This window comes from Rattus rattus, chromosome 16 (assembly GCF_011064425.1).
Source record: "Rattus rattus isolate New Zealand chromosome 16, Rrattus_CSIRO_v1, whole genome shotgun sequence".
Classification (NCBI taxonomy): domain Eukaryota; kingdom Metazoa; phylum Chordata; class Mammalia; order Rodentia; family Muridae; genus Rattus; species Rattus rattus.
In genome coordinates, this window is record NC_046169.1 from 17,831,057 (window position 1) to 17,947,633 (window position 116,577).

Consider the following 116,577-nt stretch of genomic DNA (forward strand, 5'->3'; position numbering starts at 1 on the left):
AGGTAACCTTGAACTTTCCTGCCTCCATTTTGAAAGGGTTGAGATTATAGGCATAGCTTCAATGCATAGACTCTCTTCCTCGTGTAAAGTCCCCTTACCTCTCTGTCACTCCTGTCTGCTTATGACTTGAATATTGTGTACTTACAGAACCCAGTCAGTGCCAGGAACAGCAAACCAGCAGTTCTGAGGAGGCATCTGGAGCAGAGGAGGAGGAAGAAGAGCCCAGCATCGTCATCATGGGGCGATGAGTTTGAGCAGTTGTGAGCCCAGCTCATTCTGTGACCAGCCTCAGAAAAGAAAAGGCTGTATGTGACCCAGCTGCCAGACTGGCTTTGTTGGGAGAAGGAAGGAGCCTCCTGCAGCCCTGCCTGCCTGCCTGGGGAGCAGAGGGAGGGAGTGTCCCTTAGACATTTGCAGACATTGCCTACTGTATCCTGCCCTGCTCTTGCTGAAGGGGAGTAAGTGCCTCACCTTCGCCTGGCGCCTGTTCCCTTCTGCTTGAACAGCAGTGAGCTCTGGGCTGGTCTCTGTGAAGAGAATATTTATTTAGTAAAGAGCAGAAAACCTATAGGTCTTGTCCATACGTGCAAGATGTGGATTACCAAAGCCTGAGCGAAGCCATGAGATGACAGAGATTTGGCAGGTCATCTTGTGCAGACCTTCTTCTAGACCTACTCCCCAGGCACATGGGCTTGGCTCTTCGGGTGCACAGCCCTGTTGTTTATGAAGCGATTGGATCGGAAGCCAAAGATCGGTGCCCACCCAGCAGTTCCTAAAACAAGTATGAGCCAGATGGGGCCTTCAGTAAGGGCAGGAGAGAAGGTCCAGGAAAACCGAGTGTCCCAGAGAGCTGGGAAACAGAGACACATACCGGCCAAAAGCCTTCCTCTGTCCTAGACAGGGGAGACGAAAGCCCAGGGACCAGAGAGGGTGGAACTCTTAGGTATCAAAAGTCTTCCTGTCACCGGGATTTGGAGGCAGCCAGTCCTACCACTGAGTGTCCTCGAGTGACTGGTTCAAACCTGCTGTGTGTACTGGCAAGCAGCACCCACAGGGTATGGAGGACCAGGCATCCTGCCAGGGAGAAGAGAGGTGACCCAGGACTGCCTGGGTCCTCAGAGCCATCAGGCCAGTGGGGCAGCAGGCAGTTTCTAGTTTTGGGGTCTGGAATGTCTCCAGCTTCCGAGTGTGTTGTGTGCCTTTTATGGGTGTTGGTAGCATTTTGAATGAACAGAAAGTAGAATATCTTCTACTTTTTAAGTTTGTGGTTGTTTCTCGACAGCTCATTTGTTTACAGTGTATTGTGACCGTGTTTACTCACGTTCTCTTACCACCACCACCCCCAGCTGAGCCCCCTTTCCCCACAGATCCCCCTCTTGCTCCCCCGCTGAGTTTCTTTAGGTTTGCTGAATGAGCTGGAGTGGTGAAATGTGGGAACCTCCCACAGGAAAAGGTGAATCCCTCTCCTTTTACTTCCATAGCACGGATTCCATGGTCCCATTCTTGAGCCATGAGCTTCTGTGCAAGCCTCTGTCCCTTTAGCAGTTTGAGTCACATGAGATGTTCATGTCTGTTAGGACTGGTGCTGTGGTTATGTGATTGTTTTTAATTCTCCCTTTACCCATCTGTGTTATGGGTCTTGCTCTGAACCTGCAGCCTAGACCTCCCAGGCTTTGCTCCTGTGGGATGAGGGCTGCCGAGCAGCCGGGCTGGGCCTAAAAGCCTTACCCTCTGCTGCCTCAGAGCTTGGGACAAGTCCATTCCTGCCTCTGCTGGTTTGCCTGGCCCAGAACTGCACTCAGCACATGTGTCCAGCAGCTTGGGAATGACTAAACAGAAGGACTCCAGGCTGACTGCTGACGTCGAGGAGGAAGCATCTGGGGGAGAAGCTTCTGGCTAAGGGGTTATCAGTCCTCTAGGTTAGCTGACTCTGGGTCTGTCTTCAGACTGTTAATTTGCTTAGGGAAATGGAACAATTAGGTAGCGTCACTGAGGCGGGTGGGTGATGTGCCAGCCACCCCAAAGCCACAGAGAGGAGGACCACGCAGTTAGGTGTTTGTAGGGCTCATGGGTAGAGAGAATCCTGGCAGCAAACTCCAGGCCCTCGATAGCATAGCTGTCTGAGGAAGCCTCAGAGTATGGCCATCACACCCCAAACATAGCCAGTCTCCTGACCTCAGAAGCTGAGCACTCTTGTTCTGGGCCCCTTAGGAGGCACACATGCCTTTGAGGGTCCTGGTTCACCCTTTTCACTCACTCTCAACAGCCATGTCCTAAGCACTTTGTTTGAAACCCTGGTCTAAATGTAGAATGTTCTTTACCCTTCTGTTAGATTTTTCATGGGGTTTCCCAAATAAGGTTTCTGTTGTTATGGATGGCGGTGCTGGGGTTGAACCAGCCACTGTGACTAGGACCATCATGGATGTGCTGTCCTGGGGAGAGCTGCTGGTAGCCTCACTTCAGCAGGAGAGGGTGCCTGGTACTGTCCAGGCTGAAGGCGTGTGGTGTGTGTGTGTGGGGTGTGTGTGTGTGTGTGTGTGTGTGTGTGTGTGTGTGTGTGTGTGTGTGTGACGTGTTTGTGGGCTTTGTTTGTGTGGCTGTGTGGTGATGAACATGCATACATTCCAGAGGCCAAGGCATCACTGCCATGCTCCACATGACTCCCTGAAGACGGGGTCTCAGCCTGGAATGAGCTGGTGGCGGGCCCTAGCAATTCTCTTCTCTGACTCCCACAGCACTACGGTCATGGGTATGCATACCCAGCTTTTTAGTGGGTGCTGGGGACTTGAACTCATGTCTTCATACTTCATATTCACTCTTACACACTAGGCCATCTCCTCAGTCCTTGTAATAAACTATAGTAAGGAGCTGGAGGGGTGGCTCAGCAGTTAAGAGCATTTACTGCTCTTTCAGAGGACCCATGTTTAGTCCTCAGCACCCATATAACAGCTTAGAACCACCCATTACATTAACCCCAGGACCTGGCACCCTCTTTTAACGTCCATTGGCACTAAGCATGCATATGGTATACAGACATACAGACAGGCAGGCAGACAAAACACAAAACCTACTAGAGCTGATCCCCATTTATGCATGGAGTCCATATTGTGAATTGCCTACTCATTAAAATTGGTGTGTAGCCCACAAATCCATACTTGCTTGCACACACAATGTCAAAAAGTCTTAGTGGCCTGTCGACACATTCCCAGCTGAGGCTGAGAAGTCAGCCCCACTGGTTTTAGTTCATATTCTCCGTGTCCTTCCCATGGTCTGTCTAGTGCCCAGTGTTCTGTGGCTTCTGGGTCTGTTGGCAGAGTTTCTGTTTAAAAGGTCTCTCCGGGCATTGTGCTAGGATACCTCAGAGCAGGAAGTCTGCGGCATGACTGATGGAGGAAGTATATTTGATCAGCTTCCTGCAGCATGCAGTATGGCTGCACTGCTGTCTGAGAGCCTCGTGCTCATGAGTCAGTGGGGAAAGGTAAATGGCTCAGCTGGTAATGGCTCTGCTCAGCGTGCACTCTGATCCCTGGAACCCATGTGACAGAAGGAGAAAACTAACTCCCAAAAGTTGTCCTCTGACTTCCACACATGCAAATAAATAAAGTAAATGTAATTTTATTTATGTCTTTATTTGGTTTTTGAGGCAGCATTTCTCTGTGTGCCCTGCCTGTGCTGGAACTGGCTTTGTAGATCAGGCTGGCCTCAAACTCACAGCGATCTGCCTGCCTCCCATGTGCTGAGATTAAAGGAATGCGTTACAAATAAATGTAACTTTAAAAGTAAATATGGAGCCTTCAAGCAACCACACTCACAAAGAGGTATATTGTGTCAGCCAGCTTTTGGAAATGTGATTGGAGGCTTGGAAAACTCAACCCGGAATCAGGGTTTAGTACTAGGAATGCAGAGTTGATGTGAGTTATAAGTGTCAGCTGTGTGCGTGTGCATGTGCACTCACGTTCCTCTGCAGAGCGTGTGAGCATTCCCATTGCCCCCGTGCATTGCTGCTCTAATTCCCACAGCTCAGCCCAGTCCGCCTACTTTTCCCACTTGTACTTTACCTGCGTAATTTTTTTTAAAGATTTATTCTATTATATATTATATATATATATATATATAAGTACACTGTAGCTGTCTTCAGACACACCAGAAGAGGGCATCAGATCCCATCACAGATGGTTGTGAGCCACCATGTGGTTGCTGGGAATTGAACTCAGGACCTCTGGAAGAGCAGTCGGGGCTCTTGACCACTGAGCCATCTCTCCAGCCCCTACCTGCGTGATTTTGGTGCATCTCTGCCCCTTAGGCCTTCAGTGTGACCTTCCTTTTCAGCAGCCATTTCTTCAAATATGGATAGCATGGAAACCTGCCTCCCATGCTTTCTACCAGCCCACTCCAGCTGGATGTGGTTCCGTCCTGTGTACTAAACATCATCTGTCGCCAGCAGCAAACAGGAAGTAGCAAGGACCCTGTCTCCATGAGCCTCTAAGCCTGCCCCATATCCTCTCTTTAAGGCTGACTCCCAGTGTCCTGGTTTTCACCCTGTACTAGTACTTGTCATCTTGATACAATGACATACCTGGGAAGAAGGCTGAACTGGGGGATTGCCTTCGTCACATTAGCCTAGGGACGTATATCTGTGATGCATTCTCTTGGCTCATGGGAGGGCATAGTCCACTGTGGGCAGTGCCATCCCCAGGCAAGTGGGCCTGGGCTGTATAGAAAAGCAGTGAATGAGCCAATAAGCAGTATCCTATGGTCTCTGCTCCAGTTCCAATGAGCAGTGTCCTTCCATGGCCTCTGCTTCAGTTCCAGTGAACAGTGTCCTTCCATGGACTCTGCTTCAGTTCCAGTGAGCGGTGTCCTTCCATGGTCTGTGCTTCAGTTCTAGAGAACAGTATCCTTCTATGGTCTCTGTTCCAGTTCCAGTGAGCAGTGTCCTTCTATGGTCTCTGTTCCAGTGAGCAGTGTCCTTCCATGGCCTCTGCTTTAGTTCCAGTGAGCGGTGTCCTTCCATGGTCTGTGCTTCAGTTCTAGAGAACAGTATCCTTCTATGGTCTCTGTTCCAGTTCCAGTGAGCAGTGTCCTTCTATGGTCTCTGTTCCAGTGAGCAGTGTCCTTCCATGGCCTCTGCTTTAGTTCCTGCCTGGCTTCCCTTGATGAACTGTAAGCCAAATAAACCCTTTCATGGTTAGTGTTTCACACAGCAACAGAGAAGCAAACAAGGACACGCCCCTTCTCATCCCAATCAGTGTCCACTGGGACCTTCCTTCCCACACTGGCCCCTCAATGACCTTGTTCAGTCATGGACAATCAGTATTCCTGAAAATACTTGCCTGTTTCCTGTCTTGTCTTCCTTGCTCAATCCCCTAAGAGTTGGGCGACACAGCTCTACCCTGTCCACACCAGGAAGGCCCAAGAGAGCCTGTCTTGCTTTGGATGTCAAGGTAACTGGTACATCCTGAGTCTGGGGATGAGACCTGCACACCTGTGTTCCAAGGTCACTTAATGGTTTCTCAGGAGCATATGGTGGATACTTCAAGCCTACTGTAAGAGAGAAGGAATCTCATCTTGGGCATGTTCTTTCCCCGTCTTCCCATGCACACTACCTTGGGGATCAGAGTCACCCCTGGTCCAATTCTTAGCCTTCTCCATACCTGGTCCCGAACCTGCTTACTCCTGTGGGCTCTGCCTCATGTCCCATCCACACCACTAGTGTCTGCAGCCTGATGACTATTATGGCCTCTGAGCATCATAGCCTGCCAGTCCAACTGCCTCACATGCTCAGTCCCCTCCCTCCACTGCCTCAAACCCTCAGCTTTCGAGAGCCAGGGCCTTGGTGGTGGCTGTGATTCCGGTGCCAACAAGAAGTTCAGGACACGATAGTAAATGCCTGGGAAACAGTTAAGGAAATCAGACTGAAAGCCAACCGGGACTTCTTCAAGCTTGAAAGGACTGTGTTAGCATAACCTGTCTGCGGGATGCTACCAGAAAGTTGACACATATGCAGTAACTATGGAAGAGCACTTAAGAATCCGTCGAGATGGCTTGTAAGAGTACCTGCTGCCAGACTTGGTGACCTGAGTGTGACCCCCAGAATCCACATGGAGGAGGGCGACAATTGAAAGCTGCTTTTGAATCTTAGCACACCTATCCTTACACAATGAATTCTAGATTCTCGAGTCGTGACCAGGTTGATAGAGTGCTTGCCCAGGCTACACGAAGTTCTGGATTTGAAACCCAATTCTGCATAAATCGGGGATCATTGGGCAGGGGGTGATGGTGATGCCTTTAATCCCAACTTAAAGGAGGCAGGGGCAGGCAAATCTCTGAGTTTGAGGCAAGCATTGTCTACAGATAGGGTTCCAGGGCAGCTAGCATTATTACATTATTTATTATTTGAAAACCAATAATAAATTAGGGGAACCCTGTCTCAAAAAAACCCGAATGAATGAATGAATGAATTGGGGTCATGGCACTTGGGGGGTAGAGGGAGGAAGATCAGGAGTTCAAAGTCAGCCACATAGCAAGTCAAGGCCAGCCTGGGCTACATGAGACCTTGTCTCAAAAAAAGCCAGTAAGTATCCAGACTCCATAGTGATAACCTCAAAGTTTGGATTCATTACAGCTCTAGTCATGGCAGCAGGGGAAGTAGAGAGAGCCCAGTATCATGCGTCAGGAGAATTGGGACTGGCCAGAGGACATTTGAGCAAGAGTCTTAGGACATTCTACTTCCACCCACCTTAGAAATGCTGAATTGAAGTAAGTAGCCTCTTTTTTTTCTTTTTGAGACAGGGTCTGTGTAGCTTTGGCTGGCCTGGAACTTACTGTGTAGACCAGATTGGTCTCAAACTCAAATCCACTTTCTTCTGCCTCCCAAGTGTTCTACCTTTGCCCTGCAAAGAGCCATGAATTTTTAAAATTTACCTGTTTACAGCCTTAATCTTATAGAAAATTTGGCAAACTGAGCTAAAGGAATATTTTTGTTTTCAGATACTATTATGTTTTTTTTAAATCCTGAGAAAAAGGGGTTGGGGATTTAGCTCAGTGGTAGAGCACTTGCCTAGCATGCGCAAGGCCCTGGGTTCGGTCCCCAGCTCCAAAAAAAAAAAAAAAGAGAAAAAAATAACTTAAGCATGGAAGGTTTTGTTTGTTTTTGTTTTTAGCTATAACAGCTGTTACAGACCAACAGTGTGGATTTCAAGGCAGGAACTTCAAACAGCCAGTCACATCATGTCTACAGTCAAGAGCAGGGAGAAGTTAATGCATCTTTGCTAACTAGTGCTGAGTTCCTCCACTCTTACACAGATCAGGACCCTTTTGCCTAAGGAATGGTGCCACTCACAGTGGGCTGGGTCTTCCCACGTCAGTTAGCTTAAGACAGTTTGGGAGAGGAGGGGTGGCTCAACAGCTAAGAGAGAGGTCCTGGGTTCAATTTTCAACATCTACATGTTCACTCACAACTGTGACTCTAGTTCCAGGGAATGTGACATCTGGTGTCTGAGGCATGGCACACACACGGTGCACAGACAAACATTCAGGCAAACACTAATAACACACTGTAGTTTGAATAAGAATGACCCCCATAGGCTTATATACTTGGATGTATGGTTCTCAGTCAGTGGACTGTTTAGGAAGGATTAAGAGGTGTGGCCTTGAGAGTGATGGTGGTGCTCACCTTTAACCCTAGCACTTGAGAGGCCGAGGCAGGTAGATCTCTGAGTTTGAGTACAGCCTGATCTATAGAGCAAGCTCCAGGACAGCCAGGGCTACACAGAAACCCTGTCTTGAAATACAAACAAAAAAGAGGTATGGCCTTGTTGGAGGCTTTAAGGTTTCAAAAACCCACAACATTCCCAACTCTGCTTTCTCTGCCTCCATCTTGTGGATGAGATGTGAGCTCTCAGCTACTGTTCCAGCACCATGCCTGCTGCCATGTTTCCCTCTATGATGGCGTGGACCAACCCTCTAAGACTGTAAGCAAGCTCCCAACTAAATACTTTTTTTGATAAGTTGCCTTGGTTGTGGTGTCTCTTCACAGCAACAGGACAGTATCTCAGCCCACATTTTAAAAGTAAATTAAAGAAAAAAGTTTCTCACATATGTGTGCCCACACCAAAGTAGACAGTCCCTCATTCAAATTTCCCTAGTGATGCTAAGTTATGTCAAGTCGACAAACTTTTGGGTTTTGTTGTTGTTCTTTAACGTGTATGTTTTTACCTGAGGTGTATATGTGCACCACATGACCCGGTGCCCATGGAACCAGAAGAGGGCATTGGTCGCCTGGAACTGGAGTTACAGATGGTTGGGAGCCACCATGTGGGTGTGAGGAACAGAACTCGGGTCCTTAAGAAGAACAGCAAGTGTCCTTAACCACTGAGCCAGCTCTCCAGCCCTAACGATTAAAACAAAAACTCACAAGGAATGGCACTTCTACTTGGCAATCTGAGCCTGCCTTTGCAGGACCAGGGACTTGGCAGCTCCCCAAGGCAGCACAGAAGGAGATTGTGCAGAAACTGCTTTCCCTCCTGGCCCAAGAACCAGGCAGGCCTTTTCTCTCCTTCAGAACCTAATTTCTGTTTACTCTCCGGCGTCCTCCACTAAAGTGAGCTGTAATTACCATATATTAGCATGTATTTCCATAAAGAGAACACTCTTAGAAATCAGTCTGGAGGGAGTCCAGAGAGGCCCTTTTCAGCTTCCTCATTCCATAGAACGTAGTAAATGTTTACTAAAAGCAGAGCAAGTGTTCACCCTGGGACTCCAGAGACAACGAGAGCCTGGGGTATGGTGGCGACCAGAGGCTGGGAGCTTCAAGGGCTTCTTGAAGGGATCTTCCACAGTGGAGAGTGGACTGGAAGGCCTTAAGAGGAAGGCCCTGGCAGTGAAGATCCAGAGGGGTGAACATCCTGACTTAGAGACAGGTGGGGCAGAGGAAATGGGGAGAGGCCAAAGACTTCCTACAGCAGGACTTCGCTCCCAGGGAGGACAAGAGCCTAGGATGATGTAAAATGGATTGTGATGGCTGGCCAGATGACTCAGTGGTTAGCAGCGACTGCTGCTCTTGCAGAGGATGGAGTTCGAATCTCAGCACCCACATCAAGCAGTTCACAGTCGCCTGTAACTCCAGCTCCCGGGGCCCCAACTCATCCTTACACATGAACGCATACACTCACACACACACACACACACACACACATACACACACACACACACACATCTTTAAAAGCAGCTGGAGAGATGGTTCTGTGGTTAAGAGCACTTATTGTTCTTGCAAAGGACAAAGGACGTGGGTCCGATTCTCAGACACACATAATGGCTCACAACCATCTGTAACCCTAATTCCAGGGAATCTGAAAGGCACACATGTACACATGCAAATGAAATATACACACAAAGAAAATAAATAACAATTTTATAAAGTCTTTTTTTTTTCTTTTCTTTTTTTCGGAGCTGGGGACCGAACCCAGGGCCTTGTGCTTGCTAGACAAGCGCTCTACCACTGAGCTAAATCCCCAACCCCTTATAAAGTCTTTAAAAGCAAAAAACAACCCTGCACATACAAAGAACAACCACGGATAGGAACGACAAGGCTCTGAGAGAGACTCCTTTGGTAGAGGGCCTGCTTACGTGAAGCCCTAGGCTCCATTCCCAGCACCAAATAAACCAGCCAAGGCAGGGCATGGCTAGCTCTTGAGAAGAGGGTCAGGTTAGTCATCCTTTAAGTATACAGCAGGTTTGAGTCTAGCTTGGGTTACATGAGAGAGCCTGTCTCAAAGAAAAAAGAGAAAGCCATGTGACAGCATTGAGACACCTTCCGGTTTTGTACAGGTGGACTGCTTCGGGTGGAGGGGAATGAAATGACGCCATCTCCACTAAGTGAGGTGGAGACAGGAGAGGTCAAAGGTTAACAAGATGGCTGGAAGGTCTCCAACCTGGAGAAGGGTAGATCTCGGCAAGACCCCCAAGAGGATTGATAGGCCGTAAAGCAAACAAGAAAGGTCAGAGTTAGAAATATAACTCTCTTCCCCATCACCATCCAAGCCGCTTAATCCCCCACATCTTAAATTAATAGCATTATGAGGGTGGGAGGTTAACCACCTATGTGATCAGGGGTGGGGCCTTTGCAAAGTGATGAGGTCACTAGGGTGGGGCCACCATCACGGAATTCTTGTGACTTTATAAGGAAGAGACCATAGATAGTATAATGGGTACACACCCTCACCATATAAGGGAGGGGGGGTCCCACCATGCTGCTAAATGTATCTCAGTAAGTGGGGGCCAAACTAAACTGCTTGTCTGCATAACGTAACCAACCTCAGGTGTTTTGTCTAACCGCAGAAGTCTGAGCAATGTGTCAGGATATTTGATATTAAATTTTTACGGTGGGCCGTGGTAGGGAGACATACCAGGTAAGCCATGAGTGTCCATTAAGGGGACAGAGTGTGGAGCTAGTGGACTGGACACACTGACCACACAAGCCCTGAGACCATGCTCTATGATAAGACTTGGGGTTCATGTACTGAGGGTGAGCATGCTGTACACATTCATTATGTGCGTTCAAGAATTGGAGTTCCAGGACAGGCTAGTTGAGGTTCTAGGAAAAGTAAAAAACAGCTGAAAAACACTCAGTGCCAAGTCTAACAAGCTGTGTTTAATTCACATGGTGCAGGGAAAGGACCAACTCCCACAAGTCCTCTGACCTCCACACATGTGTTGTGGTGCACACCACCGCCCCCACTAAATAAATAAAATATAATTAAAAAATATTTTTAAGTAAAGGAAATAACTTGCCAAGACTAACCAAGTCAGGCAGACAGCCCAGACAGCAATGTGGCGCCCTCAGGAGAGACCCTGCTTGTGGACCTGCACCTCCTTCCTTCTGTGTAACCCCTAGTCGGTGCCCTGGGATCCTAAGGGGGGACAGGAGTTGTGGAAACCCCCCCCCCCGCCGACTGCCCGACCCTCCTTTCGACAAAACAGATACCATGGCTTCCTCCATTCCAAGGACGAAGTGAGCCAAACAGCACTAAGAGCTGCTGCCTGTGTTTGGTTAGCGAAGTGGCTCCTAGGAGGACTGGTAATTACAGTTGGCATTTCATTTTTGCCCAGGCATGCCAGATAATTGTGCTGGCTGTGGAGGAGCCTCACAGCCTGGTGCTGGAAAGTCCTACTCCAAAGCCAGGCCTCCTAATAACCGCAAGAACCAAAAAAAAAAAAAAAACCCTGTCGAAAGAGTGTCATCCGTGATGCAATGGCTGGGGGTTTACCAAGTGTCTCCTTCCTGTTTTCATTTACTCAGACTTGAGCTCTGCAAGGCGCCTGGCAGTTGCCTTGAGAGTACGTGGCTCTCTCAGATTCAGACCCTTATGCAGGCACACGGGGAGCAGAGCAGGTCCTGGGATGGCCCACGCTGCCAAGTGGGGTCAGCACCAGGAGGGAGGAATTGCTTTCACCTGTCCCAAGTGAGTGGGTTCGGCGACTCAAGTCGAAACTGATCACAGTAGTGTCTCTACACTCCCAATTGTCAGGAAACTTGGACACGAGTAGAATTTTTCCTTCCTTTGGGTTAATGTGTCGTAGTCCAGTGCTTTGGCGACAGATGGAAAAATCCTATATAGAGCGCGCAAGCAGAAGCGTACCAGGCAAATAGGAAGCACTCTGAGAGGCCGCGAGGCACCCACTGAGGCGCTGCGTGTATGCTTAGTGTATACTTCCTGCAGAGCCGTTCCTGTTTGAGTTTCTCAGTTGTAAAACCCCAGAGTTCACCAACAGTGACAGAGGGTGGCTGCAGCAGGGGGTGGAAAGGGCGTGCCTCGCCGCAGCCTCCAAACGACCCTTCTCTGTCTCCCATGAAGTGCCCAGAGCTCAGCAGTTAGTGCATGTCCCTTGCGCTCTAGTGTAAGGCAGTGTTTGGTCCTCACGGCCTTGCTGGAACCAAGAGCCACCTGCGTGACCACAGTAGCTCTGTGCATGGTGTCGCTGCACCAGCTGGGCAAACCAGGATGTAGCCAGGCTGAGCCTTTCTTGCACGCCTCTACCCACCCTGCAACGCTCACACCCTGTCCCCACCTCTCCACGCGGCCAAGAACAGATGCTGGGCATCCCCTAGTGTCACTCGCTAGAAGCAGGGCTCTCCCACGCTCGGACCCACCCACCTAGGCCCCACAGGGCTGATAGCACTTTGCTGAAGTGAAGACCCCCCTAGATCTTGTAGGAGGGGTCGGTCCCCACCCAGCTCTTCAGGTCACATGGTCTGCGGCGGGCCCCACGGATGGGTCACGTGACGGCGGCGCAGCGTTGCCTAGGCAGCGGCTGCGGGCGGAAAGAGGGAGGGGGCCGGTCCTCCGCCCTGGCCGGGCTGCCGGGCCACCCGGCCGCGACACAGACGCTAGCCACGAGCCGGAGCGGAGAACTGGAGCCAAGCGCGCTGAGGGCTAGCCAGCCAGGGTGAGTGCTCAGCGGCGGCGAGCGCGTCCATCCGCGTCTCGGGAGGGTCTGAAGGAGGACAGGAGAGGGTCCCCTTCTAGCTAAGGGGCGCGAGGAAATTGGATCAGGGACACCGGACAGGAGGAGATGGAGCTTCTTCCTGGGTAGGCATGGCATGGAGAGAAAGGGACAGGATGATAAGAGGCAGAGGGGTGGCCGGGTGACCTAAATCCCTTGACATCCTTGGTACGGTGCAGTGTCAGAAGACTTCAATCATCGGGCTGCCAGCTGATTCTCAGGTCCCTAGAGTATAGGACAAGGATGCAGGTGGCTGGTTTTGGCAGGCCGCTGCCACCTCTCAGGCGCGTGGGTGACAAGACACAGTTCCTGTGCCCCAGATGTTTGGAGGAAGTTAAAACAGGCAGACTCCATAGCCTGCTGCCTGGGACAGTTTAAAACAAACCTGGCAAGAGAAAGGCTGTCTAACAGTCTCGCCGGCTTTTTTCTATCAGACCTAAACGTTCTACTGCTTACTTTTATAATAATAATAATAATAATAATAATAATAATAATAATAATAATAATAATAATAAAGGTTCAGTCTGCCTAGTACTCTTAGAGCTAGTGATGTCTGACACATGTGGGCTCCATCTTGTCTCACCGCTCGCCGCTCCCCCTCCAGCCTTGGAGTTTGTAGGCCAGACACTGCTCCTCCCCATGGGGCAAGGGTTGGACCAAGATAGTTCCTCGGAGTGTAAGGAATGGATTTGCGGTGGAAGCTGGTGATACATGCCTACGATCCCAGTGCTCAGGAGATGACGTGAGACAATCCCAAGTTCCAAGCCAGCCTGGGCTCCACAGCAAGACCCTGCCTCAAAACAAAACCAAAAATAGAAAGGGAGTCAGTAGGGAGCTGCAGATGTAGCTCGGTTAGTAGAAAATTTACCTAGCCTGCAGGAAACCGTGGTTCAATCCCGAGCCCCATGTAAATCAGGTATGTGATCACAGCCCTCGGTGCATCCAGAGTTCAAGGCTATGTTTGGTTACAGTTTTGGTTGGAGGCTGACCCGGTCTACATAAGGCCTTATCCAAAGAGAAGGAAAGAGGGAAGGAGCTGGGTGGTAATGACAGCTCAGAGGTAGAGGTGGATGGATCTCTGAGTTTGGGGTCAGCCTGGTCATAGAACAAGTTCTAGGACATCCAGAGCGTGCAAAAAAACAAAAGTTGAAATGAAGAAGAGGAGGAGGAGGAAGAGGAGGAAGAGGAGGAGGAGGAGGAAGAAGAGGAGGAGGAGGAGGAGAAAAGAGCATGAATTTGAGCCTCCTGGGCTAGTACAGGGGAAGAGAGAGTGCCTCTCTGTATAAGACTTGCTGGCCTATCAGGATTCAGCTGGAGGCAGATAGCCCTCCATGCCCACCCCTAGTCACTCCCACTCCCGGGCTATCCTACCTCAGCTGCACTCTCAGACCGGAACCCAGGGACCTTCCTCATTTGCGGTCCCCCAGGGAAACCACCTCCTTCACATCGTGAATCCTTTCCTTCCTTTGATCCCCTGGAACTGGAGTCACAGACAGTCGTTTGCCATGTGGATGCTGGCAATGGAACCTGGGTCCTCTGGAAGAGCAGCCAGTGCTCTAACCACTGAGCACCGCCCCCCCCAAGCCATCTCCCTGGGTGAAAGGTAGTCTATCCCCAAGAGACTTGGCAATACCTGACTTCCCGTTGCAGTCTACCATCGTGTCCCTGTGCTCTGGCACTGCTGAAGAAAGTCCAGCATAGTCCTACTGTCTGTCTGCAACTAGCCCTGTTGTCTCAGTCCCCAAGAGTCTTCTATCTCCTTGTCTTCAAGCAACCAAGCTCCCTGCTCGATTCTCTGGAGGATGAGAGCCTTCCTAAACATGGCTTCAACTTCCTATTCCTCAGAACCCTCTCTGTGGGCAACAGCTTGTCTCGGAGAGAGGCTCTGTTTTGGTTGTGTCTATGTAGGGGCGTGTGCACATGAGTACAGGTGCCTTTCGAGGCCACAAGAGGGCAGTAAACCTCCTGGAGCTTTTAAAGTTGTAAATTGTTTAACTGGGATTCCGGAAACCTGACTCTGGTCCTTTGTAAGGGTAGTATATTATTTAACTCTCTACACCACTTCTACTGCACAAAGGGTCTGTCTAGGACACGTTGCCTTTTCTACCCATTTCCAGATGCCCCAGTGTGAGGCTTGCTTGTGACAGGTAGTCAGCCCTTCTGTCACTACCTGACCACAGGCAGGGAGCTAACCAGAGAAGCATGTTTCTTGTTTCTCTGGCTCCCCTATCGGGCATTTCTTTGAAGGTCGAGATTCTTTCTCTTGTGGGATTTTGGTTTGGTTTGGTTTTTCACCTCATCCTACATGGCTTGGTCCTGGAAATCTGACTGGAGCAACAAGGGAGTGAAGGAGGGATAGACACACAGACATGGGTACAGGAAGGCTGGGATTAGGTGGTCCATGCTCACTGTGATGGAGCAGTACGAACGATACAATAACCCAGGACCTTAGTGAGTTTATTATGTACAGTACATGGAGAGGAACTCAGGAGGATGTCTCTGTAAGGGTGTGGCCACATCTTTGTCCCTTACCCTAGTGATGTCCCCAAAGCTGCAGGACCTGAGAAGTAGCTGGCAGCCTCAATCTCTGTCCTCTGACACTGCACCCTAGCAAGGGTGTTAAAGGGATTGAGTTTACCTGGCCATCACCTCCCAGGTTGCTACAGTTGTCAGTTTGTGCGCACTGCTCAATCCTGTATAAACTCTCCTTGGACCAGAGAAAGCCCTTGCCATGCCTCTGAGCCTCACCTGGCAGAAGGCATTGCCAGTTCCCACGGGTCTGAGGCCTTGGCCTTTGTCAATAAAACACACTCACTCCAGGCTTCTGTGGCTCACCATAATTTTTTGTTTGAGTTTGGGGGTTTTGCTTGCTTGTTTGCTTTTGAGACAGAATTTCCTACAGCCTAGACTGAGTTAGAATGTATAGCAGAAGATGGCTTTGAACTCCTAATCCTCCTAACTCCATCTAGTTTTACACCAAGCTGGGAATCCAACCTTTTGCCTCTGAGCCACGCCCCCAGCCCCTCACTGGGGGATTCTAGGCAGGGACTCTACCACTGAGCCACGCCCCCAGCCCCTCACTGGGGGATTCTAGGCAGGGGCTCTACCTCTGAGCCACGCCCCCAGCCCCTCACTGGGGGATTCTAGGCAGGGGCTCTACCACTGAGCCACGCCCCCAGCCCCTCACTGGGGGATTCTAGGCAGGGGCTCTACTACTGAGCCACACCCCAGCCCTTCCATTACCTTTGATGCCTAAGCATGAGAGCATCCGTTGACATTGGGAAGTAAAGTTGTTTTTCACAGTTTTTTTTCCTCCCTTTCTATCCTCTCTCCGATCCCCCCTCCTGCCGCCCCCCAGACTGCAGTCTTAGTTCTGTGTTGTATGGGTAGGAAAGAAAAGAAAAAGTTCATTTCCAAATTGTGGCATGTTCAATCATTCGGAGCTAACTTATGGGGTGATGAGAAGTATTTGTCGGAATCTTCTCCAAGGGAGGAGACACCTTTGGCTGCAGGTGGTGACACGTGACCCTAGTCCTCAAGTTGGCATTCTTATAAACAGACTTAAAAGCCTGGTATGGTGGCTCAGGCAGAGAGATGGGCAGATCATTGTGGAGCTGCCCAATATGGACGCCACTTAGCGAGGTTAAGGCCAGCCAGAGTTAGTGAGACCCTGTCTCTTACACATATGCACAGAAACAACCATGTCGGGCAGCGGTGGCTCACACCTTTAATCCCAGGATTCAGGAGGCAGGTGCTTCCCTGATTCATGGCCAGCCTGATCGACAGAATGAGTTCCGGCACAGCCGGGGCTACACAGAAAAACAAACAAACAAAAAAGAAGTGAAGGTAATTGTTGTCAGTGGCTGTCCCCTCGAGGGACTTCACTGAACACAGAACAGTTCCTTGGGGACCCTTGTTGTTGGCGATGACAGCTGAGGTTTCTACAGCTTGCCTGAGAACAGGGAGGAAGGCAGGACAAAGGACCCTTCCGGTTGCTGTCTTCCTTTATGTTCCTCTTAGGCGTATGACATGGTGGGTCGAGGGGCACTTCCTTCACCGCTGACCCTCATAAACACCCTAGCCTCTTATGGGACCATGGACTCTATCCTAACGTTTTGTTTCTTAGTCTGTCTCTCCCTCGTTTCTTTCCCTCCGGTTTCTGTCTCTTTTAAATTGCGTTGCTTGTTTTGCTGACAGCACCCCTGTCAGGATCAGAGGACAATTTTCAGGAGTCAGTTCTCTCTGTCCACCCTGTGGGCGCCAGGGGTGGAACACTGGTCCCTGGATTGATGGCCATCTCCTTACCTCCGAGATATTTCACTAGTGCGTGTTCTCTTCCTCTCTCCCTCCTTCTCTTCCCTCATACACACACGCGCACACATACACACACACACGCACATACACACACATGCTCATGCTACACACACACATGCACTTACACACACATGCGCACACACACACACACACGCACATACACACACATGCTCATGCTACATACACACCTGCACTTACACACACATGCTCATGCATACACACACACATGCACTTACACACACATGCTCATGCATACACACACATGCACTTACACACACATGCTTATGCACACACTCACACACACACACTCTCATGCGCGCACACACACAAACACACACGCACATACACACACATGCTCATGCATACACACACATGCACTTGCACACACATGCTCATGCATACACACACACATGCACTTACACACACATGCTCATGCACTCACACACATGCTCATGCACACGCACACACACACACACACACACACGCTCATGTACACACTCACGCACACACACAAACACACATGCACATGTCACACTCACTGTCACGCATGCATGTTTCACTCTGCAGCCCACACTGGCCTGAAGCTCTCACTCTTCCTGACTCGGCCTCCATGGGGCGAGAGGCGACAGGCCTTTATCACCACCTGCCTGGCTACAGCTTTCTAACAGCCTCAGGGACGCTTTTCATGGGGCCTGGTGGCCCTGAACACTGGAGCTATTGTCTGATGCCAAGCCAGCCACAAGGTACCTTTGCCCTTCAGGCTTGTCCTGGAGCGATTACTCAGCTGGCTCCCACCCGCAGTGCGCCACCACAGGCTGCCCCGAAAGAAACCATACCAGTCTTTGCTTAGAATGAGTGAGGATTTGGGTTTAGACATCTTTTTTTTTTTTTAAGATTTATTTTTTGTTGTGTGTGGGTATATGCACATGAATGCAAGTACCACAGATGTCCGATTCCCCTGGAGCTGGGCTTATACATCGTTTGTAAACTGCCTGAGGTGGATGCCGAGAATCAGCTCAGGTCCTCAGGAATGCAGTGTGTATGTTCTCTTAACCACTGAGCCAGCTCTGCGGTCCCCAGCGCCTACTTAAAAAGCTGGACACGAGGACCTGCCTGTAATCCCAGCACTGCAGGGCAGAGATGGGAGTGTCCTGGGAACTCGAGAGCTTGTCTCAAAAGTAAGGTGGAGAGCATAGACACACACACACCCACAGACACATATAGACACTCTCACACACTCACACTCACATACACAGACACTCACATATACACAAGACACTCACACACAGAGACACTCACACTCACATATACACAAGACACACACACACATACACACACAGACAGACACACGCACCCACATACACATATAGACACTCTCACACACACACTCACACACACACTCACACTCACATACACAGACACACTCACATATACACAAGACACTCACACACAGAGACACTCACACTCACGTATACACAAGACACACACATTCACACACAGACACTCACACTCACATACACATAAGGCACTCACACACATACACTCTCACACACGTACATACTCACACACATATACATACACACATGTACACACGCACACACACACAACCATACCTCACAGCACAGCATGACCTCCAATTTTATATCCGCCTGTCTCAGCTCACTCTCGATTTTCACTTTGCTAAAGGGTTTCCATTGCAGCCTGGGTGTAGTTCAGCTTCTAAAGCGACTGTAGGTGGTGACTCATCACGACTCTGATTAGATTGGAGAAGCTAGTAGCTGCTGAGAAATATCCCTCACTCACGTGGAAAGCAGCTCTGGGTCTTCAGGGACCTTGTGTTCAAGAGTCCAGTAAGCAAACCTTCAATCCCACCTAGACCAGAAGCTGAGGCAGGAGGCTCAACCTGAACAACTTACCAAAACTCTGTCTCAAAATAAAAGCTAAAAAAAGGAAAAAGGGAACAGAAGGGCAGGACGGTTGGTTCAGTAGAGAGCACTGGCTGCTCTTCCAGAGCATCCCATTCCATCTTCAGTACCCACATGGCAGTTCACAGCCATCTGTCCCCTTCTGGCCTCCCTTGGGCACCACATATGTACATGGCAAGCAGACACACATGCTAGCAAATGAGAGAGGGGAGGGGAGGAGATTGAGATCAGTTGAGCAGATAGTGTACCTCATGCTTTCCTAGAATCCCTCAGTGAGGGGCTGGGGGCTTGGCTCAGTGGTAGAGCCCCTGCCTAGAATCCCCCAGTGAGGGGCTGGGGGCGTGGTTCAGTGGTAGAGCCCCTGCCTAGAATCCCCCAGTGAGGGGCTGGGGGCGTGGCTCAGTGGTAGAGCGCCTGCCTAGAATCCCCCAGTGAGGGGCTGGGGCGTGGCTCAGTGGTAGAGCCCCTGCCTAGAATCCCCCAGTGAGGGGCTGGGGGCGTGTCAGGGTACAGCCCCTGCAGAATCCCCCATTGAGGGGCTGGGGCGTGGCTCAGTGGTAGAGCCCCTGCCTAGAATCCCCCAGTGAGGGGCTGGGGCGTGGCTCAGTGGTAGAGCCCCTGCCTAGAATCCCCCATTGAGGGGCTGGGGCGTGGCTCAGTGGTAGAGCCCCTGCCTAGAATCCCCCAGTGAGGGGCTGGGGGCGTGGCTCAGTGGTAGAGCACCTGCCTAGAATCCCCCAGTGAGGGGCTGGGGGCGTGGCTCAGTGGTAGAGCTCCTGTCTAGAATCCCCCAGTGAGGGGCTGAGAGCGTGACTCAGTGGTAGAGCATCTTCCTGGAGTTCCCCACAGACAGGCTGAGGCATAGCTTAAAGGAAGATCACTTGTCTAGAATCTGCCAATAAGCAATGGATTCTAGGCAAGCACTGTACTGCAGAGCCCCGTTCCACCGCCAGCACCCTGGCTCTTTCTGAGTGGGTCAGTTCTCTGATCTGTGAAGACTGTCGGTCAGGGCAGTCAGTGGGTACTTTCTGTTAAACTTTGAACTCCAGTCACACAAAATAGGTCCCATCCTGAGTCAAATTTACAGAGCAACTGTGTGGCTATGGTGGTGCCTGGTATTGCATACCTGACCCTCCTTTGCCGAGAGCTCTGTGTTCTGTCTTGCAAGGCTGCCTTAGCGACCAGAGCTCCATACCCAAGCTACTTTTGAGCCCTTGCCTCTGCCATTGGACTTGGAAGCCAAGCATAATGGCGCAGGCCTGTAATTCCATGCCAAGATGTTGAGGTAGGGTCATGAGTTTGAGGCCAGCCTAGCCTAGAGCAAGCTATTATCTCAAAACAGAACACAGGGCTGGGGAGATGGGTCAGCCATAAAGCGCCTGCTGTGTACGCGTGAAGACCTGAGTCCAGGTTCCAGCATCAGGCATCCTGCACCTATAATGCCCGTGCTCAGGAGGTAGAGGCAGGAGGACACCTGGGACTGCACAGATGGCCAGGTTAGCCAAGTTGGCAGAGTCCAGATTCAATGCACTTTCTCAATTATCAATTGGAGTCTGACAGAAGAAGACACAGTGTCAGCCTCTGGCTTTTGTCTGCACAGGTACCAAACACGTTCACTCATACACATAAAAAGCAGCACACAAGCACACACATGCGCATGCTTCTAAGGTTTCTATTTAACAAACAACACAGATGCTAGCGATGTAGCTTGGTTAGAAGGTGTCCACCTAGCGTACTAAAGACCTCGGGTTTCACACTTGACCCTACCAAGCCCAAACCAGGGTGATGGTGCCCAGGCCTTTGCTCTCAGCCACTGAGGTGGTGGCAGCCACCTGTCATCCTTGCCTCAGACCGCTAGGTTCCTGGCCTACCTGGGCTCCACGAAACTGTGTCTCGAAACAGTAACAGGGGAATTTAGATTTTGGTTCTTTCTAGGGCTGGCAAGATGGCTCGGCAAGTAAAGGGGCTTGCTGCCAACTGTGAGAAGCTGAGTTTGATCTCAGGGAGCCACATGGAGGAAGGAGAGAGCTGACCCCTGCAGATTGTCATACCCCTCTCATACCCACTGCTACTATGTCAGGGTGTGTGTGTGTGTGTGTGTGTGTGTGTGTGTGTCTGTGTCTGTGTCTGTGTCTGTGTGTCTGTGTGTGTGTGTTGTGTGTGTGTATGCTCACTCTCAACACACTCGCAAATTAAAATAGACAAGAAAAGCATCCGGAGGGTTCAGGGCTCAGAGCTCTTCCCAACTTGCTGAAGACCCTTCATTCCCAGCGCCCACACGGTGTCTCACAGTCACTTGTAATTCCAGTCCCAGTGACACATGCACACCTACGTACTTGCAGAGAAAGCACTCATGCATGTAGAATAGAGCAAATAAATCTTTTCGTTTCGTTGTTTTCATTTTCAAGAACAGGGTCTCTGTAGGTAGCCTTGGCTGTCTTGGAGCTCACGCTGTAGACCAGGCTGTCCTCGAATTCAGAAATCCGCCTGCTTCTGACTCCTCAGTGCAAGGATTAAAGGTGTGCACCACCACCACCAGGCTTTTAAAAAGGTAGACAAAACCGGAACCAAAGCATGGGGCTGCTGAGGTGTCCCCGGTGTTACAGATGTTTGCCGAGCAGTCACAGGGAATAGAGTTCAGGTCCCAGCAGCCACCTAACAAGTCGGGCTTCCTACCCGTGTCTATAACTGCAGCTTTGAGCAGGGCAGAGGCAGAAGAACACTGGAGGTGGGGCACTGACTGGATCCCAGCTTGGTGGAACGGAGAGAGCCCTTGCTTGAAAAAGAGACCCTGGAAGGAGTAGGCAGTGTAGACAAGGATACCCTATGCCCTCTTCTGACCCCTATACACATGTGCACATGTGCATATATACTCACACAGGCATGCACACGTACCATCCCACACACACATAAAGAAACGCAATATATCTTAAGACACAGAACTACAAAAGGCCGCAGACTCTGGTTTTTGCACAAGAACCATGTCACATTCCTTCTTCCTCCAGCCTGGTCCCCACCATGAGTGCCGAGCTCAATGTGCCCATGGACCCCTCTGCCCCCGCCTGCCCTGAACCCGGCCACAAGGGCATGGATTACCGAGACTGGGTCCGACGCAGCTACCTGGAACTGGTCACATCCAACCACCACTCGGTGCAGGCCCTGTCCTGGAGGAAGCTGTACCTGAGCAGGGCCAAGCTGAAAGCCTCCAGCCGGACCTCTGCCCTCCTGTCCGGCTTCGCCATGGTGAGTGCGGGGATTGGGGAGGGGACAGGGCAAGAGTAGCCCCAGCAAATGTGTTTCCTAAGGTCTTGCAGGGCTCCAGGACACTTTTTTTTTTCCTTTTTTTTTTTTTTTTTTTTTTTCTTTTTTTTTTGGAGCTGGGGACCGAACCCAGGGCCTTGCGCTTCCTAGGCAAGCGCTCTACCACTGAGCTAAATTCCCAACCCCTCCAGGACACTTCTTCTCCAGGTCACAACTATAAACCCAGAGCTCAAAAGAAGATGGATACAGCTCAGCCAATAAGGTGCTTGCCACACAAACGTCAGGACCTGAGTTCACTCTCCAGACCCACAGTGGAAGGAGAGGTCTGAGGATGGAAGCTCGTGAATATGAGACCTCTGCAAGATGTGTGCACCTGCACTCCTACTGGTGCACAAACACACACACACACACACACACTCACACACACACAGTTAATTTTTAAATAGTAAAGAGCTGGAGGGATTCCTCAGCAGTTACAGTGTTTGTAAGCCTGAGGACCAGGGTTCAGATCCCAGAGACCCACGCAAGTGCAGATGAGCGGGGGTGGCTGTCAGGAATTCAGCCTTAAAAGGCAGACACAGAAAAGATCCTCAGAGCAAACTGGCTCGCAGGACTGCCAGACATATTGGTGAGCTCCAAGTTTGCTTGAGAGACCCCGCCTCAATGAAAAATTTGGAAGAGCGATGGAGGATGATTCCAGATATCAGCCTCATGCCTCCTCATGCATGTGCACCCACATACATATACATGTACAAACACACATACAAGCACGAACACCCATGTTCACCACACACACAAATGAGGGGTGGGGGTGGATAGCACCCAAGAGCAAATCCTGAAGTCCATCTCTGGCTGCACATGAACGTGCACAGGGACAAATTTGTGCACACTCATACATGAACACACACACACCAAAAACACCAACATAAATAAAATAACCAACATTCAAGAGGGAGAGGCAGACAAATTTCTCTAAATGCAAAGCTAACCTGTCCTGTCTCTTGTATACATGTCCTGTCTCAAAAATAAAACGGCTTCAGGGAGCAGGGTTTACTGGAAGAGGCAGCATTTTGTGTTGTTTTTTTTTCTGTCCCATCTCTGGCCTCACCCACGAGTTTGGGAATCTGAGGAACTCAAGCGGGAACTTGGGATCTGTGGCAAGTGGCCAGACCAGCTGTGGCTGTAGATGCTGGCCAAGTGTGGCTGTCGCCTGGCAATGATGTGGCTGTGCTTCCAGCCTGACTCCTGGCTGCTGCCAGTCTCTTAGTCACCCCGGGACAAGAGTCAGTCCTCTCTGCCTGTGGACTCCAGAGTCCCTGCCCCACACCCCATAGGAAATCGGTCCAGGGGACAAGCCATGAGGGTCCCACTGCCTAGTAGGATGCCACTGGGTAGGGAGTGATTTACTTCAAGTCAAATAATTGTTTTTTTGTTTTGGTTTGGTTTTTATCTCCAGGCCACAGCCTCCATTATCAAACAAACAGCTGATATGGCAGAAGCAAGCCAATTCCAGGAGAGTTAGACCCTCCACAGGGAGGACCAGGCCACCTACCGCTGAGCAACACTTGGGTTTTTTTTGTTTCGTTTCCTTTATTTGTTACTAGAGATTGAACTAGGGGTCTTTTCATTTTCTATTTCCTTTCTTTTTTTGTTCTATGGGACCTTTTTCATCTTGATTTTTCCCCTTTGTCCATCTGTGGTGTGTGTGTGTGTGTGTGTGTGTGTGTGTGTGTGTGTGTGTGTACACATGTGGCATGTATACACGTGTGTGCACGTGCTCAGATTGCACATTATGTATGAACACGTGCATACAGAGGCCCAAGACTGAAGTTGAGAATCATGCCACTGTTCTCCCATCCTATTTATTGAGGCAGAGTCTCTTTTTTTTTTTCTCTTTTCTCTCTTTGGGTGTTCTGCCTGTGTATGTGTCTCTGTGCCATGCGAGCACCTGGTTCTCGGGAAGGGTGGAATAGGGCTTCAGATCCTCAGAGTTAGGGTTGTAGGCAGTTGTGAGCCACCATGTGAGTGCTGGGGATCGAACCTGGGTCCTTTGGAAGAGTAGACACTGCTTTTAACCACCGAGCTTATTATCTCTACAGCCCCCAGAGACAGGGTCTCTCAATCAAACCCAGAGTCCATCGATACAGTCAGTCTTGCTAACCAGCTGACTCTGCAGTTCCTGTTTCCCCTTCCAGGGAATTGTATGTGGCCCACCACACCCACCTAGCACTTACATGGGTTCTGGGAATCCAAACGCTAGTCCTCAGGCTTCCTGTGCAATCACTTTAACCCCTAAGGGATCTCTCCAGCTCTAGGACCTTTTAAAAAATATTTGTGTGTCTGTGTGTAAATATTCACATACGTGTGTGCAGGTATGCACAGATGCATATGCACCAGGAGCCCAGACACAGGCTAGGAGGAGGGTCTTAAAGCCCACTGTGACACAAGTCCCCCAACAAGGCTACACCCACTCCAACAAGGCCACACTTGCTCATGGCACTCCCTGGGTCAAACCTATTCAAACTACCAGACGCGTGCTTGGCTGTTGCCGGACCCCCAGCCATGTCCCTAGTATATATCATTTTCCCCAATGGCTCTATAATGCTAAGCTTGTATCTCAGTCAGTAGAATGCTTGCCTAAAAAGGCAAAAGTCCCAGTCCCAGTCCCTAAAAAGTCCCAGTACTGCATAACCCAGGCAGAGAGGTGCACACGTGCGCTCCCAGCATGCGGAAGGTGGAAACAGGAGGATCAGAAACTCAAAGTCACCTGAGCTACACAGTGAATTTAGTGCTCGCCTGGCCTACCAATCAGACCGTGCTTCAGGAAAGACAGGAAAAAAAGCAATTGCCAGTTGCAGGGTCAGTGTGCAATGCACAGTCACGAGCCTCCTGCCTAATTGTTGCAATTAAAAAGTCTACATCACCATGCCTGGCTTCAGAGCTCATTTAACCTCTGCCCCCACCCCCACCCCCACCCCCAGGGCCTGCGGGGGAAGGTTACATACAGTTCATGTAGAGCACAGGATCCAAAGGTGGCTTTGGTCTCTGACAGAACCTGGGACCCTTGGCGAAAGAGGCAGGTCAGACATCCAATACCAGCTATCACCACGGCCAGGCTGGAGGTCGGGCCCACTCTCTCCTGATGCTCCGTGAATCGGTTTGTGAGACTGGAGTTCAAAGATTGACAAAATGTCCACAGACTCCTCTGATGGCCAGCGACTTCAAGGGACAGAGAACTGTCACAATCAAAAAGATCCAGGGGGCTGGCAGTGGGGATGGGGCTCTGCGGTCGAATGTCACTCAGCAGACACAAGATGTGATGTCACATGCCTGTCAGCCCAGCTCTAGGGGCTGCAGCAGAAGGGTTGAGAGTTCAAGGCCCTGGCTGTCTTGGAATTCTGTGTAGACCAGGCTGACCTTGAACTCACAGACCTGCCTGCCTCTGAATCTTGAGTGCTGGATTAAAGGCGTGCGCCACTGTAATGGACTTTTGAGCTCAATTTGAGGCAGCGTGTATGAGACTTACTTCCTTTCCTTGTTTTTGAATTTTCAGACAGTCTCACCAGGTAGACAGGTTGTCCTTGAACACACTCTGTAGACCAGGCTGGCTTCCAGCTTAGAGATTCTCCTGATCTGGCTTCCTGGTGTTTGGATTAAAGGCGGGCACTACTACACTCAGCTTCTTTTCTCCCTCACGTGTGTGTGTGTGTGTGTGTGTGTGTGTGTGTGTCTGTCTGTCTGTCTGTCTGTCTGTCTGTCTCTCTGTATTTGTCTATGTATGTGTGTGTCTGACTGTGTGTCAGTCTGTATGTGTCTGTCTATGTGCCTGTGTCTGTCTGAGTGTATCTCTGTGTGTCTGTGTGTCTGTCTGCCTCTGTGTGTCTGTCTATGTGTCTGTGTCTGTGTCTGAGTGTATTGAAAGACCCCCGAAGTGGGGAGACCCTCACTCAAGTCTCGGGATGACGCAACCCCCCAAGAACTCACACAAGACCGTCCTTGTAATCACATGAGGTTTATCGATAGCAACCAGTGCACTGGGGTCGAGACTCGTATCCCACGCAGGGGCAGTGGAGTTCGACCCCGAGAGGCTGGGAGAAGAGGTATTTAAAGGGAGAAACCACAACCCGAGGGGGCAGGGATGGCGTCATAGAATAACAGTGAAAAATCACAAGGAAGAACTCTCTGTCCCCCAAGATTGTTTCCTAGGAGAAGCTGTCTCCTACTTCTCAGATTGTTTAACTTCATGGTCCGCTAGTTCCTAGGAGAAGTTGTTTCCTGCTTCTCAAGATTGTTCTCTAAGATTTATGGTCAGCTAGTTTCTGGGAGAAAGCTGTTGAGCTGGCCAATGTAATTATCCATTCTATAGCCCTAGGAGAGGCTTCTTGGAACATACAATTCTGGGGCCTAACCTGTTTTCTTTTTCTGCTCTAACTTTGTGTCTAGGGGGGCAACCTTAAAACTTTTATCTTTCATTATCTCTGTGTGCCTGTGTGTCTGTCTTTGTGTCTGTGTCTATGTGTCTGAGTGTATCTATGTGTGTCTGTGTGTCTGCCTGTATGTCTGTGTGTCTATGTATATTTCGGTGTGTCTGTGCATCTGCCTGTGTGTGTCTGTATGTGTTTGAATCTGTCTGTGTGTCTGTGTCTGTGTTTGTGTGCCTGCTTGTGTGTGTGTGTGTGTGTGTATCTGTCTCTCTCTCTCTGTCTCTCTCTCTCTGTATGTGTGTGTATGTTTGTTTTTCTGTATATCTCTACTGACTGTGTGTCTGTCTGTATGTGTCTATGTGCCTGTGTCTGTCTGAGTGTATCTCTGTGTGTCTGTCTGTCTGTGTGTGTCTGTCTATGTGTCTGTGTCTGTGTCTGAGTGTATCTCTGTGTGCCTGTGTCTCTGTGTGGGTCTGTCTGTGTGTCTGTGTCTATGTGTCTGAGTGTATCTATGTGTGTCTGTGTCTCTGCCTGTGTGTCTGTGTGTCTGTATATGTTTGGGTGTGTCTGTGCGTCTGCCTGTGTGTGTGTCTGTATGTGTTTGAATCTGTGTGTCTGTGTCTGTGTGTTTGTGTGCCTGCTTGTGTGTGCGTGCGTGTGTGTATCTGTCTCTCTCTCTGTCTCTCTCCCTCTCTGTGTCTGTCTGTCTGTCTGTCTATCTCTCTCTCTCTGTGTGTGTGTGTGTGTGTGTGCGTGGTGCTGATGATGGAGCCCAGGGTCCATGTATGTCTGCCAGGCAAGCTCTGTACGCCTGAGCTGCACCCCCGGCTTGGTCCCTTTCTCTGTGAGATGCTCGGAGCTCATGCCCATCTGCAGCTGTTGTTTTTGGATCCAGGCCTGGAGACCATTTGGCTCTTCCAACTTTGGAAGACTTTATAGTGTCTCACCCAAACGAAAGCTTATACCACTTGTGAGGTTTCCAGGCAGGTTCTGCGAATGATCAGACAGGGAGTGTGCATTCTGGAGACAGGGAGGGGAAGGTCTGGACGTCATGGCAGCCTACAGTGCGTAGACAGGCATGGAGGGAAGCCAAGGTCGTCCAGGTGACCGGGATTCCGTGTGACCTTAGGCTGGCCGTGGCAGCCATGCTTATGGTAATGATTCATTTCCCACTGTGTTCATGCAATTCCTTTAGTACTGGCAGATGCTTCCGGAAGCATAGGAAGAGACCTTTAAGAAACATCCTGGTCGGGTTGGGGATTTAGCTCAGTGGTAGAGCAGGAAACGCAAGGCCCTGGTTCGGTCCCCAGGAAAAAAAAAAAAAAAAAACCAAAAAAAAAAAGAAAAAGAAAAACATCCTGGTACCCTTTGCATCTCTTCTGGAAGTTTCTGGAAGTTTCCTCTAATATTCGAAATGCCCAGGGGAAGTGGCAGGAAGCAACCTGAATATTCACAGTAGAGCAAGAGCAGAGTCAGGGCCAGCAGACAAAGACGCTCACTGCCAAGCGTGATGTCCTGGCTTCAGTCCTGGAACCCGCACTGTAGAAGGAAGAGAAGCTGCTCCTGCAGGTTTTCCTCTGACCTCCACATGCACAGGTGCACGTGCGCGCACACTCGCTCGCACACACGCACGCACGCACCCACGCACAAATAAATAAATAAAATAAAAACTTTTTAAAAGAGGAAAGAAAAGTCATGAAGTGGAGCTGTGAACCAAGTGGGTTTTTCTCTCTACCACCATTAAATCGGGCCCCCACTCAGACTTTGGGGCAGCTGGGAGACTTTGGTGGCCAAGGCTGAGGCCACACCAGGCAAGGATGAAGACAGGTGAGAGACAGGCACTTTCGTACACCAGCCTCTTCTGTCAGTGTCCTCCAGTGGATGTGCTGAGCAATTTCCCAGCCCAGCAGCAAGCGCTGGTGCCCAACCTTCAGCTCGTCATGTTCCTCCTGATCTACAGTCCACTCATAGGTCTCCACATAAATATGGAGAAGCATGGTTCCTGGCTGGCCTTCCTCTGAAAACAGACACAAACTGCATGCTGCAGGCCCTGTGTCCTCCCTTTCCTTATTTATTTACTTATTTATTTTTGAGGTGTTGGAAATCCATAGACATGCTAGGCAAGACATATGTCTCTGAGCCCCAGCCCCTCACTGGGGGATTCTAGGCAGGGGCTCTACCACTGAGCCACGCCCCCAGCCCCTCACTGGGGGATTCTAGGCAGGGGCTCTACCATGGAGCCACGCCCCAGCCCCTCACTGGGGGATTCTAGGCAGGTGCTCTACCACTGAGCCCAGCCCCCAGCCCCTCACTGGGGGATTCAAGGCAGGAGTTCTACCACTAAGCCACGCCCCCAGCCCCTCACTGGGGGATTCTAGGCAGGGACTCTACCACCAAACCACATTCCAGCCTTCCTGCCTTTTAATCATTTTTGTTTTCTTAGAGTCCTCTCTTAAAAAAAAAAAAGAAACACCCAAAACAAACATAACAACAAAAACCAGTAGAATCCCATGGGGAGGGCTAGGGGCGTGGCTCAGTGGTAAAGCCCTAGAATCCCCCAGTGAGAAGCTGGGGGCGTGGCTCAGTGGTAGAGCCCCTGCCTAGAATCCCCCAGGGAGGGGCTGGGGGCGTGGCTCAGCAGCGTAGCCCTTACCTAGAATGTCTAGCCCACCCTGCTATACCCAACTGATGGCCATGGTGGGATGCATCCCTGCCTGCCTGACCCAACCCCTGCTGTGCCCACAGGTGGCCATGGTGGAGGTGCAGCTGGAGACCAAGTACCAGTACCCTCAGCCCCTGCTCATCGCCTTCAGCGCCTGCACCACGGTGCTGGTAGCCGTGCACCTATTTGCCCTGCTTATCAGCACATGCATCCTGCCCAACGTGGAAGCCGTGAGCAACATCCACAACCTCAACTCCATCAGCGAGTCGCCGCACGAGCGCATGCACCCGTACATCGAGCTTGCCTGGGGCTTCTCTACCGTTCTGGGCATCCTGCTTTTCCTGGCTGAGGTGGTCCTGCTCTGCTGGATCAAGTTCCTCCCAGTGGATGCCAAGGATCAGCCAGGTTCGCATAGCCACACGGGCTGGCAGGCCGCTCTGGTGTCCACCATCATCATGGTACCTGTGGGTCTCATCTTCGTGGTCTTTACTATCCACTTTTACCGCTCCCTGGTGCGACATAAGACAGAGCGCCACAACCGTGAGATCGAGGAACTGCACAAGCTCAAGGTGCAGCTGGATGGGCACGAGAGAAGCCTGCAGGTGGTGTGAGGGACCGAGGCCTTTGTGGTTTGATACCAGCCTGCACCGGAGAGCAACCCTGAGGCCACCACGCAGCCGGTAGGAGTAGCCAAGGGGGCTGCATGAGATCCGCCACGCATCACAAGAGCCACAGTGGGGATTGCTACACAGACTGCCCAGATGCTGCTCCAATAACTCCATACTCCTGTCCTCGCATGAATCAGGGTCCGAAAGGAGTGAAAACAGCATCCGTTTCATCATGGAGGCCAGAAGAAAAAACACAACCACGTGGCCCTGGGGACTTCCTGGTCCAAACAGATCAGAGAGCACTGGAGATCTCAGACATCTGGACCTTGTGATTGGCAGGGTAGGACGGCGAATTCCCAAAGCCTGCTGGGAGGCTGGGGCTCCGGCGGGAGAGTGCTTGCCTAGAGTGCAGGAAGCAAAACCCAGGTCATCCCAGGGACATCGTAGTGCTAGGGAGGTGGAGGAAGGTAGACTAGATGTTCTCTGTTACATGGTGCGTTTGAGGCTACCTGACACAGTCAGATACATGCACATGCATGCACAAGAGCAGACACACACGTACATATACACACACGCACACGCACATGCACACACACACACAGAGGTGGGCCCAGGGCTAGCACAGGACAGCATGGGTTGTGATGAGAGACAGGGATGTGTTAACCGATCTGTATCTCAGGTTGGTTCTTTCCTCCCAACTCTGGAGAGGGTCACAGGGTGTTCAGGATCCTGGGGCACACAGCAGCTCAACACGGGTGACGGATACTGTTATTAGATCGGGGTTGCCTGGTCCTAGAGAGATGGTGCAGTGTGGGAGGCCTGACATGATTGAGGAGAAATATCCTAGAACCCCCCACCACAGGCTTGACGGAGGTCAGAGATGGACACACACACACACACACACACACACACACACACACACACACACACCATGAAGCAGACTCTCCCACACAGAGGTGTCCACCTCTTAGCTACAGACCTGAGCCAGCCACCCTCCCCCCACCTAGACTGTGCCAACACAGGCAGGGGCACCATCTCAGCCAGCTCAGCTCCCTTCTGTCTGTAGCCCCCAGATGTTGAGAGGATAAACTGTGGAGACTTCCTGTTTTTGCAAAGTGGTTAGGCCTGTGGTTAGCCCTGTGGTTAGGCCTATGGGCGCGGCAGGGCCCCAGCCTAATGTAGGCAGGCCATGGGCAGAGAAGGGGAGACCTCAACACCCCATTGCTGGCCCTGCCAGGGCTCTCCATGCAGGGCCCTGCCCCATGCTTACACAGCTGTGCATGAGTCTGGCATTGTCACTACGGGCATCTGGCCCAGCTGGTGTTGTCATGCATACCCTGCGGTACAGCAGCAGCTTGCGTGGGAGCTAATGCTCACCCATTTCTGCAGCATTACCTAACGGGGGCTGTGGCCTCTTACTCTGTATATAAATGGTCGCTGGGCTCCCATGAGCGCCATTTCCATTTCTTACAACAGCTTTTCTCTGGAGTCCGGATTTGGTGCCCATGGGATCCTGGAGGGCCCCACCACCATCCCGAGGTCTCTGCAAATGGGACATACTGCCAAGCCTAAACTTAACATGGAGAGGGCCCTGGGGAGCCTTGTGGAGATCTTCCTTGTAAGCTGTGACATCAGTGGAGAACTGGGACACGGTGTCTTGTGACTCCAGGGAAAACCCTCAGCCCCTGCAGACATCTGTCTGAGACCCCTTATATATCAGATTTCTGTTTTCCTGGGGTCTTTTGGGAAGGCCAGCCTAGTTTGATTTGTTTGTTTTTGCAGAAGAATGCTAGAATCCTGGGTGGACGAGATGGCTCAGTGGGTAAAGGCACTTGCCACCAAGCCTGGAGACCTGAGCTCCGCCCCCATCCTCTGACCCACACCCAAGTAAATATAATGAGAAAAAGAATTGATTATCAGAATCACCATAAGAAGGTGTGCAGGCAGGGGGAAGGGAAGGTGACCTTTTGGAGTGAGCCGTTCCCACTCGGGCACGTCCTGAAACGGCACTCATAAATCAAACATGGCCGGGTGTGTCTGTCATCTAAGCATTCAGGAGGCAAGAGGATCTAGAGTTGAAGTTCACTATGAGTTCTAGCTTGGGCTGGACAGATTTTGTATCAAAAAAAAAGGGGTGCTGCAGATGGCCCCCGTAGTTAGGCATGCTTGCTGCTCTTGCAGAGGGCCAGAGTTCATCTCCCAGCACCTACATAGGGCAGCTCACGACTGCCTGTAAGTCAAGTCCTAGAGGATCCAACACCCTCTTCTGGCCTCTGCAGGCACCCACACAGATGTGCATGTACACGTACGACATAAAAAGGGGATTCTTGTTGGGCGTTGGGTCCACTCCTTCTGCCTATTTTCTGAGACCATTTGGTCCCTCGGCTCGTGGAACACCCGGCACTTGGTGCGGTGTGTGACTCCCATTATCCCGTTAGTCTTCCTAGTGCCAAGCATGGGACAGCCATCTGTGCGTGAACATCTGCCCATGCGGTGACCCACAGGCAGGAGTCACAGGGCCACCCCACAGCGCTGTCAGGAGTTGAAGGATAAGCCCTCACCGTGAACAGTGGCGGAAGCCAGTAGGCTCAAGGCTGGAAGTTTGGTTTCTGAGGCATAACCTGATTCTGAATCCTGTTCTAACTGCGGCCACGTGGCTAGAACCACTGTGGGCCCCCTGGGGCCGGCACAGGCTTGCCCTAATTTCATCTATCCAAGATTCAGCCCTTCCTGGTGCTCAAGGGACCAGTGTCCTCAGACACACCAAGGCCCTTCCCAACATGGCCTCCTTGTACCCTTGACCACAAAGTCTCCAAATTCAAGTGTTTCTACTTAAGAAATTTCAAAGGTAGAACATGATTGGTGTCTTGGTGTCTTTTGGGAAAGTCTACAGAAAATAAACTACAGGAGCGCAGAGGGCTCAAGTCTGTGCCACTATTTATTTCCGCAGTAAATAATTCCTTTCCTGTGTGTGGATTTTTTTTTTTTTTAGCAGTTGCCCTGGGTTGAGCTGAATAAACTAATACAGCTTTTAAAACCTCTATGCTCTTGAGAAGTGTGTACCATGGTCCAGGGGGGGGTCCATCCTAGTGCCTGCCACACTGCTGATCCCCAATCCTGGCATGGGGACTCTATCTGAAGCCTTTTACTGCTAGTCACTGCCCCACAGGGCCCTTCCAGGATGGAAAGCAGGCTGCTGGGACCCAAGTGAGGTTCCTGTCAACTGGACCCCAGGAGAGCCTTCCCCTTGGCAGCTGTGCCTCTTCCTGGCCTCCTTTCTGAAGGGGAGGGGGAAAGACAGGCTTAATGTGGGTGGCTGAGCTCACCAGAACCCATCTGGAGAGGGTCAGGTACATTTCACAAGCTTCTAGAAGAGGAGCCTATGAGGTGTTGGTCCCTTAGGTCTCTATAGCTACTGTCTGGGCCATCCACTGGGGCCACCAACAAACAAGACACCCCAAACACTCCTTTTGGAAAAGTTGCCCAGATGTATAAGCCCCTCCTGGGAAAGATTTTCTTCTTGGGGTGCATGAGTGCATGTGTGCGTGTGTGTGCATGTGTGTGTGCATGTGTGCACATGGAGTGTGTGCATGCGTGCATATGTGTATGTGTGTGTATGGGCATGTGCGTGTGCGTGTGCGTGTGTGTGTGTGTGTGTGTGTGTGCATGTGAACCTGATGTGCAGACCAGAGATCAACTTCAGGTGTCATTCTTCAGATACCAACTTGGGTTGAGACATGGTGTCTCACTTGCCTGGAAATTCACCAGTTAGGCTGTTTGTATGGCCAGGGAAGCCCAGGGGTCTTTCTGTCTCTGCCTCCCCAGTGCTAAGACAAATATATGCCAGCATAAAGAGGCAATTCATGTCCTCATGTCACTTTACTGACAGAGCCACCTCCTAGGAACAATTTCTATACTTTCGCTCCCACAATTAGTGGCCAATGGGCAACAGCCCAAACCATCGTGGACCTGGGTTCTACAAGAAAGCAGGCTGAGCAAGCCATGGGGAGCAAGCCAGTAAGCAGCACTCCCGCCTCCAGGTTCCTGCCCTGCATGAGTTCCAGTCCTGACTTCCTTCGGTGATGAACAGCAATGTGGAAGTGTGAGCCCAATAAACCCTCTCCTCCCCGGCTTGCTTCTTGGTCATGGTGCTTTGTCGCAGCACTAGAAACCCTAGCACACTCATGCTCTAGGACTTCAGCCAAGAGGCTGCTTGGAGTCGGGTGTACATGGCTCAGGGGGTAGGAAAATGTAGCCTAAGATGTAGACCTCAGTAGAAACAGCATAGGCTGAGGCCAAAGTGGGGGAGGGTGTTCTAACCACTGAGCCACGCCCCCAGCCCCTCCCTGGGGGATTCTAGGCAGGGGCTCTACCACTGAGCCACACCCCCAGCCCCTCACTGGGGGATTCTAGGCAGGGGCTCTACCACTGAGCCACACCCCCAGCCCCTCACTGGGGGATTCTAGGCGGGGCTCTACCACTGAGCCACGCCCCCGACCCCTCATTATACTCTATATAAAAGGATGCAGGGGCAGCACTCATCGTAGTCTGGGAGTCTATTTATTCTGATGGGCCCTAGACTCACTGAATCAGTAGGGAACCAAGCTGCCTCACACAGGGCCTTTCCAGGGCTTGTCAGGCCTGGCTGGTGACTCAGACCCTGGTACATACTTCCTAGACAGTCTCTAACTCTCAGGTATTTCTGAGAGGTCAGGACAAACAGAGCTGTTGGGGCTGGGGCGATGGCTCTGTAGCACTGCGCACTGGCTGACCTTCTAGAGGGGCCAGGTTTGAATCCAAGCACCCACAAGGAGCCTCACAACTGTAACTCTAGGTCCAGGAGATCCAGTGCCCTCTTGTGGGCTCTGTAAGTACTGCACACATGGTGCTCTGACATACATAACGCAAAACATATAATAAAATATGATAATCTCAAAAATAAAAGTAAAACAGAGGCTGGGGAGTGTAGCTGGTGTTCAGCTACTCTGTGGTTTCTTCTTTCCTCTACCCTTCCAATTCCTTAACACTAGATAAGAAAGGGAAGAGAGGAAAGGAAAGAGATCCCTGACTTAAGTCAGGGGTCAGAAAAGGGGCAATGGTATCCTTACTTCTTCTTATTTTTTTTTCTTTTTTTCTTTTTTCTTTTTTTTCCGGAGCTGGGGACCGAACCCAGGACCTTGCGCTTGAGCGCACTCTACCACTGAGCTAAATCCCCAACCCATTCCTTACTTCTTCTTGCTGATAGGGTGTTAAGTTCCTTGGGGGAAGTTTGATCTTTGCCATCAGGATATCTAACGACCACTGCCACCACCGCCACCTCCTCCCACTCCTCTTCTTCCTCCTCCAAGATTTATTTATTTACTATGTATAGTGTTCTGATTGCACACCAGAAGAGGGCGTCAGATCCATTACAGATGGTTGTGAGCCATCATGTGGTTGCTGGGATTTGAACTCAGGACCTCTGGAAGAACAGCCAGTGCTTTTAACCACTGAGCCATCTCCCCAGCCCATTAATTTCTTGTTTCTTCTTTGCACACAATTACTTAACACACCATGACAAATAGCCACCTCTCTTGGGGCCCTAGCATTGACATACCTCAGGAAAGTTCCCAGAATTCCAAATGTCACACAATCACAGAAACCACCTGCCACTGGCAAAATCACAGCCCTGCTGGGGCATGAGCCAAATCGAAGTCAGCTGCTGTGGACAGTCTGAAGCATCCCCATACCCCATATCTGGGATTTAAATACACACACACACACACACACACACACACACACACACACACACACACACACACATATATATTTTCTTATATCTGTGTTTTCTACAGAAACCAAAATTCCAAAGTTGTCACTACAGTTTTTCTCAGACATGAGTGCTGACCCTGAAAGCATGAATCCCTGAACCCACAGCTAGATATGGCGGCAGGGGTAAATTCCAGGGCTGGAGATGAACAAACAGGCGGGACCCTGAGCTTGGTGCTAGCCAGCCCAGCGTACTTGGGAGACTGCATCTTACAAAATGCATGGCGCCTGAACAAGGCTCACAGGCTATCTACATAGCTCAGTCGTAAAGGTCTTTGCTGCCGAGGCTAATGGAGTCCAACCCCCAGGAACCACCGTGAGGAAGGCAGGAACTGGACTCCCTCAAACAGTTCTCTGACCTTCTTGTGCATACCACATACATATGAACCGCAGCGGCTGACGTCTGGCCCCAGATGCACGCATGTAGCAAATGCACGTGTACCCACATAAGTATGTAATCTGCACACACAGAAGCACAAGCCTCCCAACACCTGGTGTCACAAGAAAGAAAAGGCTGTGACAGGGTTGGGGATTTAGCTCAGTGGTAGAGCGCTTGCCTAACAAGCGCAAGGCCCTGGGTTCGGTCCCCAGCTCCAAAAGAAAAAAAAAAAAAAAGCTGTGAGTTAGAAAAGGCTGTGGGGGTTGGGGATTTGGCTCAGTGGTAGAGCCCTTGCCTAGGAAGCGCAAGGTCCTGGGTTCGGTCCCCAGCCCCAAAAAAAAAAAAAAAAAAAAAAAAAAAAAAAAAAAAAAGGCTGTGACCCTTTCCTGGTGGGGCAGCGCAGTGCATAGCTCCAAAGCCTTGGGATGCAGGGCTGTCGTGCAGGCCAGCCACACAACTCCACCATCCACCTTGGCCTGCACTTGTTGTCCATACATGAGCTATTCCATGCTTCCATAACTAAGTAACTAAATAAGGAAGACAATGTAATTTTAAAAACTAAGCTCAATGCTGGGGACCTGCCAGGTCAATTTTGAGGCCAGCCTGTAGTACAAATGGGAAGCTTATCTCAGAGAGAGAGAGAGAGAGAGAGAGAGAGAGAGAGAGAGAGGAGCAGAGAGAGAGAGAGAGAGAGAGAGTGGATTGGTTCATAGCTTTAATCCCAGCACTTACTCAGCAGTAGAAGTAAAGAGATCTTTATGAGTTAAGGGACAGCCTGGTCTACAATACGACTACCTCACACAGAGATGGGAAAGGAGAAGTATCATTATTTCACAGGAGACCAGAGTTTTCCGTTCATTATGGATTTTATCAGAGGGGTAACGTACATGGGAGATCAGGGGACACACCTTTCATCATGTGGATTCCAGAGACTGAGCTCGGGTCATTAGGCTTGGTGGCAAATGCCTTTAGTCACTGAGCCATCATGCTTGTCCCAGATAAAAGACTGAATCCCTCCACACTGTGACATACTGCGTCACCTGGAGAGGCCAGTCCACGCCCAGGAGACCAGTTCCAGGCAGGGTGTGTGACTGTCACAACGTCAGGGGTCAGATGACTCCTACTAAAACCTAACCAGTGCGCGGTCATCTCAGCAACTGGGAGGCTGAGGCAGGAGGATCAGGGGTTTAAAGCCAGGCTACACAATGAGTACCAGGCCAGTCTAGTCCACCTGACACCTTGACTCAAAAAACCCCAACAGGAGGGGTACAGCTCAGTAGGCAGGGCACGCGCTGCCATCCCAGCACCGAAAATGCTGAATATGACGGTGCGCTGGCAATCCCAGCATTTAAGAGGTAGAGGCAGGAGGATCGGGAGTTCAAAGTCATCCTTGGCTGAATACAGAGTTTGAGACCCGTCCAGGCCAGAGACCCTGTCTCAGAAAGAGAAACAAAACAAAACAAAAATAAAGCCAGGCCTGGCAGTGTACGTCTGTAATTCCAGAGCTTTTGGAAGTAGAGGTAGAAAAGTCAAGGTCATCCTCAGCTACAGAATTGGAGGCTAGCCTGGGCTATATGAGCGCTTGTCTCAAAAACCCTGTGAGTTTACTGAGTTGTGGGGAGTCCTCAGTGTTTGCCCCTCCAGTGGTCGGTCACGCTGGAGCCAAGCTGTCAGCCGGCGACAGCTCCTGTGTCACGGAAGCCATTCACACGGGTCTCCCTTGGAAGGACAGTGCAGTCCACAGCAGTTCTTGGCCCAGTTCTTGCTGCTTCCCTCCAGGCAGGAACTCACTGGCCAGCTCCCTGAAGGTGGCGCACACACGGCGGGCCTTGATGTGTCTGCGGTGGATGGCGTGCGTCCACTGGTGCCGGGCGGCCCCTGTGAGCACCAGCAGGGAGCGGCGGGGTACTGAGATGGCCACCTCCACCTCTTGGCAGGGGACGGACCTGCTAGGGGCCACGTTGTTGCCTTCAAAAGCATCCGGTCCAACAGAGGGGACTGGGCAGAGCAGCAGGCTGCCGGGGGCCTCTCGGGACATAGACACCACGGTGGCCGACAGGAGGTTGAGGCTCACCAGGCGCTCGCCCCACAGCCAGGAGTCATCCAGGTGGGGGTCGATGGCGGAGCCCCGCTCGGGGCTGTAGTCCAGATTACACTGTTCCACAGGCTGGAAGTCCTCCAGCCCCGGGTAAAGGCCCATTCTCTGGACTACCTTCTGGCTAAAGCCGGGGAGACCCTGGAAGCCCGCCATCTTCAGCTTCTGCTTCCGAAAATTGACTTTGGGGCCATAGTCCTGGAGTGAAGACAGGAAGGAAGGAGAGGTGGCTCAGCCATGTCAACCACAAACTGGGCGTGGCTGGTGTGCTGGTGTCATCCCAGGACCCAGGAAGCTGAGGCAGGAGGACTGCAGAGTTCAAAGCCAGCTGGACTAAGGTGAGACCCTGACCTGAAGGGAAAGGAAAAAAATGCCAACATAGTAGTGCCTACAGTCCTAGCATTCGAGAAGTGGAGGCAGGAGGATTAGAATTCACCTTCATAGACCAGCTTGGGGTCTGAGACCCTGGTGGGGTTGGAACTTCTTGGAGGAAGAAGGGGAAGGTGGAGAATGAGGTGGGGCAGAGAAAGAGACAAGGTCCCCATGGAAGACCCATGGCTCTGTCTGTCCGGATGATCAGGGGCAAAGTGGCAGAGTGGGCATCTGGGGCCATCCCGGCATAGGGTGAAGCTTGAAGGGCCCTCCAACTGGCTGATGTCGCCAGAACTCTAACCCAACACTATGACGCCAGGAACAAAGGGTGAAGCTACCTTTGAAACTACTATAGGAACGGACTACACTGTGGAAGGTGAGGGAGAGATAACAAGGAAGGGGAGAAATAGGAGGGCACCAGGTCCCTCAGGAGTCCCAACATAGAAGTGAGGGATGAGAGTTGCAATGAAAACGGGTGGTACCCATGGCCTCTGGCAGCCATGCTGGATGGAGATCCTGTCTAGAACTTAGCATCCCTTCACCAATGAGGTGGCTGCATAGAGACAGGGGCAGCCCTGATGGATGAGGAAGTCCACACCCCCTGTGACCATCCCTAGGGTGTGGCTACGGGAGACAGCCAGGGGCTGCCAGCAAAGGGATTGTCCCTCAGCCCAGCTCAGGTCACCGCACCTGCTTCCTCCTCCCGGACTGCGAAGGCTTCCAAGGGTCGCAGTCCATGAGACGCACCATCTCGGCTTCTTCCTCTGGGGTCACAAAGTCTGGTGTGAGTGTCACTCCCGGGAAGGGGAACGCCCAGCCCTCAAAGTCAGAGCCCTCGGCCCCCACGGCCCAGCCTATGTCCGGGCAGTAGAGGAAACAGCATTTTTTCTGTAAGAGACAGAGAGTGGGTTAGAGTGGGTAAGCTCGTGTCATGCTTTCCTTTCGAGAAGCACAAAGACCTGAGTTCCATCCCCTAAAACCCAAATGTAATAAGCTAGGTATAGTCACCGATGCCTGTAATCCCAGAGCTGGGGAGGCAACCTAGCCCGGACTCTTGCAAAGTTCCAGGCCAGTGAGGGAACCTCTCTTAAAAGAGCGAGGTGGGCATCTGAGGTTATCCTGTGCCCTCCACCTACACACATGCACCTCTACACACATATTCCAAACAGCAGCACCCTGGAACCAGCAAAGACCCACAGTAGCCATGTGCCCTGGACCCCCAGAGCCTCTGGTTTCTGGGATTCTTCTCTTCTTGGAACTAAAGCAACTTGAAGAGGTGTCTTGGGTCCCAGGAGTGACGCAGACTGGACCCAGCCTCAGGCCTGCAGCCCTCTGAACTAAGTGTGGAATTCTCACTCTCTCATTTGTGTCCTTGTTCTCTGAGGAACTGTCCCCAGGCTGGGGGATGTGGGCACTTCCTGGGGGCTGTGGGTATCACCTGACCCCTCAGGAGCACGAGGATACAAGGACAGGAGCCTGCACCAGGAGTCTGAGAAGTAGGGCTAACCCTAAGGCTGTGGTCCGCGGGACAATGCTTATTGGAAACCAGAGATGTGTGTCTTCCTCAGCCTTGTCCCTGCCTCCTCTGAGATCGAGAGATACAGTAGTAGAAAGGCCATCTTAGGGCCTGGAGAGGTGGCTCAGTGAGTAAGAGCACTGGCTGCTCTTCCAGAGGACCGGGAGAGCTCACGATTGTCTGTAACTTCAGTTCTAGGAGACCCAACACCCTCACACAGATAGACGTGCAGGCAAAACACCAATGTATATAAAATAAAGTGAAATAAATTCTTTAAGAGCCTCATAAATCTGAGGCTATAGCTCAGATGGTATAGCCGTGGGTTCCATCCCCAGCACTGCAAAAAACATGTTTCGTGGTAGAGGTCTGTAATCCTGGTGTAATCCTGTAGAGGCAGGATGACCAAGAGTTCATGGTCATCTTTCACTATAGAGTGAGCTTAAGGCCAGCTTGGGTTTATATGAGATCCCTGGAACCCAGGGCCTAGCATGTTCCACCGAGGCCCATCCTGAGCCCCTCACTAGGGCATTCTTCAAGTTCTTTTATTTATTTTTTTTTAAAGATTTATTCATTTATTATATATAAGTACACTGTCGCTGTCTTCAGATACACCAGAAGAGGGCATTAGATCTCTTTACAGATGGTTGTGAGCCACCATGTGGTTGCTGGGAATTGAACTCATGACCTCTGGAAGAGCAGTCGGGTGCTCTTAACCGCTGAGCCATCTCTCCAGCCCTTATTTTTTTTTTTTTTTATTAACTTGAGTATTTCTTATATACATTTCGAGTGTTATTCCTTTCCCGGTTTCCGGCAAACATCCCCTCCCCCTCCCTTCCTTATGGGTGTTCCCCTCCCAACCCCCCCCAATTGCCGCCCCCCCCAACAGTCTAGTTCACTGGGGTTCAGTCTTAGCAGGACCCAGGGCTTCCCCTTCCACTGGTGCTCTTACTAGGATATTCATTGCTACCTATGAGGTCAGAGTCCAGGGTCAGTCCATGTGTAGTCTTTAGGTAGTGGCTTAGTCCCTGGAAGCTCTGGTTGCTTGGCATTGTTGTATATATGGGGTCTCGAGCCCCTTCAAGCTCTTCCAGTTCTTTCTCTGATTCCTTCAACGGGGGTCCTATTCTCAGTTCAGTGGTTTGCTGCTGGCATTCGCCTCTGTATTTGCTGTATTCTGGCTGTGTCTCTCAGGAGCGATCTACATCCGGTTCCTGTCGGTCTGCACTTCTTTGCATCATCCATCTTGTCTAATTGGATGGCTGTATGGGCCACATGTGGGGCAGGCTCTGAATGGGTGTTCCTTCAGTCTCTGTTTTAATCTTTGCCTCTCTCTTCCCTGCCAAGGGTATTCTTGTTCCCCTTTTAAAGAAGGAGTGAAGCATTCACATTTTGATCATCCGTCTTGAGTTTCATTTGTTCTAGGCATCTAGGGTAATTCAAGCATTTGGGCTAATAGCCACTTATCAATGAGTGCATACCATGTATGTCTTTCTGTGATTGGGTTAGCTCACTCAGGATGATATTTTCCAGTTCCAACCATTTGCCTACAAATTTCATAAAAGTCGTTGTTTTTGATAGCTGAGTAATATTCCATTGTGTAGATGTACCACATTTTCTGTATCCATTCCTCTGTTGAAGGGCATCTGGGTTCTTTCCAGCTTCTGGCTATTATAAATAAGGCTACGATGAACATAGTGGTTTTTTTTTTTTTTTTTTTTTTTTTTTAATTACATCTTTACGTTTGTTTTTGTGTGCGGCAAATCACATGAGTGCAGGTGCTCTGTGAGACCAGAAGAGGGCGCCAGTTCCCTCTGGGACTGGCAGGTGTGATGCACCTGACTTGGGTGATGGGAGCCAGACTTAGGTCTCCTGCAAGAGAGTTTGTAACTGTGGGGCTGGGGATTTAGCTCAGTGGTAGAGCGCTTGCCTAGCAAACGCAAGGCCCTGGGTTCGGTCCCCAGCTCCGAAAAAATAAAACAAAAACAAAACTGTGGATCCATCTCTAGAGCCCCACACTGGGCGATGCTAGGCAGGGGCTCTACCTCCAGACCATGCCTCCAGCCAATCTCCAGGAAGATTGGCTTCTTTCCTTCAGCATCAGGTCTTCAAGGTAAATCCATGGGAACTCGCACCAGAATTTCCTTCCTTTCTAAGGTTGTATATACTGTATGGATAGCCAAGATTTTTTTTTTTTATTCATTTATTAGTTTACCGTTTGCCTCTGTTTTTCCTTTGTTCTTTTGAGACAAGCTTTTATTCAGTGTAGTCTGGTTTTACACTTGGGGTGTGGCTATCTTTGCACTCCCACAGGCCAGTTCACCAGCTGATATAATAAACACTCGGGTGTTTGGTCACTCTGAATGCTGCTATGATCCAGACGTGGTGACATGTTTGCAATCTTAGCATATGGGTAGGGGGCGGTTCTTGGGCCTCCAACTAAAGAAAATAACTACAACAAAAAACTTTCTTTTGCATATAGACCCAGGAACATACCAGATCATGTGCCCAGTCTACTGGTGAGGCACCTCACATCATTTTCCACAAGATGTTGGGCATTTTAGTGCCAACAAAGAGACTGGCTTCCCAGTTTCCCCCACCATGCGTCCATATAAAACTTGAATTTAAAGTTTTTTTTCAAACCCTTCAGAGTGCATCCTACCTGTGCAGCAAATGCACCAGGCCCCTTTGATCTCTTAAGCGTCACCTCTCAGTCACCCACAGCCCCTATCCCAGGCCTCTACTCAAGCATTCCCCTGGCTATGCACCCCAGCAACTTGCTACAGGGCTGCCAGAGCCATTCAAATGGTTACTTTTCATTCATTCATTGCCCATTTCGGTGGAAGGTGTTAGCAAAGGTCAACAGAGGGCTAAAAGGGAAACATTTTAACATCCTTCCCGGCCTACCCATCTCCTGACCCTATTACTACCTTGTAAGACAGATTTGTTTTTGTTTTTCAAGACCGGCTTTCCTGGAACTCCCTATGTAGATCAGGCAGGCCTGGAACTCACAGAGATCCGCCTGCCTCTGGATGCATCACCACTACCCGGCTGTAAAGCTGATTCTTTTTTTTTTTTTTTTTTCCCGGAGCTGGGGACCGAACCCAGGGCCTTGCTAGGGCTTTGCTCTTGCTAGGCAAGCGCTCTACCACTGAGCTAAATCCCCAACCTCTGTAAAGCTGATTCTTATAGGTTTGTTTTCCCCCGAAAAAAAATTTCCCCCAAACCAAAGTCTGTGCTGTCTTAAATCGCTCACTCCCTGCCTGTCTTTCTTCTCTGGCTTTCATCAGAATTTCCAATACAAACAGCCAATCCCTACCATTTCCATGCGGACTTTTTTGTGCTCCGGAAGCTCTCCCACAACCAGACTTCCAGGTATTAACTCCAAGTTATTTGCTACTGCCCCCCAGCAAAGTCATAGAGGTGATATGTTACGGCTGCTTCCCTACTTCCAAGGCAACTCTTAAACCTGCTGTGTGGCTGAGGTTGGCTTCAACTTCTGACTTTCCTGCTTCTCGGCCTTTCAAATGCAGGGATCTCGTCGTGCACCAGCATTTCCCCGCCCTTACCTCCATCAGTTGATGACACTTGGGAAGCCTCCACCTTTTGGGTTTTGTGAATATTGAACATAATAAGCGCTTCAACCAACTCCTTGACCGCGAGGTTTTGATCCCTTGGCCTCAGTTTCCCATTAAGATGAATAGATTTCCTGGATATGACTTTTCCCAGTTCGTACCTGAAGGGAGATCTGCCAGGGCGGGTCCCTCTGGCGTTGTCTCTCGCAGATGAGACAGGTCCGGATACCTTTACAGCCGCACTCCTGCAAATAAGAAACTTCAGCCGCTACCGTCGCCATTGCACCCTCGGAGCAGCTAGGGCGCAGGCGCAAGGCGCCGGGGCTTCTGGGAGTTGTAGTCCTCGCACGCAGAAGCAGGGGGTAGGGCGTACGGCTGGCGTTCTGCTTCCTTCCGGTCCCCTGGACTCTCAAAGGGTTTGTTGTGCGCCACCTCCTGGGCTCCCCAGCATCGGGCCTTAGTGACCAGACTTCGTGGAGGCGTGGGTTCGGTTGAGCCCTCGACCACCCATGGCTCCTCTCACGCCGCAGCTGCTCCTGCAACGTGGGCGACCCAAGACCGACAGGCTGGGGAAGATTCAGAGTCTGAAGTAAGAGCAGACCGGGTTGAAGCGGATCGGAGGCGTGGAGTTCTTTCCCGCCCCGGTGGTTTAGTGGGCGGAATGCAAGACTCAGACTCCTCTCTCCCCTCCTTCTGTCCCGGTTATTCTGGGGTTATCTGGGGTTCGGGCCCTAGTCGAATCTCTATCTCGCGCCTAACGGAGATGGGGGAGATTAGCAGCCACATCCCGGCGTCCAATGAACCTGGAGCGAACGCCTTTAGCCTTGCGTAGAGTGGAAAGATTGTTGAGCTGTTGAAGAATCCTGCTCGGAAGGGGCCAGCCGACCGAGTAAAAGCAATCAAGGAACTTGGAAACCTCGGGTTCTAAAGTCGTTATGTGATCTGGTATTCGACGGCCGGGCGCAAGACTAACGTCATGCGTTGGCAGCTAGCCTGGGCTGTGGTATGAGACCCTGTCTCAAAAGGGGAAAAAAAAAACAACAAAAAAAACCTCTTCTTTTTAAAATTTCGAGACAGGATTTGTCTGTGTAAAAGCCCTGGTTGTCCTGAAACTGGCTTTGAAGACCAGGCTGGCCTCGAACTCACAGCGATTCCCCTGCCTCTGCCTCTTAAGTGCTGGGATTAAAGGCTTGTACCACCGTGCCCAGCAATAAAGGATTCTTTAAGGGAGGGAAGGCGGGCCACAGAAATGATCCAGCAGGTAAAGGTGCCTGTCACCAAGCCTGAGTTCAGCCCCTTGGACCCAGACAGTGGAAAGAGAGAACCCCACTGGAAACCTGACCCTACGGGGTTGGGGATTTAGCTCAGTGGTAGAGCCCTGGGTTCGGTCCCCAGCTCCGAAAAAAAGAAAAAAAAAGAAACCTGACCTACTTACTCACACTTTAGACTGTGCCCATTCACACACACACACACACACACACAGATACACAGACACTCTATAGTAAATAGAAACGTAATTTAGAAAGCGAGAAGGCTAGAATTGTTAGCACAGTTCAGTTGGTACATTGCTTACTAGACATGCACAAAGCCTGAGTGTCCAAAGGGTTCCATCCCTACCAAAGCCTGAACGGCTCCCAAGGGGTAGCACATGCCTGTCCTTCTAGCACGTGGGTAGAGGCAGGACACTAAGTTCAAGGCTTTCCTGGACTACACAATGAACGTTTTGAGGCCAGCCTAGTCTACATAGTTCAGGATAGCCAAGTCTAAAAAGAATAAATAAATAAGCCCATGCTTGCACAAGAACTTTCTTGGTGGAAATTCCTCTGGGACAGATGGGGTGATGATCAGTGGGAGGGTCTGGCCCTCCCCCTGAGCTCTCTCGATCTCTGCTCTCATCCCAGTCTGTCAGGGCTGGAGCTGCTCTCAGAACACTTGGATCCCAATCTCCTGGGACGCCTGAAGAAGCTGAAGGAACTTGACCTCTCTAACAACTTGCTGGAAACGTTGCCTGCTAACCTAGGCCTGTCCCATCTGCGCATCCTTCGCTGTACCAACAACCAGCTAGGGGACGTCACCACCTTGCACCAGTTCCCGGAACTTGAGGAGCTCAGTCTGGAAGGCAACCCCTTCCTGACGGTGAGAGGAGGGAGGGTTCTATCAGCAGGATGCTCAGGACCAGGATTCTGTGAGGCAGACACAGACTTCACTCTTTCTTTTATCTGGTTTCGAGACAGGGTCTCATGTAGCACAAGCTGGTTTCAAATTAACTGTGGATCCATGAGTAGCCTGGAGCTCCTGATCCTCCTGCCTCTGACCTCCTGAGTTTTGACCATGTTCCACCAAGGCACGGTTTATGCAATGCTAGGAATCAGACTCGGGGCCTCGCGCTTGCTAGGCAAAGCAGTCTGAGCAACATGCCCACCCCATTTGGGTTTTTGTTGTTTTGTTTGTTTGAGGCAAAGAGTCTTGCTTTGTAACCTAGACCAGCATCAAACTTCCGAACGTTGAGATTAAGGGCATTGGTCATTTCTCCTGGCTTTCTCTTCTCCCCTTCTGTTAGGTCAGTGACAACCTCAAAGTCTCCTTTCTCCTGCCCAAGCTGCGTAAGGTCAATGGCAAGGACACGGCCTCCACCTGCTCACAGGTGGAGAGCCTAGATCGGGAGCTGACCAACAGGGTAAGGATGATGAGGTGGAGGTGGGGTCCTTGGTCATATCAGTTGGGTATTGAGGGGGACAGAAGTGGATTTTTGGAGGTATGTGACAGAGATCCTGGCCCAGACAGCCTCAAGTCTGAAGTGTTGAGTCTGGTTTTTTTTTTCTTCCTGTTTGGAGACCCTGTCTCCAAGGTCTCCAGCAAGCACAGCAGGACACCAGGGAGGCTAGACTCTGCAGTGAGCTGTTTTTTTTTGGACACAGGGTCTTGCTTATGTAGCCCAGATGTCCCAGGATTCCTCTGCCTCAGTCTCCCAAGTTTGTCATCACCACCATGGCCCAGTTGAACCAAACTGGTTTCAAGTCACGTGACTTCAGTTTAGGCTGGTAGCAAAATAAGAGGTCTTGCCCACAGAAGTTTCTAAAAGGTGGCGTAGTCATTATACTGTGTGGTCAGGAGGAAATAGGGTGGAGGTACTGCGTGTAGCCAGAAGATCCAGGCTGGACTGGGCCTCTTCTGGTCCCTCTTACGGCAGGTCACAGCTCTCTGGCAGAAGTTCATAGCCACTGTGAACCCCGAGGAGGAAGCTGACAAAGTGCAGGCTGACTTCATGAGGTCCGCAGTCAGGGATGTGCGTTACGGGCCCGAGTCTCTCTTCGAGTTCACGCAGTGGCGGGTATGACATAGAGGTGGGGTAGGGCTGGGGTGGGGGCGGGGAGGCATTGTGCTGGGGGTTTGGTGTGCCTGACCCTCAGTTGTCCTGGAGAGTCCCTGGTTGTGAAGGATTGGGGCACTGTGGGGGTTGGCTATGTCAGAGATGGTAGTCCTTGTGCCCAAGGAGGCCATTTCCTACCTCGAGAGGCACACGCTCCCTGTTGACGAGGTATTTGGGAAGGGGAAGGGCACCTGAGACCGTGCTCAGCCTGCTGGTGGCCTGGCCTCACCCAGGTGCGGATGATCGCTGAGGAACTGGTGGCCTCAGGTGGGGCCCAGGCCCATGAAGCTAATGCATCAGTGGAACATCCCCAGGCAGCAGTTGGCTCCAAGCTCAGGGTGAGTGTTTCCATCCACATGGCTGTGAGGGCCCTGGTCTGCTGTGCTAGAACACAGAAGGTCCCCTATGTAAACTCAGGTGATGCCCACGTATGACAGTCAGCCTTCCCTTGCTGTGACAAAAGACCTGAGGTTTACAAGGTTACAAGGAAGAAAGGTTGGTTCGGGTTTACGGTTTCAGTCCATAGTTCCTTGGTTCTAAGTCTGCACATCTTGTGGGCTCTTATGGGGATGGGCTGTGAATCTTGTGGCAGCCAAGAACCAAAGAGAGAAAGAGGGAAACCAGTGTTACAGTGTCCCCCTCAAAGGGATGCCTAAGTCCCTTCACCTCCACTGTACTCCACAGTAGCCCCATAGGCCGGTGACTCAGCCTTTTAACCTTTAGACCCTTGGAGAACACTTCCTTCCACAGGCCAGAAAGGTAACAAAATGTCCAGATAATGACGAAATCAGCCTTCCTCCCACCAAGCGAGTGCGGGCCTCCCCACCAGCCCAGACTGAGGACAGTCCTATGGATGCTGCTGGAGGCCAGGTAAGCTCTCCAGGTGGCAGGGGGAAGCGTGGCAGAGGGAGCAGGCCAGGGGCCAACCGTGACCACCTCTGCCCCCACAGGCCGCCCTACACCTGGAGCCCCTGCACTTCCTGCAGTGCCACAGCAGAAACAACAGCCCTAAGGACCTGGAGACCCAGCTGTGGGCCTGTGCCTTTGAGCCAGCCCGGGAGGAGGGTGCGTGCTGGGCCAGTGGGCGGTGGGAGGTTTGGGTCACAGGGTAGTGCTCAGCAGGAATGAAAGGATACCTGGGAAATTCAGTGAGATAACCTCAAGATAGAAAGGGCTGGGGAAGGCTGCCTGGGCCAGAGTGCTTGCTGCTCTTGTAAAGGACGGAAAAGGTTGGTTCCTAGCATCTGCCATGGGCAGTGCACAACTTCTAGTAATGCCACCTCCAGGGTATTCGATGCCCTCTGCCAGCCTTTATGGCGTCTGCGCTGATATGCGCACACATCCCCCATCATGACACAGGTACATAACCACATAATTACTATTGTTTTGTTTTGTTGTTTTTTTTTTTTTTTTTTTTTTGGAGCTGAGGACCGAACCCAGGGCCTAGCAAGCGCTCTACCACTGAGCTAAATCCCCAACCCCACTATTGTTTTTTTACGGTTAAAAAGAAGGCTGTGGATTTAGTATAGTGGTAGAAGCCTTGCCTATCATGTGTGAGGCCCTGGCTTCTATTCCCTGTGCCACACAAGAAATTTAATAATCATAATCATAATAATGGTTGAGAGGCAAGGAGGCCAGAAAGGAGGACAGTAGAGAGGAGCTTTATAAAAAAAAGATGTTTATATGGCTGATCCCATAAAACAGGACACTCGGGGGCCACGTCCCAGACCGTGGCCACATGTGGCGGAGAAGCTGTTTGCGTGATAGACTGCCAGACAGGCCTCGTGCTCCATAAATACAAGGTTCCGGGCGAGGTGAGTGGGTGCCAGGGTTCCCTCCCTGAAGAGGCCGGAGGTCCTTGTTGGGCTGCGTGTTTCCTCTGACTTTGTTTTGGTGGGGATGGAACCCAGAGTCTCAGGTACCCCAGCTCCTCACTCGGGGCTCCCACAGCGCTCAGCCCTCCTGGGAGCTTTTCTTTGTTGAGTGCCCGCTGCCCCAGACCAGCCCTCCCTGCAGGTTGCTTCCCGTTCTCTGCTCGTGACCATTTTCTTCCTTCCACCCTCCTCAGGAGTTCTTCTCAGTGGCCTGGACAGCCCTGACGGTGGCCACCCAGGCAGGCCACAAGAAGCGCTGGAATGTGCTGGCAGCTGCAGGCCTTCGGGGCATGGTGCGGCTGCTCCATGTGCGCGCGGGCTTCTGCTGCAGCGTCATCAGGGCCCATAAGAAGGCCATCGCCACCCTCTGCTTCAGCCCCACCCATGAGACTCACCTCTTCAGTAAGACCCTCAGCTCTGGGCCCTCCCAGCACTATAGTCTTTTCTGCCTGGTGGCCTTAGGGTCCCTTCTGAGGTGGAAGGACTCGGATGTCGGGCCCAGGATGCACTACTCAGATGTGAGGTAGCTTCTTGGCCAATCAGGATCTCCATTCTAGCTTTATTTCTAGCATGCTAGTGGCCTCGGAGTTTCCTAGCAACTTGGGCTCCTCTGTGTCTCTGCCTAGGACCAGGGGATTTAACCCTGCCCCGTGGGTATGGTGAGCCCAACAGAGGTGACAGATGTGCTGTCGAGATGGCTATGAAGCTATGCCACGAGGCTCAGGCAGGACTATGGGGATTGTGGGCCCATGAGTTCTTATCCTAGCCACAGTCTGCCGCCTCTGCCTCTGATAAGATGGTTGCGGGACCCACAGTCACAATCCGCAAGAGGAGATGGCATTTCCTCAGGGCTGCCTCTCTCCTCCACCCCCTCCCCAGCTGCCTCCTATGACAAACGGATCATCCTCTGGGACATTGGGGTGCCCAACCACGACTACAAGTTCCAGGCTAGGTGAGGCCGTGGACTGGGCTGCAGAGGGGAACACTGCCGGGGGGTGAAGGTCATGGCCCATGACTCACGGCTTTCCTCTCACGTTGGCAGCCAGCTCCTCACGCTCAGCTGCAGTTCCGTCCCTTTGCGCCTCTGTCCTGTTGCCACCTGCCCGGACAGCTTCCTGCTGGCTGGCTGCGAGGGAGGCTGCGGCTGCTGGGATGTGCGGCTAGACCAGCCCCAGAAGCAAAGGTAAGGATGCAGGGGGTGCCTGCAAAGCTGGGCCCCAAAGCTGGCCGGGCTGTGTGCACGTGGACACTCGGCACCACAGTGCTGCGCCATGGGCTGCCCCAGAAGCTGAGTTCAGGGGGCTGTTCTCACCACCCTGCATGATGGCCATGTCTGTGAGGAAGGGGCAAATGATGACCATCCCAGGGCTCAGTGAGGGTTGTGGAGACAGAATGTACCCAGGGAGAAACTTTGGTGACAAACTTTAGTGGCTCATCTGTCCATGTGGAAAGTCCTCAGGCAGCTCAGCATGGGGGTCCGGCCCATGGGGTGGGGGCTTGGGGGCTTAACATTAAATATGAGGGCTATAGCTCAGTCTGTAGAGGGCTGAGCCATGCACGAAGCTCCCAGAGCTGCATAAACCAGGTGCAGTGGCCTCGAACTCAGATCCACCTACCTCTGCCTCCTACCCAGCACTCATTTAGCAAATTGCATTCAATATGGCTACATTAGGAAGAACAGAAACATCCAGGGACACCCACTGCCCTCAGTCTATCCTCATTAGTATGCTTTCTCTGAGACCAATCTCACACAGCAGTGTGAGGTTCAAATTCCATTCTGCAAAGTGAAGTTTGTTACACTGGTTTGTGTAGCAGGGCACTCATGCCATAGCATGCATGCGGAGCTCAGAGGACAACATGCAGGTGTTGGCTCTCCCCTCCGAACTGTGCTATGTGGGTCCCAGGGATTGAACTCTGGTCGTCAATCTTGGCAGCAAGCACCCTTACCTTCTGAGCCATCTCACCATTCCCTAGCGTGTCTTACCAAGTACTCCTGCGTACCTTGTGTCAGTAGGGTTCTCAGCATAAGGAACAGCCCCAAAAGGATTCCAGGATGCCAACAGGAATAATTGCTTCTAGGGGGTCAGTAGCAGTAGGGCAGGCGTGGCCATCCAGCCGCTTGGTGGACATAGGTTTCCCTCCTCGCCCATTGTCCCTGGGGTTTGGGGTTTGTTTTGTTTTGTTTTGTTTTGTTCTGGCTACCTCCCCTCTCCAGATCCCATGCACTCTCCATGCCTTGTGGTCTCACCTGCTCCGACCTCTCGGATATGCCCTAGCCCATGTCGGTCCTCTGGGCAGATGGCCAGGATGCCTCTGTAGTGGCAGGCCCATGTCTTCCCAGATGGGGCTACACCCAGCTTTTTTGAGCCAAGGACTCATTGTGTAGCCCTGGCTGGCCTGGACCTCACTGTGTAGACAGGTTTTGGTTTTGTTTGACGTGTGTGTATGGGGGGGGGTGATGTATGTACAGGTGGAGGTTAGAGGACTTCCTGGAGCTGATTCTCTTTCCACCTTTATGTGGGTTCTGGAGGTCAGACTCAGAGCACCAAGCTCGCACAGCGCTCTCGCCAGTTTTAAGTGTGCAGCTTAGAAGGGAAAGGCCTCCCCTGCAGAAGCTCTGCTCCAGCTGCTGGAAGAGTTTCCTTGGTGCACGTGTAACAGCTGTGCTCAGGCTGCAGCTGGTTTCCTCAGCAAACCTGTAACAGTTGTGCTCTGCAGGGGGAGGTTTCCCCAGCAAGAGCTCTGCTCATGGGAAAGCGTTACCACTGTTGGGCAAGGAATCCTGGCTGTGGCTTCTTCACAAAGGAGATTTAATGGGAGAGGAAAACCCTAGAAGGGTGGCCAGAAGCACAGAGAACTGGGCAGAGCACGGGTTTTGTATGGGGTTCGGGGGGTGGGGGGTGCAGGGTGCAGGGGGAGGGACATCGGGCCACAGGAGGAGCTTTCCCAGGAGGCCTGGGGTTGGAGGGATCATGTAGCCTGATCATTAAAACCTTTGGAAATCCGGGGACAGGGCCTGGACCTCCTCAGTTTGGGGAGACCTCCTCAGTTGGCGGGGGTGGGGGGTGGGGGGGTAGATCTGGCCTCTTTCCTGACTTGAAGGCTGTCAAAGTTTTCAAAGTATACAAAAGGAGTCCACAGCAGAGAAAGGCCTGAATAGTCAACATCGCCCTCCCCCCTTTTTTTAATTTACTATTGATAAACGGGTGGGAGTAGGGGTTCGTTAGACTACATCCTGATGATTAGGGACACCGAGGTCATTGGAAAAAGTTTGGTCTTCACACCAGGGTTAATCTGTTGCAGACCTCTGGCTCAGTAGCTTGAGGCCAATAATCCTGCAATAGCAGCTAATGAAAAGTCTGGTTAGGGGCTGGAGAGATGGCTCAGTGGTTAAGAGCACCGACTGCTCTTCCTGAGGTCCTGAGTTCAAATCCCAGCAACCACATGGTGGCTCACAACCATCTGTAATGAGATCTAATGCCCTCTTCTGGTGTGTTTGAAGACAGCTAAGGTGTACTTATATATAATGAATAAATAAACCTTTAAAAACAAAAAAGGAAAAAGAAAAGTCTGGTTAGAAATCTTTCGTATCTGTTGTTGAAGAAAGTTTATAAGGCAGGGTGCAATTAGTAGGATTAAGAAAAGGAAGGAAGGGGTTGGGGATTTAGCTCAGTGGTAGAGCGCTTGCTAGTGTTTAAGGCCCTGGGTTCGGTCCCCAGCTCAAAAAAAAAAAAAAAAGAGAGAGAAAAAAAAAAGAAAAAAGAAAAGGAAGAGGGGTTAGGAAGGGTTCCATACTGGTCTGTCAGTGAACTCTTGGCCCAGAGGCATCAAGCTGTTTCTGATATTTTTGGATATTGTCTCAAGTTGTCAGTACTTGACTCTTGGCATAGAAACAAGATTCCTCCCTGAGGAAGAGACAAAGACCACCCACCTCTCCCTGCCGTTTGTAAATCTAATAATCCTCACTGACTTTGTAACATTATGGTAGCCTGTGAGTCTGTTTGAACCCTGGAGGATAAGGATGGTCTGAGCCACCAGCTGGAGATCCTGGATGAACTGAGAGGAAAGTCTGTGGTAAATAGCCGGGAGGGAGTCAGCCCTGCCGCTCCAGTGGCGATGCCAACAATTATGCCCAGGAGTGCAAGAAAGGGGATGACTTGGACCATTCTGTTATCATGCCGATGCTACAAATCCAGTGACGGATTGGCAAGGATTCTTGAGAGACCAATCTGTATGAAGCTTTTGGGAGAGTTTGATAAGAATGTTTTTGAGAGAGTGATTGTTTCATTGCCTGAAGACTGGGGATGACTGGGGATACGGAAATGCCACAGGATGTTAAAGGCTTTAGCTAAAAGTTTGAGAAGTAATTTTAGGACCATATCTAAAGGGAGGTTGGAGTTCTGAAATGAGGCATGATCTCCCAGAAAGGGAGACCAGAAACTGTAATCTTTTATTAGCTGTGGGGAATCCTCTCCCCATCCTGAGAATGTGTCCTCCAGGTCCAAAATGCATCTGAAACGTCTAACCGTGGGCATGTGGGTGAGGTCAGGTTGCTAGTCTGACCCAAGCAGGGACTCTCTGGCTTGATGTGTGGGGAAAGGAAAACCCTGAAGTCCAGAGGTGAGGTTCTGAGTTTGGCAGATTTTACAAGAAAGAGTTATAGTTTTTAGAAAACTATAGTTTTTAGATCCTCCGAGGTAGACTATGAGTGAGTGTTGGGGAGTGAGACAAAGCTTGGCTATGAGGTGAGATGTGGGCTGTAGAGTGAGTGCCCTCTGGCCATGTACAAGGACTGGGGCTTCCGGGGGCCGCCGCCTTCCCAACTCAGTTATTTCCCTTGGGGACATCAGAATTGTGCTCTTGGTGTAATTGGCAGTGGACAGGTCCTATGGCCGTGGGAAGATGGGAGGCCTCTGGTCTGAATTGGTTATGATCTCTCCTTTAGCTGTAGCAGTCTGTGCCCCTTCCAAATAGCTGCATGTGACAAGAGGATGTGAGGATGTGACAAGAGGATGTGAGAAGCATCCTTGAGTCTGTATAAAGGCTTAGGGATTGCCCTTTGCTAGTCAGAAGGTGTAAGAGCGTTAACTCAGCTGGTGGTCTGTGGTTCATGCAGGAAGGCCTGTGCTCAGCCACTGTGCTGTCTGAAACAACGTATCTTGCTTCTCCTACCTCTTTGTGCAGGAAGCAACTTGCCATCTGTGTGCCATGTATAGGTAGCCTGTGGTGCTATGTGAATAGGGTAAAGCAGTCATTCTTGAGGGTCTCAATGCCAGAATGAGATGGGGAGAATTTCGAGATTGGGCAGGGGAGAAGATCTGATATGATAAGAGGTGGGCATGGCTGAAAGGCAAGTGTTGCGTCCTCTACCAGTGCTACGTGAAGAGAGAAGAGAGAGAACTCGGGAGGGGTAGTGTTTGGAGAGCCTTGTATGTCTGGAGCTGGGGCAGGTGGTGGGGAGAGAAGACAGTGATAGGTGACCCAAAGGTTAACCTCTTTGATTCACATACAAGTTGTTCAGCTGCGGCCGGAGCTTCGCAGACAAGGTGCCCATCCTTGGGTAGCATGGTCTAATTTTTTGATCAGGATGCTGTGAGTGCAAAGGAAAGTCCAAGCTGGTGACCCAGGACCCTGAGGGCATCTCTCTCCTTTTCAGTAACAGAGAAAGGTGCAGGTTAAGTCCAGACAATGTAGGGCAGGATCCTGGAGGAAGGCCTGTTAGAGCTACGAAATGGCTTGGTAGTGGGTACCCCAAGGGTTCATGTGAGGGTCCAAGGGCTGCCTTATGTAGGGGGCAGTCAAGAAGAGAGCAAAACGGAGTCCAAGAGTGTAGCCAGCTATCCCTAAGAAGGACAGAATTCAAGTAACTTGGTGTCCAGAAGGAAGGAGAGTGGTCATCACTCTGATACCATGATGACCCCCTAAGGCTCCCTGTCAAAGATGGTGGTGGTCAGGACAGGAGAGCTCGGGGCCCTTCAGTCATCCATAGCCAGATCAAGGAGGTCAGCTGAAGGGTGGTCTGGGCTTGATGTCCTCATGCCATGAGGGACATGGGGCAGTAAAAACCCCAGTGACCTTTTTTTTTTTTTTTTTTTTTTTTTTGAGCTGGGGACCGAACCCAGGGCTTTTGCGCTTGCTAGGCAAGTGCTCTACCACTGAGCTAAATCCCAACCCCCCCCAGTGACCTTTTCTTGATGGCACCTTGGACATGGTCCAGGTGGTTTATGAGGGTTCAGACAGGCCTGGGCCCAGAGACCGTCCTGATCACATGTGAAGCAGGGTCATGGAGGTTCTCGGGCTATGGGGGCCAGAGAGCCTGGGAGCCTAGGCTTTTGCTTTGGCTGGCTGAGGCCTGAGCTGCTGTCACGTATTCTTGTTTTTTGTGTCTGTAAAAAACAATTATTTTCCTTTTTCTACCTCTCCTCCTGGAAGGACAACTCTGAGACTTTAATAAATGGCTAGGCCTCAAGCTTTGGCTCATTCCCCAACTAGCTTGTAACTTATTTAACCCATTAAATTACTTTACCCTCCCCATGGTTAGTTTCCTCTCCTCTACTCTTTCCTGAGCTCAGCTACAGCTGCTTTATGCCCATCTCCTTGGTGTTCCCAGCAAATCTCTTATTCACACCACACCACAAACCTTACACAAGAGATTAGCTGGGAGGGAAACTCGAGGGGGTGGGGGTGGCTGCCTCTGCTGAGGCCAGAAGCAGCAGAGAACTGGGCAGAACACAGGGTTTATATAGGGTTGGGGATGGGTGTTTCCTGGGTGTTGGGGATTGGTGGGATTTTTTTTCTTGTACAGTGAGGCCTGGCCACTTTTGCGTCTTGAAGGTTTACAGAAGGAAGGGACCTGTGGTAGGGAAGCTTGAGTAGAGTGAATGACCAATACAGTGAGCCCCGCCCTTCACACAGCTCTTCTGTCCTTGGTCTGGGGGGAGGGGCACTGAAAGCACTTCCTGGCCTACAGCCCTGGATGTCCAGCCCCTGCTGACCCTATGTTCCCATCCCTGTGACTCCCTTTAAGACAAAGCTAAAGCTCCCCGGGCCAAAAACCAAGCCTCAAGCAGGACCACAGCTTCTTGGGGGAGGTGGTGGCTATTGGCGCCTGGGTAAGGATAGTGTCTTCTACAGGGTGTGTGAGGTGAATTTCGTCTTCTCTGGGGACTCCGAGGTGTCGGGACAAAGAGTGGATGGGCTGGCATTTGTGAACGAAGATGTGGTGGGTGAGTGAACGGAGCTGGGACCCCTGGGATGGGGCCCAGCTCTGAGGGTACTGAGGCGCCTGTTAAGGTTATACTGACAGCCAGCTTGGACACACAGTCAGCCTGGGCTCATGTCCCCTCTCCCTGCAGCCTCCAAAGGGAGTGGACAGGGCACCATCTACCTGTGGAGCTGGAGCCAGACCTGGGCAAGCCGGGGCAGCCAGTCCGTGTTGCCTGTGGTCATCCTGGCCCAGCTGCAGTGGTCACCCACCAGCCTGGCCTACTTCTCACTGAGCACCTGTCCTGGTGAGCCTGCCCACCCCGTTACACGCCCTTCCTGCCCCCGCCCCTGCCCTCGCCTGGCCCCATCTCAGGCTCCCGCTCGTCCTGGCAGACAAAAACCTCGTGCTGTGTGGAGACGAGGAAGGCAGTGTGTGGATCTACGATGTTGAACACCTACTGAAGCAGCCACCTCCACTTGAAACAACTCTGCAGCCCCCAACACAGGTACTGCTGTGATGTTGGCTCCCTGCAGACCCTGGTTACCCCTTGGGGCTGCTGTGGGATAGGCAGGAGCCTAGCATTTTCTTTTTCCCTCCTAAGATCCTGAAGTGGCCTCAGCCAGTAGCATTGGGCCAACCAGTGACCAAGACCATGGTAAACACAGTCGTGGCCAATGCCGCCTTCACCTACCTCACTGCTCTGACGGACTCCAACATCGTGTCCATCTGGAAGACATGCTAGCCCGCCCAAGGCAGTGTGTCAGGACATGGCTTATTAGCTTGGGCCTAGTGCTAGAGGGGTTTGTACCAGTGAGTATTTTGTATTAAATTCTACTGTCGGAAGTGAGTGCAGTCATACGGGCTCCACTGGGGCTCCTACCTTGCTTAACTCAGGCAGGCCCAGCAGTCCCAGGTTCTGCCCAGCCTGTGGTTTGGGTCTCAGTGACAGGCCACATGCCGCACAGCCCCTCTTTTGCTGTACTTTATTAGGAAAATAACAGTCTATGTACAGAATGGGACAGTGTCCTGTGCCCAGCTGGAGAGCTGAGAGTGGCTGTCGCCATTATGGTGGACGGAGAAGGGCAGATGCACGCACCAGCCTTACAGCCGCTGAGCTTCTTTCAGCTGCTACTCAATTCCTTCTTGCTTGTCCTTGATGGCCACCTTGATGGAGGACAAAGGCAGTGACTATGCTGGAATCACCCCAGTGTATTGGGACTGCGGGCCACCAAGACTCTGGTCCAGAGGACACAGCAGGAGGCACACCAGGGGCTCCAGATACCTCAGCAGACTTCACCCACCCTGCTCTGTGGCATCTGCTTGCGGAGGGCCGGGGATGGAGCCATGTGGGACACACCCAATTGGGTGAAGCATCAAAAAGTGTGGCTTACCTTACACTGAGGGCCCCTGACTAAGAACTGTCATTCCTACCCTGGGAAGAATGGCTAGGCTATTAGACAAGGGCTTGGAGTCCTTGGGCCTTATGAACCAGAGTAGCCAGTGGCACAGGGAGAGCCCCCACCCCACACCCCACCCCGGGGTGCTAGGGATTGTACCCAAGGCCTTGATGGTGCTAGGTAAACATGAAACCAAGCTACGCCCCAGCAAGCATGTCATCGGGGATTCTAAGTGTGCTGGGGCAGCTCCACTACTAAATGACACAGCATAACGCACAGCCACAGCAGCAGCCCACCAGTGTCCGCCTAACCCCTGCTCCTCACCCGGAATCGCTCCTCCAGGAGGGAGAGCTCGCTGATGAGGTCTGTGATGGCATTGGTGAAAGCCTCCTGGGGGCTGTAGTCTGGGGTGGTCTGCACACGAATGATGATCTTGTGCTCCAAGGGGTGAGGGACTTTGTAGCCGGCAAACAGCACCTGCGGGTCCTTCAACAGCTGCCTGAGAAATGCGGAGTTCACAGTGAGGGAGGGAGGTCAAACCTGGCAGCCTTGCTAACCAAGGGCCCCCACCCGCAGTTGGGAATAAGTGAGTGGTGCAGGCCCTCATTCTGGCGGCTCAGAGGACTGTGAGTTCAAGGCCAGCCTAGGCAGCTAAGTGAGCCCGTCTTAAGACACGGCTGGGGATGGAGCTCTGTGGTAGAGTAACTTGCCTAACATGAGGCCTGAGGTCCCTCCAGGCACTAGAGTGGGGAAAATCAAGTTACAGGGACCCAAGACCATATGGGAACCTTGTGTCTACAAGGGTGAAGGACCCTGTCTGGGAACCACATTAGTTGAGAACCCATGACCGTGTCTGCAGGCCTCACCTAAACCAACGGCCCCATCCCTAGGTACAGCAAGCAGGCCCTGCCAACCGTGTGAAGAGTTGTGGAAGTGGGGGCTAGAGATGGCTCAGCCGGTAAGAGTACTGGCTGCTCTGCCGGGACCCACGTAGTGGGTGGCTCACCTCTCACCCAGTCCCAGGTGATCCACCCCCTAGGGCCCCCAAACACGAGTGGCAGACTGGACTGGAGAGATGGCTCAGCAGTGGAGCACCTACTGCCCTTGTACAGAGCCTAAGCAAGCGGCTCATGGCTGCCGACACCCTCTTTAGCTCAGACACTCGCAGACACAGACCTTTCCTAGGCTGCAGGCTGAGCTAGAGAAGAGCCTTAGCTCCACGGCACCTGACAAGCATCCGGCTCTGGAGGACCTGATGCCTTCTGGCCTTCACGGGTGACAAGCATAGCCGGTTAACGAGGCAAAGCAGTCAGGAACAAGGCTTTTTTTTTCCTCTTTTTAAATTTACGACTCTTACAGAGGATCTAAGTTCAGTCTCCAGCACCCGCGTCCCGTGGGAGCCATCTATAATTGCTGTTGCAGGGAATTCAGTACCATAGAGGGCACTGGCAATCACACAAGGAAAAAACACAAAATAAGTTTTAAAAAAAGTTGGAGGCTAGCCCGGCAGCGGTGGCGCACACCTTTGATTGCACACAGCACTCGGAGCAGAGGCAGGCAGATCTGACTTTGAGTCCAGCCTTGGTCTACACAGAGAAATCCTGCCTCAGACAAAAGTTGGAGGGTAAAGAGGAGTTGCAGCCACCCTCAGCGCAGATGCCTCTACTGGCCTCTTTATTTTATCTTTTTTCAGAGTTTCTCTTGGCTGTGCTGGAGCTCACTATGTAGACCAGGCTAGCCTTGAACTTTATAGGCTCCACCTGCCTCTGCCTCCCGAGGGCAGGAACTAAGGGTGTGTTCCACAACACCAACACTTGCTGGTATTAATGCTGTCTCTTAATGCCCATTACAATGAAACCGTGCTTTGCTAGAGCTCCCAGACTTGATCTGAACCAAAAGACCAAGAGGCAATTGCTGGGCTCGCTGCAGTTGTACACCACACACGCAGGCCAGCCAGCAGGCAGCCGGGATCCCAGCACTTGGAAGGCAGTGGCGAGGAGGATCAGGAGTCCACAGTCAGGTCGTCCTCTGTTACACAGTCTGAGGCCAGCCTACACTATACAAGCCCCTGGGTCAGAAGCCAACACAGGAACAGCCTTCTGTGGACAGACCTGTCAGGCCAGGTTGATTTACTGGAGCACAGAGGAGAGTGGAAGACATTTGCAGGACGTGTGCTCAGCCTACAGAGCCCTGGTGGTACTGGCAGAGTGTGGTACTCACCCCGTGTGGGGGGAGACTTACGATTTAATGATGTTCCCCAGAGTGTGGTCTTCTTTGTTGATGGTGAACAAGCAAGCGTTGGGCACCTTGGTGTCCTTGTTAATGGTGATTCTGGAAAGAGACAGAAGCAACAGCTCAAGCCCACATCCAGCCTTGGGATACTGGCCCTGAGCGTCACAATGTCCTCATTTGTGCTCAGACATTCTTGAACCTGCAGTTGGGCTGTTCCCACTACCTCAGAAACTAAGGTACCTGGCCCTTCCCCACATATGCGCTGACGAACAGTTCCCTTAAACTAGCTCTTGACTAAATTCTTACTAAGAAGACAAGAACCAGCTGGCAGTGGTGGTGCCCATCTTTGATCCCAGCGTCTAGGAGGCAGAGGCAGGTAGATCTCTGAGTCTGAGGCCAGCCTGGTTGACAGAGAGTTCCAGGACAGCCAGGGCTACACAGAGAACCCTAACTTGGGGGCAGGGGGTGTCAGGAGACACTTAACCCCTAACAATCAAGGCAGGCCCACGTCCATCACTCTCCAAGTCCAAGCTCCACTAGACCCAGTGCTACTGGGAATTGAACCTTGGGTTTTGAGCACGCTAGGCAGAGCCCTCAACCACTGAGCTATAGGTCTAGCTCTTGGAAGCCGTTTTCAGTCTGCTCACCCATTAAGGACCCTGCAAGAGCTCTGGCATGGTTCAATAGCCAACCATTTTCCTCCCATGTATAAGCCTCTGGGTCTCAGCTCTACCATTCCCACTACTCAAAGTTGGCCTGCCTGGTAGATAAGACCAGTAATCCAGCAACCTGGGAGGCTAAGGCAGGAGGATAAAGAAAAACCTCAGCCGTCATCTGGCTTTTCTCTTTGCTTAGGCTAAGGTCTCATTTGCCACGGGGATAAACCATGCTAGCTGACCCCCCTGTAACCACTTCCCATGTCCTTGGAGGAGCACTGGAAGCAGAACTCAGCAGTTTTTAATACGACTTCTGGGGATCTATACACAAGTCCTCAGTAAATGTTTTACCCACTGAGCCATCTCCCCAACCTATCAAAAACTGTAAAATGGGGTTGGGGGTAGGGGGTGGAGCTGGAATATAGCTTAGCATAGAGTGCCAACCTAGCATGGGGCAGACCCTAGGTTCAATCCCCAACATGACAAAAGCAAACAAGAAAACATATCTGCCCTGTGCTGGCCTCCTATCTATACACCAGGGAGCACTTACTTAAGCAGGCTTTGTTTTTGTTGGGTTTTGGTTTTGTTGAGACGGCATTTCTCTGTATGGCTCTGACTGTCCTACAACTTTGATCTGTAGACCAGGCTGGCCTCGATCCTCTTGCCTCTGTCTCCCAAGTACTGGGATTAAAGGAGGGTTAAAATTCACCCCTCAGGGGTTGGGGATTTAGCTCAGTGGTAGAGCGCTTGCCTAGCAAGCGCAAGGCCCTGGGTTCGGTCCCTAGCTCCAAAAAAAAAAAAAAAATTCACCCCTCAGCTAAGGATTACTCCTTTTTTCTAAAGCAGAATTTTTCAAACTCAGTACACAAATATTTCTTTCCTTTATCCACGCTCGTATGAGATAAGCGGACAGCCTGTGATCGTCAGCTCTCTCCTTGTACCATAGCGGTCCCAGGGTCATCAGGTCATCAGGTTTGCCTGTTGGCGCTGTACCCGAGCCATCCTGCCAGCCCGGGTCACGGGCATTTTGGACCCAATCCTCCTTTTCTGAGAGGCTGTCCACTACACCCAGGGTCGCTAACAGCATCCATTGCCTCTACCCACCGACTGCCAATAGCAACCCCCTCAGGACAACCAGAACCGCTTCCAGACATGGCCAAATGCTCATGCCGATGGGATAACAACAGGGCTCTCCGCTCTCAAGAAGGCTAAAGTAGCTATCAAATGTCAAAACACAAACCCCTGCATAGAAATCTCTTAGGGGGCAGGAAAGATGGCTCAGTGGTTAAGAGCACTGACTGCTCTTCCAGAGGTCCTGAGTTCAATTCCCAGCAACCACAGGGAATTGGGCTCACAATCATCTGTAATGGAATCTGATGCCCTCTTCTGGTGTGTCTGAAGAGAGCAACAGTGTACTCAGATAAAATAATTTTTTTTAAAAACGCCTTTAGGGAATAAAAAGTGTCAGTTACAGATCTGCAGTGTACGCTGTACACTGTGCAAACTCGGGGAATCTCCTTGGGGAATTTCATTATTTATTGATTGATTGATACAGACATGAGGAGTGTAAGGAACTGTGTCTTTGTCCCTTCACAGCTGCCATCATGAGCCAAGTGTCTGGAGCAAGTCACTCAATGTCCCAGAGCCTCGGTTTCCCACTGCAAAAATGCATGCATTCGCAAATGCTTCGCACCACTGCCTGAAGTTGGGCAGACAACGCACTGAGCAGAACAGAATGCTCAAAGCAAAGCCCGCCTCGGTTTCCCCAACCAGGAGCAGCTCGGCGCTTGCCGAAGCTGACGGCCGGCAGGCTCCTATACAACCGTCCCCGCCTCAGCCGGTCTCCACTTACTTCTTCTCGCCCTCGAAGAGCAAGAACGACTCGAAGGCCGGAGGGGCGTTCATCCTAGCAAGGCGCTCTCACTCCCAGACACCAACCCGTAGCCGCCTTCCGCCCACAGAACCCCGGAGCGCGACCACTTCCGGGTTACTCAGCCTCAGCCTCAGCCATTCAGAGTAAGCACCTGGCCCCGCGCCCCCTGGCGGGCCGGATGACCTTACGCAGGCGCAGGCAAGGACCAGGAGACTGCGAGCTGTGCGCATGCGTCAGTCTAGAAGCCCTGTCTGAGTGTCTTGGCGCATATTCCAGCGCCGGGACTTATGTCACTTGTTACTGTCTCCGTTTAACCGACTGAATGGGAATAGGAGTCCCAGTGGCTGCCGCTGCAGGACCCCCGGGTGGGCTGACACTAGCGTCCTTATAAAGCCTTCTAGATGAGGACCAGGGGAACAGGAAGGTGTGTAAAAGTTGGGGAGGAGTTTGAGGATGCCAGCGCATCCTCTCTTGAGCACACAGGTAACTAAAAACACGATGAAAGCTTTGCAGCTGGCCATTTTTCAACACTCTCAATGGCAGTCTTTTTTATTTTTCCTGTTTCTAAAGATTTTTATTTGCATGTCTGTGTGGGCAGGTATATGCAGGTCTAGCCTTTGGAGACCAGAAGAGAGTGGGGTCCCCTGGAGCTGGAGTTATAGGTGGTTGTGAGCCCCACCACCACCAAGTGGGTGCTGGGAATCGAACTCCAGTCTCCTGCAGGAGCAGTAAGGCTCTTAACCTCCGAGCCATTTCTCCAGCCTTCGTGATGGTTCATCTTGAAATTTAGAATCATCGTGGAAACAAACCTCTAGAAGGGGCCAGCAAGACAGCCGAGCAAGGAGGAGTGTGACCAAGCCTGATTACCTAAATTCAGCCCTCAGGACCCACGAGGTGGAAGTTGGGAACAGACTCCTCCAACCTCCCTTCAAAGCATGCACTTGAACACATATGCACTCACAATGCATAATAATAATCGTAGTCCTAATAATAACAACGAACTTTTGGTTGTGTCTTTGAGATTCTAGACAGGTTTGGCTGAGGAAGATTTACCATTAATGTGTGTGGCATCACCCGAGAGGCTAAGGTGTCAGACTACAGCTTCCTGGCTGCAGACACAATCAGCTGCTATGAATCCTGTTGCTATGACATCTGCATTGTGATGAGCTGTACCTTTCCTTAAGATGCTTCTGTCCGTTTGTTGTTGCTGTCCTGGTTTTGTTGGTTTTTCAAGACAAGTGTTTCTCTGTGCAGCCCTGGCTGTCCTGAAACTTTCTCTGTAGACCAGGCTGGCCTCGAACTCAGAAAACTGCCTGCCTCTGTCTCCAAGAGTGCTGCCATTTAAAGGCACGGGCCGGGGTTGGGGATTTAGCTCAGTGGTAGAGCGCTTGCCTAGCAAGCGCAAGGCCCTAGGTTCGGTCCCCAGCTCCGGAAAAAAAAGAAAAAAGAAAAAAAAAATGCACGGGCCACCAGCACTTCTGTCCAGTTTTTAGACACAAGAACAAGAACAGTAACTAATACAGACTCGGACTCCCAAGCGTTGGAGTCACGGGCATGAGCCACTCCATCCCTTGGTATCTGAGTATTAAAGCATCACTGTGTAACCTGGATGATGTCATAGGAATCAAGTGAAGACGATGATGTCAGCCCCAGAAGGCTCAGGGGCCCTTCCCATGCTGGGTCACACTTCCTTCTGCACATGGTCATATCACTTACTCCTGAAATGTCCAACTAGTGATCCCTAAGCCAGCTCGTCCACCTTCAAGGCCAAAGGGACAAAGATAATGCAGGCACCTTGTTCAGCTCTCGAGTCTCCAACTGGGAGGAAGAGGAAGAGGAGGAAAAAGAGGAAGCAGAAGCTGCTGCTGCCACAGCCCAAGGTTCTCCAGTCACAGCCCAAAGCTTGCAGCCACATGATAATCTAGGAACAGCATATCCTTGAGGACAGGATCTACCCCAGGAGGTCATCAGGAGTACTAGTTACGCATGGGACCCAGCTTAACTCTTCAAGCAATAGATTTCTTCGGGCCACCCTCTGTGGGAACCAAGGCTGAGACAATGAGAAGGCAGACCAGTAACACATGATTATCATACCTCTAGCCCCTCTCAGTGCTTCCCGTACCTCAACCGAAAGCTTACCCAGTGCCCGCAAGTTAGACTTGAGAGTGTTAGCAGAATTCCTCCCGAGTGGGCTTCACACCTACCCCGTTTCCTAAGGTCCCAGTGATAAACCAAAGGACAATTCCACCAAAGCTCCCCCTGGGGAGTCAGTGAAGTTCCCAATCTTACAGGGAGAAATTATGGGCAAGGGTATGGAGGACCCCAAAGAAGTCTAGCATGGGTGATAGCTACCTGTAGTCACATAGATGGGGCCCCTCCTGTCGGCCTTCCACATCCTATATACTCAGACACCTCCCTGAGACGCCCAAAGGGCAAATGCAGTTAGAGCAGAATTGCACACAAATGACCCTCTTTATCCATTCCTGTGAGGGAAGACCCACAGTCACCAAGATGGAGGTGGACTCTTCCAGGCAGGCACAACTGATGACGATGGTGGCTGCTTCGGTTAGAGGAGCTCTGTAACAGGAAGTCACCAGACCCCTTTATCTGGCCCTTCTGACGCAGCACACTGAACAAACATCTGTCTACTTTTCCTTAGCACTCATCATAACTGGCATCGCAGGGCAGGGCTTGGCCTAGCTGCATGGCTCTCAAGTCAGGGCTTTTGTACTAAAACTCTGCAAGACAATATATAATCCCAGGGTGGAATGAATTAGTACTTCTCAGAGCCTAGTTTAGTATTAAGGTTTCACCTGGAGTTTGGCCACCACCACTGTGTCCCACGTGAGCTATAGGATGAGAAAATGTCACTGTGGAAGGTCAGGTCAAGAGGCTAAGATCTCAGTAGCGTGAGGAATGGCAGTTAGGATGACTTCCTTGTCTTCTGTGTCACCCTGGCAGCCTGGGAGAGGCTGGGCTCTGGGAACATTGTGGAGCAGATCTAATCAAGAGTTAATTACTCCAGAGGAGCTGGGGTTTGGCTCAGCACTAGACCCCTGCCAGGAATCCTCCCCTGAGAGGCTGGGGTGTAACTGAGTGGTAGAGCCCCTGCCTAGAATCCCCCAGTGAGGGGCTGGGGGCGTGGCTCAGTGGTAGAGCCCCTGCCTAGAATCCCCCAGTGAGGGGCTGGGGAGTGTGGCTCAGTGGTAGAGCACCTGCCTAGAATCCCCCAGTGAGGGCCTGGGGAGTGTGGCTCAGTGGTAGAGCCCCTGCCTAGAATCCCCCAGTGAGGGGCTGGGGGCGTGGCTCAGTGGTAGAGCACCTTCCTAGAATCCTCCAGTGAGGGGTTTGAGGCTCGGCTCAGCACTGTACACCCTGCCTAGGACCCTCTACTGAGGGACTGGGGTGGCGGCTCATGTAGAGCAGCCTCCTGCCCTGTTTATACAGTGCTGGTGCTCAGACCCAGGCACCCAGGGCCTCATGCATGTGAGATAACCACCTTGACTGGACTGGGGTTTCTTTTGTTTTTGACGGTTTGTTTTTATTAATTGTTCTTTTTTTGGTTTGTTTGTTTTTACTGAAACAGGGTCACACAACATAGCCCATCATGGCCTCAAACTTGAAATCCTGCTACCTCGGCTTCCTGAATGCTGGGAATATAGGCATGTGTCATCATGCCCATGTGTGTTTGTGTTGGTTGAACTGCAGATGGAACCCAGAATCGTGCGTATGCCACTGAACTGCATCGCCGGCCTGAGTGTGGTTTGACCGTTTGAATCCAGGCATGGCCATTGGTTGAGCCAACGCTTTGGGGATGGAGTCAGGAATCAGTTCAAGATCATCTTCAGCTCCACAGTTGGGTTTGAGGGCAGCCTGGACTATATGAGACACTGTCTCCAAAATAAAGGGGCGTGCTGAACCCTAGATTTAATTCCCAGCTATGCATAACCTCTGCATGACTCACACCTGTAATTCCAGCACATGGGAGGTGACCCCAGTCCTCAGTCAAACCCCCGTCCCCATATTCAGTCCTTCTCTGAACCCATCCCAACAATCAACACATGGCGGCAGTCACAGCAGGTTTATTAATGACCTAGGAGGCCAGACAGTGGCAAAGCAGTGTGAGGTGGACAGCCTGGTCTCCTGGGTGAAGGATCTGGGCCACAGGGACTGCAGGAGTAGTCGGGTCTCCCAAAGAAGCAGGTGCCACAGTTGTCCCACAAAGACATGGAGAAGACCATGTCCAGTCACAACCCTCCCCAGAACAGTTGACTGGGACAGGGTCCTAAGCACGTTAAGGATCTCCAGACACCTGACAGGCTCAGTGGACGCCTCACGGACACCTCATGTCTGTAGCTCTAGGAGGTGACGGGGCTCTCTGGATGGCGAGCTAGCCAGGCTGGAGCTGTGGGCTTCGCGAAGGTCTCGCAGCACTCGGAGCAGCTGGGCCAGTGAGTCCTCAGGAGCTGGATGAGAAACGTGGTAGGGGGTGCAGATGTGGCTTCAAGGGTCTGAGAACCCCTGCCCATGTGTCCCTGAGGTAGCTGAACCATCAACCCGGAGTCTCAGATGTAACCTACCTCCGCCATGGCCTGTGGATGAGGTGCCTGCTTCTGTTGCCCGGCTCAGGAGCTGGTGCTTTTCCCTGCAGAGGGGGGACAGAGTGAGGACCAGCAACCACAACTACCTCGCTGGGAAGACAGAGATGTCACCTGGGCTCCCCGGGCAGGGAGTGGCTCTAGGGTTTTCAGTCCACAAGGCATCAGCACGAGCCCCGCTTTTCCGGCCCCAGCCATGTTCCTCTGTAGCCCACCAATCAAACATGGAGAGGCCAGGAGCTCTCCCTGCCCAGACTTTTAAAGCTGTTCTCACCATACAGCTAAGCCTGACCTTGAAATTGCAATCCCCCTGCCTCGGCCTCCCTAGTGCTAGGAGTACAGGAATGAGCGCCATGCCTGGTCAGAAGGCCAGTGGCAAACCAAGCCAAGCTGTGTCACTGTGGCCTTGCAGGGCCTATGGGAATGAGCCGAATGGGGTCTGAAGGTCACAAATGCCAGTTATGGGAGGAAGTTAGGGGAAGGGCTGGAATGAGATAGCCTAGACTAACTTGTGCTGGGCAAGCCCTCTTCCACTGTCCCACAAGCCTTGTTATTTCAATATTTCTTTTTTGTTTTGTTTTGTTCTTGATTTTTGTGGGTTTTGTCTGTTTTTGATACAGGGTCTCACTATGTAGAAAATGCTTGAACTCCCTCTGCCTTTCCAGTGCTGGGATTAAAAGCGTTCACCACCACGGTACAGCATGGTGATGCAGGCCTGTAATCCCAGTAACCAGGAGGTAGAGCAGATCTTTGAGTTCCAGGCCAGCCTGGTCTGCAGAGCAGGTTCTAGGAGAGCCAGGCCACACAGAGCCCTAACTCAAAAGACAGGGGTGAGAGGCGCTGGAGATTAAGTGATTAAGAGCACTGGCTGTGGGCTGGAGAGATGGCTCAGTGGTTAAGAGCACCAACTGCTCTTAAAATGTCCTGAGTTCAAATCCCAGCAGACACATGGTGGCTCACAACCATCTGTAATGAGATCTGATGCCCTCTTCTGCTGTGTCTGAAGACAGCTGCAATGTATATAATAAATTTTGAGAGAGAGAGAGAGAGAGAGAGAGAGAGAGAGAGAGAGAGAGAGAACTGACTGCTCTTCCAGAGGTCCTGAGTTCAATTCCCAGCAACCACATGGTGGCTCACAACTATGTGTAATGGAGTCTGGTCCCCTCTTCTGGTGTGTCTGAAGTACATGCAGATAGAGCACTCATATACATTAAATAAATAAGTAGGGACAAAAAGAAATTCCATCACGGGTTGGGGATTTAGCTCAGTGGTAGAGCGCTTGTCTAGCAAGCGCAAGGCCCTGGGTTCGGTCCCCAGCTCTGAAAAAAAGAAAAGAAAAAAAAAAGAAATTCCATCACTAATTTAGCTGTTTTGGCTTCCAAGATTGGGTCGTATGTGGCCTAGGCAGGTCTTAAACTCACTGTGTAATGGAGAAAAACCTCATCCTCCTGCCTCCACCTGCAGAATGCTGGCAGTATAGTCATGAACCCAACCCAAAGGTTCTTTTTGTTTTGTTCTGTTTTGTTTTTGGAACAGGGTTTCTCTGTGTACCCCTGACTGTCCTGAAACTCACTCTGTAGACCAGGCTGGCCTTGAACTCAGGGATCCACCTGCCTCTGCCTCCCAAGTGCTGGGATTAAAGGCATGCGCCATCATGCCCAGCTTTTTATAAAAAAAAATTAAAAACCTCATATTTTATATGTATAAGAGTTGTCTGTATACACATGTGAATGTTTGTACAGCACGTGCTTGCATGCCTGGTTTGGGAAGAGTCCAGAGGAAGGTGTCTGACCCTGCTGGAACTGGAATCACAGACAATTGTGAGATATCAGGTCAGTGTTCAAAACTGATGAGCCATCTCTCCTGCCCAGGTTTTGGAGGGAAGACCAAAACCCTGGAAGATCACTGAATGACAAGAAGAACCTTTGAATCACTTGTCTGGGGTCCAGGATGCAGGTGCAGACAAGCAGCCTGTTTGTGTAGCCCAGGAGAATGCTCTAGGAGTTGAGATGGCCTTAGAGCATCCTCTAGCCTGGCCCCAACCAGTAGCTCAGAGATAATGGGGCCCAGGGATCCTGTTTAGAAAGCATTCTGGAGCCTTGGTGGTAGTCATACATGCCTTTAAATCCAGCATTCGGTAGACACAGGCAGGTGGATCTCTGAGTTGGAGGCCAGCCTGATCTACAGAGAAAGTTCCAGGATAGCCAAGGGCTATGCAGAGAAAGCTTGTCTTAAAAATATAAATAAAACAACACAAACAAAAATCAAAGAAAAAAAGAAGGAAGCAAGTGTCTCTCTTAATTAGCAAGATAGCTCAGGAACTCAGAACTCACAGACTTGGCTGAGGGCAAAGCCAGCGTTCTGAATCATCTCCAGAACCCTGGGTAGATGGGGTCAAGTTAGCACAGGAAGCAGTTATGGCCATGACCCCTGCTACCCTAATAGGAGATGACCTCATGATGCAGACTGGCAGTGGGAAGGCGCTTGGCCTCATTAAAAAAGAAAGAATGTGGGGTTGGGGATTTAGCTCAGTGGTAGAGCGCTTGCCTAGCAAGCGCAAGGCCCTGGGTTCGGTCCCCAGCTCCGGAAAAAAAGAAAAAAGAAAAAAAAAAAAGAAAGAAAGAATGTGGGGCCAACAAGATGGCTCAGAAGAAAAGGAGCTTGCTGCACAAGCCCAAGGGCCTGAGTTCAATCCCTGAGACCCACGTGCAAGCGGAAGAGGAGAACAGACTCTATGAAGTTGTCCTCTAACCCCACATGTATGATGTGGAAGCACAGGTCCCCAGGTACACATTAGGTACGCACAAAACAAAACAAAAGAGAGAAGGCCAAGCTGGGCATGGTCAGTCAGGCCTGTCATTTCAGCTTCTGAGAGACTGAGACAGGAGGATCACAATCCCGGGATACATACATTGGAAGACCATGAGGACCAAGGAGAGAGCTAGCTCCATTGGTAAGTGTTTGCTTTGCTTGCTTTCTTTCTTTCTTTTTTTTTTTTCCCGGAGCTGGGTACCGAACCCAGGGCCTTGCGGTTGCTAGGCAAGCGCTCTACCACTGAGCTAAACCCCCAACCCAAGTGTTTGCTTTGCAAGCACGAGAACTCTAGTCTGAGCCCAGTTTCCATGTAAAAGAGCCGGCACGGTGGTACTTGCTTGTAATCCCAGAGCTGGGGAGGCAAAGATAGGCAGGGATTCTGGGCAGCCAATCTTGTCAAAGCAGTGAGCTTACGACTGATAAGAGATCTTGTCACGAGAAATAAAAAAATAAAAATAAAATAAAAATAACAAAGGAGGATGCTGGAGAGACGTCTCAGTGGTTCAGGGCATGTGCTTCTCCTCAGGAGGGCCTGAGTCATATTCCCAGCACTTAAAACTCCAGCTCCACGGGCATCCAGCATCTCTGGCTTCTGTAGGCGCCTGCGCTTGTGCGCATGCGCACATGTAACTTTAAACAACGAGATTAAACGGAACTAGAAACAAAAGGTGGGGAGATGGCTGGAGAGAGGTGAAGGGTGCACAAGACTCTTCTAGGGCACTGAGTTCCGTCATGCCCCAACCCCCACTCAAGCGGCTCCAGGGGAATCTGACGCCCCCTTCTGGCCTCCACAGGCGCCTGTGCTCATATCGCATATGGAGGCGCACACACAGGAAAATAAAAATATAAGTATTTTTTGTTTGTTTGTTTTGAGGCAAGGTCTTCACTATGCACCCTTGGCTGGCCTAGAACTTGCCATGCAAATTAGGTTGACGTCCAACTCATAGAAATCCTCTTCCTCCCAAGTGCTGGGGTCAAAACTGTGCACCCCACACTTGGATAAAAGTAAATCTGCCTCCGGCAGAAAACAAACACGGAACCAGAGGCAGACAAACAAACAAGACAGAGGGCGGCTGTTGCTTAGCAACCCTCAAGCCCTAGCTGCAGCCCTCAGGCTGGCACATTTGCTGCTGCCTCTCCTTGAGCCTCCTCACCGAAGAGCAGCCTCTACTCCTAGCAGGTGTCTGTAGATGAGCTGCGCCTCAAGGTCATGGTCCAGTGGGTCATTCCACTCCTGCAGAGTCACCCGAGAGTGGGTCTTGTCACATCCCAGATCTGGAGGCACAGAGAGGGCAGAGTTATAACGGAAATGCCACGCCCAGCTTCCTGGCAGTGCAGAAAAGGCAGCACTTCAAGCCTGGTGTAGGTGAGGATTCATGGAGGGTCCGCTAGTGGGCGGTAAGATGAGCCTGCCTCTGCCTGTCACTACTCACACTTCTGCTCGAAGCACACTTCTTCATAGTAAACTGGGATCTCGAAGGTTGTCTCACAGACCACAGTAAGCCCCGCATCGGCTCTCAGGAGTAAACTGCTTCCATGGCTATGAAGCCATCATTGTAAAGCCAGGGCAGGGCAGAGCAGGGCAGGGCAGGGCAGGGGCAGTGCAGTCAGGGTGGACAGCTTTTTCTATGCCAGGCTCTGTAGGCTGAGGCCTGGAGGGCGGAGGGCTCCAAGCTTCTGTGAGTGGGTAAGGTCTTGAAATTTCCAGAACTGATGGACAGGGTGCCATGACTATAATACCAGAACTCAGGAGGGCCAGAAAGTTGGCTCAGCAGTTAAGAGCACTCGCTGCTCTTCCAGAGGTCCGGGGTTTCATTCCCAGCAACCACATGGCGACTCACAACTGTCTGTAACTAGTTCTAGTCTCCCCCTAGAAACTCTTCCAACCTCTACAGACACCTACACACACACACACACACACACACACACACACACACACACACACACACACACACACTCCACACAGATACACATGCCTATACATAAATAAATAAATCTTTATTAAAATAAATAAAAAATCTTTTTTAAAAAAAAGAGATTCTAGTAAGTTTTCGGGCTCTGTCAGAGCATCCAATGAATTCGCTCACATGGGTCACACTCCTTGCTACACCACGTGGTCACAGATCTTTCTGTGTCGAGGACCTGCAGGCCTGGTTGTCTGTGGGCAGCTTTGCCATAGATAAGCATGTGGCCTTCCAAGCCCTGAGAACCCCTCTCCCAGCCTATGACCTTCTTGTGACAGATACAGAGTAGGGGGACCCAGGACAGTACTCCCACCTGTCTTTTCCTTCTGGTGACAGCAGCTCCATTTGTCCCCGCGGAAGACGCCAGGGTGGTAGGAGCCCAGGAGGCTGGCATTGTTGGTAATCACTTTGCGCAGTGCAGACAGCCACTGGTTCAACTCGTTCACACACTGCAAGGACAGAGGCTCAGAAGTCCACCTCTTCCTCCCATAGGCAGGCATTCTCCTCTGAGCCACTCTCCCAGCCCCTCACAGACTCTCTCCTTGGTACACATAAGCTAGAGTAACCTGGGAAGAGGGAAGTCAAACGAGCAACGGTCTCCATCAGATTAACTTGTAAGGAAGTCTGTGGGGCACTTCTGACTGATGACTGATGTGGGCCCAACCCACTGCACGTGGTGCCAACTGTTAGCAACTAGTCCGAGGGTGCATAAGAAATCAGGCTGAGGGAGCCATGGGGAGAGCAAGCCTATAGCTGCATTTCTCCATGGGCTCGGCTTCATTTCCAACCTGAGATCCTGCCTGGCTTCTCCTGATGTTTGAGTGCAACCTGTAATCTGTAAGCTGCAACCCTTTCCTCACCAAGTTGGTTTTGGTCACAGTTTTTATCACAGCAATAGAAACATAAGACACACATCTTCTAGGGCAGGCATTCTACCACTGAGCCACGCCCCAGCCCCTCACTGGGGGATTCTAGGCAGGGGGCTCTACCACTGAGTCACACCCCAGCCCCTCACTGGGGGATTCTAGGCAGGGGCTCTACCACTGAGCCACCCCCAGGCCCCTCACTGGGGGATTCTGGGCAGGGGCTCTACCACTGAGCCATGCCCCAGCCCCTCCCTGGGGATTCTAGGCAGGTGCTCTACTGGAGCCCTCCCCCACCCCTGGGGATTCTAGGCAGGGGCTCTACCACTGAGCCACGCCCCCTGGCCCTCACTGAGGCCCCTCACTGGGGGATTCTAGGCAGGGGCTCTACCACTGAGCCATTCTGCCCCCACGCCCCCAGCCCCTCACTGGGGGATTCTAGGCAGGGGCTCTACCACTGAGCCACGCCCCCAGCCCCTCACTGGGGGATTCTAGGCAGGGGCTCTATTGCTTGAATCATGCCAAAAGCACATCACTTGACATTTTCAGTATTTACTTTTGTAAAATAAGGCACTGAGTTTCAGGATAGCCTGACCTACAGTGAGAGTCTTAAAAAAAAGACAGACCAGAAAAGGAAAAAGCAAGCTCTGAGTCACAAGAACCTAGCTGTCTATTCATCTAGCCACACACATACCTACATATGGAAGCCCAGTGGCAAACATGGACCATGCACTCTGGGCATGAGACCCCAGGACACTATATACACACAGCCTGCAGTACCTAATGTTGCCGACAGGGGGCAAAAGGGAGAGGAGGACAAAGTCCACATTCTATGCCCAGACACTCTTGCAGCTTCCTCCCCAGCGCGCCCTCCATAGGCCAAACCTTGCACTGCAGGTAGACAGTCTGGGCCCGGCCAACATCGTCTGAGTAGATGACCTGCATGACGTGGGAGCTGCCGAAGCTCTTTTCCTCCACCTTCTCCGCAGCCCGGATGCTGGCCAGCTTGATGAAGACACTTTTCTGCGGCAGCCAGAAAAAAGAGGCTGAGGGGGCCGGGCCATGTTGCTCTACTCCCTTATCTGGCCTCCACATCCCCTTCAGCGGGTGACATTAGGGCTTACAGGAAGGGATCTGAGCAAGTCCCCTCTTGTTCCTAGCAGCCTGCTCTGTGAAGGGATTCCAGCCAGAGTCAAGAACAAGCACCAAGGGGTTGGGGATTTAGCTCAGCAGTAGGCGCTTGCCTATGGCAAGCGCAAGGCCCTGGGTTGGTCCCCAGCTCCGGAAAAAAAAAAAAAAAAAAAAAAAAAAAAAAAAAAAAGAACAAGCACCAAGCCCCTGGGAGGGGAGCACCTAATGCCACGGGATGGACGGGGTACTGAGCATCAGATTGACAGCTAGATGCCATGTGTTGAGGGTAAATGTGTTTTAAGGGTTTGCGTCCACGGAGGTCTGCAGAACAATCAGTGTGCTAATTACCCTACCCAGCAAGTATGCTGCCCAATAAGAAGAATTTGTCCTATTTGTCATTTTGTTTTGAAATTGGGTCTCACGGAGCCCAATCTGGCTTTGAACTGAGGCTGGACTTGGAAGTCCTGGGTCTCCTGCTTCCACCTCCCAATTGCTGGGCTCACAAACAAGTACCACCCCGGAAAGCCTCTCTGTTCACTCACCTTGGAGCTGGATGTCTTGGCGAAGCTGAGGGCTTCGGTGGTAAGAGAGAAGTAAAGTTTCTTGAACGAGGAGGACGCAAGAGGGCCTTTGCCTTTGGTTCTGTGGATAAACAGTGGTCCCTCCTTCACAGGCGGAGCCTGCAAGTTCAATGCCCGCTGCAGGTCCAGCTCTGAAAGCAGGCAAGGCAATAGGCAGGAAAGCCTGGCTATCAAAGGACCCGGGAGATTAGGGGAGGGGCTAAGACCAACTGGAGTAGAGTTGAACTCCGGAGCAGCTAAGGCAAACCGGATGCTGTGACTAGCGGTGGGCGGGGTCGTGTGGGAAAAGAGCTGGGGAGGAAGCTCGAATGATGCGATGTTTGCCAAGCATGGAAAGACCCTGAGTTAGACTCAGCGTCACAGAAACCCGGGCTTGGTGGCACATGCCTATTATCTCGGCCTTTGGGAGATTGGATTTAAGGTTATCCTTGGTAGTGAGTTTGAGACCAGCCCTGGGTTACTTGAGACCCTTCTAAAACAAAACAAAAGGGCGGGGTTGGGCTTAGTTTTGGTGGGCAGGGCGCTGGCGGGGTCACGTAACAAACTTGCACACAGGCCTTGGGCGTGATACATGGTAAAGTCCTTGCCTTCCTTTTCTTCTATGTCCACGAGCTTCGTAATGAAGTCCTTCAGCTGCACCACGCCCTGACGCACAGTAGGCTGTAGTGGTTCCATCCACGACTCTTTGGCCCTGGAGACCGGTGTGTCCATATTGCCTATGTTCTGGACCGCCTAGGGGTGACAGCAAGAATGACAGAGATTTGGGGGAGACAACAGCCCATCCATGGCTGCCTACTTCAACCTAGAGATAGAAGCTGAGGAGAGGTTACCTTACGCGGTCCCATAGGGAAACCCGGGATGCATGGATCACAGCATTTTGAGTCTTTGGATAACTGATAACTTGGGATCAACATTTCGGCTTTTTCTGCAAGTCTGTTTAATTATATTATCATTGTGTGTATGTTGGGGCTTGCCTGGGCATGTGAGGAACTCGGATGCCGATTTTCGGGAATTGGTTTTCTCCTTCCATCATGCGGGCTCCAAGGATGGACCTCAGGTCACTAGGCTTGGCAGCAAGCGCCCTTACCTACTGAGCCATCTTGCTGGCCCTGAAAGTTTCATCCTACCATCAGACCGCTGCAGTGGTGGGAATAAGATTAGAACTGGAGCGATTCCAGTTCACTAGACAGGCTTGGGCTTCTCCCTATGTGTGGATGGGGCTCTCAAGAAGTAATCATGAGAATGCTTTTTTTTTTTTCCGGAGCTGGGGACCAAACCCAGGGCCTTGCGTTTGCTAGGCAAGCGCTCTACCACTGAGCTAAATCCCCAAACCCCATGAGAATGCTTTTAAACTGCAGTGCGGTGCCATAGAGGATCAGTGGCCTGCCTGCAAGACCTTCCTAGTGCCAACTGGTGCGACTTGCGGAGCCTGCCAGGGTCCCTTTGCAACCTAACTGCCCTTTCCGTCCCAATCTGCAGGCCCGCACCTTGGCCAGCAGAAGTAGTGTGCGGCTGGTGCGAGCATCTGCATGCCGCTCTCGCAGGTGGAAGAGCTTGGGCGACAGGATGGCGGGAGAGAAGAAGCGCAGGCACAGGAAGCTGGTGACCGCGATGAATGGTACGTTCTGGGAGGGTGCAGAGAAGTACAGACTGGTCATATCAGTTCTGCAGGATTCCCTCCCTGCCCCAGCCTCCAGCTTTGCGGACGGGGGGCGAACCTGGTGCTGGGCGCTGGGAAAGCGCTCCCGCACGCGCCTGAACAGCTGCCGAAAAGTGGCGCGGACCACAGCTGGGCAGGTGCGAACCGAGCGGCATATGGCGCTCAGCAGCGCCACCAAGTGGGCACGCAGCGTCTGTGCGCTCTGCTCTAACACTTCAGCCTCCGTCTGTGGGCGGTGCAGCCCAGAGCACCTGCAGGGGATTAACCAATGGACGGTCAGCACTTGAGAATACGAGGCAGTTGGGGGTCCCATGTGACATCCGATACAGAGATAAAGGACATGTGAACCCAGACAAAAGGAACCATAAACGCCTTTACACAGGACCTGATTTGGTACCGTTGTGCACCCAGCGATTTCCCCGGCCTCACCCTACATCCTTAACTTCCACTTTGCTGGGGTCCAGCTCCACGTACTTCTTCTCCTCGAACACTCTGTCAATGATGGGGCCCAGGATGCCATGCAGATAGCGCATCCCTGCCACCTGAGGGCCACCATAAAGCACACCAGTTAACCACCCCGTGTGCCATCTGCCTGGAGTACTGACTCAGATTTGGGGCCAGATGTGCAATTAAGGTAACATCTAATGTGTGTCTACATGGATGCGTGAACAAATGCATGTATAGATGAATTGATAAACGGATGATGAAAATATCTGGCCTTCAAGGGCCCAGCCACAGACAGAGGGTCTCGGTCTGTAAGATGACCAGGCAACCTCACCTTCAGAAAGGATTCCATGGACTTTGAGGCCAGAGAATTGCTCCGGAAGAGGGTGTTGGCCTCACCTGCAAGCAGAAGTTCAGTGGGCAGGGATCTGGGATGAGGCCTTGGAGGCAGGAAGACAAAAGGACCACGGGGATGGAATCTCTAAGAAGCTCCTCAGTGCATGGTTTTCTCAGCATTTCCCACCTGCCCCACCTGGACTACTCTTTTTAGGGAGGGAACAGCCTTGCTTCCACTTTAGAGGGGCCCCTGAATGTGCTTGTGCTAAAGAAGGCCTCATCCACCCTGCCTGGGGCAAGTCCTCTCAGGCCTCACTGGTGCGGCCCAGCTCCAGCTGAAAGAGCAGGTCCAGAAGGTCCTTGGCCAGCCCCTGCCCCAGGAAGAGCTTGAGCAGGGTGGTGGCCACTTCCTGGCGACACTCAGCACTGGTTGTCTCCTCAATGACAGGAATCAGCTGTCCTGGGCCCTGCAGAAAGAGGTAGTGCTCAGACCCACAGGGAAACTCAACTTCCCCAGGGTTGAGACCCCAGAGCATCATGGGAAGGTTGTTTGGGCAGAGGGTGGGGCCCTCTGGATAATTGGTTAGTGCCCTCCCAGCCCCCGGAGTCAGTTTATTGCTCTGTAGAATGGATTCGGGACAGGTGAGCTGCTCATCTATCCGTGGATGCTCCCAGTCTCCCCCAGGGTCTCCTCACCTGGGTGCCCAGCTTCACCTCCTGGCACAGCAGCTGTACCAGAGGCTGGTAGTAGACAGACGGCAGCACTGTCTCATCCCGCAGTCGCACCTCCAACTGCAAGGAGCCCAGGTTGCCCCTGGAAAGGGCAGACTGTGATGGCTCCACCAGGGACCGAGTTTCCCTGGGCCACGTCCACTCACGAAGGCTCATGCTTTCCCCTTTGAGATTAGCAACACTCTCTCTTCGCTTACATCGCCCCAGCTACTCTGCGAAGCACTCGCTCCAGCTCGGCCTTTCTGTGTCTGGAAGACCCTTCTTGCCCTATTCCCCAACGAACGACCATCGTTTTTCAAAGCCTCCAGGGAACTGTGGGACTCCACTTGTGCCTGCCAAGTTCGCATACTCTAAATCATCAACTCTGGAACGCGGCCATTTCACCCGTGTGCATTACCCAGGATGCACATGGTTAAGCTAACAGAGAAATTCAGGCTCAGGTAAGTTAGGCAACACGCCGTGGTAAATGTGGCCACTAAGATTTCTTACTGTGGCTCCCTTGGAGAGGCACTGACTAAGGCTTACTGTTCATTACAGCTCCCACTATCCTCCACACGTAGCACACGGAGGAAGCCACGCTGCCCAGCACACATCCACGTGCTGAAGCCATCGAGTCTGTCCCAGACGGCTAAGCAGATGCCATGGGCTGGCCACGCCACTGGCCACCTGGCCTTGGCCTGAGAAAAACACAGATGAGGGATGTGTTCTTCAGGGATCTAGACTTAGTCAACCATGGGGTGTGAGGGAGACCAAATCAAGCCAAAGTGTTTTCTAGACAGCGCCACCAGACTGAGCAGAAAGGACAAGACACCAAGTTAAATTAGCAAGTGTTTAGTAACAATAGGGCTTGAATTCTCAGTGATCTTTCTTCTTCTTCGAGACAAGGCCACACCATATAGAATCAGGCTAGCCCGGAACTCTGCAGTCCCCTGACTCAGTTCCCCAAGTGCCCGGGTTACAAGTGTGAACCAGCCTATCTGGCCTGCACTCTTACATTTAAATATCCACCAGGGCTCAGATGGAGCTCCATCGGAGTACTTGCCTAGCATAATAAATCCTTGGGTTTGATCCCCCAGTGTGGCATAGAATCCTGCACAGGAGTGGGGGGACAGCCTGAGTGAGCTACATGAGACCCTGCCTCAAAAACAATTAACTATTTATCTGAAATTTAGTTTCGAGATAGGGTCTGGCTTTATCAACCCAACTGGCGTTCGATTTTAAGATGGGTTACAAGTGTACGTCACTCCGCTGGACTCCAGGCGTCCCCTTCATGTGTACTCGCACGTGCCGCAGTGCGTAGCGAGCGAGAGTCTACAAGACTCCCATGACTACATGACTGCTGAGCCATCTTTATAGCACGAGGTATTCTAGCACTTATCTGGTTTTTACCTTCGTGGTGCTGGAGATCAAACCCGGGCCTACGGGCAGGCGCTCTACACTGGTGATACCCCCAACCCTGGCTTTCTTATGGCGCCTCTATTTTGGAGACTCTTGGGGAAAGAGGGCTCAGAGTCATGGCTCCGAGGCACTCTCTCTAAGGACTAGAGATCTGCAAGGAAGCCCTTTGAAGGGAAAGGATCTGAGGACATGTTCTAGAAAGTGCCAGAACATTCAAAACCAGGAGATCCGTGCAGAACTTTTAGCTCGGAGGACAAGAATATAAAAAGGAAGCAGGAAGCGCCCACCTGGCTGCGGAAGGTGCTGGCACAGTGGACAAAAGCTGAGGGACACGTGAGCTGTGTACTCTTGACCCCTGACCTTTCTTTCTCAGCACACACCCCAGGGCCCGCTGGTAACACTCACTTGCCTTGACGGCTTTTGGACTGGTCGGGCTGCAGCCGGAACCAGCCCTCTTCCTGCTGGGCTGAACGCAGTGTCTGGACATTGACTACCACCTGGAAAAGGGCAGATGAGGCCGGAACATGCAAGTCACCTCCTGGCTAAGTACTGAGCCTCCTTCCTTTCTTTTTCTGAAGCTGGGGATAGAACCAGGGCCTCACAGATGTTGAGCAAGCACTCAACCCCTGAGCTTCACCCTCTCTCCTCCCTGGTGAAGTCTAAGCCAGGGCTTTACCACTGAGCCAAACCCCAGCCTTCACAGGGGGATTCTAGGCAGGTGCTCTACCACTGAGCCACGCCCCCAGCCCCTCACTGGGGGGCAGGGGCTTCTGAGCCACGCAGGTGCAGGGGGCTCTCAGCCACGCCCCAGCCCCTGAGCCACCACTGAGCCCAGCCCCTCACTGGGGATTCTAGGCAGGGGCCACGCCCCAGCCCCCCCTGGGGACCACTGAGCCACGCCCCCAGCTCCTGAGCCCCTGGGGGGATTCTAGGCAGGGGCTCTACCACTGAGCCACGCCCCCAGCCCCCCCCTGGGGGATTCTAGGCAGGTGCTCTACCACTGAGCCACGCCCCAGCCCCTCCCTGGGGGATTCTAGGCAGGGGCTCTACCACTGGGCCACGCCCCAGTCCCTCACTGGGGGGATTCTAGGCAGGGGCTCTACCACTGCACCAGGCCATTAGGCAACAATAACTGTGATGGTTATTCTTCTTTTCTTTTTTTTTTTTTTTTTTTTTTGGGGGTGGGGACCGAACCCAGGGCCTTTGTCCTTGTTTGGGCAGGCCCCCTCCCCCTGGCTAAAACCCCCACCCCCCCCTCTGTTTATTCTTTTTTTTTTTTTTTTTTTGGTTCTTTTTTTTCGAGCTGGGGACCCGAACCCAGGGCCTTGCGCCCTAGGCAAGCGCTCTACCACTGAGCTAAATCCCCAACCCTGTGATGGTTATTCTTGGTTGTCGACTTGACCACATCTGGAATGAACTAAAACCCAAAATTAGAGTGCACATCTGTTTAATCTGATGTGGGATGATCTACTTTTGGGGGAGTGGTTCAAGACAGGGTTTCTCTATGTAGCCCTGGCTGTCCTGGAACTTACTCTGAAAACCAGGCTGGCCTTGAGCTTCAGGGATGGGATCTGCCTGCCTCTGCCTCTCGAGTGCTGGGACTAAAGGTGTGGGCTAGCATCACCTGCAGAGAAGACCTACTAGTTTGGGTCTTTGATGCAGGAACTTTTTGCTTTCTGCCTGCTTGCCCTTGCCAAACTAGCAACTCCACTCCTTCACTAGATTAGAGCCCACTTACTCGGGACTCCAGCATACACTGAAACCAGCTGTCCCAGCGGATTGAGCAACTACTGGATTCTCGAACCTTCTATTCACTGACAGCCATTGCTGGACAAGCTTGACCACAGCCTGTAAATCATTCCAACAAATCCCCCCGACCCTTGTCTGTCTGAGTTATAGAGAACCCTGACAATAACCTCTTTCATTTTTTTTCTTTTTTTTTTTTTTTTTTCTTTTTTTTTTTTTTTTTCCTCTTTTTTATTTTTCTTTATTTTTTTATTTTTCCTGGGTATTTTTTTCTTTTTTTTGTATGGTTTTTTTTCTTTCTTTAAAAGAAACTTTTGGTTTTTTGGTTTTTTTTTTTTTTTTTTTTTTTTCAGACAGGGACTCGCTACGTAGCACTGGTTGGCCTAGAACTCACTATGTAGACCAGGCTGGCCTCAGACTTACAGAGATCCCCCTGCCTCTGCTTCCTGAGTGTTGAGATTAAAAGAGTGTACTACCACACCTGGCTTCCTTCTTTCTTTTTTGAAGTAGGGTCTTAGGTATTCCAGAAACTACTGTTGCTCCCGCCCCCACATCCCAAGTGCTTGAATTGCAGACGTGAGCCACCAAGCCTGGCTTGTAATTTCATTTGTTGACACAAGACCTCACTGTGTAGTCCATAGTAGCTTCAAATCTGCAGCAATCCTCCTGCCTCAGACTCCCAAGTGCTGGGAGAGCTGTGATGCCTGGCTTACTTTTTATTTTGAGACAAGCTAGGGCTAAATAGCCCAGGCTGGCCATGAATTCACCCTGTAGTCCAGGTGGGCCTTTGAAAAGGAGATCTTGCCTCAGCCTGGCAAATATCTGGGATGGTAGGCTTCTGGGACTAGGCTTGGCCTCAAGTGTTGTTCTCTTCGGGCAGAGGGGCCCTTTACCTGTTCCCAGAGCACCAGAGCAGCTGGGTGGGAGCAATGGTAACTTTACAATCTGAGAAAGCATAGCAGGAATGGACACCAGATGCTGCAGGTGATGGGGATAGCCTAGGCAGGAGTGGGTGTAGCCAGAGCAGGTAGTAGAGTTAGCCTGGGCAAGTAGTAGTGGTAGCCTGTGCAAGTGGTGGGGGTAGCCTGGGCACTTGGGGGGTGTGGCCTGGGCATTTGGGGGGTGTGGCCTGGGCATTTGGGGGTGTGGCCCGGGCAGGTGGGGGTGGGGCTGATACTTACTTTGCCTAGAAAGTCATTTGGCTAACAAGATCCCAGTCCCAGGCCTCAACCAGCAGTGCTTCTGTGGCTCCTTTTCCAGCTCAAAATCAAATGTCTCATTCCAGCGTGGGTAGCAGGATTTTTTCACCACCTGCTCCAAAGGGACAATGGACTCAGTTCACAGGGCTACCCAGTGCCAGAGTATAGCGGTACTAACCCCAGACACCTCCCCTGGCTCTGTACTGGTAAATGCTTCCAGATCCAACCAGCACTGGTAGAGCAAGCCCACCACTCCAGCTACCCAGAAGGCCAGAAGACTAAAAGCTCAAGGCCAGCTAGTGCCATTTAGTGAGATTCTTGAAGAAGAAGAAAGAAGGAAGAAGAGGAGAAGAAGAGGAGGAGGAGGAGGAGGAGGAGGAGGCCTTAAATTTAGGAGGAGGAGGAGGAGGAGGAGGAGGAGGAGGGGAGGAGGAGGAGGAGGCTTTAAATTTATGGGGTAAGGAAAATAATGATCGGGGTGGTGCCTGACTCCTGCTGCTAAAAGGGCTGGGGGCGTGGCTCAGTGGTAGAACCCCTGCCTAGAATCCCCCAGTGAGGGGCTGGGGCGTGGCTCAGTGGTAGAGCCCCTACCTAGAATCCCCCAGTGAGGGGCTGGGGGCGTGGCTCAGTGGTGAGAGCACCTGCCTAGAATCCCCAGTGAGAGGCTGGGGGCGTGGCTCAGTGGTAGAGCCCCTGCCTAGAATCTCCCAGTGAGGAGCTAGGGGCGTGGCTTAGTGGGAGAGCCCTTGACCAACATATTCCGAGTACAGAGTTCAATCCCCTGTATTGAAGAAATACTCGATAAGAGACAGCACACTTCACCAAGAGGAAACAGAGATAAGCAAATCAAGACTCAGAAGCTGTTCCAGAGTTTCCATGTCCCCCACTCCATCCCCTCCAGTCCTTCCAGTTTCCTCACCAAGGTCTCCTGGGTCCGGCCATTGTAGTGCACTCGGACAAAAGGGTCAGATGCGCCATTCCGGTCTTTTGGTGCTAAGTCCCTGGTAATGAAACAGGGAGGGGATTACTGCTCCTGCAACTTGTCTGCAGGACGAGGTGACTCGGCAGGCTGGGACAGTTGGTCATCCATGGACACCTTACTGGCTGAATGCATGGCCATTGTCCCCTCCCCCACTACGATCACTCATAGCCATTTGCCTATTGGCCATGAAGGCTACAAAAGGCTACGTCTCCTGACTGAACAGCTGCAGAGACAGCCTGCGCCTGACTTGTTCAACAGAAGAGAAGGCAAGAACGGATGGGAAGGATCAGACATACAGTACTCAGAAGCTGAGGCAGGAGGATATTGAGTTTGAGGCTGCATGAATGACTGTCAGTCTGAGATGCAGAGCAAGACTGTCTCACAGAGTAGGGGTGGGCATCGATCTCCCCCTACCCGACTTGCTAAGAGGAGGCTGATGTGGCTTGGCCGTAGTCCTTCGAGCAGAGGTAGGGAAGTGCTGGGGGCACATGTTTCCGTGTTGCCCGTCCTGATGAGTTACAATGCATGCTTAAGTGGCAGTCTCAAGGTCCTGAAGTTTGGTTCTGTATGCAACCATAAACCCGTGTGTACAACACAGTGCCAGAGGCAGCCCAGTGCATGGCTGAGGAGGGTGGATGGAGGTGGGTGGGAGGAGACCATGGATGAGAGGAAGAATCGGGGGCGGATAGGCTGTGGCTCAGCCATTCCTCAGGGCTCCAGCCTCAGGGAAGCCACAAGATATCCAAAGTGTCAATCATATAACACACATCCCTCCACTGACCAGAGACCACCTCCTCCCAAATGGGCCAACTGTCTCGGGCATATTCAGTGTCTTTTGTGGAACTGGCTGGCTGGAGGCTGCCCACTGGACTAGGGGTGGACTGGAGGGACTGTGCTGTCCCACCACACGCCCTGTCTGAACATGTTATTCCCTCCTCCTTCACGGGGGGAGACCTCCGTGAGAGACAGACAGCCCCGCCCACCACACACACACACACACACACACACACACACTCACACACACACACACTCACACACACACACACACAAACACACACACACTCACTCACAGGACAGGGAGGAGGCTGAAGCCAGAAGGGAAGGCGCTTCTTATGGGGTGTCTGTGAGTCACAGCCAGGCCCAGACAGGAGTGGGGACAGTAGTTAAAAATACCCCAAGGCTGGGGGTTAGTCCTGTCACAGGTGACTCAGGCCCACATCCAAGCCATTATCCCATCCCACACCCTGTCTGGACATATCAAGACCTTTTCCTCCTTCCCACCCTCTGAGAGACCATACACCACACGGACACACAAACACATACCCATAGCATACACACACACACACACACAAACACACACACACACAAACACATAACCACAGCATACACACTACAGTAAACACAAATACACACACAGACACATAAACATACCCACAGTGCATGCTCACGCACACGCATGTACACACACACACACACCACACACACACACACACACACACACACACCCCACAGTACCCACCAGACATATGCACATACATGCCCCACATACCACACACATGTGAACACACACAGGGGAAGTTTATGTACTGGAGCTGTCCACGGAAGCCCAGACCTAGCAGTGGGACATTGATATCTGAATGTTCAAGGGTGCACACAATAGCCTGGCAGTGGTGGCACACACCTTCAATCCCAGCACTCAGGGAGGCAGAGGCAGGGGGATCTCTGTGAGTTTGAGGCCAGTCTGGCCTACAGAGAGAGTTCCAGGTCAGCCAGCGCTACATAGAGAAACCCTGTCTTGAAAAACCAAAAATAAAATAAAATACCAAAAACAAACAAACAAAAAACAGTTTGCACACAACCTCTGCTCCCCTACTTTTTAGGACCTAAAATTCCACTTTCGAGCATCATTTTAGGCTGATCAAGGTGGGGCCCCTACAATTCCAGCACTCAGGAGGGTGTGGCAGGAGAGTCGTGAGTTCCAGGCCAGCCTCGGCCTCAGAGCAAGACTGTGTATCATAATAAAAGACAGGAAACTGTGGCTCAGTTGGTTGAGTGCTTGCCCTGGGTTTGAGCCCTAGCACAGCATACACCGGATACCGTGGTTCACACAGGTAACTCCGGAACTCAGTAAGTAAGTGGAGGTAGGAGGATCAGAAGGTCATGGTCAATGCTACAAGGCTAAATCTTGTCTCAAAAGAGAGAGGGAGAGAGATAGAGCCAGCCAGCCAGCCAGCCAGACAGACAGATACAGACACACACACACAGAGAGACAGAGACAGAGACAGAGACAGAAAGAGAATTAATTAAGAGCCCAGAGGTGGTGGTGCAGGCCTTTAGTCCCAGTACATAGGTAAGCAGAGGCAGTCGGATCTATGAGTTTGAGCCCAGCCTGGTCTACAGAGCGAATTCCAGGGCAGCCAGGGACACACAGAGAAACTGTCTCAACAAAACAAGAAAATTCAGATCAAAAGAAAAGATCACCCTGTTCCTATGCCCTGTAGATTGGTCGCTCAGGCAACATCTCAGTGTCTGGACAGGCAGGCCATCTCTTGAGAGTAGGAGAAGGAAGAAGAGGAGACTGGGCCTCCCCCACATCCCCTCCCCCAACCCATCTCACCTGGCCTCAAGCACAGAGCAGCGCAGCCGGCTGGCGTGGAGCCCTGGCACCACCTCCAGACGCAGGTGGATCTCACCCTGCACCTCCTCATTCGGGTCCACCTCCACCAGGTGGGTCCATCCGATGAATCCTGCAGGGCTTCATGTCAGCCAAACACCCCTCACCCACAGACCCACCTGCCACCCCATCGCTTCCTCATCAGCCCCCTGAAGTCCTCTGGAGATTCCTGGTGACAGAAGGGGAAACTGAGGCTCGGGGGCCAGGCAGCAGTTTGAAGCACTGAGATATTAGTTTATTGATTATGTGGGGTTATGGCCTTTTGAGCTAGGGCTGACCGGCCAGGGGGTTCTCAGGATCTTCCTGTCTTTTCCTGACCATGCTGGAGTTATAGGCACAAGTAGTCATGCCTGGGGATTTGAACTCGGGTCCTCTTGCTTTCATGACAAGCGCTCTTCCTTGCTAAGTCACCTCCCTAGTCCCCTATTTTTTTTTTCACTATAAAGCAGGGTCTCATGTAGCCCAGGCTGGCCTCATTCACACTTTGTAGCTGAGGATAACCTCACACTCCTGATCCTTCTGCCTTCTCCATCTCCCCAATGCCAGAATTACAGGAATGCGCAAACACAGCTCCTAGGCCTTCTTTACCATTCTGGACTTTGATTACGTGCTCCTGACCCCCACTGGTTGTGGAAATCTCTGCTCTATCCTCAGTTTTCCCACCTTAAAACAAGAGAACAGTGACTCCCTCTAGGCTACCGGAATGATAGTCTGAAGACCAGATGTGGGACCTATAAGGGATTCACCACAGGGAAATGTACCAGGGGCACCTGGACAGCTCAGGCTGTCACAAGAGAGGCCACCGGCCTGGCCATGTCAGGAGGTCCCGTGAGTCAGCAGAGTTTATCATCCCCTCACCCCCACTCCCGGTCTCACAGACAGGAACAGGTGTGTGGCCCAGGAAGCCATGGGACGAGTCAGAGGCTCGGCTGGCAGAGCCCAAAGGACCCAGGAACTGGAACCAAGGACTCGACTGGAAAGTCCAGAGAGGTCAAGACCTGGGCAGTCAAACAGTGAGACCTGGGCAGGGCTGAAACCTCTAAAATTCAGTGTGCATTCTGGAAATAATCAAGTGCCTTGCAGGCTGAACCAGCATCAGGCCAATTCCCTAGGGCTTGGGATCCATGTGGAGGGACCCGGTGGAAAATAGGAGCTACATTGGGTGCTAAGTAGACCAGCAGAGGAGCGGGGCATCTTACCCTTTGGGTGAGAGGTTAGCTCATCCCTTGTGAGGCAGACCTTCCCGATCACATCGTCCCGGCTAGGGGTGGAGAGAGACTCAGAGTTAAGCTATGAAACCAGTTTGCCTGGAGCGCAGCAAACTCAGCCCTTACAGCTCGGTCTCCAGCCTCCAGAAAGCCATCGGCCGCAGGCCAGCTCCGTGGAACAGAACACGGAACGCCTGCGCGGGCTGTGGACACTCATGGTACATCACTCATTTCTGCAGGTGAGATTTACCACACACCAAACTCATGCCCCGTGGGTGCCCACTTCATAGGTCCTGGCGCCTACGCCCACCTGTGCCCACGGGCGCGCACAAATGCATAAGGCAAGCACTCGTGTGCACCAAGTCAGTACGCGAGCTCCGACCCACCTCTCCCTGACCCCTCTCAGTATCCCCACCAGGTTACAGAGAGGATATGTAAAGAGACCAGCAGTCGGGGTTGGGGATTTAGCTCAGTGGTAGAGCACTTGCCTAGCAAGCGCAAGGCCCTGGGTTCGGTCCCCAGCTCCGAAAAAAAGAATTAAAAAGAGAGAGAGAGAGAGAGAGAGAGAGAGAGAGAGAGAGAGAGAGAGAGAGAGAGACACCATCGGTCACAGCGATGGTCACATCCTGGTCCGGCAGCAGACTTACCTAAGGGCGTCTTCATCCATAACATAGAAGGCCACCATGTGGAATGTGGGGGGTAAATGTACTTGGTACTCTTCACCCCAGAAGGGGCACAGGGTCTTCCACACAGTGGCTGTCCTATAGGAGAAGACGCCTCAAGACCTGGTCAAGTCACCTTCTTTGTGTCTGGTAATCGTATTGGCTCAGTCTAGAATGGACCCTTCCCATCTCCCGGTCTTTGCTGTTGGCCTCCTGTTCACCCTGGATCCATGAGCTACTGCTGTACATTTGGGGAAACTGACCCCACAGTTGACAATAGCTCAAGGTAAGTGGCGTGGAGGCGAAGCAGGGACACCCTTCCCCCAAAACGGGGTTGTCAGTCACCTCATGGGATTCAATAGGGTCTATGGTTTTATGGGAGCTGAAGTCACCAGGGGTCCGAATGGAAGCTCAGACGGGTCATGAGGAACGCAGCTTTCTGTTTCTGTCTGTATGGTGCCCTCAGAACTGCCATACTCCTCTCCCCACCCTGCTGTCCAAGCTTTAAAGAAAGCCCGACCTTAGGCCTAGCTTGCTAACTGCTCCTAGGGGTCAGCAATGGTTGCCCCAGTCCAGGCGTGCTGAACAGCCTGGTAGCTCTGGTCATGAACTTTAGAGAGCAGAGTCTGGGTGAGGGACAGGATAGGACAGCAAACAGCAGTCCATGGGGTTGGAGTTGGTGAGATAGCTTATCTGGTGCCCAGACTGATAGCCTGGGAGGGACCCTCACGGTGTAAGGAGAGAACCAACTCCTGCAGACAGTTCTCGGACTTCCTCCTACGAGTTATGGCACACTCTCGTCCCTCATCTTTAAATAAATAAATGAATTTTTAAAAAATTTAGGTTGGATGGTGCTGGTCCACGGCAGAGGTGGGTGGATCTCTGAGTCTGAGACCAGCCTGGTCTACAAAGGGAGTTCTAGGACAGCCAGGGTCGTTACACAGAAAAAAAAAATAATAATAATAATAATAATTAGGGGGTTGGGGATTTAGCTCAGTGGTAGAGCGCTTGCCTAGCAAGCGCAAGGCCCTGGGTTCGGTCCCCAGCTCCGGAAAAAGAAAAGAAAAGAAAAAAAAAATTAGGGACTCCCAGCCTTCCTCCAAATCCAGAAGGGGCGTGGCTGGATGAGGGAGGTCAACTTCAGGAAGGGAGCCATACCTGATGATTGGTTCATTGTCCACCTTCACGATGCAGTAGGGGTCGCTGCTGCCCGTGCTGCAAAACAGACCGACAAGGGACAGGGCTGGTTAGCTGCTCAATGGGGACCAGGCTGGGCAAAGCCTGAGAGGAGGGAGGGTGATTAGGGTGGGAACCTTGCTGGGATCAGGGATAAACTTTAGGAGGCATGAGGGGCCCTGGGGGCGGGGCTAGGGGCTACGGGGGGGTGTCTAAGGTGGAAATTAGCTGGGGGCGTGGCTTCAGTGGGACTGAAACAAATTTAGAGGGGCCTGGGGTTGGGGCCAGTGTATGTAGCACTGAGAGGGACCCTTGCTAGAGGGCTTGGGGAAGGGGCTGTAGGACAAACCTGGTGAATACAGAACCACTGTGGGGACGGGTTAGGGCGGGGCCTTGCATACGCTAGAACCTGGGCGGGGCTTGGGATGCGGTGGTGGCTGGGCTAAGTAGGGAAGCTTCTTGCTGATGGGGCCAGAGAGAAGTTTGCTGGGGCTGAGGCTTATGAGAAACTCTAGGATCGAAGCTTAGGGTAGCTCTGGAAGGTTGGCTCCTCACCGGGCTTATAGCCAGAGGGAGGGTGGGGCTGACATCTCCCAGGCAGTGCCCCTCCCTCTGCCCGAGAAGGCATCCCAAGATAGTGGAGACCTAGGTGCCTTTTCCAGGCTGCAGCCCAGATGCTTCAAAGCACACGCCCCTGGGGGCGGGATGAGAAGTGAGGGAGGGACCTTCACTGGGCTTCCCTGTCCACGCTCCCAGTTGAGGCCCTCCACTCTGCTCCTCCTCCAACCTTAACAGTCTCTGCGACAAGAGCTGGGCATCTCCCAGCACCTCTGATCTCCATACCAAAGGCTCTCCCTGTATGTTTCCCTCTGGGCCTTTCTTTATCCTATTGTCCCTGCTGCCTGGAACAGCCTTCTCCTGTAAGAACCCTCTCCTACATCGGAGACAGTAGGGCTCCCCCGGGATCTGACCGGCTATCCCTCCTACTAAACTTTAGCACCCCAGGCCCGGCAGCAGTGCCCCTACCTACAGGACTGTGAGCTACATAGGTGTGGGTAAGTAGCCGAGCACAGGACTTGGCCCTAGACGGGTCTAGTGCTTACTGAATGAACACTCCTGGAAAAGGAGGACTGGAGAAGAAGGCAAACCCAGAATTTGATGCAATAGAGATTTGGGCTCTATGGGTTATGAGAGACTAGTGGGCAAAAAGAGGCTGTGCGTTGAACTATCCTGGGGTTTATCATTCATAAAAAGGAAGTGCGTTTACATGATAGAAACTAGGGGAACTCCAATTTCCATAGTGCTCTAGGCTGAGCCACATTCTCCACGGTGTCATGGGAAGATTCTAAACCGGTGCTCGTGCTGCTTAGCCACGCCCTCGGCATCTCATTGGGGGATCCTAGGCCAGGGCCAAACTGATGAACCATCTCCCTCGGAGACCCTCACGGGGGATTCTCCTGCCTCTAAACTCTGTCCCGAGTCTCAAACTTCCTAATTTCTTAAGGGGACGTTAGAGGCAGGAGATGTCACTGGCATCAAAAGTCCCCCACATCCCTCCTCAAAAACAAAACAAACAAACAAACAACAACAACAACACCCAAATACAAGAGCAAAACAGGAAACATCTGCCCCGGCTGTTTGGCTTCCGCAAAGTGGGAAGTGTGACGTCAGCTGATAGAGTAGCTTCCCCGAGTCTCTGAGACACCTTAAGGCTGGTGCACATCATAGATACTGGTGGCATTCTTTTTTTTTTTTTTTTTTTTTTCTTTTATTATATACAAGTACACTGTAGCTGTCTTCAGACACACCAGAAGAGGGCGTTAGATCTCATTTCAGATGGTTGTGAGCCACCATGTGGATGCTGGGATTTGAACTCAGGACCTCTGGAAGAGCAGTCAGTGCTCTTAACCGCTGAGCCATCTCTCCAGCCCTACTGGTGGCATTCTTAACTCTAGATCTCTGAGATCACGCAAGTCCTCTCCTGCAGTGAGCTCCCCTCCAGCACCCCTAACGTGCACCACAGCAGCCCAAAGCTGGAAGACTCCAGGCCCCAAAGTGCGCCCCAGAAACAGAACACGTAATCATTTTTTACAAGGAATTCAGAGCAAGGCTCAAAGATCAGTGTCCAGCCGAGGTGACATGGAGCTGTTTAAGTTGTGTTAAGTTGTGCTAGGCAAGCGCAAGGCCCTGGGTTCGGTCCTCAGCTCCCCCCCCAAAAAAGTTGTGTTCTCTAAACTCTAAAAAAAAAAAATCTAAGACCATTTTTTAAAAGAGTGTGTGTGTGTGTGTGTGTGTGTGTGTGTGCGCGCGCGCGTGTGTACACTTGAGCGGGCGTACGTTTTGAGAGAGAGAGAGAGAGAGAGAGAGAGAGAGAGAGAGGAGCGCACACGTGAGTGCAAGTACCAGTGGCCCACAGAAGAGGATGCTGGATCCCTGGAGCTGGTGAAACGCACCCCACACTGGGAACTGACCTGGTCTTCTGCAAAAGCAGTAACCATTCCAAACCACAGAGCAGTAACCATTCTAAACCACGGAGCAGTTTCCTTTTGTTTGAGACAGCTTCTCACTCTGTAACCCAGCCTAGACTCAGGCCTTTGATCCTCCTGCCTCAGCCTCCTGAGTACACGGGTTAACAGGCCTGTGCCACAGGGCTCATCTTCCATGGGGCCTGTGACCCACCAGAGGGTCCCCTCTGCCTTCCTACCGCTTCCTACCTCAGAGGTTCCTTGGGGTGGGGAACCTTCCTTTTCACTGCCACCCCAGCACTGCCTTGCTTGAGTGGATGCCCGCCTGAATGTTGTTTATAGGCAGGACCGATCACAGCAAAGACTCAGAGGCAAGAGGATAACTGGGTGGGCCAAAGAGTGATGCTGGGGGAATGGGCCAGAAGGCGGGAGCAGAGTGTGGAGTGGTCAGATCCCCAGTGTACAGAGCAGGGCCCAGCAGCAGACCTGTTCCCTTCCCATCTACTCCCCACTTGGTGAGACTTGTGGAAATGCACCCCCGTCTTCACCATTCCTTCCTCAAGCCAGTGGCCACTGGCCCGGTCTGGCGACTTGTAGGCCTCTATATTTAGGGCCTTGGCAGTTTCTAGACTGGAAGAGGAAGGAGAGGGCAAACCCTGAAATAGCCCTAGGCTTGTCCCCAGGGCCACAGTTAGGTTGTAGGAGCCAGTGAGGTACTAGTCACCGTGGGACTCCGCTTTTGCCCAGCTGACATAGGTACCCAGGAATGGAAGGTAGTCGTGAGTGGGCAGAGATGGGCAGAATCAGAACACTGCTTGCAATGGCAGCTGCAGAATAAATACAAAGGGATCGGCAAGTGTGGTGGGTGGGTACACTCATGTGTCATATACCTTGGGAAGGCGAGGCAGGAGGATGGTGAGTTTGAGACCAGCCTGGGATGCACGGGGAGGTATGCAGCCCAATGGTGCAGAGAAGGCTAAAACAATGAATCACAGCTCTTGACCTCACAATTGTCAGGATTGGCAACCTCTGGAGGCTTCTAGGTGAGCAAAATGTCCAAGGGCAAGGACAGAACCTCAGAATCCTTTCCAAAATCACTAGGGAAAAGCATCAGATAGGAAGTTTGAAAAGGGCCCTGTAGGATGAATAGGAGTTTTCAAGGGGGCGTGTCTAAAAGAAATGTCAGAGGGTCTCAATATTTAAAAGCAGGATTAGTCAAGAGAGAAGCCCAAACGTGGGGACTGGCGGTTATGAGATGGCTCAAGAGGCGATTTTCAGTTCAGAAACTGCATGCACTCAGCTGGCCACCGGGTGCAGGCCCAAGAACGGTGGTAGGGGTGTGAGAAGACGTCAATGGGGCAGGCTAAGAAGCAGAGCCAGGAAAGAGATCCACAGCCCCGGGTGGCCCCTCTCCTGGGGGTGGACACTTCTTCTCAGAGCCCCAGAGGGGTGAGGCCCAGGTAGAAGCAGCCCAAGAACTTCTGGAGCCTGGCGTCAGAGCCAGCTGCTGGCAGGGATGGGGAGGAGGTGACAGACAGAAGGGGCTGCTCCTCCCAGCCAGAGGAAGCCAAGATGACCTGGTTTACCAATGCCCGGGGAAGGGAGGGAGGGCTGAGGGCTTGGGGGAGGGACTGGGAAGGCGGGGGAGGGGGACGGGGGGGGCGAGATCCCTTATGGAGGCTCCTGTAGCCTCCATCCTAGAGACCTAATTTTCACTCCCTTTTATGCACAGAAACCCACCTTAAGTCAGCCCACCCTCCTCCTTCCCCATTGCCATGGCAACTGCTGAGCTGGCCTCTTCAGGCCCAGGGGGCCTTGAACTGGAACCGCTCCTGTCGCTGAGAGTGCTGGGAGAGTCCGCCCGCCGCAGAAATGACCGCCCCCCCTCCTTTCCCCGACCCCAGATCTCCCCTGCTTCTCAGTTCTCTGTAGCCAGGAAACCCACCCGGACCCGGAGCGAACTTTGAACCCTAGGCCTCTGCCCCGCCCCTTTCTTTGGTTTTTATGATAGTCACTTCTTCCTAGGATTTCGGGCACTTGCTTCACAGAAAGGGAAACTGAATCTTTGCAAATGAGGACATAAGAAAGCCACGAGACACATTCTGGAGTCACGCAGTTGATCTCGAGAACCCACTAAAAGCAGTGTGACAAAGGGGTGTCTGAAAGCTCCCCCAAATCTGGCCATGGATTAGAGAAAGCTTTATTAAGGATGGTCATACATTTTAGGAGCCCTAGATTCGCGACCTTGCTTTGACATCTTTTTTTTTTTTTTTTTTTTCCCTCCGGAGCTGGGGACCGAACCCAGGGCCTTGCGCTTGCTAGGCAAGCGCTCTACCACTGAGCTAAATCCCCAACCCCTTGCTTTGATATCTTAAAGCTAACATTTCGTGTCTGTCGGCATCGGTTTTCTAATCTGTAAAATGGTCCGAGGAGAAACGCCTTGCAGGAAGCAATTAAAGGGAGAGGCAGAGTTAAAGGAGACTCTACGCATCCTTCCTGTCCCCCTAGTCGGTCCCCCACTTTTCACACCTTCATTCCTTGCCCAAGTGAGTAGCGAGTAAGTTCTAAGGACAACTCTTTGGGTTATTATGGGCTCCCGAACTACAGAGAAAGAGCTCTGGTTTTTGAGGGGCACTCCGCCCCTCTCAGCTACACCCTGGGAAGTTCTTGCGATGCCACCCCAGTGCCAGCTTCAGTCCTTTAAATCCCCTGGTCTCCCATGAACTCTGGTTTACTGCCTTTCCCAGGTGGAGAAGCCCCTCCCTTGTCTCTAGTTTTCCCCTCCACCCTCTGTCAGGTATCCACAGCAAATCTCACTGTCCCCATTTTCTTAGCCAGTCCCCCATCCGTGGCTGCACACGCCACACCCTCTCCGCTGCTCTCCTAGTGGGGAAGCCCTGAGGACCCCCGCAAAGGTCGCGTATATAAAAAGGAATCCCATCAAAGTTGGGGTGCCCACCCCTACTCGCTACTCACATGTCCTTAGCGGGCAGATTTTTCCCTTCTACGATTCGGATGGATAGCGAACTGCGCTTGGCCATTGCGGGTCGGCGACGTGGAGGCCTGTAGGGAGCGGTTCGGACGCCTGGGTCCCCTCCCGAGGCTGGGAGGGGGCAGTGCGAGTGGCGCTGCAGGCGGGCGGGTGCAGAGGCCAGAGAGGGGAGCGCTGAGGCGGAGGGATCTCCGCTACTCCATTCACCCCTCCCCGCCCCTCATGCGAGGGCGGGGAGACACTGCATGGGAGAACCAATCAGAGGTCTGGCTTCCCAGAATGGGCGCGGCCTGTGAGGCTCCCGTCCTTCATTGGCCGCCTGAAGTGAGGAGGGACGGAGCCTTCCCGAGGTGTAGCGGATAACACCCTGAGACTCTTCCACGGCCAGGATCCCTCGTGGGGTGCGAGATTCCCAGAGAGAGGGCCGAGGCTCACGGAGGGACCTGGGTGTGCAGCATAGCTGCAAATCCATGAATGAGCGCACGCTGGGAGAAACTTGGCAGTGTTTGTGACAGGTCTGGAAAGATGTGGTGAAGAGCCAGGCAGCAGAGAAGTTTCAGGACACCTAATCTGGAAAACAGGACTGTTTTGGGCGTGTTCGTATTGTGGTTTCGTGTATGTTCAGGTGTGCAGGTAGAGGCCAGACATCAACCTCCTATATCATCCTCAAGATCCGTCCATCATTTGACAGATTAGAAAACCGATGCCCACAGACACGAAATGTTAGATTATTTATTGGACTATTTATTTATTTTTGAGACGGGGTTTTAGACCAGGCTGGCCTCGAACTCAAAGATCCATCTGTCTCTGCTTCCCAGGTGCCGGGATTAAAGGCGTGCACCACCAATGTCAGGTTCTGGCTATTTTTTTAAAAATTTTTGTTTTGTATTGGTTGACTGATTAGGGTGTGGCTTACATGCCATATCCCAAGTGGAGGTCAGAGGTCACCCCACGACAATCTGTTCTTTCCTTCCAACATATGGATCCCAGGGATCAAACTCAGGTTGTCAGACCTCTCTCCCCCGCCCCACCTTGTAAGAGACAAGGTCTCTCATTGGCTTGAAACTTACCCAGTCGTCTAGAATGGCTGGCCAGTGAGATCTCAGAATCCACCTTTCTCCCTCTTGCCCACCTCTGGAGTTTTTTACAAGGTTGCACCATGCCTGACTGTCCGTTAGTCCTGGGAATGGAACTTAAGATTCTTGTGCTTGCAGAGCACTTTAGCAATTGAACCACCTACCTAATCTAGATCTGGGTTCCAGTCCCCCACCCCTGTCCAAACTGTTGACCAAACCTAGGTCCTTGAGTGTCCTGGGCAAGAATTCTGCCACTGAGACGCCTCAGGAGTTCACACAGGCTGCCCCAGGCAGGGCCATACTTGACCTCTCCCAGCACCAGGTGACTGTAGGCATTTCCACTTACCACAGTTCTTCACCCAAACGCTTTCTGAGAAGGCTCCATTTCTAAGCTTCTTTCCCCACTCCATTAGCCTATAGATCCACCTCCCTCTCCACCTCAGGCAACATTGCCCCAAATCGAACTGCAGATTTGTGTCCCAGCCTCCCCTCCCCCACCCTTGCTAGTTCATCTCTTGCAAAGAGCTGACCTGCTAGGGATAGGGAGATCATGGGAAGGAGCCCAGTTTCTGGAACATACTAGTTTTCCGTTTTTAAATTTAAATTAAATATTTATCTTTGGTGTGTGTGGGCATGCGTGTGCACACATGGGTGCATGACGTACGTATGGAGTTCAGTTCTCTCCTGCCATCCCAGGTTCCAGGGATAGAACTCAAATGACAAGTGATTTTACCTATTGGCTCATCTCGCTGACTTTAGTAGTATTTCTTTTTTTCTGAGCACATTACCATCTTTTCCTCATTTATATCATAGTTGCCAGGAATGGGGAGGGATGCCTTTGTGCTACAGCATGGGAAAGAGTATGGCTTTTATAGGCTACTTTAAAAGGGGTGGGGTTAGAAGGAGTTCATCATGGAAAATCCAGAAAAGTCGCTGCCTCGGAGCCTGAGTACTTGAGTTCAGTCCCCAGACACCACAGTGGAAGGAGAAGACCGATTCTCAGAATTTGGGAGGTAAATGTAAGCTACATCAAGAGTTCAGAGTCATTCTTGGCTGTACAGTAAGTCCAGGGCCAGCTAGAGGCTACATGAAGGACTGTTTCAAAATTTAAAATAAATAAGTAAATAAATAAATAGGAAAAGAAGAAAGAAATAAAGAAAGGAAGGGGAGAAGACAGGAAAAGAAAGTAGGAAAGAAAGAGGAAGGAATTTGTTATGAAATTTTCATGTAGGCTTACACTTCAGTCACACTAACTCACTCCTCTCTCTCCATCTCTCTTCATCTCTTAACTCCCCACAAAGTCTTCCTTCTAGTTTTGCATCTTACGTGGTTTTTAAAAATATAGACACTCGTGTACAAAATAAAGTGCACAATACATTTGTAAGTCTGAAGGCTTTTTTTAAACATGGTGATCTTCAATCTCATCCACTTTTGTACCAGTGACATTTTTTTCTTCTTAACCCCAAAATAAGATTCCGTTGCTGATACAGACGTACATACGGATCTTTTTTGAGACAGGGTTTCTCTGTGTAGCCCTGGCTGTCCTGGAACTCTGTAAACCAGGCTGGCTTCAAACTCACAGAGATCCACCTGCCTCTGCCTCCTGGAGCGCTGGGATTAAAGGCGTGAAAGCGCACACACATGCAGTACCGCTGTGGGCCAAGAAGAGGGCATGAGATTTCCCCCCGAAACTGGAGCCACCTGCTGTAGGTGCTTGGAACCGACTTTGGGTCCTCTATAAAAACAGCAAGCTTTGTTAATCCTTCACTCAAGTTTTCTCACTGTCTATTGTAATAAAATAGTCAAAAGTACCCCCAAGGAATTATTGTTTGTATGTCACTTAAAGATTATAAGATCACCGAGAAGTGATTTGGTGAGGTCATGGGGCAGTTTGCGACCTTCCTGTCCGTTGGTGGATTGTCCGGGGGAGAGGGTCACCCGCAGCCTGGGCTGTCCTGGAACTCATTATATAGGCAGGCATGCTTTGAACTAATTGTCCCCTTCACTTTCCAAGTGGTCGGAAATCCAGGTGTGCACCACCGTACCCGGTTTTAAATACGGCAAAGTGGGTGTGTTTCCTGTACGAATAGCAAAGGAGGAATCTAGTCAGCATCCCACGGGAAATCTTGCACATCCGTTTGAAGTAGTCAAAATATGAAAGTAATCTAGCCGTCCATCAACAAGAGGATGCATAAAAACACATAGATAGGAAGGTAGGTGAATCAGTAGAAGGGGGAAGAGAGGGGTGGAGGGGGAGGAGGAAGAGAGAGATGAGAGAGAGAGAGATGAGAGAGATAGAGAGAAAGATGAGAGAGAGATGAAGGAGAGATAGAGAGATGAGAAGACATGGGTGGGGGAGAGGGGAGAGGGAAGGGAAGAGGAGAGAGAGATAGAAAGAGAGAGATCATAAAATGTTGCAAAAAGCTAGGTTAAGCCAAGGGTGGGAGTCGAGGAAAAGGTGAGATAGGCCTTTAACTCCACCTCCGTAGAAGAAGGATTGTAAGTTCAAGGCCAACCTGAGGGAAGAAAAGGGTGGAGAGTGTGGCTCAGTGGTGGAGAGCTTGCCCACAATAGACCAGTGAGGGGGCCAGGCATGTAGCCAGTGGCTGAGTGTTTGTTAGCTTGTACAATACCGTGGGTTCCAGGCCCAGAAAGAACACAAAAATAAAAACTAGGGGTTGAGGATTTGGCTCAGTGGTAGAGCGCTTGCCTAGCAACCGAAAGGCCCTGGGTTCGGTCCCCAGCTCCGAAAAAAAAATAAAAAAATAAAAAATAAAAAATAAATCACATTCAGGAGGGGTTGGTGCGGACACACTACTGTCAACACTGACACAGACAGACCCTTCCTCACCATGCTGAACAAGACATTGCTACACTCTGCCTCCTTCATGGGGCTTGAAAGCCAGGGACAGTGGTCAGAACCAGTGCAGGGTGGAGAAGGCAACAGGCCCTTGGGAAGGCAGGGAGTTCCCTGGCAGGCTACAGCATCCAGTGAAAATTTTTAAATAAAATAAAGTTCGATTGTCATCACAGTTATCCATTTTGTGTGTGTATGCATGTGTGTGCCACTGCACATGTATGGAGGTTAAATAACAGCTCTTGGGAGTCACTTCTCTCCTCCCACCCTCTGGAGTCCTGAGGATTTGTCTTCGTTAGGGTTTTACTGCTGTGAGCAGACACCATGGCCAAGGCAACTCTTATAAGGACAACACTTAATTGGGGCTGGGTTACAGGTTCAGAGGTTCAGTCCAGTATCACCAAGGTGGAAACCTGGCAGCATCCAGGCAGGCATGGTGCAGGGGTAGCTGAGAGTTCTACATCTTCATCTGGAGGCTGCTAGCAGAATACTCCTTCCAGGCAGCTAGGAGGAGGGTCTTAAAGCCCACGCCCACAGTGACACACCTACTCTAACAGGGCCACACCTTCTAACAGTGCCACTCCCTGGGGCGAGCATATACAAACCAGGACAGGGTTGAACCCATTAGGCTTGCTGGCCTCTCTACCCACTGGGCCATCTCATGGGCTCCCCTTGAAGGAACGTTGAGTATTGCACCTCAAACACTCGATGTCAGGGCTGAGATGGCCCAGCAGTTAAGAGCACTTGTTGTTCTTTAGTACTTATTATTTTTAGGAAATAAGGTTATTTTTTCTGGAACCAGCAGCATACATAAGTACTCTTTAGTATTTATTATTTTTAGGAAATAAGGTTATTTTTTCTGGAACCAAGCACTTGTTGTCCTTACAGAGGACTGGGTTTGGTTCCCAGTACCCCTAGGGTGGGATGTAGCCATCTCAGAACATGGGCTCCTCAGGACAGCACTGTCCACAGAATCTGGGGTGGGTGAGGTACAAGGTAAGCTCTCAGCAAGCTTCTGGAAACTGACCTCTGGGGAGGGAGGGAGTCGCAGAGCGAATCCTGTAGGGAAGCTGAGCTTTGGCCCTATGGCGTTCAGTCTAGTTCCTCTGTCAGTGGTAGGCTACAAAGGGGACTCCTCTATTGATCAACCTAACCACTCAATTCTGATCTTCCTCTTTCATCCATCCATCCATCCAATCGTTTGGATATAAACTTATTTAGCAGTATTGGGGTTAGAACCCAGGGCCTCACACACCATGAAAGCACTCTACCACTGAGCCACACCCCAGCCCCTCACTGGGGGATTCTAGGCAGGTGCTCTACCACTGAGCCACGCCCCCAGCCCCTCACTGGGGGATTCTAGGCAGGGGCTCTACCGCTGAGCCAAGCCCCCAGCCCCTCACTGGGGGATTCTAGGCAGGGGCTCTACCACTGAGCCATGCAGGGGCTCTACCACTGAGCCATGCCCCCAACCCCTCACTGGGGGATCCTTGGCAGGGGCTCTGCCACTGAGTTGCTTCTTCTGTCCCTATGTCTACTTTTTGTTTTGAGACATGGGCTTGCTAAGTCACCTACAACAGTCTTGATTTGGCTTTGTTAGCCCAGGTTGCCTCTGAACATTGGGTTCTCCGGTTTCAGCTTCCAGGCCCAGCCCAGTTCAGATGGCTCTGTATAAAGTACTCATGGAGTACTTGGATTTGCCAAGCCATGGGCTGGTCCCTAGGGGATCTATGGTTATGCCAGCCATAGTCCCTACTCTGTGGCTGAGACCCTTCTTTACCCAGTGAAGCCAAAGTTCCTGCTGCTCAAAACTGACCTGGAGGATGGATGTAAATAAGTGAGAGCAACACTGGAGACATGAACGAGGGATGTGGAGGAAGGAGCCCAGGCCAGGAGACTTTCAAATAAGGAGCGACATTTCACTCAGGTCTGGAAGAACAGGGAGGTGTGCATGCTGGGAAAGGGCTATGATTTGTACGTGTTCCTAACTTTTTTTTCTTTTCTCTTTTTTTCGGAGCTGGGGACCGAACCCAGGGCCTTGCGCTTGCTAGGCAAGCGCTCTACCACTGAGCTAAATCCCCAACCCTGTGTTCCTAACTTTTAAGTGTTGACTTCATCAAATTCTAAACTAGATGGCAGCTCAGGCCTGTCATCCTAGCTACTCAGGATACTGAGGCAAAAGAATGAGAAATACAAGGCTAGGGTGTCGAGGGGGGTATCTCAGTGGTTATGACTCTTGCCATCTAAGTGTGAAGCTCAGAGTTTGGATCCTCAAAACCTGTGTACGTACTGGTTGGTCTTAGCAAACCACCTGCCATTCTGCCGGCTGGGCGTGGCGGCACACCTGTCATACTGCTGGCTGGGCGTGGCGGCACACCTGTCATACTGCTGGCTGGGCGTGGCGGCACACCTGCCATTCTGATTGTTGGGCGTGGCCGCACACCTGCCATTCTGCTAGCTGGGCATGGCAACACACCTGTAATCCTAGCGCTGAGAAAGTAGAGATTGGAATCCCCAAAACAAGCTAACTAGTAAGACTAGCCCTATGGGTAAGCCCTGTGTTCAGTGAGAGATCCTAATTCAATGGAAGTAAACCTAGGGAGCACCAGGCCCCAGGCTTAATCCTCCCTCTGCACAGCTGGCCTCATCTTACCACCTGATGCCACCACTGGGAAATATCTTACCCAACGCATCTTATTAGATGGGGGTAATCAAAGAAGATCAGACATTAGCCTTCTGCTTCCAGGGGAATGTACACCATGCTCAGTCTCCGTCTCTGTCTCTCCCTGTCTGTCTCTGTCTGTCTCTGTCTCTCTCTCTTCCTCTCTCTCATGCACATTTGCATGCATGCCCGCACTCATACCCACACGTCCCCAGTCTGGACTACAGAATGAGATCAAGGTCACCCTCAAAATAAAAAATAAAATGACGGTTATGTGACAGTGTGGCTCAGTGGTAGAGCACCTGCCTGGGGAGCGCTAGACCCTACATAGACAAATAAGAGTAGTAGTTTTTTTAAAGCCCTCTACCAATGGTGCTTGAGAGTTGGGACCTGTGGTAGCAGATTGGGTGCCCAGGGTTCTTGATGAATGAACAGTCTAGATTCATAGATTCATGGCCACACTGTGAAGGCGAACTTTCTCTACACCCTTTGCCCCATCCTATCATGGTGCTTGCTACCACTGAAGTCTCTCACATACACAACCTGTGACCTCAGAATCATGAGCTAAACACACCTTGTCTCTTTCTCTTCAATCTCTCCCCTCTTTTCTATTTCTGTTGCCTTCTCCTCCTCCATCCCCTATTTTTCTCCCCTCCATTTCCTTCATCTCATGTAGCCCAGGCTGGCCTTGAACTCTTGATCCTCTTGCCTCAGCCTCCCAATAGCTGGAATTACAGCTCTTCCCATAATTCCACCTTCAAAGTTAAATTTGTAGGAACCAGGAAGTGGAACTTGGTCAGCGGGTAAGGGAAACGGTTTGTTTAATGAGGCTGGGGTTTCAGTTTGGCAATGTTACAACATTCTAGAGATTTCCTGGGCTACAATGTGTGCCCCCGCATTAATGGTGAGGTAATTAGCAAAATCATAGAGTGTAAAATTCACTCTCTGTTTATTTAGTGGGGGACATGTTGGCCACACGGAGCGTGTGGAGCTGAGAGGACCCTGTGGGAAGTCGTTCTCTCCTTCTCTCATCCGAGTCTCGGGTTTGAATTTAGATCCAGCCTTGGCAGTAAGCATTATTTTGAGGTAGGGTCTCCCTGTGTTCTCACCATGGGCCTGGGATCCATTGCATAGAGCAGACTAGCCTCCGAGCGACTTGGGCCAATCTTCCTGATGCTGCCTCGGCAGTGCTGGGCCGTAGGCTGTGCCACCACACCCAGCTTTCTTTCTTAGCTTCGGGCAGGAGCTGCCTGCCTTGTTTGGTGGCTGGCCTGGCTTTCTTCACAGGGTTCAAGCGTTCCTGGGAATCTTGGAGCTTATTCCAAAGTGAGAAAAATGTGGCTTCCCAGTTGTTTTCCTGCTCCCTGAGGCATTTTGCAATGCTAAATATAACAATGAATAAATCCTACAGGATGTTACACTCAGGAAACACTTCAATGTTTCATTTTGTTTTGTTTCATTTTGTTTTGTTTTTAATCAGAGGCAATAAATTTTCACTTTTCAACCCTCAGAGTTTGCTCTGTTTTTGTTTCATTGGCCTGAGATTTGTTGTTCTTGTTTTGCTTTCAAGACAGGGTCTCTCTGTGTAGCTCTGGCTGCTCTGGAGCTCGACCTGTAGACCAGGCTGGCCTCAAACTCATAGAGATCTGCCTGCCTCTCCTTCCCTAGTGCTGAGATTAGAGGTGTGTTGCCAAAATGCACGGCTTGCTTTTTGCGTTTTAATTTGAAATAAGGTTCTCTGGAGCCCAGGCTGACCCTGCACTTACTCCATAGACAAGAATGACCTTGAACCCCAGATTCTCCTGCCTTTGCCTCCTGACTGCTGGGGTTGCTGGTGTGTACCACACCTACTCAATTTTACACAGTGCTGGGGATTGAAACCAGGGCCTCAAGTATGACCAGCAAGCACAGTCCCAGGTGAGTGTATTCGAGTTCTCTAAAGAAACAGAACTGATAGAAGGAAAACACTGTATGGGGTTTATGGGAGTAGCTTACCGGCTGTGGTCTGAGCAGCTCCAAAATGGCTGTCTCACAACAGAAAGGCCAAGAATTGGCTAGCTGTTCAGTCCAACAGACTGGATGCCTCAGCAGTTCCAGTATGACGCAGTTCCAGTGTGGAAGATTCCTGGGCAGCCACCGGGCTTCAGTCTATGTTGGAATTCTGAAGTTTATTCTAGCAGGAGCAGAGGAATGCCCCAGCAAGCAGGAGAGGTGAGCCTGCCAGTGAGAGGGAGGGTAAGGAGATGGCCAATGTGGCGGCTGAGGGAGCTGCTGAGAGCTTACATCTCAAACTGCAAGCAGGAGGCAGAGAACATGAACTGGAAATGGTTTAAGTCTTTAAGTTCTCAAAACCACCTCCCTCCTCACCCCCAGTGATGTAGTTCCTCCAGCAAGGTCAAACCCCTGAACTTACCACAAACATAACAACCAACTGGGGATCCAGCATCCAAAGGCCGGGGATTATGGGGAACGGTGCGTTCAAACCATTACAAGGAGCCAAGACATCGAGGACTTGGGTATCTTCTGTGCAGAGGGAAGATTGCCTACCCCTAACTTTTCCCTTCCTTCGTACAGTGGCCAGGAGGTGTCACTGACAGGAGGAGGCAGACGCCCCACAAATATGACTGAAGACATTGAAAGATGAGGGAAAGTCCTACAAGGTGGCTGACTTCGGGCTTCTATTGCTTTGATGAAACACCATGATTAAAAGAAAGATAGGGACGGGCTGGGGATTTAGCTCAGCGGTGAGCGCTTTGCCTAGGAAGCGCAAGGCCCTGAGTTCGGTCCCCAGCTCCGAAAAAAAAAAAAAAAAAAAAAAAAAAAAGAACCAAAAAAAAAAAAAAGAAAGATAGGGAGGAAAGGGTTTATTTGGTTACACTTCCACATTGCTGCTCACCACCAAAGGAAGTCAGGACTGGAACTCACACAGGGCAGGAACTTGGAGGCAGGAACTGATGCAGAGGCCATGGAGGGGTGCTGCTTACTGGCTTGCTCCCCGTGGCTTGCTCAACCTGCTTTCTTATAGAACCCAGGACCACAAGCCCAGGGATGACACCACCCACCATGGGCTGGGCCCTCCCATATTGATCACTAATTAAAATGCTGGATCTCATGGAGGTATTTCCTCAACTGAGGGTCCCCTCTTTTTTTTTTTTTTTTTCTTTCTTTTTCTTTTTTTTTCGGAGTTGGGGACTGAACCCAGGGCCTTGCGTTTGCTTGGCAAACGCTCTACCACTGAGCTAAATCCCCAACCCCCTCTTTTTTTTTTTTTTTTTTTTATTTTTTTTTTTTTTTAATTTTTTTTTATTAATTGTTATATATTTTTAACATAGCCTGGTGTTGACCAGTTTTTTTTTTTTTTTTTTTTCCCCAACCCCAAGATTTATTTTTATTTATATGAGTACACTGTAGCTGTCTTCAGACACACCAGCAGAGGGCATCAGATCCCATTATAGATGGTTGTGAACCACCATGTGGTTGCTGGGAATTGAACTCAAGACCTCTGGAAGAGCAGTCAGTGCTCCTAACCACTGAGCAACCTCTCTAGCCCCTGAGGGGGTCCCCTCTTTCAGATAACTCTAGCTTGTGTCAAGTTGACATAAGACCAGCCAACCCAGTGGGTAAGAAAATGGTGGTAGAGAGAAATCTGGGAGTCAGACACTGTTGGTAGAAGGGATAACCCCGACCCAGAGGTCTGCAGGAGTCGGATCGGAGCCTGCCCAAGCCTGGCGTAGGAGGACAGACCAACTCCAGGAGCAGCATATTGGAACCATGGTAGGTTCTAGACTAAGTGGTGGTTAAGAAATCTGGGCTTCCCAGCTGTGAGCAGTCAGAAGGGACAGGCTGTTATTCATACCAGACTCAGTACATCCCCCATGCTGCCTGCCCCACTGATCTGGACACAAGCCACCTCATTTAGACAGCTGGCATCAATAACATTCTTAAAACAGGTCCACCATGAAGAATGTAGGGTCAGGGTATAGGCTTAGTTCAAATCCTGATTCTGTTACCCACAATTTCTGTTACCTACTATTTTTGTTGTTGTTGTTGTTAGTGGTGGTGGTGGTAGTGTTTTTTTTTTCCTACTGTTCTTGCTTTGATTATCTTGTATGATAAATTTCCCTGGCAAAAACCAGCCACAGGCTATCTCCGACTCATAGATTATAGCCCACTGGAGGCAAGGAAGACTCAGGGACAGGAGCTGGAAGCTGGTAGTCACCTCATAGCCACAGTCAAGGGAGAAGGAGATACATGGCCATATGCTAGCTTGTGCTCAGCCATTTCTCTCCTCTGACACTGTTAAGGACGCCCTGAATGACGCTGCTGGTGGCTGAATCTTCACACACCAGTCAACTTAATTAAAACTTTCTCCCCAAAGGCATGCCTACAGGTCAACAGTCAGTGTAGACTATTCCTCACTGAGATGTTCTTCCCAGATGGCCATTGACTGTGTCAAGGGATTAAAGCTTGCCGCGTGACTCTAGGTCAGTTACTCAGCCTCTTTGAGCTTCAAATCAGAAAGAGAAGAAAGCATTATCAGTGCAAGGATTGCTTGGACGAGGGAGTGAGTTCAAGATCAGTCTGGACAGCTAAGTAAGAGCTTGTCAAAATAAAGAGAAAATGAAGGCTGGGCTATCCATTCAACAGTGGAGCCCCTGCCTAGAATCCCCCAGTGAGGAGCTGGGGGCGTGGCTCAGTGGTAGAGCCCCTGCCTAGAAACCCCCAGTGAGGGGCTGGGGGCGTGGTTCAGTGGCCTTGCCACCCTCCCCAGCAACTGTAGATCTTCCGTGCAGCCCACACTGGTGAACATGCACAGGGTTTGAGGAGAATGGCAGGGCTTTGGGCACTTAAAGAAACTGAGACAGTAAAGACAAACCTAGAGACAAATGTCCCATGATAGGGAGTGAGTGGAGGTGTGGGTACACGGTATCTCTCTCTGATTGAGCCTACGACAGTGCTGTGTCCTAGTTTGCTTTTTCTGTGGCTGTGATAAATACCATGACCAATGTAGGGTGGGTGCTTATTTGACTTAAAGGTTTCAGTCCATCATGGGGGAAGTTGAGACAGAAACTCAAGACAGGAGCCTGGAGGCAGGAACCGAAGCAGAAGCTATGGAGGGTTCTCATCCCTGGCTTGCTTACCCTGGCTGTCTTTCTTACATACCTCATGGCTACCTGCTCCAGCATGGCAGGCCACTCCCACATCAATCATTATTGAAGAAAATGCCCCCACTCACTTGCCTACAGGCCAGTCTGATGGAGGTGGACCCTCCATTGGTAGTCCCTCTCCCCACGTGTGCCTAGGTTTGTGTCAGGTTGACAAAAACTAACCGTTTAGAATGTCTTGGAGCTTTAGGCCTGGCTGTGGACCAACTGAAGATCTAAGCAGGTTCTCAGCCGGCTCCTCCATTCACCTTGGCGGCTGAGCCTTAATTCCGAGGCAGGCGAGTTGCAGATAACCAAGACCTCCTGAGCCAGCCCCTGCCTAGGACACTTCCCCTAGAAAGCCTGGCTGTGCAGGTGCCTAGAGAAAATGAAAGGACTCTTCTCCCCTGTTGAATGCTCCATTCAGTCCCTTTAACTTTCTCAGGAACTGCCCTGGGACCCAGTGGTCACAGGCTGAGTGACAGGGGTGCTGTCTCCACTCCACCCTTGGCACGCAGCCCGGACTTGGGTTCCTCTCTTCCCAGAATTTCATCCCCTGAGTGGTGTTACGTGTTTTGTCCTCATTAACCTCCTGAACCTTCTAGAAAGAGGATGGTGACGCCCGTCTAATTCTTCCACTGTGGAAGGAGGGGGTGGAGTCTGGAGAAATAACAAGACCACCCAAGGCTGGGGATCCACGGTCCAGGCAGTGGGTTTTCCTAGGGGAGGTGGAAAAGCCAGCATTCTAGTCTCCCACCCAGGGCCCGGTCAATCCTGCCCTCCACCAACGACCACACCCTCTCCCTGTCGTGCCATGGCTCTTCCAGTTTGATCTGGAAATCCAAAGGGGCTCTCAGGCCTGCCATGCAGAGCCCCCTAGGCTCCTGTCCACTGCCATGTACTCCACACTAGTAGAGACCCCGCACCCTGGATGTAGCTCAGTCCTCCTCTTCCCCCCTCCCTTCTTTTCTCTCTTCACCCTCCTCCCTCCCCCACCACCTCAGCTTGTTATATTTGATGCAGGATGTCACTGTGTAGCCATGGCTGCCTTGGAACTCTCTATGTAAACCAGGCTGGCCTTGAACTCACAGAGATCCACTTGCCTCTATCTCTCAAGTGCTGGGATTAAAGGCACGCCATTATGTTCAGAATCAGCTCTCTCTTTTTTCTGATTTAATTTATTTTTAAAATTTTGTGCACGTGTGTTCCTGCCTTAGTGACTGTTCTATTGCTGTCAAGAGTCACCATGACCAAGGCGACTCTTGTAAAAGAAAGAATCTAATTGGGACTTGCTTACAGTTTTAGAGCTTAGTCCTTTATCATCATAGGCCTGGCGTGGAGTAGAAGCTGAGAACGTTACGTCCTGATCCACAGGCAGCAGGTCATGAGAGAGACACTGGGCCTGGTGTGGGTTTTTGAAACTACAAAGCCCACCCCTCACCTACTCCAGGCCACACCCACCCAACAAGACCACGCCCACTCCAACAAGGCCACGCCTCTTAACTCTTCCCAAACATTTCCACTGAGGAACAGGTATGTAAACAGATGAGCCTAAGGGGGTCATTCTCGTTCAAACCATCTCAGTGTGCATACCTGTGTGTGCCACATGCATTCAGGTGTCTGCAAAGGCCAAAAGAGGACATCGGATCTCCTTAAACTAGAGTTACAAATGGCTGTGAGCCACCAAGTTTGAGTGGTGCTGACAGAACCCAAGTCCTCTGCAAGAGCAGTACATAATCTTAAACTGAAACCATCTCTCCAGCCTTCAACTCTTTGAGACAGGGTTTCACTACATAGCTCAGTGTGGGTCCCTCACCACCAAAACCCCTGCTTGGTCCCCACCCACACTGTCATGTCCTTCCCATTCTCTAGCATACAGGACACTGCTTTTTCATTCATAAAATAATACTAGTCATAGAATTGACCCAGGAGCTTCAGGGCTCCTGTGTGAACTACTCCATCCTGTCCCAGGTCAGAAGCAAGGACCAGGGCCAGAATATCTGCTGAATCCCCTCACCACTGTCTGGCTGGACTTCCGGGTTAGGTGAAAGGATGAATGGTGACTGACAGGACAGGGGTGGTCCAAGCAGCCCCTTCTGTTTTCTGCTGCCTCCCTTGATCAACACTGCCAAAGATGCCCAGGGAGCCCATGGCCCCTCCATCATGCAAAAGTCCTTGTGACTCAAAGACAAGCAGCTAGGGGTGGACAGATCATGGACAGCTAACAAAAGGCAGCCCTTGAGCTGAGAAGATTGGAGCTTTGATCAGGGGCAGGAGGTGGGTGCAGAGATCAGCAGGTGAAAGGTGCCAGAATAGAGGGCTATACGAGAGCCAGGAGCTACCGTCCTGGTGACCTCGGGACCTCAGAGCTGACTCTGAGCAGCTCAAACTTCCCCTAGCAGAAAATTATGGCCTCTGGCACACCAAGTACTCGCAACCCTATTAGTCCCCAGGATTCCCAAGCCTGGGCCAAGCATCCTGTGAGATACCACCAGTAGGGTGGCCAGAGTCTAGAGAGACCTCCCTCTCGGCATCTCTTCTTTACCACTTTGTATGCCCAAGGTAGAAACAGCCTCCTTGACTTTACTCTGTAGGGTCAGAGCAGGAAGTATCCTGATCCCCCAACTCTGGGACAAGCGACTTCTCCTTCTCTTCCTCACATTTCTCGTCCATTCCTCCTTTCTACTCTCCATGTCTGGGGCATACAGATTCCTTGAAGAAGCCAGTACCCTTAGAAGAACCTCAGGTCCAGTGCCAAAAAGGGGGTGAGGGCTGGTGAGATTCCACAGGTGAAGACACTTACCACCAGGCCGTATGATCTCAGCTCTGTTCCTGGGTCCACACAGTCGAAGGAGAGAACTGACTCCCATGAGTTATCCTCTGACCTCCACACATGTGTCCATTATACACCAAATAAATAAAATCTAAGAAAACAGTGAAAGGGTACAGGTACACCCCTGTGTGGGTCAGCGGGACGGGGCTGCCTAGCCGGCGCCGCAGGGTTTATACTTAGAACAACTGGCTCCCAAGGAAAGAGCCAGCTGGTGTCTGGAGGAACGGACCCGGCCAGAAGAAACCCTCTCTGTTTCCAGTTGGAAGTGGATTATAAGTTACTTCCGGAACCAGGGAGATCTTTTGGTGGGTAAAAGTGCAGCCATGAAGCTTGGTGACCTGAGTTTAACCCCTGAGACTTACTGGGTGGAAGGAGAGAACCAATTCTCCAAAGTGTCCTCTGACTTCTACATGTACATCATGGTGAAAACACACACGTGTACATCATGCATACAAAACAATACTTAATAAAGCCTTTATTGCATTTGTATGTGTGCATCTGTGCATGGGTGCATGCATGTGTGTGCATATATGTGCACTTGCATGTGTGTGTGCGTGTGTGCACATGTGTGTGTGCACATGTGCGTGTGTGTGCATGTGCAGTTGCATGTGTGTGTGCATTTGTGCGCATGTGTGTGCGTGTGTGTGTGTGTGAGTGTGTGTGTGTGTACATGTGTGTGCATGCACATGCATGCATACATTCCGTGGAATGGCTGTGGAGGTCAAAGGGACTCAATTCTCCCCTTCCACCATGTAGGTATAGACCTCAGGATTACACTCAGGTCTTCGGGCTCAACAGTAAAAGCCTTTACCTGCTGAGTTACCTTGCTGACCCAACACCCATTCTGTCTCCTTACTCTGTTTCTTTCCCCTTCTGGCCTCAGTGAGACAGAAACCAGCTTTCTTATGTGAATTTGAGTGTATCAGAACAGCCAGGTCCGAGCCAGCTCAGAGAGCGTCCTCTTGGGAAGTGCCTTTAGTTCCCATGGTCAGGGTTAAAAATAGGGACATGACACAGTGCAATGTGGAGATGGGGGGAGGGATCCTACAGACAGAAAAACAGACAGGAACAGAAGGCTGCCACAAGACAGGTTCTTCCCACCTCCCCATGTCAGGGAACACATGGTTCCTTCGGCATCATTGGACGTCTCCATTTAAAATCATCATCTCCGGGTGGGGCTGGCATCCAGCTGGAGACTCAGGAGGCTGAAGCAGAAGGATAGAAGCTGCCTGTGGGGTTGGGATTTAGCTCAGTGGTAGAGCGCTTGCCTAGCAAGTGCAAGGCCCTGGGTTCGGTTCCCAGCTCAAAAGAAGAAGAAGGAGGAGGAGGAGGAGGAGGAGGAGGAGGAGGAGGAGGAGGGAGGAGGAGGAGGAGGAGGAGGAGGAGGAGGAGGAGGAGGAGGAGGAGGAGGAGGAGGAGGAGGAGGAGGAGGAGGAGGAGGAGGAGGAGGAGGAAGGAAGGAAGAAGAAGAAGAAGAAGAAGAAGAAGAAGAAGAAGAAGAAGAAGAAGAAGAAGAAGAAGAAGAAGAAGAAGAAGAAGAAGAAGAAGAAGAAGAAGAAGAAGCTGACCTGTAGAGCAAACTCAAAACAAATTTGGGAAACTTAGTGAGGTCCCTGTCTAGAAATAAAAAGTAAAAAGGAGTGTTGGGGGCGTGGCTCAGTGGTAGAGCCCTGCCTAGAATCCCCAGTGAGGGGCTGGGGGGCATGGCTCAGTGGTAGAGCCCTGCCTAGAATCCCCAGTGAGGGGCTGGGGGCATGGCTCAGTGGTAGAGCCCTGCCTAGAATCCCCCAGTGAGGGGCTGGGGGCGTGTGCGTGGCACCTGCAGCCCTCAGTGAGGGGTTGGGGGCATGGCTCAGTGGTAGAGAACCTGCCTAGAATCCCTCAGTGAGGGGCTGGGGCATGGCTCAGTGGTAGAGCACCTGCCTAGAATCCCCAGTGAGGGGTTGGGGCGTGGCTCAGTGGTAGAGCCCCTGCCTAGAATCCCCCAGTGAGGGGTCCCTCTCAGTGGTGAGGGGTGAGGGTTGGGGCATGGCTCAGTGGTAGAGCCCTGCCTAGAATCCCCCAGTGAGGGGCTGGGGTGTGGCTCAGTGGTAGAGCCCCTGCCTAGAATCCCTCAGTGAGGGGTTGGGGGCATGGCTCAGTGGTAGAGCACCTGCCTAGAATCCCCCAGTGAGGGGCTGGGGGAGTGGCTCAAGCATAGCATATTCCCCTAGTATATATTAGGCCCTGGGATCCAATCACACACACACACACACACACACACACACACACACACACACACACACACACACACACAGCCACACTGTACTGGGCTCTCCTCGTGTGGCTGAGGTCAACTCTGGACTCAGCTCTGGGCAAGGTCCCATGGAAGAGGATGGTATCTCTGTGGCGGAGCTGTCTCTGTGGTAGGAAGCAATCCATGTGGTCAAGGACAGAGACGGCCTAGACCTGTCCAGGATTTGATGGGAGGACCAGAGGATCTGGGAATGGGGGCAGGTGCATGATGGGACAAATCTATGTTCAGTGGGTTGACATGGGACAGCTAAGAAGAAGATGGGGACCAGCAGCAATAGCACCAGCAGCCAGCTGAGGTAGACAGCTGTCTTCCAAAGCAAAGGTTTGAAAAAGTCTGTCATGATGGTTTGTGACTGTAACCCTAGCACTCATAAAAAATAACTAAATACAACTGAAAATGAAAACAGGTACAGGCTGGGATGTAGGTCAGTGTGTAGAGTGCTTGCCTGCCATGCAGGACGCCTGGGTTCCCTCCTCAGCCCTGTATAATAAACCAGGCGTGACGTTACCCCCCCCACCCCCGGTGATCTCAGCACTTAAGAGGTAGAGGCAGGAGGACCAAAAGTTTAAGGTTATCCTCGGCTACATGAGGAGTTTGAAGACAGCCTGGGCTACATGAGACCCTTCCTGTCTCAAAAAATTAAAAAAAAATTAAATACCGTTCTTGCCTTACCGTGAATCCAAGAGTGTGGCTTCTGATTAGGGACAGCCCAGGGCAGGACGACACAGTGGACATGGTGTCTGTCTGGCTCTCTGTGGGGGTTTCTCCACCATACAGATAAGTCCTGGCTCTGGCCCATGACTACTGTGTACACCCATCATTCTCAGGGTTCAAGGGTTCCAAGTAGCCCTGGGACACCCACTTCCCTCCTCTCTGTAAACACTCTCAATTAATTACTCTTTAGGGCAGGCAACCACCTGCTCCTTCAGGGCTTAGATTAAAGATCTACCAAGCAGGAGGCTTTAAGGCCACTTTATTCAACCTTCGCCCTTCTATTCCCCTTCTGGTATTTTGTTTGTTTGTTTTTTGTTATTGTTGTTGTTCTGTTTTGCTTTTGTTTGTTTGTTTTTTAAAGAATTGTTCATTTATTTCATGTATGTGAGTACACTGTCTCTGTCCTCAGACACATCAGAAGAGGGCATCAGAACCCATTACAGATGGTTGTGAGTCACCATGTGGTTGCTGAGACTTGAACTCAGGACCTCTGGAAGAGCAGTCAGTGCTCTTAATTGCTAAGCCATCTCTCCAGCTCCCTTGTTTATTCGTTTTTAAGACAGGGTCTCATGTAGCCCAGGCTAGCCTCAACTTCCAGACAAGCACCTGCTTCGCTACTCCAGGGTTAGGCAGTGCTGTTTATGGACCTCAGGACTCCGTGTGACAGACAAGCATTCTGCCAATGTGTCCCCAGGCCCAGTGCCCCTCCCTTTGCCTTTTTGGATCTCCTGTAACCCCAGCTGGTCTCAGACTCCCTATGTAGCAGAAGCTGGCCTGGAACCTGCCACTTCTACCTCCCATTCCCAGAATCATGTACGTGTGTGTGTGTGTGTGTGTGTGTGTGTGTGTGTGTGTGTGTGTTGCCACAACCAGTTTCAACCTTAGCTTTTTACCTGGGGGTGTGGGTAGTGGGGAGATCTAGAATGAGTAAACAGGCTGTCTGCAATCGCCCAGAGTGAGAAGACTATGAACTGGCCAAGGATGTAGATCAGTCTGGGGTGCATAGAGAAATCCAGTCTCCAAAAACAACAACAGAGCCAGGCAGTGGCAGTGCACGCCTTTAGGTCCAGCACTCTGGAGGCAGAGGCAGGTGGATCTCTGAGTTCAAGGCTAGCCTGGTCTACAGAGTGAGTTCCAGGACAGCCAGGATTATATAGAGAAACCCTGTCCAGAAAAAGAAAGAAGGAAAGGAAGGAAGGAAGGGAAGGAAGGAAGGAAGGAAGGAAGGAAAGAAAGAAGGAAAAAAGGAAAGAAGAAGGAGGGAGGGCGAAAGGGAGGGAGGAAGGAAGGAAGAAAGGGGAAAACAAGAAGGGGCTGAAGGAGATGGCTCAGTGCTTAAGAGTGCTTGCTGCTCTTGCAGATGACCCAGGCTAGGCTTCCAAGCACCCATGTGGTGGCTGACAACCATCTGTAACTCCAGTTCCAGGGGATCCCATGCCCTCTTCTTATCTCTGAAGGGATTAGACATATACAGACTTACATTCAAGCAAAACATGAATACACGGAAAATAATATAAATAAACCAAAAAAGAAAATGCTGGATTGTCAGAGGTCACTGGAGAATCCGTTCAAGGTTATCTTTTGCTCACATCTTTAGCTTGTTGGAGACAAGCCTGGGCTACGTGAGATTCCTTCTGAAGAAGGGGGGTTGGGTACAGAGAGCCCAGGGTGGGACCCTGTTTGTTCTCTAAGCCTTCCTGTCTCCCAGCCAAATTACTATTTGACCATTTGAGAGTTTCCTTCACAGGGGTGCCTTATCTATCTGTTCAGGATCGTAAACTACTTAGGGCCCGCCAGCCATACCTTGCCTGACTTCCTGCCTCACTGGGTGAGGTCCTACTTGTGGCACCAGCTGTCACCCACCCTCCCCTCAGGTCATGTTGTCCCTAAGCTGCCTGCCGGGCAGAAACATGTTGTTGCTTTTGTCTGGGCACCGTGCCAGCGTCCACCTGGCACAGGTGGCCTGCTCCATCACCAAAGCAACCTTGCTCCCGGAAGCCTCCTCCACTGTGGCTCTTTCCACAGTGACTGCACTGTCCCAGGCATCCCCACCCTTGGCAGTCTGGGAAAACATGGGGGCAGCATCTTCTCTTGATTGTTGGTGATGTGGAGCAGGGCTGCTGCTGGGAAGCCCTGTGTGGCCTAGACTAGGTTAGAGGCTGGGGTCTGTTTTGCGTTGGGAAAAGTCAATACTAGTTTTGAGAGCTACAGTTTCACATGTGTGTCCTGCCCCGTCTGGAAGTGTAGGTTGCACCAGGCAGTTTCCAAACTGTAGCACTACTTCCTCCTCCTCCTCCTCTTCCTCTTCCTCCTCCTCTTCCTCCTCCTCCCCTCCCCCACCTCTTCTCCTTCCTCTTCCTCCTCTCCCCACCTGATCTCTTCCTCCTCCTCTTCTTCCTCTCCCCTCTTCCCCTTCCCCCCCCCCTCCTCTTCCTCCTCCTCCTCTTCCTCTTCCTCCTTCTCTCTCTTTTTCCTCCTCCTCCCTAACCCCCTCTCCCCCTCCTCCTCCTCCTCCTCCTCCTCCTTCTCCTCTCTTTCTCCTCCTCCTTCTCCTCCTCTTTTTCCTTCTCTTCCCTCTTCTTCATTTTTATTTCATTAGGTTTTGTTTTGGCTTTCTTTTGGTTTTTTTATTCCTTTTCTTTTTTTTCGGAGCTGGGGACCGAACCCAGGGCCTTGCGCTTGCTAGGCAAGCGCTCTACCACTAAGCTAAATCCCCAAGCCCTTTCACTTGGTTTTTGAGACAGGATTTCTCTTTGTAGCTCTGGCTGTCCTAGAACTCACTATGTTGACCAGGTTGACCTTGAACTTGAGATCTACCTGCCTCTGCCTCCCACACACTGGGTGGGATTAAAAGCATGTGCCATCACATCCAGCTCTATCTTGTTAGTTTTAATGCACATCTGTATGTTCTGGGTATGTGTTCACGAGTACAGACACCTGTAGAGACCAGAAGAGAGCATCAGGTAACCTGGAGGCACAGATGTTTAGGAGGACGCTGGAAACTAAACTCCTGTCCTCTTCAAGAGCAGCGAGTGCTCTTAACTGCTGAGCCATCTCTTCACTGACACCCATTCATGCAAACCACACTTCTTGAGAAACAGATGGCGGTATTTCCCTGGAGGTGAGGCAGGGGAAGGGGTACCTTCTTGTCTGCATGTGCTGTTCTTGCAGAGGACCTACACTCAGTTCCCAGAACACACGCTTGGCAGCTCACACTGCTCATAACACCAGCTACAGGGGATCTGATGCCTTCTTCCAGTCTCCAAAGGCACCTGCACACATAATACACACACACACACACACACACACACATATACACACACATACATACACATATACACATACACACATACATACACACCACACACACATACATATACACATACACAACATATACATACACACACATATACACATAAACATATACATACACACACATACATATACACATACACACATACATACACACATGACACACATACACACATATACACACACATATACATATACACATACATACACACACATACACACATACATACACATACACACATACCACACACACCATATACACACACCACACACACATACACACACACACATATACATACACACATACACATACACACACACACACACACATACACACACAAGCACACATAAACACACACACATACACACGCATACACACACATATACACACACACACACACACACACACACACACACACACACACATATACACACACACACACACACATGCACACATGCACACACACACACATACAACAAAAACAAAACACCACATCCACACACCCAAACCCACCCAACCCACAACCCCAACACACACACCAACACCACACCCACACACACACACACACACACACACACACACTGAAATAAATGCAAAAACAATGAAAGGCTGAAGTGGCTCTCCGGCTCCCACATCAATGTGCACACACTCACTGGCTAATGAACCTGGGGGTCTGCCTGCGTTAGCCTTCCAAGCTCTAGTGTTACAATCCTGTCCACCATGCCCAGCCTCCTTTGTAAATTCTGGGGATCAAACTCAGGTTTGGCAAGCACTTTACTGACTGAGCCATCTCTCCATCTTCACCCATGTGTTTGCTAGGACAGTGGCCAAGAAGGACAAGTATACGCCCCTCTCCTGGGTCCATGATCTTCTCTGTCTTGCTCCTCATGGTCTGCCTTACTGTGGCCAGGAAGGCCATTGTTTGATATACAGGAATATGGCGTGGGTGACTTGGTGGGCTTCAAACCCTGAGTCTTAACATCGTATTTTCAAAGCATCCCCAGAGGAACTGGGACAAGGGAACAGGAAGACTTTGCAAGGCGACAGGTACGCAGGCATGCATATGCATTGGCAGCACTCAGGACCTCGAGACAGGAAGATTATGAGTTCCAGGCCAGCCTAGGCTATACAATAAGATCCTGTCTCAAGAGAAATGCACATGCGGGCACATGCCTGTCATCCCAGCACCTCAGGAGGCAGGTGCAGAAGAGTGAAATCAAGTTCAAGGCCAGCCTAGGCAACAAAAAGACCCTGTCTATCAGGGCTCAGTTGGGATCTGCAAGCATCAGGACCTGATTTTGATGCCCAGTTCTTAGTTTTAAAAGCCAGGTATAGCAGCCTGTGTTTGCAAACCCAGGTCTGGAGAGACAGGGATCCTGGGGCTCAGTAGTCTAGGAGCTGAGAGAGACTGGTAAACTCGGGGCTCACTGGTAGAGCCTGTCTCAATCAATAAGATGGGGCTGGATAGATGGCTCAACAGTTAAGTGTAGTGCCATATTGGATTTGGGCCTGGCCGCTTTGTAACTGCATGGTCACAGTTAAGAAGTCATGGGATTGTTGGACAGAGGCCTCTCCCATGTATTTACGGCACAGGAAGAAAAGACCAAGTAGTAAACACCCGGTGTCTCCATTGCATGACCTCTGCTGAGCCCGGCTGATGCATGTGGAACCGACACACCTGGACCACACCTGGGTGGTGGTCAATTTACTTCTGCCTTTTGCTTCCTCAGCCTTTATCCTTGAGATTTAGGCTGGTCTTCTGGGATTTCTCCCTAATTAATTCAGGTCTCATAGTTGGTCTTTTGTTACCGAAGTCACGAGCCACGTAGTCACAAGCCAGGGTTTCCCACTGTGCTTCCCAGTTATTTTCTACCTGGAGACTTGGGTATATAAGTGGTGAATAAAGCTACAGGAGACTCTCACTCTTCTTCCTCACTCCTCACTCTTCCGCTCTTCCCCCCCCCCTCTCTCTCTTCCTCTCTTCCTCTCTTCCTCTCTTCCTCTCCTG

The 116,577-nt window shown here is 51.4% G+C and overlaps 7 protein-coding genes across 7 annotated transcripts in view; 4 read left to right on the plus strand and 3 right to left on the minus strand.

Annotated features, from left to right (window-relative positions):
* Window positions 1-568, plus strand: part of Prkrip1 (PRKR interacting protein 1) — a 17,834-nt gene extending 17,266 nt beyond the window's left edge. Inside the window, exon 6 of the mRNA XM_032886926.1 lies at window positions 148-568. Coding sequence (XP_032742817.1) covers window positions 148-248 — 101 coding nt within the window. The 3' untranslated portion in view covers window positions 249-568. The remainder of the gene's footprint in view (window positions 1-147) is intronic.
* Window positions 569-12,068: 11,500 nt separating this feature from the next.
* Orai2 (ORAI calcium release-activated calcium modulator 2) lies at window positions 12,069-30,083 on the plus strand. Its single transcript, XM_032886991.1, has 3 exons — window positions 12,069-12,447; window positions 21,749-21,986; window positions 29,174-30,083. Exons 1-3 carry the CDS (start codon window positions 12,272-12,274, stop codon window positions 29,699-29,701), a joined length of 942 nt encoding a protein of 313 aa, XP_032742882.1. The 5' UTR covers window positions 12,069-12,271; the 3' UTR covers window positions 29,702-30,083.
* A 6,649-nt stretch (window positions 30,084-36,732) lies between these two features.
* On the minus strand, window positions 36,733-43,772 carry Alkbh4 (alkB homolog 4, lysine demethylase). Its single transcript, XM_032887069.1, has 3 exons — window positions 43,602-43,772; window positions 39,043-39,240; window positions 36,733-38,178 (listed from the first exon to the last, which is right to left on the minus strand). Exons 1-3 carry the CDS (start codon window positions 43,719-43,721, stop codon window positions 37,591-37,593), a joined length of 906 nt encoding a protein of 301 aa, XP_032742960.1. The 5' UTR covers window positions 43,722-43,772; the 3' UTR covers window positions 36,733-37,590.
* Window positions 43,773-43,821: 49 nt separating this feature from the next.
* On the plus strand, window positions 43,822-46,644 carry LOC116885503 (leucine-rich repeat and WD repeat-containing protein 1-like). The gene is made up of 3 exons (XM_032886795.1): window positions 43,822-44,029; window positions 45,342-45,576; window positions 46,001-46,644. Exons 1-3 carry the CDS (start codon window positions 43,950-43,952, stop codon window positions 46,439-46,441), a joined length of 756 nt encoding a protein of 251 aa, XP_032742686.1. The 5' UTR covers window positions 43,822-43,949; the 3' UTR covers window positions 46,442-46,644.
* On the plus strand, window positions 46,565-56,747 carry LOC116885909 (leucine-rich repeat and WD repeat-containing protein 1-like; the record flags this gene model as incomplete). The annotated part of the gene is made up of 12 exons (XM_032887225.1): window positions 46,565-46,771; window positions 47,044-47,148; window positions 47,561-47,680; window positions 47,761-47,875; window positions 48,515-48,624; window positions 48,879-49,086; window positions 49,564-49,636; window positions 49,727-49,867; window positions 55,819-55,910; window positions 56,040-56,195; window positions 56,284-56,396; window positions 56,493-56,747. Coding segments are annotated over 12 exons (1,581 nt in total), but the record flags the coding sequence as incomplete, so codon positions are not given.
* Window positions 56,748-56,857: 110 nt separating this feature from the next.
* On the minus strand, window positions 56,858-62,162 carry Polr2j (RNA polymerase II subunit J). Its single transcript, XM_032886796.1, has 4 exons — window positions 62,029-62,162; window positions 59,530-59,619; window positions 57,613-57,787; window positions 56,858-57,055 (listed from the first exon to the last, which is right to left on the minus strand). Exons 1-4 carry the CDS (start codon window positions 62,079-62,081, stop codon window positions 57,020-57,022), a joined length of 354 nt encoding a protein of 117 aa, XP_032742687.1. The 5' UTR covers window positions 62,082-62,162; the 3' UTR covers window positions 56,858-57,019.
* Window positions 62,163-66,116: 3,954 nt separating this feature from the next.
* On the minus strand, window positions 66,117-93,738 carry Rasa4b (RAS p21 protein activator 4B). Its single transcript, XM_032886943.1, is given in 23 exon segments — window positions 66,117-66,515; window positions 66,630-66,694; window positions 70,616-70,736; window positions 71,739-71,874; window positions 73,174-73,311; window positions 73,962-74,131; window positions 74,588-74,732; window positions 75,488-75,625; window positions 75,719-75,911; window positions 76,090-76,202; window positions 76,439-76,503; window positions 76,757-76,907; window positions 77,137-77,254; window positions 78,976-79,067; window positions 81,498-81,517; window positions 81,520-81,573; window positions 81,576-81,627; window positions 82,435-82,516; window positions 85,115-85,244; window positions 86,371-86,432; window positions 87,027-87,140; window positions 88,200-88,256; window positions 93,659-93,738. Coding segments are annotated over 23 exon segments (2,403 nt in total). The 5' UTR covers window positions 93,724-93,738; the 3' UTR covers window positions 66,117-66,393.
* Window positions 93,739-116,577: the final 22,839 nt, after the last annotated feature.

Bases quoted from the DNA above. Each gene is read 5' to 3' on its own strand.
- Orai2 (XM_032886991.1), top strand. From the start codon at position 12,272: ATGGGTCACGTGACGGCGGCGCAGCGTTGCCTAGGCAGCGGCTGCGGG. The intron at 12,448-21,748 runs GTGAGTGCTCAG...TTCTTCCTCCAG, and splicing joins CTGAGGGCTAGCCAGCCAGG to CCTGGTCCCCACCATGAGTG. The intron at 21,987-29,173 runs GTGAGTGCGGGG...CTGTGCCCACAG, and splicing joins TCCTGTCCGGCTTCGCCATG to GTGGCCATGGTGGAGGTGCA.
- Alkbh4 (XM_032887069.1), bottom strand. From the start codon at position 43,721: ATGGCGACGGTAGCGGCTGAAGTTTCTTATTTGCAGGAGTGCGGCTGT. The intron at 39,241-43,601 runs GTACGAACTGGG...TGTCTCTTACAG, and splicing joins CCTGGCAGATCTCCCTTCAG to AAAAAATGCTGTTTCCTCTA. The intron at 38,179-39,042 runs GTGCGGTGACCT...TCTTCACTCCAG, and splicing joins AGTCCGGGAGGAGGAAGCAG to GACTATGGCCCCAAAGTCAA.
- LOC116885503 (XM_032886795.1), top strand. From the start codon at position 43,950: ATGGCTCCTCTCACGCCGCAGCTGCTCCTGCAACGTGGGCGACCCAAG. The intron at 44,030-45,341 runs GTAAGAGCAGAC...CTCTCATCCCAG, and splicing joins GGGAAGATTCAGAGTCTGAA to TCTGTCAGGGCTGGAGCTGC. The intron at 45,577-46,000 runs GTGAGAGGAGGG...CCCTTCTGTTAG, and splicing joins AAGGCAACCCCTTCCTGACG to GTCAGTGACAACCTCAAAGT.
- Polr2j (XM_032886796.1), bottom strand. From the start codon at position 62,081: ATGAACGCCCCTCCGGCCTTCGAGTCGTTCTTGCTCTTCGAGGGCGAG. The intron at 59,620-62,028 runs GTAAGTGGAGAC...GTCTCTTTCCAG, and splicing joins CTCTTCGAGGGCGAGAAGAA to AATCACCATTAACAAGGACA. The intron at 57,056-57,612 runs GTGAGGAGCAGG...TCCTCCATCAAG, and splicing joins TCCTGGAGGAGCGATTCCGG to GTGGCCATCAAGGACAAGCA.